This window comes from Gopherus evgoodei, chromosome 4 (assembly GCF_007399415.2).
Source record: "Gopherus evgoodei ecotype Sinaloan lineage chromosome 4, rGopEvg1_v1.p, whole genome shotgun sequence".
In the NCBI taxonomy this organism is placed as follows: domain Eukaryota; kingdom Metazoa; phylum Chordata; order Testudines; family Testudinidae; genus Gopherus; species Gopherus evgoodei.
The window spans coordinates 62,992,455-63,136,633 of NC_044325.1; the positions used below are offsets into that span (position 1 = coordinate 62,992,455).

The 144,179-nt window shown below is 43.0% G+C and overlaps 2 protein-coding genes across 2 annotated transcripts; both read left to right on the forward strand.

The window, feature by feature from the left end:
• The first annotated feature begins 18,319 nt into the window (after nt 1–18,319).
• On the forward strand, nt 18,320–90,805 carry BAHD1 (bromo adjacent homology domain containing 1). The gene is made up of 7 exons (XM_030559471.1): nt 18,320–18,399; nt 68,997–70,622; nt 76,825–77,186; nt 79,345–79,504; nt 80,537–80,613; nt 83,218–83,309; nt 87,272–90,805. Exons 2-7 carry the CDS (start codon nt 69,014–69,016, stop codon nt 87,459–87,461), a joined length of 2,490 nt encoding a protein of 829 aa, XP_030415331.1. The 5' UTR covers nt 18,320–18,399; nt 68,997–69,013; the 3' UTR covers nt 87,462–90,805.
• A 37,187-nt stretch (nt 90,806–127,992) lies between these two features.
• On the forward strand, nt 127,993–130,675 carry CHST14 (carbohydrate sulfotransferase 14). Its single transcript, XM_030559472.1, has one exon. The coding sequence runs from the start codon at nt 128,276–128,278 to the stop codon at nt 129,383–129,385; it is 1,110 nt and encodes a 369-aa protein (XP_030415332.1). The 5' UTR covers nt 127,993–128,275; the 3' UTR covers nt 129,386–130,675.
• Nucleotides 130,676–144,179: the final 13,504 nt, after the last annotated feature.

A 144,179-nucleotide genomic window follows, 5' to 3' on the forward strand; every position in this document is an offset into this window, starting at 1 on the left:
TTTAGTATGTCTCAATGACTTCAGATCATATTTGCTCAGTTTAAAATTAAAACACTTTTTTCCTAATTACCAGACTCAAACTGGGTTATGAATGTCATGCTGCCTATCTGTCATCACCAGTAATATAGATTGTAGGCCAAATCTTACCTGCAATTAAACCTGCGCTACTCCATTGTTTAGAGAAGCGCTGTGCTAGTTTCACTCGGAACAGAATTTGGCCCTGCAAGTTCTGTTGATGCTATATAAAAAGAAATAGAATTCAGTGGCCTCCCTTTTAGCATAGCAGAGCCAACACATCTAGCAGGAATAACAAGTAGTAAAAACTTATTTTATTCAGGGAAGTAAACAGATGTATTTCTGAATACACACAGCTGCTTATTCACTATTGTGCTTCACTTCATACAGTAACTTAGGCTGGGATCCATGAAGCTACCCAAGTGCCTAAATCCCACATTTGGGTGCCTAAGTTCCAATTTTGGCTCCACTGTGATCCACAAAATTCCCCATGTCCCTTTTAGATGCCTAACTCATGTGATGCGTAAGTTATTCAGGGTAAAATTTCCCTATGGCACCTATGTTCCTGCCTCCAGGCATGTGCACTGCTACCTCCCCCTAGGTACAAATGCCTATCTTCCACCCATGCCCAGAATGTTCTGTGATCTGGGGGAAGACAGGTGTTCAGCCACCTAAATCATGTGCAGGGCCCGATCTGGTAGGCAGCCTTTGAGGATGCCTACTGGATCAAGTCCCACTCAAAAATGAGGAGGGGAGGATGACCTTATAACTTTGTGCATTTGCTTGGGATGTGGGAGAGCTAGGTTCAATTCCCCCCTCTTGGCCAGAGTGGGAGAAAGATTGGAACAGGTGTCTCCCATCTCTCAGGAGAGTTCCCTACCTACCTAACTATGGGATATTCTGAGGTGGGGGTCTCCTTCAGTCTCTCCTGTTGAAGCTGCTGCACTCTGGATAAATAATGAAAGCTTGATTGGAGCAAGGTGAGTGGTCTCAGGATGTCCTACCTACAAGCAGGCTGCCCTAACCACTGGATTACAGTCATTCCCAGTCCCTTGCTCTCTGACTCCAGTGACTGTTCCACTGTGGATAGACACCTAAATAATCATTGGGTCAGAGAGAGAAAGGGAATGAGAATGACTCTGTAATCCAGTGGTTAGGGCACCCACCCTGAGGGGGGAGTTCCGTGGGTCTATCTCACAGTTCCAACCCTTCTTGCATTGGTTATCCAAAGTGTAACAGCTCCCACAGGAGAGAATGAGGGAGCCCCAGTTCAGTATATTCCATAGCTCAGTCATTGCAGCTGTCTCTTGACAGGATCTGAACAGGTGTTTCCCACCTTTCTCCCCTTCTGGCAGAGAGGGCAGAACTGAACCTGGGACTCTCACATCCCAGGCAAGAGCTCTAACTGTTGGGCTAAAACTGGGCTCCTCTATTTTGTGTGGAGTGAGACAAGCATCTAACCCATTCCAGCAAGAAAATGCTTTAGGTACCTAAGCTGCTTGATTTCACGAAGCGGGTTCCCATTCCAGGATCCCTGAGCAGAGATAGGTGCCTCGCTGTAGCATGGCATTAGGTGCCTATCTGTGAATGAGGGCTGGGGCTTAGAACACACCCATTCACTGTATCTCCCATTCACTAGTTTAGGGAGCTCCCCACCTAGCATTCTGGCTTTTGTGGTTTGTATTCTACAATGCCTAGTTCTCCCCATTCATTGTATAGGAAGCCTAGGTGCTGAACTCAGGCTTTGTGGGTCATTGTGTTGTTCCTGTGATTTCCTATGCACCTAAAAGTTAGGTGCCATGACACTGAGCATTGCACCACCTAAGTCCCTTTGTGGATCCCACTTTTACATCTCTTCAGAATGGGTGTATGACCCGTACTGCTGAAGTGAGTGGAGAATTCTGGTTTGCTTGTATCTAACATCCTCTTTTCATAGGTGTAAATGATGCCACAAGGTGAAAGGCCATGACAAATCAGGCCTCCAGGACGAAGATCTGTTTAGTTAGAAAGTACAATTTTCACTGGCACTTTTCAGAGTAGAATTACATTGTAAGGCCTGAGCCAGATTTAATGCTGAGGGCTGAAGAATTAATAGTGATCCAAGTGTGATTTGATGATAAATGGATTCCATGCATGTCTAGTGTTCTAAAGTTCTTTAAAGTAAGGGATCTATGAAAAAAAAACCTCACAAAACTTTCAAAACAATTCACTTTGGGGCTGAGACTAAGCATAGAAAATTTCAACACAAAAGGAATTTGTCTGAGATAGTTATCAGCAACTATTGGGAATAGAATGACAGCTATAAATCAGTCTTAGTTACAGTAGAACCTCATAATCCATTCTCCACTAAACTGCACACTTTATTATAATCTGCACAAAATAATGGCAGCCTCTCTCCATCTCTCTGCAAAGATTTAATGGAGTGAGGTCTTGTGAGAGTAAGATTTCATTATTTTCACAATATATACTACAGACACTACTATGAAGTGTTATCATAAATCAAACTAAACTATAATTGACCAAGTAAAAGAACAAAGTTTTTTTTGTTCTATTTTGTTCATTTAGTCACTAATTCAAAAAATTCAGTAGTTTGCAATGGGTGTCCCTGAAAATTAGTGAGGTTCTACACTATAGCATGTAGCAGTGTACTATATAGTGTATCGGTGTACATCATAATAGCAAAAGGGTTTCCTTGGAAGAAGCTGTAGGAATCCTGGACAGTTTGTCAGATTGTGTGTTACTTTCATAGGAATAAATTTTAATCTCAGTAACACTGGGGTAAATTTGGAGAAACTCTAACACAGTCAATGCAGTTAGGTCAGATTTACACTAGTGTAACTGAGAGCAGAATTAGGAACTGAGAATGTGTGATTTGCCATACTGGATCAGGCTACTGGTCTGTCAAATCAGGTGTTTTGCCTCAGCTTTGGTCATCATCTGATGTTTCAATTGGGAAGGCAAAAATGTTTCCCGATACACCTGCAGTGGTGTACATGGAGTGCAAGGGAGCAGTTTCTCGGAGCATACATCTGTGTGTCTTATCTACATCCTGAGAGAATCCTGGAATTCCTCTGCACTCAGGATACTAAAGGGTAATGTAAACATAGGCTTGATCTATAGTAGGAACTTACATTGGTATAACTAACTTCTTCAATTAGGGGGTGTGGAAAATCCACATCCCTGAGCAATGTAGTTATACCATTCTAACCGCACTATGGACAGCACTATGTTGGTGGGATGGCTTCTCCTATCAACACAGCTATTGCCTCTCAGGAAGGCAGAGTACCGATGGGAGAAGCTTTCCCATGGGTGTAGGTAGAGTCCTCATTAAGTGCTACAGCAGCACCGGTGCTGCTGCAGCTCTGTAAGTGTAGACAAGACCATAGACATTACCAGTAGAGGCTAAAGTATCTTTGGGGGCTCCTGACTGAGCCGCTTTCTTCCTCACGTCCATGGACAGTTGACTGGTAGTTGCAGTTGTGTTAATGGATATATCTAATAACAGTGAATGGGGTGGATCTGGTATTTCATTTCAGCTTGTGGCATGATTCTCATTTATACTAAGCCCCCTATACCACCCTCTGTCTATCTATGGTAATATCATTACTTTCAGCATCACAATCTTTAAGCATTTTTTTCTCCTGCTGACAACAGTTCATCTGAATTAATTAGCCTCTTAGAGTTGGTTGGGCAACTCCTACCTTTTCATGTTCTCTGTATGTGTATATATATTTCCTCACTGTATGTTCTATTCTATGCATCCGATGAAGTGGGCTGTAGCCCATGAAAGCTTATGCTCAAATATATTTGTTAGTCTCTAAGTCTAAGCTGCCACAAGCACTCCTGTCCTTTTTGTGGATACAGACTAACACGGCTGCTACTCTGAAACCAGTCTTTAATGAAATTATCCTCACAACACAGCAGAGAGACAGCAGAGTGCAATTATCCCCGTTTTACAGATAGGGCACAGAGGCCCAAACCCGCAAAGGTAGTTTGGATCCCAGCTTCCATTGATTTCAGGGTTCCAATGATTTCAGTGGAAGCTGGAAACCGAAATAGCTTTGTGGATATGGGTCAGAGGGACTTACCAACCTCATAAAGGAAGTCTCTGGTGGAGAATTGAATCCCAGGTCTTCTGAGTCTGAGGCTAGCACCTACCCACTGGACCATCCTTCCACTCTGACAGCATAAAGGGACCTGGAAATAGCTGTAAATATAATTGAAATGTACACATGCCAGACTGAGTCCCTGTGTACTTGGCAAATGAAGACAGGAAAGAGATGTGGCTTTCTTGGTGTTGCATCTGCTTTCCCTCTGCATACATGTGTTGCACTGAGCCCTTGCACCCATGCACCTTTTACTTAATTTCAGAGGATACATGTGCACTGCAGTATAAGCCTAGGGTTAGTAGAACTTGAGTCAGCAGATCTTGGTTAGAGAACCTAGAGCTTGAGCTTCTACACTGATTGTCAACCCTGTGTTAAGAATTTTCTAACCTGCTTCTGAACCTGGGGCTCAGCTCATCAACCTCAGTCCAACCAACCATCTCAGACTTTCTAGAGTTCTCCTGAAATGTGGCCACTATAGCCATTTGTAAGGTGGGGTAGTGTGGGAAAACCTGACTGTCCACCAAACTTGACTGTCCAGAGAGGTCAATGAAAGTCAGCCCAAGGGATGGTGGAATACTTTTGGTGGACACCCAGAGCATGAGTCCAGTGGGACTGTGTCTACATTGCAAAGCAGTAGGGCTTGAACCCTGGGCCCCATCTTGACTCAGGCTTGGACCCTCCATCCCATGGGGGCTTGGGACCCTGAGTCAGACCCCTGGATTAATGCAATATGTGTGTAGATGGAAGGGGGGTTAGGCCTGGGCCTGCGTTCAAACCCTTGGCTTATATTGCACTGCAGACATACCCTTTGTGTCTTTGAACTCACTGACTTATCTGAGCCAATTGTATCCACTGGCACTCATCAACAAATGACAGGGGTCTGGCTTTTACTGATTGTGGCTTTATACCATAGAGCCCTCATCTGTGCCCTGGGAACAACTGCATCAGCATTCCAAGGCCACTACAAATCTATCATTTCAGATTTCATTTTGCAGATCATGTAACTGCTGTTTGTTTTATGTACTATGTTGTCTGCTTGGGACATGTGTTTCATGTTCATATTACTACAGCCTTGCTACAGTTTTTTGTGAGTCACACTTTATAAAATAATTGTTATCTGGGGATGGTTAAACATCTGATAGTGCATATGAATTTTCACTAATGATAGCATGAACCAGTTCAAAGTTTAAGTCCATTGCAATTCAAGATAGTTCTTAGGTATGTGTTTCACTTTTAAGTATTTACTTAAGCATGTTTTCTGAATCCATGACTTTATTCTCAGCTGTGCTGTTTACCCACTGTGACATTTCACGTCTCTGTGCCTCAGTTTCCCCTCCTGTAAAATGTGACTAATGAAGTTTACATACATCTTTGTGAAGTGCTTTGAGACCTTTGGGTGAAAAGCACAATAACTATACTAAAGATCTTATTTGATGTAAAGTCTGGAGTTCCAATTATCCAGTAATCACACATGGTGCTATTTATTTGCCATTTTTCCAGGTAAATAAAATATCTTAGATTTATATGGCACCTTCATGCTGGCTGACAGATCTCCCACACTGAGCCTGTTTCTAATATGCCCTCATCAGGGCAGAGACTATATTACATTTCATGGGAAAGGAGGAAAAATCGCTATGAAAAGAATACAGAAAAGTTGATGTTTAAGTAGAGGTCTCAAAAGAAAAAGCATCTGTAACTAAAGGTGATATATCGTGTAGCTAAACACTAATGTCCAAATTTATCCTCAGTGTAATGTAATTCCAAGTAAGTGAGTAGAGTTCTATCACAAATTAATTTGGCCTGCAGTATTTACTCACTATTCCTCTGTGAAAAAGGAATGAAAACTGTCTCTTTAAGCAGTAGCCGGTGCAGTGTGAGCACCTTTTATGCTGAGGCTGCTCCGCATCAGGTGGGGTAGGGCTGACTCAGCTGATTTGGATATTTGTATGCTCACTGGTTTAGAGTCTGGTCATTTAAAGATATCCCTACAAGGGGTGGGGAGGGAGAACTTTACAAGGGAGGGGTTCTGGGTAAATTGAACCAGGTACAAAAGTCTGACTGAGTGGCTGTTTTTCATTTTAGTCCCAGGAAATGTAGAGGAGTTTCTGATAGAAAATAAAGGTGCCTGCAGCATGTGTATAACTGTGATATTCCCTCACAGGGTATGGGGAGTTGTAATTTAAAAGCACCTCAGTCTAGGCTGGGAAAGCTAGTAATTTATTTGTATTTGGCTGGGGTGAGGGAGTGGGGTTGGTTGTTATTTTCAGTAAATGAAATTGAAAGTCTTCTGTTAAATTAATCTGTGTGCAGTACATTTAAACACCTATCAGTGTATAAAACTGATCTGCTAAGGGGTTGATAGTTACTTACATCTCAGTCTGTAAGGAATAGGACTTTATATCCCTCCACACAGGTGGGAATATGTTACTGTGTTTTTCTATAGGTTTCAAACTGAAGCTTCTTGGGAATGTAGTTTTTATATTTTATTGTATGGGTCCTAATTCTACTGAGTGCTGCCCCCTTTCAGTTCCACTCCCCCTGCACTAACCTGTACATGGAGTTTTTAGTTTGGTTTTTATGATGTTTGTGGAAGGATCTGGTTCTCTCCAACGTACAGTGTTGTTTGAACCCCCAACCTTATGGAGAGATGAGTAATGTGCTGCCAGATTATTCTTGCTTAGAGCAAACAGGTTGATTTTTAAAAACTGCAAGTCTATGCAGAAATCCAGGTTAAATGAGGATGTTGGATTTTATGAACGTCTAACACATCAATAGATTGCAATGGAAATCTGTGACTTCTGAGGGGGATTATTGAAGCTGTAAAATAAGAAGAATCCCTTTAGTACAGCAAATTGATGCATTGAAATGTAAGTGTGGTAATGATATAATTTCAAATATTGTTATCAGAAGGGATCGACTTAGGGTGACCAGATATCCTGATTGTATAGGTAGTGCCGATTTTGGGGGCTTTTTCTTATATAGGCACCTATTACCCCACACTCCCTGTCCTGATGATTTACACTTGCTATCTGGTCACCCTAAATCTACTTAATTCAAGTTTTTTTGTGATTCCCAGCAACTGCTTGGTGTCAGGAAGAAATCTTGTCAGGATCCTACCTGTTCTCCAAAAGCACCATGTTATGACTTCCAGCCAAGGAAGGCTGGATAAGGCTTTCCCTGGAACCCAGTAAAGTTGATCTAGGAAAGAGTTAGAGTAGGGGTTCTCAAGAGTACTCTAAGCAGCTGCTTCTAGTGTATTGCTATCAACAGTTTTAAGTTTGTTGTCCTACTTCATATAGATCCTAATACACTTGCTGCTTGCAATTAAACGGGAATTCCCCATTAGTGGTCCTGGTCAGGTTCAGATGGGATCTCCTGCTCTTGGAGGAAGAGACACTTCTTCCTGCCTCTCTCAGACTGTGTGGTCAGGGTGATGTACTTGATTGCTATAGGCCAGCCTAAGAAGTCAATTTGCAGTGGTCAACTAGGCCTGAGGCTAATAGCACAAAAAGAGGGATGTTATCTGCTTTGAGGCCACAGAAGCAACTGCTGCATATGGAACCACAGTTTTGGCCAAGTGAAGCTGGTTATCTATAATGTGGTAACTTTGTAATGCCTTATCAGATCAATTCCAAAATTTCAGGGAATGTTCTGGGCAGCAGTGGGCACAAACCTAGTGAGTTTGGTGCAAATGTGAACACTGATTCACAGGAAACCGATGCAGCAAGACAGCCTGGTGCTGCAGGCAGAGGATTCTGATGCCTACACATATTAGAGGTGGCAGCTTAATTTGCTGGGGAGCACATTGTTGTCTGGACTCTATCAAAAATAAGACTGCCTTACATAGAGGGTGTGAAGCAGAGACAAGGGGGAATAGGAGGAAGAGTGTTTGTGGAGGGAATGGGGACCCAGAGGGGGAGGAGGAAATAGCCATGGTAGGGGGAAGTAGCAGGGACCAGACAGATGGGCTGTTGGTGATTGGGGTGGGGGGGGGGAGCAGGGACCTGGACAGGTGTGGGCCAATGGTGATGGGGAAGCAGAGGCTGGGAGAGAACTGGGAGCTGGTGGGGGAGGGGAAGGAAGTGGGCAGGAGAGTGGGTGTGAGGGACAAAGCAGAGATCTACAAGAGAATGGGGGGAGGGGAGTGGGGGTGGTGATAAGGGAAGCAGGGACTTGGGACGGAAGACTGAATAGATGGGTGTAGAAGCAGAGACCTGGAGTGGAGACAGGGAGGGAAAATCAGGGTGGGGAAGAAACAGGGTCCTGGAGAGGTGGGAGTGGAGATGAGATAACAAAATAGGGAGCTGGGGGGCACACATGGAGCCCCTGCCATAAGGGGAATAGAGAAAAAGTTTATATCATATGGGGGAGAGGGCATGGCAGATGCACCAAGCCCCTGGCATGAGGGAGGGATGTGGGATTGCACGGACTGGGAGTCCCTTAAATAGAGGGAAATTAGAGGCTGGCACACAGGCAGCTTGTGTCTTCTTCTCTGCTGTAGTGTTTGTTTGAAGGACTCTCTAGCCACACTTAGTTGATCCATTTGTTATATTCCCATTGTCTGTTTCTTTTTATCCAGTTAAAGCTGTTAACTGAACAATTGTTTGGGTAATTGGAGAAAAAAGAAACATAACTCCCTTCTCTTTCTCCCTCTTTCTTTCTTTGTCATATCATTTTCTTTCCTTTAATCAGTGTTGTCTTTTTTTCCCACTGCCTTTCTTTCCTGCCCCATCCCAGTCTCCATTCTTTCTCATTGGTATCTGTCCCTTTTGTACAGGCATAAATGACTGCATAAGCTGCACAGCTGTGGAGAATCAAGCCTTCAGCTTCTGTCAATTCCTGTCATTTTGTAACTTCCTTGGAGCCACCCTGCTACTGGGAGGCCACAGGAAGCTACAACCAGGCCTTCACTGGCTATGGAGGTGAATGTGACAGCAGGTTAGTAAACACTGCTACTGCCTATACTAGCACATTTCAAATGGTGAGTCAACAAACAAAGGGGTATTTAATTCCCCTCTGCTGCTATTCAGACAACAAGCAGAATGTTTTGGATGTTGTTCCCTTTACAGGAATCAGAATGTTCTGTGACAGTTGGGCATTGGCAGCTCATTCTTCATCGTTAATGAGAAAAACCACTCTCATGGGGTTCCTGTGATGTTGGTTAGGGACTAGTAGATAGCCAGCTATCTTGTATTGTAACCAATGATTGCACTATTTCCTCTCCACCTCCCTTTCTTTGAGAGTGTAATTGATGGCTGTGGAAGGGACAAGAAAAGAAGTTTAAATAGTCAATGTCCCAAAGGAGAAAGTGGCTATCTGAAGCGTGCCAGAGACAAGTCTGGTGATGCAGGGTCTAAGTCTGCTTTCTCTGTCAATTCCAGTTCTTGTACTTCTCCATCGGATACAGAGGTGTGTGTGTGTAATATTACTGTCTTGGCCTGGTCTCCAGATGTTCTGATATCCTGCATCCTTGAAAGAGGTAAGTTACCTGTCCTGCACCTTGAATGAGGAGGTGACACTTAATTGTAAATGGAATAGCATGTACATTGACAAGTTTCTCTTAAGCAATAGTTTGACTGAAAAATTTGCACTCTAAATGCTGGAAAGTGCATGTATTGCTGTTTGAGTGAGAAACAAGTGTCTAACGATTTGCTTATTTCTTGTAGAGGTAGTTTGATTTAATAGTGTAACTGGAAAAACTTCTGATTAACAATTACTGATCGGTTATTAAGGGATAGAGATAATTTAGCTAATTTAATTCCAGATATGCCTAGATATAGATTAATAAAGCAACTGTTAGGAAATCTAACTTTTTTCATTTGTGTCCCTTGGCCTCCCTCATTTCTAAACGTACTATGTCACTGTGTGGGAAGTGAGATTAATTTACATATGCCCCTCTAGCCCGTAGAAACTATTGCCCAAGAAGGTGTCTTAAAATGATAGCTGCAGGACACTGTTAGTGAGAGAAGGATCCCACCATGCTTCATGTATTCTAAATCCAGATATCTCATTCATTGTTGAAAGGCAGCCACACCTGAGGTAGAATGCATGGCAGCTACTGCGTACAGTGTGTGTGTATGCGCACGCTATTGTGAATCAACAAAGGTGGTTGTGTGATATGTGGTGGTGGGGAGAAGGGTTATATGTATTAGGAACTGAATAACTTCTCCAATTGAAACTGAAGGGGGAATTTAAGAAATTGCAGTTTAATTACCCAAGTTAAGCTTTGATCAAGGCACCCTTGTTCACACCCATTCTTTGGTGTCTTGATCTTCACTGACCAAAAGTAGTCAGGAACTCAGTTTTCTGTCTCATTTGAAAGAGGGAACGTCCGGCAGCACAGTGACCCCTAACATCATGTTGGGGTATTGGTTCAGTACTGACTCAAAGGGAAGAGTGCCATCTACTGAATCATAAGCACCAATTCCTGCTAGCACCTGTTTCCTTGGAAGTTTCTGTCATGCACCTCTGTCCCCTTTCTGGTCTGTGAGAGCACCCTCACAGTTGACACACCTCATGCCGTTACCTCTCCTGTGATGACATTCTACAATTTGCACACTTTGACTGGGCCCTGGGCTACAGCACTATGTATGAACCATGCTTACCCAGCAGATTGGACTGAGTTCTGGCACCTGTGGTTCTTCCTGTCAGGAGTTCTGTGGCCAGTGGTGAATATAGTGGCCAAACAGCTTTCCTAAAACCAAATCATTGTGTTCTAACAGTAGGAACAAAGCTTTAGAGAAAAGGGATTTTAAAGCCATCTTTGTGCTTGTCTATTTTACGTAAAGGTTTGTCCTCGCCTCGTGGCAAGCTAGGTAGGGCTAATTTGTTCATTCCCCCTATTGGGTGCCTGTATCTCATCCTAATTCCTCCAAACATCTCCTTCATCTCCTCTCAAAAGAGTCTTTCTAAACTGCTATGGTCCTTTTGATCTCAAGGTGTGTGCACTCCTTTCCCTGTATGGCACTGTCTCTTAACCCTTGAGCACAGGGCCGACTTTAGGAAGTGTGGGGCCCAATTCAAACATTTTCGGCGGGGCCCCAGCAGGGATGACTGAAAAAAAAAAACATGTAAAAAAAAAAAAGCCTTTCATTCTTAGCAACTGGGTCCCTATAAAAAGTTCTGCCACAGTATGTATTTTTTGTACCAATAGGGTTACCATACGTCCGTATTTTCCTCCCGGATGGCGATTTAAGAACCCAAAAAGCCTGACATGTCCAGGAAAATACAGATGCATTGAAGCAGGTGTGCAGGGTTACTTCCCTGGGAACTGCAGGGCATCAGTGGAAATGGGGCTGGATGGAGGTGGGGGGGGGAAAGGGGCTGGAGGTAGGTTCTGACTGCAGGCTGGGCAAGGGGTGTGGGTCAGGCTGGAGACAGGGGGTGTGGGGTGGGCTAGCTGGCTTCAGGCAGGGCCAGAGGATGCGGCATGGGTTGCCAGGGCTGGAGACAAAGCAGTGCAGGACTGGCTGGCTTCAGGCAGGGGGGTGCGGCAGGGGTTGGCTGGAGACAGGGCTGATGTGGGCAAGGCTGGTGGTGCGGCAGGAGCTGGTGCAGGGCTGGAGGCAAGGCAGGGAGTGCGGGGCCGGCTGGAGACGGGCTGGCTGCGGGCAGCGGGTGCAGGTACAGAGGGTACAGCCCATCCTGTATGGTGAGTGCCCCCTCCTCCTCCCTCCCCCACCAGGGTAGCAGCAGCAGCCCGGGGCTCAGGGGCTATTTAAAGGACCAGGGCAGCAGAGGCAGCTGAAGCGCCCCCCGCTACCCCAGGGCTCTGGGGTCTATTTAAGAGCCCGGGGCTCCCCTGCTTCTACTGCCCCAGCCTTTTAAATAGCTGAGGGAGCCCTGGGGAAGTAGTGTGGCTTTGGCAGCTGTTTAAAGGACCGAGGCAGCAGAGGCAGCTGGAGCCCCAGCCCTTTGAATAGCCCCCGGAGCCTCCTGTTACCCCAGGGCTCTGGGGGTATTTAAAGGGCCCGGGGCTCCCCTTCTTCTACCGCCCCAGCCCTTTACGTAGCCATGGGAACCCTGGGGAAGCGGTGGGGCTCTGGTGGCTATTTAAAGGGCCAGGGCAGTAGAAGCAACGGGAGCCCCAGACTTTTTAAATAGCCTCCAGAGCCCCACAGCCCTAACCCAGGGCTCCAGCAGTGGTGCTCTGGTGGCAATTTAAAGGGCCTGGGGCTCCAACCCCTGCTGGGAGCCCCAGGCCTTTTAAATTGTCCCCTGGGGAAGCTGGGCCACTCCGGTACAGCGCACTGGCTTTTGCCAGTACACTGTACTGGGGCTTGGGTGTAGGGGCCTCTTAGGGGCAGGGCCCGATTCAGGGGAATTGGTTGAATTGGCTAAAGCCAGCCCTGCTTGAGCATTTGTGGAGAAATGGCCTATCTTGAGTCATTCTTTTTCCTTTCTGCTTGTTTTTTCCTTACAGCCCCCTATTAAATGAAACCAATATATTCATACAGTATACATCCCACTAATGAAGTCAACATACAGTATTCATAATCATAAATTATTTCAGAGCATCTCCAAATCTGTCAGTTTCCAATCCAAGTATTGACCAGATGTGATCCTCCTTAGTTGAAATCACAGTCCACGGTGGAATGGTTGCAGAGTCATTAAAACACTTCTGGAGAGTAAGGTGAGAACTCTGTTAGATTCTGTGCTCTGCATTTGGCTAGTACCTTAGTTAACCTATTGCTGCTGCTCACTGGATAGAGAGAGAGCCTGTTTTAAAAATGTATAGGACAGCTTGGTAGTCCAGTGGTAAAATATACTGCTGACTCTGAGGTTGACTCTCTCACTCTTCAGGTTGGGAGCACTGTGTAGGCAGCACTCAGCTCCAGGGGACAGGGAATACCTTTTTCCCCTGGGTGACTCCCTTTAGCTGATGCTCACCAGCATTGATGGGTTTGGGGAGGATAACTGCATGTCCCGAGGATATGTTGCTGTGCTACAGAACTCTTGAGGGAAGAGGTGAAATAAAGGTATAATGGGAATGTTTTCCCTCTTTTTCCCCCCTATCTTTCTTTAAATGCCAGACTGCAATAAAGTTGCTAAAGCATAAGGGAAGCAGGTCCGAGAGCAGTCATGATTCTGAAAAGTCTGATCTGACTGAGGAGCTGTTGCATGCTGTCACGTTAGAAATCAACTCTTTAGTAAGTTTACAGATCTACATGAGACTCTGTGTTCCTTTACAACCATTACGGTCTTCAGAGTACATAGTCTGCATATACTTTAAATAGTCATAAGATAGACTGCACTATCATCTCCATATACTTCTGTGAATTGACTGTTTTCTATTTTAATGCTACCTTAAAGGAGGAGAAAATTTAGTGTTAGCGCTGTGCACTTCTACAGAGCCTGTCTTCTGAGCATCTCAAAACACGAGGATCTTACAAAGGTGGTTATGTAATTGGATGAAGGCCAATTGCTACTGTAAATCCCCTGTGGCTCTCAGCAGTATAGCTGATAAATCTTGAGAGGGAGGAGAGCGTTGTTCTTTATCAAAGATGGTAGCAAATTTTTCCGGCAGCCTCATGTCTAGCTTCTGTACCATTGTCACAGGTAGTGTATATGTCTTTGCTGGAGAGGTCAGGTTTCAAATGAAACTTCAATCAGGCCTCATATAATCAGTTATCATAGCTCAGTCCAAAAGCATGTTGATTAGTTTTCATGGTAATTTGCCAGTGTGCTAGGTTCAAGTGCCTGTGTCAATGTTCACCATAGTAACATCTAGTAGTGGCTGACCACTTGCTCTGGGGATGGCTAGCCTGGAAAAATATACCATCAATGAACCCTACTCTGGTCCCTTGCATATGTGAAATCATTGCTGTAAACTGTGTGGTAGACTCAGACAATTACTTACCATCATGTGGAGACTTTATAGGTAGCTTACAAATCCTGGTTGTTGAGAGGAGTTGCACTATCTCATTGAAATGGCAGGTAGATGATTGAACAGAAGACTGCAGAGGTGTGTCTTAAAACAAATTTTACATCTACACAAACTGCCTAAGGAAATAATGAGTTGGGGGAGGAAGGGTGGGGTGTAGTTTAGAAAGTGGATCAGTATCTCCAATTGGTTGAAATGTGCCCTTTTACCTCTTAGCCCAATTCACTCAGGCACAGCAAGGATTTCAAAACACGCTATGCATGATCAGCTACTGTAGGTCACAGTATCCAGGCCCAATGGAAAAAGAATATTTCAGCCACTTAACTTTCCTTGGGTTTTGCTGAATTCCAACCAGACCTGAAAATGTTATTTTAACCTAGTTTTTTAAGGCTTAGTTGACACTGTCTGTTCATTGGTGTGCACCTACTATTTAGACATACTCTTACATTGTGATTGGGCTATCCTGTGTGGCATGTGCTTGCTTCCCAAAGTCCTCCTGAACTGTAGTGGGAGTGAAATAAACGGAAAACATGTTAAAACTGATGGATAAGTTTCAATATATGGCTAGCATAGGGGTGAGTTGGTGGAAATCAGGGAGCATGTATCTCCTGCCCTAATTTCAGTGAAAGTAACACACCTTTTTATCTTTGATAAAATGGATATTGCTTTTTATAACTTCCAATTTGTAAATCACATATTACGTGGCTCTCACTGCAGCTCCTCAGGAGACAGCTGTCGCCTTGTTTGGAAATACCACCCTCTCTGCTTAGTGGCCAGGAATGGGAAAAGACACATAGATGATGAATCAGTAGAAACTTGACTATCAATGGTAATGCCCTGGTACTGGCTCCAGTCACTACTTCATCCTGTTATCTGTTTAGGGGCATCATTTCCTTCTTGCAGCCTATCTAGGCTGGATAGTGCAGCTAAGTACCACTGCTTTGAAGAAGCATTCTGCTTGCAATGGCCAGTTCCATGGCTGGCCTCCAGAGATGGTCCTAGAGAACACTTTGTTCCTGGTGCCCTGTCGTTGGGGGAGTGCTGAGTCTGGTGATAAAGTACATTTTTTTAAAAAATAGATTTTTCTCCTTAAAAACAGAAAAGGGTTTGCGTGGTAGGATCCTCCTATTATGGAATGGCAGTAGATGATTACAAAAGCAAGCCCTTAGTGACAGTAGCACTTCCACTAAAATATGTAAGACACAGACTCTTAACTGATGTGTTTACTGTAATGATTGTCTCAATGGCTGCAAGAGCAGAAGAAACTGCCCCATATGTCACGATACACATATGGGGTGATCCCCTTCTCCTCTGTTGCTATTAATGTGCCCCTTCAGTGGGAGAAGGTATGGAATACAGGAGTGGGAGGTTTCTGTGGCAATTGATCCCTCCTGGCTAATGAGTAAAATTGGCCTCCTCCTAAAGGAACAGGAAAGTTGCTGATACTGGCTTACAAACTCCTTTTGTAAACAGTTTTGTGCCAATGAACCAATAAGGGGGAATTTTTCTTTGTGCTTCCATTTCTGTGAGAAGTCAGAATCACCTGCCATCTAATCTCTCAAAGAGGGAGTTTGCCTTTGTTTGTGCTATGAATGTGTTAAATACTGGGAATTGGGGAGCTAGAAAATGGTTTCCTACAGATGGTGATAGGGCAGCAGGGGTTGGTTTTCTATAACGCTTCTTATTTTTCATATTTCTCCACAGTACCCAGGAGCCCATCCCTGCCATCAGATGTTCATGATTGCATGACCCAGTTTACAAATATCTGTAGAGGCAGCAGCGTAGTCTTCATTTGTTCTGCCATGCTGCGTACCAGGAGAAAAGTAATCTGATCTCACACCTTGAATGGAAAGGGGAAACAATGTAAATGGGGAAAACATTGAAGAACCATGATTATATTGAAGACACTGCAATGTAAATACTGGTAAAGGTGTTCTTCTGCTATTTATCTTTACATGGGTTGCTAGTAGTGATCACTTATAGGTAAAGCTGAGTTCTGGTTTCTATACTATTGTTGCTTTTTCCAATTGGTTATAACTTTCCTGAACTAACTTTTCTTTTCTCTTTCTGCTTCAAAATTTTTCAGATTGGTCTCAGCTGAAAAATGAATGTTTATTTGGAGAAAATTTAAACAAAATTGTTCCAACTTTCAGTTAAAGGAAAGTATATTTTTTCCATCTTTGCCTTTGATTAACTTACACATTTGAATAGTTGGTGATTTGGGGAGGATGCATCTGTAAAGATACCAAAGCATAGGGCAGGCCGTCAATTAAGGATATCTTTATTAAAGAATCCATTAGTTATAGCCAGCTCACTTTAAGGTGTCAGGTAAAAGTGCGCTGTGAGGTGGTGGTGGTTTTTTCAGCACTTGAGAAAATCAACTACAAAAATGAGCATTGATGTGATGTTAAAGTCACAAAATCAAGAACTCACCTTAGGAAATTTCAAAAGTTAAGGTTTTACCACAGTGTTAACGCAGTCATATTATTCAAATATACTACTTTATATTGTAGTTTACCTTCTGAATTGCAAACCTTATCATATTACTGTGTAACCTATAATATATTTTACAGGGTATACAAAGTTATTACAGTGGTAGGAATCTTAATGTTGGCTGTTTCCTTCATATGTGAATGCTTGAATTCTCAGCATCAACAGTAATTCTTGCATTTAATAGTATGCCTGTTTATGATTTGCAGTAATCATTTGGAGAGGGCTAATTTAATAGAATAACTAGATAAATGTGTGGTTAACAGGTATTGCTTTAACCCAAGGGTTCCCATTTTTTCATAGTATGGGACACACTTAATACAAAGACTGTCTTGCGGACTGTCATTCACAATCACACAACATCTTTGTGGCAACTACAGTTCCTTAAACAGGAAAGTGTTTCATGTATCTTTACTTTTTTTTAATGCTCTTTAACAGGTGGAAAAGAGAAGCCAGCATGTGACCAGACCACCTTTTGGGAATCTGATTTAAGGTATAAATATTGACATGATCATCTCCTCTCTTTCTAGTCTGCCTGATTATAGGTTAATAGAGCAATTGCTAATAAATTTTAAATTCAGCTCGCTTCCGTAATATCCAGGTGGGGAAGGTAGGATTAGTTTAACATGTAGACCATATCCCAGATCACAAACTGCCAAGCAGAGTGCACAGAGGGCTCCTCCGGCTGGAGAGGAAGTATTGGAGGTTGACTGACAAGTTGACTCAGTGACCTGAATATGGCAGTCGTGTAGGGGGAGTAGACACAACGGAAGGCTCCATGGAATGTCAGTGACCTGGTTATACATACTCTGGGAGGGGAAAGAAATGAGGGTGCAGCAGAGAGCTCCTCCAAGGCAAGGGAAGTGCTGGACGGTGGGAGACTGGCTCTGGAAGCTCAGTGAGGGGATGGAGACCGAGGTGTAGAGTCACAAGGGAGGAGAGTGGGTGGCAGGCTGGTGCAGTGACTAGGCTAGGAATGGTTTTCAGTGGGTCAGGCATGAGGGTCTAGTTAAGGATCTCTGTGGGATGGGGAGGGGCAAGCGATGGGGGAGATGGTTTGGATTGGGAAGAGAGGGTGCAGCAGAGCTTGAGTGGGGGTGGGACACGATGTAGGGCTCTTGTAGGCAGGTTGGGATGGGAACGGGGGTGTGGTAGGGGGATGCTGAGGGGCAGGGGACGAGGCTCTGGGGGAATACAGTAAGGGATGGAGTGCAGGGGGGTGTGGGATGAGGAAGGGATTCTAGAGGGGTCGCAGGCAGTCGGGCTGGGTGAGGGGCTGGTCCAGCGATGCTCCGCGGGGGATGCTGAGGCTCGTGTGGAGCTGGCCCCTCCCCCGCCCTGGGGCGGTGGTGGCCATGCCGTGGCTGCTGGGAGCCTCCTGCGCTGGGACCCGCTTGTGGTGGGGGGGCGCTTAGCCCGGCTGGGGGGGGGGGTGGCGGGAGCCGGGATTGGCTGGCAGGAGCCCGTGTGATTGGCGGCTGTGGAGAAGCGGCCTGGTTGGGAGGGCGCTGATTGGCTGCGGACGAGGAAGCAGGAAGGAGGACGGAGGGGCTTGCTGCTTTCGGGAGTTAGAGCCGAGCGGCAGCGGCGGAGGAGCCTCTTGTCCCAGCCGTAGTGGCCGCCTGCTCCCGGCCTGTGTGCGCTGGGCGGCCGCGGCGGGAGGGAGGAGCCTGATCGCGACGCCCCGGGGGGCCGCCCCCATCCCTATCCCGCAGCCAGGAGGCTCCGGAGGAGGGGGAGGCGGCGGCGGCGGCGCTGACGCAGCAGCGTGGAGCCCGGGACTCGGGCGCCCCGGGGTGGGGGGGGGGTCCAGCTGCTGGATTCCATCCCGGCCGGGGCCTCCGGCTGCCCTGGGCCCCGACCGGCCGGGCCGGCCACGGAGCAGCGCGGGAGAGCGCGGCGGTGAGTCCCACGCGATGGTGCTCGGGGCTCCGCCCGCCCCGGGATCCCGCACGACGGAGGCAGTGGCGCTTGGCTGGCCCCGTCTCCCGGGGTAACTTCCATTGCGGAGCGGGGTGATGGGAACAGGTGCCGCCGAGGGGAGGGGATGCACCTCCCGCCGCCGCCGCCGAGGCGGTTCCTGCGGGACGCCCCTACCCAGGGCGCCGGGTCTGGTCGGGAAGACGAGGAACTTTCCGCCCGGATCCGGCTGGGGGAAGCGGGGGCTGGTTTACTCCGGCGGGTATTCGAGCCCCGGGGGCGGGGGGGTCCTCTGCCCGATGTGGGCGGGCGGCTCGTGCTCGGCGGCGTGAGGTGACAATGTGGGGTTGGGGTGGCGGAGCTTTTTCTCCCCACCCCCTGCCCTGCGATCTCCGCGTGTGCTCGGGGTGGGGGATCCGGCTGCGTCGGCCTCCCAGAGCTCAGCCCCTGTAAGGAGCTGCTCCCTCGGACACTCGCTCTTTCCTGAGCTCGCGAAGCGGGGGCGGGCGGGTCTGTAACCCTTAGGCTGGGAGATGGGGGGCAATCTGACCGCAAAGGGCATCCTGCTCCAGGCTGGCACTTGGGCGAGCTGAAGGACACATTAGGTTGTTTCCATTTTACCCCGCCCATCACCCTGCTGTCTGAGCGGCTTCCCTTTCCCCAGAGAGTAGAGGAAATGGCCTTTGTGGCAGGTGGGTTGAGCTCTGGTTGTGAGTGCCTGGTATCATCAGTGCCAGATCATGTCTGTGACCAGGCTGTTTTGCTCTGGGATTAGCTTTAGGTTTAAAGTTATGTAATAAAACAATTAACTTGGAAACTCTAAATGATGTGGAGAAGGCATGTGATGGGCTCAGGGGGAAGCACACAAATGGGGTTTGTGCTCCTTGGCTAGCTATTTTTTTTTCTTTTCCTCTGTCTCTCTAAAGTCATAGGAATATTTTACAATTTGCTCATTCGGAGAAGGTTACAAAATCTATACAGAAACTTTATTTCTGAGGGGGGAGGGAAATATCTGAGACAAATGTCCTTATTAAAATGGCTCTAAAGGACAAAGACAAACAGAATGGTTGATTCCTAGATGTTGGGCAACTTGACAGGCAATTTAAAACGGGGGAAAAAAACTGTAGAAGTGACTAAGCATTACAGTCTTAAAGGGAAAAATGTTTGAAAATGAATCTTGATGGGTTTTCTCTGGAAAGAGCAAGAAACAGAATTACTTGATATTAATTCAAGGGGTGTGTGTTTGCAAGGGGGGAAAGCATAAACTTAAGTTTGTATATCCTGTAGTGCATGTGTTTTGAAGCAACACCATGTTAAGAAAAATGGAGAAGGAATTTGTTAAAGTAGTATACTGCCTACCGAGAATGAAAACAAGGTGTCATTTGTCTCCCCCTCCAAAGAAAGATTATGGTTATCTTAACATGATTCCAGGGCCATATGCTGAGTTTGGATTTGTGAGTACATTAGATGGAACACCTAAATAGATGGAGAGCAGATTGTATGTGCTCACTATATAATTTCTTATGCAAGTATAAGGGCTTTTGGTGTTTCATGGTAGTGTTTATTTTCAGGTATCTTTAAAGTAAGATCTAAGGCACTGAATCAGTTTTATAGTTGAATGGAAGTTTGAAAGGTGTGTGTGTGTGTGTGTGTGTGTGTGTGTGTGTGTGTATAATGGTCGGTATTTAGCTTGTGTGGCTTATTGTGAGCAAATTGATTTTCTGAATATGCCAGAAATTAGAATAACTACACTAAGAATAAATGTTCATTAAGTAGATAAGTTCTCAAACTTTCTGATGGTGTAGATCATGTGTGAATAGACTGACTGGACCATTCCTTTGTTTTGAATTAATTTCCTGGCAACTAAGGCAATAGTTTACATACAGTAATATTATTAGAGTATTTATTGCATTTAACTGACTTTACTGTAATAAGGCTTTTGTTCTGTTTGGGGTATATGTGGATTAAATCCACCATCTCCTTTGCTCTTCACTTTAAACATTCCTCCTGTTCCCCTACACATGCTACCCATTTTCATGGTTCCCATCGTCCTGAATATTGTCTCTCCTGTTGGTGGCTCTCATTGCTGAGAGAAGCTTGTTTCTTTTGTGTAGCAGTGGCTTCTAATAGAGGCAGCTTCACTGGCTGCTTTTTTCCAGCTGCTTCTGCAAGACACAGGAGCCAGCACCATGTGACTGGCCAGATCTCTGTAGACTAGCAAGTGCTCTCTGGACTACGGTTTGAGAACCAGTGAGCTGGATAAATGGAGATGCTAAAATCCCAGGTTATTCCTATTCCTTCTACGGTGCATCATGGCAACCCGATCTCTTTAAAAAGATCAAGTGATATTTTATGAGACAACTTTGAAAATATTAAATTTAGAACTTATTTTGCCTGTATGGTACATTTTTCTAAAGAGAGAGTAGCCTGCAAACAGATTTTTCTTAAGAGTACAGCTACTGCTGATACTTATTCCACATCTCAAGTTATAATCATCAGGAGCAGATGAACTTTTAAGAAAACATTTCTGGGCAGTTGATACTACAGTTAATTGACCTATCCATCAATCTGTCATGGAATTAGAATATTCCAGACTACTTCTAAACAGAGCTCACTGCATTCTGTGATTCTGTGTGCAAAACTGCTCCAGAATCTGAACTTTCATTTAAAAAGTAAGTTTCTAGCCATTATGGTTGTAAAGTAAACCTTCCGAATATGATGCACTGGGCACTATGCATTTCCTTTGAAATCTAATTATAACTAAGATGCCATCATTAACTAGTTCACTGCAGGTCATTTTAGCAGAAATATCCAGCTAATAATGTGCCTATCCCACAATCTGAAATCATTCCCTACTCTTTCTCAAGTGCCAAATACCCCAACTGTCCTCTGCTGAGCTGCCAAAAACTTCAGATTCCTTTACAACTTTTGTGATGCAGTTTTGCAACTTCAATACAAAATTATGTTAAACTAATTTTAATTTTTAACTTAGATTAAATACCTGGAATGTTGCATTAATTGTTTGTATTCATTTTCATATTTAATTCAGTAATCACTCTCTTTTCAAATGGAGCTGAAGCAGCCTCTATTTCGAGGTTGCTGTATGATGAGCGCTGCAGAATCAGAGGTCCTTGATGCAGAATTTAGGTTGACCTCACTGAAGTACAGCCTTGCTTATAGATGTACAATTTAACTTAAAGACCCAGCACTACTGTTGAGGGAAGAATAATTTACCGTGGAACTTCATGTGTAGGATCTTATCTGGATGATCCAGTTTGCTATCAACTAAAACAGTTATACTGAACAATACAGTGCCATTGCATTAGTAAAATACTTTTGTGCCATGATGGATTTTGTCATTTGAGAAATTGACAATTATAACCAGTGACTAAAATAGTCCCACACTTACTTTAGCATTTGGCTTGGTTGAATCTGTATTTGATGTTGAAATTTGACACATTTGAATATGGGGCTCAAATCTTGAGGAAAAAAATATGACTTAGCCCTCTTCAGATTTCTGGCATTAATGCTGATATGCATTTGATATAGCAGCATTGTGGGCTGATAATACTGGATTTCTAGTTGGAATTTGGTTACTTTCAAAGCCGTTGAGATTGTGCATCATTGCATTTAAAGTGGCTTACAATAACTTCTTTTTAAATAAATTTTAACTTTTGTCACTGTCTCCTCTCTGATATCTTTATGCTACCTTTATTCATTTTCATCATTGGTTGAAACTAGTGGATTCATTTAGTATTATGTCTTAGCAGTAATTGTCATTGTGCAGTGTGTATTGTGAGCAGCTATTCATGTGCTTGTACAGTACATGGTTATTTTACTGAGACAGTGATGAATAATTATTTGGGAAATGTATACTCTTCTCCAAACACTGACCTGATATACTTCAGTATTGAAACCAAGCCCTTAACAGCAGACCTATCCAAAATAAACAATTGAAAAAAATAATTAGAAATCCTAGGCAAACATAGGCATGCAGTTACATTGTCATTAAATTCAGGCCACAAGAAAACTAGTGTATTTATTGCGATGATCAGACTTAGTATGTCAGAACTTTAAGAGAATCCTCAAAAATGTCCAAATATATTTTACACACCCACATCTCCACACAGGTTTTTGCTCCAGCTACTATTCACCAAGCCACCACAAAACACACCGTGTGTGTGTGACAAACACACGCGCACACACACAATCGCCATGGAGAGAGAACCCACTTGACAATTAATCGATCAAACTAATTAAAAGTCTCAAGTGTCTTCTATGTGAATGATCAAATGAAAACAGAAGTTCAGAAAAATGGTGAAGTCAGCTTGGAAGCATGCTGCAGAAAAATGGATGCATGTCAACAAACATTGAAACAAGAAAAAAAACAAACTTTTAAAATAAACATTCTATGTTTTATACCACAGAATATGCCATGATCAGGGATAATATTGTATATGACTATTAGGGAAATGTTAGTAAAAATTTTTTGAGATTTCTCTCTACATTCCATGAGATTTCTGAAGGGCTTTTTCCCTCTTCCCCATACTTTTTAAATGTCATTCAGCATCAAGGCAATTTATTGCTCACAGCAAGTAAACTGGCTATGATTCATTAATGCCAGTCTAGTACGTATCTTCGGATATTTCCCCAAACTGTCAAGTGTGTGGAACCTATTTAAACCTTGGTTTTAGGTGGCATTTGTGATACAATGCTGTGTAAGCAGTTCTTTAAAAAGAATGTAAATATCAAAACATGATTTAGACTGTAAACACTTGGGGGCGATATCTTAGGATGTGCATCGTGCCTAACACAATGAATTGCCATTCTTAACTGGGGCAAAACAATGCTATTTACATATGTATAAATACACAAACAATAGCAGCTGATCTGTGCCTAGTCTGTATGTGCTAATATAAAAGTTAAATCCATAGTGGTCTTCGCTACTCAAGTTCATATTGTGGATCCTCAGTACTGGTTACGTACTGTTGAGTAAAAATAAATCTGAAATGCAGGAGGGGGGCTTGAAAACAAATTTCCTTACAAATATTACTCATACCACTTTTGTTAAGATTTAAATAGTTAGATTTTTAGTGTTTTGGACAAAATAGTCAATTTCACTTTGCATTCTTGTGCTAGTGCAGGAAGACTGAAATGTTTGGGTCACAAACACTTCAGCAGAGTATCTAGGTTTTTCTCTCTCTCGCTCTCTCAAATAACTTTTCCATTGGCATAGTAACAAAATACACTCGTATTTTAAGAAAAACGATTTTAAATGAAACCAAAATTGAGTCTTTATTGATAGTTTCAAAATGAGTTCAGGTTTTACCCCTTTGCCAATTATTGTGATTTTTACAATCCCATTTTCCTATTGCTGTGTGGGGAACCTCTTCCCCCCCAAAAATAGGGGAAACAGTGTAAAGGGAAAAGGAGTAAAACTGAATAGACAAAGTGCCTTCAATTGCCCAAAGTAAATAAATTACCAAATAAACTTCTATTCAATCTCCGTTGTAGCCCCACTGTAGGTTTTAAAAGTTCATGTAGAAGTATACTTTAAATTGATGTCTCTTTAAAGGTTTTGTAATGAAACTCCCTGAATGAGAGTAGATGTTCTGTGTTACACAGATTTACTTAGATAGGGGCTCTTGAAATGAGGGAAAACTTTGATGGGTAAAACTAATTCTACTGCTTGTGTGTCCAGTTAATCATTTATTTAGATTTAATATTCTGTGAGCCTTTGATAAAAGGCTACACTGTTTTAGCTAAAACTCTTGAGCTTAAGCAGCACATGCAGATCTCTCTCCAAATTTTTGCATGGGCCCACTGCTAAGAGCACTAAGCCAAGTTATACCAGCTTTCTGTATAATTGCCTTTGTAGCTGATGGAAGGGTGAATGTGGTTCTGGCAGCAAGTAGTTATGGAATGTCAGGATACATAATGTGCCATAGGTCCAACTGCACTAAACAAGTGCACTTGTCTGTAGCTAATATGTTATTAGCGGTGAAGTGCAGCTAATAAACACCTATTAAGACAAAAAGGTAGAAACCTATATTTTTATACTCTGGTGCATCAGGATGCAGACTCATCATGGCAGCAGTGCTTCCAGAGACTTACATTTTAAGGTTGTTGTGATTGACAGGGCTAGAAACTTCACTTTCCTAATATACTTTTCCCAGCTATGAATTAACAGCTTAACACTGGAGGGGAAATAATTGTGCTATTTTTACCTCTGGATTTCATTAAGCTGGTCAGTTTCACTCTTGCTGTTAACTGGTTCTATTCATTTTCATTTTCTGGTTCTTCTATACTAATGTTAATGCAAGGCTGTTTGGTTCCAAAACACTTCAGGGAATTTTTTTAACCATATATGGTTTGGTGCCATTTACTGATAAGTACATTGTTAAATGTTCAGTTATAATCATAGGCAGACACACAATTAAGTTCAAACAGGTAAATGTTATGAAAATGGCAGCCAAACAGATTATTGGCATAGTTTTTAGTATCAGCTGATACCATGCATATGTTTGGTACAGCATTGTAATATGCTGAGAGAGTTGGTGTAATATTATACGTGACTGGTGTTGGGAATGATTGGTACACAAATTAGATGTCTTGGGACTTGAATATGTTATGGTCTCTTCCTACACCAGTAGGAAAGACTAAAACGCAGTGAAGCATTTTTCTTTACGCTCAGATGTATACGCGAGTATTTGGTGTAGCATTGTTTAATGTGGGATAGTTGCAAGTGTTCATAGAAATTGCTCTCTATACAAGTAAGCATCTGGATGGCTGAAGTGGAATGATTTTTTTTATTGGAATAAATGGGATTTATTACAGTATCTTATTTCTGAATGTGGTACATTATAGCTTTAGTTCATGGCTGTCAGTTCTCATGTTAACTTGGGCTGTGACCTTTTTTGTTCCTTGTTTAGCTGCAGCTTAATTGTGTGGTTTTCCTTTGTGAGCCACGCTATGAGGGTGATTCCTTGCACCCATTGTTAGAGTATTTATTTATTCAAAATATTATCTCAGATGTTCAGGGGTAGAAGTATACATCTCCTGAACAAAGTAGGCTGGATTTTTATCCAGGGATTTGGAGCAATCAAATTTTTGAATTGCTCTGCTCCAGCTCTGGGCAAAAACCTACTGGTCCACGCTCCAACTCCAGGCTCCCCTCCAAAGCCCTATTTTTTATCAAGTAATATCTCAGAGGTTTTTGTAAACTCTTATGTATGCGTGACTTAGTATGTTTTAATTTATCTAAAGTCTTCTTTGAAATTAAAATTGTAGACACTAAGTTATGTAAAACCATTTTTCTTCACAAATGTATCTTAGTCTAAATGTTATTCTTTAAATGAGACCTTAGAGCTGCAGAGACAAAGGTAGACCCTAAGCATGCTGACTTTCTATTATTGCAGGCTGTGGCCCTGAATGCCTTACTGAAAAGTGTTCCTTAGCTTGTCCTCCAGTACAGTACAGTTTTATATAGTGTCTCTTGTACAGACTGTATCTTCAAGTGCTTGTAGAATACCTATAAATAAAACAATTTTAACTGCAAAAGAGAAGAAAATATTTGTTATAGACAAGGGAGAAAAGTTAGTCTCAGTTCAACTGAGTTTGATATGAAGTAAGGTTATACAGAAAGAGCTCTGCAGAAGTCCTTGTACCAGCAACTGCAAAATCATGTGACAGGACTTAGTGGACAGGCTAGTGCTAAAAGTAGAGAAGGGAACAGAATGAAAGATAAGTTTTGTGAGGATAAATCAAGTCTATGGAGGGCCTTAAAAACAAAGGGGAAGTTGAAGTAGATCCTGAAACGAATGGAGACTCAGTGAAGCTCTCAGAGACTGGCTGTGATATGGTCATCCTTTATTCTAGATGCCCAAAGTCTGACAAACTGGGATTTGGGGAGACAGTTAAGAAAGGAGAGTTTAACTGTTTGAGGTGAGAGGAACTGAGTACCTCAACAGAGGTAAAGCTGAGGCATTGGGGTATGCAGACAATGTTGCAAAAGTGTCAGTGAGCAGATATATAATATGTAAGGAGAAAGTTCATACTCCAGGATGAAGCCAAGTTTATGGACAATGGAAGCAGATCACCAGCTAAGGAGAGAGGAGGTTTCTTTGTTTCTCCTGTTGCCCAGGTGAACTGCAAAGCATTTTAAGAAAAGGTTAGCGGTAGGAAGATAAGTATTGTCAGGAATAAAGATTGTTTTTTAATAAAGTGGTGGGCTGTAGCAGACTCCAAGTTGATGAAGGTATCAGAGGAAAAGGAGTTGAGGACAGTAGTAATGTAGGAAGTAACAGAAGAATGATGAAATCAAACAAAAAGAGGTTAGAGGAGAAGGGAGGTTTCTTAAGGGACTGATTATTCCAGGAGACAAGGGAGGTGAGAGAACTCAGTTATGAATTAGAGAAAACAATGTCAAACCTGGGCAATCATAGATTGAAAGGAGGAAGTAGATTCCTCACTTCTGGCTGGCTGGGAAGGGAGGGGATCATTTTGAAGAGGGAACAAGGATTACCAGCATCAAAAGTAACTTTAAAGCATAATAGCCTGTGCCACTGCTGTCAATGCTACTGTACTTAATGTGCTAGCTCAGATGAGAGCTAGTGCGAGTATGCATATGCAAGCTGGGAATCACACCCCTGTCTTATAGGAGAGCTTTTCTCAGGTTGTGACATAGCACTGGCACAGTATTTATACCAATGGTATTGAAAATAACTGCTGTAATGCTCTGTTATTTCTAATGACTGCTGAACAAGTCTCACAGCATGCAGTGTAATGTACCAACACTGACCCACAACTGCAGTGCTGTCCTCTCTCTACAGCCATTAGGAGACCTTATAAGTGGCTTTCTTTACAAGAATGCCCTCAGGACTGCAGAGACTAATTTCTACTTATTTCCAGAGATATTGGTAATCCTTGTTCCCTCTTCAGAATGATCTCCCCTCCCAGCCTTCCCCCCAGCCAAAAGTGAGGAATCTGCTTCCTTCTTTCAAGCTATGATTGCCCATGTTTAACTAGTTCTTAACTATTTTTCTCACTTCTCTTGTCCCCTGGAATAACCAGTCCTTGGGTATGTCCTTGGGGTAGCCAGGGGCAGCAGTAGCACGGGCTGCCCATGCCACTAGAGCAACGCTACTATTTTTAGTGCACTTGTTCAGATAAGAGCTAGTGTGAGTATGTGAATGAGAGCTGGGAATCGCCCCCTTAGCTCACTGTATAGATGTAGCCTTAATTTACACCAGCTCTCCTGCCTGAAGCTACTAACCAATATTAAGAACTGTCCTGTCCTTGCCTAAAAACAAACACCCACACAACCCTAAAACTTTAGTGGGAATTTCGAAGGTACCTGTGGTCTTGCTGTCTAGACAAAAGTATAAGAAGTTATAAGGGATTTTGGGGTTTGTGATGCTAAGCTCACATAGCTACTGTGGTATAATAGATCACTTGCCCTACTTGCTGGGGTAGGGGGGCCTTGGGTGTGGCTGCTTGCTTTTTTCTTTTTCTTTAAATAGATAATGTGAACTTCTCCAAGTCTTACAGTTTTCTGAATCTCATGCACTGGCCTGTTGAAAACTCCATCTGTCCACCACTAAGTGGACACGAATACAATTTAACTTGCATGTTTCCAAGGTAACCATCAGAGGCAATCGCAGAAATGGACCATAGAGAGGAAGGAAAGTGAACGCACACAAGCATTCCTACTATCTCAATACTTGAGCTTTATTAAAATCTAGTTAACAGCAGTAACCCTAATAAAACCATATAGTAGGTGACCGTGAGATGGTTTTTCTTTGATGGGACTGCATTCTGCTAAAATGAAATCTATTCAATTAAAAAAATTAAAATAGCTTCAAGTACTGCCACTGCCTCTGAGGCCATTGCCTATTTTTGTGGTCTTACAATCACATTTTTGTATTTCAGACTTTCTCCACCTTTGCTCTATGAAAGATCCACACAAACTTGAGAAAACAGTGAAGCTGATTAAATGCATGAAGTAACCAATGTAGGACTTTTCTTTTTTTTTGGTACTTGTAATAGTCAGTAAAATATTCTAGACAGATGAAAGATTTTTAGGTTGGCAGCATCCTTTTAAATGGAGGAGAAAAATAGCTTGCTTCTACTGCACATTATAGTGTGTATATGCACTGCTTTAGAAAGTTACTGAGCGTGTGGTACAGGATCAGGCATCCCATAACCCAGGGGTTGTCAATCTTTTTCTTTCTGAGGCCACCCCCCACATGCTGTTTAAAAACTCCACGGCCCACCTGTGGCACAGCAGCTGGTTTTCTGCATATAAAAGCCAGGACCTGCTTTAGGGGGTAGCAAGCAGGGCAATTGCTTGGCGACCCAGTGAAGCTAAACTGTTCAGGCTTTGGCTTCAACCACAGGTAGTGGGGCTCAAGGCCTTGAGTTAAGCCTCATGCTATGGAGCTTCAGCTTCCTGATGTGCTTGGCAGACCCCCTGAAACCTGTTTGCCGGCCCTCAGGGGCCCCGGACTCCTAGTTGAGAACTGCTGCCATAACCAGTAGAACATGCTTAAAGGGCAGTATTTTATACACAGACTTGAGGATTTCCAGCTGCATACTGGTTGAAAAGCCAAACTTATTCCATTGATACAGAAGGCAGGGAAGGAAGGGCTGCTAATGAGGTCCTCAGGCTGCTCCCTGGTGGAAAAACCCAGCCTTCTGCCATTCCCAATTTCTATGAAAAGGATGGATGCTGAGATTCTTGCCAGCGTACTATCTCCCTACTTGGGGCTTCAACTTTAAAAGAAACCTCTGACTAAATAGGTATTTCATTTTCATTATAGAATTGGAAGGGACTTCAGGAGGTCATCTAGTCCAACCCCCTGCTCAAAGCAGGACCAATCCCCAGATTTTTACCCCAGTTCCCCAAATGGCCCCCTCAAGGATTGAACTCTCAACCCTGGGTTTAGCAGGCCAATACTCAAACCACTGAGCTATCCCTCCCCCCTTATCTTACCTATTTGAAACATTCTCCTTCCCCTTCATGACCCAACCCTTCTCTCCAAAAAAAAATTTGCTAGGAAGATGAAGGAACTCTATCTAGTCTCCCCATCCAGAGCCTATTGCAAAGAGGGGCTGTGTGGGCAAGAGCTGGTCTTCATTATTCTTCCACCTTCCGCAGCTTCGATTGTTTTGCTTCTACTCCTCAAAATACCATTGCTTTCCTCTGCTGCTCATATCTTTTCACAGCAGCAGTAGGAAACTGACATGATTCTGGGCAGTTTCTGGGCTGCCTGTAGGTTCCTGACTAGAACTAGAACCACTAGTCCACATAAGGAGATTCCACAACTACTAAAATTTGCTAAAATCCACTTTGTCTTCATATAGCCTGCATGATTTCCTAAGCAAAGCATGCCACTGCGTTCTCAGGTCCACCAGCTGTCAGTATCTCAGCTCCTAGAAACTTTCAGAGAGGGAGTTGCTAGTGTTTCCTAAAGTCACTCTGGCTTTGCTCCACCTGGCAGCTCTTTCCGCTTCAGGCATCCTTTGCTAATCTTCTCTCCAGTCAGTTTTAACAAATTGTCACAGAACGAGAGACAAAGTATAAGCTACCGTCTGGGGTCCTTTTGAGCTAGCAGATTTGAGCTGTTTTTATTTTTGCCCCCGAGAGTTTGTCTTGGTGATCTTGCATTAATGCCCTTAATGTTTTGAGGACATTTTCTTGCCACATCGTGTACTGCAGATTTTTCCACCTCAACGTGTTCTGTATCTCAGTACACTTTGGTCATGACACCTTCTGTTGCCCAGTCACCACTCTCAAGGTTTAACAACTGGACCCTCGGCTCTGACACTGCATTTGTCCTTTCCCGCAGTTGATGTGGCTTAGATTTTTCTTTTGAGTTCTTCTGTTTCAGGGTGTCTTCCTCTTCCTTTGATGCCTGAGAAGGAGGAAGCCCAGTGAATTCTTGAAGAGTTGATGTGGCCATAAAATGTCCTTCACGGATGAATACAATTGCTATATTTTGTTCTTGGGGCTCTGATAATGTGCACACGTGTCAGATCTGCTTGGCAATGTTGCCCAGAGCTATCTGTCTTCAAGGGGCATACCTAAAGGTTCTCCATAAGGCACCCTCAAGATGTTTCCATAAATCCTGCTTGTATGATTCTTAAAGGCTTCTTCACAGAAATCTTAGTCATGTCCCTTTGTTGGGCATCTGAATTTGACGTTGGCACCACTCTCCAATGAGCACAAATCCAGTTATCAGTAAGGATCACCAGATATGTTTTACTGGTTGTTTCATGGTGAGTTGTGGTAATATCAAAGTTCAAGTTTTCCCTTGATAAGGCATCGCCTCTGCAGATGTTCTGAAGGTATGAGGAGCCAAGAGTCTCCAAATAATCCTGTTTGTAGGTATGTATAGATGCAGCATTATTTGTGGAACCTTGATTTTTTTTTTAATGATGGTGTATATTGACTGACTATGTACAGTTTTTCAGTTTCATGTCTGTTTGCTTTGAAAGTAGCGACATTTTGACATGAAGCAGCTGTCCTAGTCCCAGTGCAGGTTGGTGGTGGTCTTGCATCTTTAAGCACTTTCTGCACCAAGGAAGATGCCTGTGTCTTTTAGATCAGAAACTGGCATGAGTGGAGCTATGACATTCATCACTAATGGTTCTGTAGCTGGTCACAGTGCCTACAACAAGGACTCTTCTTCTACAGCCTGCACCATAACATTCTGACTTCTACAGAAACAAGTAGATGAATATGGAGAGAGTACTGATTTCACTGATGAGGACTTACTCATCAGAAGCCAGATGCAGAGCAGCAAATAACAGCAATTTAGCTATAGAGGATCTTGACTTTTCTGGGTTCTTTTGGAAGCCAGTATGACAGCAGTCCATCGTGGAATCCTTAGTGATCTTAGACCTTAAGTTATTGGACTGCGATCTCCCGGTGAATAACATACCTGTGTTCTGACATCCTTTTGTTGACGATCAGATAATGTGGAAGAACCTCTCTCATAATGCCACAATATTAAACTAATGCTGGTGTAGGACCTTTATCACACCTATGCATATGTTCCCAGGCATCACATGGAGGTGATGTCTATGTGATTAAATTTGTCACATGACTACAGTTTATCATGCACTTGTAGCTGCTTCACTAATCCATCTCCCCTGAGATTTATCCTAACATTCCAGACACCTGAGCTGCTTCAAATAGACACCATCTTGTCAGTTATCAACCTGCAAAGGAGAAACAATTCCCTTTTGTCCCTACATATGTAGAATTCCTTCCAAACATTCCCTACTTGAGCCTCTGGCCAGCAATATTTAGCACTGCATCAGTGATGGCTTTCTAGATATAAACATCAGAATTTAAAGGCAGATGTTTCATGCACTTGTTAAAGAATCTAGAAACAGGAACTTTATGCCATTGAAAAGTAGAGGTCCTGCACTTCCCACTGGGGCCTCTTACCAAAGGGCCAGAGATATTGGACGTTAAAACATGAAACTTATGTACAGAAAAGTGATTGTATCTGACTTTCAGAGGTTGTATGGTTCCTTCTAACCTCTGTATAATTGTATTCATGGTAATGAAGGCACCTGGTTTTGCAGGCGTAGGGAAAACATAATCCAGTAAAAATTTCAATAATCTTAAAATGGTTCTCCTGTAACGTGGCATATACATACATACCACATGATAGCATGGTAAAGGTTTTACCAGCACCTGTTGACCTGCAGGATTAATTTATGGCACTACCACTTGTAAGAAATGCTGCTATCCCGAAATCATGAAATAGCCCTTTTGCTATTCCACATCACCATCTCTTCCAAACCAAAATTTTAAAATAGTTAAGGTTGCTAAGTGCAGTTCAAAAGATGACATACCAGTAAATGCATCTTGAAAACAAAAGACATCTAAGCTTACATAAAGTTTGACACTAACTTTAAGTCCCCAGTGTGACTCTTGGTGCCAAGGGCAGCCCTCACTGGTAATGGCAGCAGGCTGCAAAATGTAGAGCCAGATACCCACCGTTCTTGGGAGTAACACTGAAGTTAAACTCTCCAACTGGTCAGAGTGTGCTGCTGATCCCTGACACTGGTTATCAAAAAGAAATCCCACAGCCCCTTATTGCATTCCAGTTTGCTGGCTCCCAGTTAGCACCTAAGTCCAGTACAGTGAGAACTTAAGTTATTTAAAAAACTCTGCTCACGTTTACAAAATGTTGTTCTGACCCCAAAGGGTCAGCCACATTACCAGGTCAGTATAAGTTTGGATCTTCCCAAAATACTGCGCTGGCAGCCAATCCTTTAGTGCAGGGGTTGGCAACCTTTCAGCAGTGGTCCATTTATTCACTCTAATTTAAGGTTTCATATGCCAGTAATACATTTTAACTTTTTTAGAAGGTCTTTCTATAAGTTTATAATATAACTAAGCTATAGTTGTATGTAAAGTAGATAAGGTTTTTAAATGTTTAAGAAGCTTCATTAAATTAAATTAAAATGCAGATTCCCCCTCCCCCCCAGACAAGCACACATGCCATAGGTTGCCTACCCCGCTTTAGTGTCTAAAACTAAAGGTTTATTATAAAGAACAAGAAGAGAGGTGTTAAATGGTAAAACAGTCACATACGTACGAAGACTACAATGTCCATCAGGTTCCTAGCAATATTGGTGAGTCTGCTGGCTTGAAAGTCCCTCTGGAACACCTCCACAGCTTGGATGGGTCATTGAGTCCTTTGTTCAGAACTTAGTTTGTAGGAAGGTTACTCCAGAGCTTAGAAGCGGAATTGAAGACAAAAAGCAGAAGATGGAGCTGCCTTCTATAGTCTTTTGCCACAGCTTGATTTCCTTTGTTCCAAACACAAGCTGCCTAGCACATGTCCTGGAAGCCTTAGAGTTCTGTCCATAGGTATGCCCCTGCATGCCTTGCTGAGTCAAAGTGTATGCCTTGCCTTCTCTCAATGGGTCAGTTGTATGGTTGGTGTCCCTTGATGGGTTGTCAAGCAGGCTTGGCAGTGCTAATGGCAATCTGTCTGGGAGTGTCACCCAGATGCGCAGCACAAGTTTGGAACTACAGACACACCGTACATATAAAACTTACAATACAAAGGTGATGCAAACACAAATGAGATTATCATACTTGGCAAATTATAACATTTTTTGCAGATCCTAACACAGCATAATCCATTGCAATTTTACAGTATTGGTATTCATGATATCCCAAAGTTGTCGCTCTCATTCCATACAACATCACACCCAGTCAGGCAAGTGCATGTACATCATTGAACAGAAAGCCTCAGTGAGCAACTCTCCCCCTCCAACTTAACACTCGCTCTTTAAGAGGACTCACAATAAAAGAACAAAAATATTGATCCCATAGCTTTCACTCATAAATATTCATGTATAGTTCTACCTTTATTTTATTCAGAGGTTTTTTGGTTTTTTTTGAGAAGTCTGGCCTATTTTCCAACCATAAAGGACCGACAAAATCAAGAAATACTTTGATTAGATTCAGGTAGTCTGAATTGTCGTATTGAAAATTCCTTGAAACTTCTTTAGAAAAAATCAACTTTAATTTTTTAAATTTAGATTAAATATTTGTTTAAAAAGCCTTAATTTCAAATTTAGAAACCTATATTGAGGCCTAAATTTTCTATAACTTACTAAAATCATCTAAATAAAAGATTCCAGCAGTATGTTTGCTGAATTTAAAAAAAAAAAATCAAACCACTCCACTATTGGAAGTATTAGCTAAGCGCCTTGATCTGGAGTCTGAACTGCTAAACTAGGTTTTGCTAGCAGTAGCCTCTTCCGATCTCTGGATAAAAACTAAGCAAGAGGATGAAATCTACTGGTTCTAAAAACAAACTTGAAGGACATGGTGACCAGGTGCAATCAGTTAAATTCACTAAGTACAGATAGTGTGTCGTATTATTAATTAATAATCAGTTATATTTAAATGCAAAATGTGTTTTGCTGAATTTTTCTTATAAATTAGCCCCTTTAAGATAGCACTTTAAAATTGTTTATTAAATGAAACTTGGTGCATTTTTAATTGAACTCAGTTTCCATTGAAATACAGCTTGATAGACACACAGGGTTTTTAAAAAATTGTCACTTTCTAAATAGAAAATTGTGAATGATGCATTTCTTAACAATAAACAATTGTAAAAAAAAAAGAATTTTAATAAATGTAAATTAAGCTATATAATTGCTTAAATGTGTGTGTAGTTGTGTATTTTCTTGGTTAGTAAAAAGAATCAAAATCAGTGTGAAGGTTTATATCTAGTTGCAAATCAGTTTGTTTTAATGGTTGCCAACCAATGAGAATAATATTTTCCTGTAGGAAAATAACTAGAGTACAAATGTGAAATTGGATAAAATTGATTTAAATCAAGGTTTCTTGCTTGCTGATTAAAATCTGTGTTTTAAATCACTTTGATTTAAATCAATCCACCCTGTGGGCACCCATCACAATTATGAAGAAGTACATCCAAATTGCAATCTTCTTAATGACTGAATTCCATGCAACAGTAACTATATGGACATACATGAAATATTATCCCAAACCACATCACCAAACACTGTCTGTTGTATTAAAACAGGGGTGTGTGTTGCAATGAATATTCCAACTTGATAATATAGAACTAATTAATATATGCATAGTCAAATACCTTTTAGCTATAGAGTTAGATATGTAAGAGTCAGATCCCAGTCTCCATGGAAGCTGGATTGGTTCCTCAAAGAGTAACACAGATGCCGGAACTGAGTTAAGGTTGTTTGGTGCTGGTATTGAGACTTTGTTTGTTGCTCTCTGAATTTCTTGACTTTGATAATTGTTAATGTTTTAACAACAGTTACATAGTTTGCTTACTATTGAATTGAACTTTTGTTTTGGAATTTTCTCCTTTTTTTTGTAAATCTGATTATAATATGGTGCTTACCATTTCATCTGAAAAAATGAAGTTTCCACCCTGCTCCCTGGGTTTGAGGCAGGCTCTGGAGCTACTGCCCAAAAGGATTCTTGGCTTCCCAGCCTACCTACCTCTCCAGCACCAAACACTGGGAGTGATGGTGCCCTGGCTCCAACCACGTGTTGTTCTCCAGAGCAGGACTCCTCTTAATCAGGCTTTAGCAGGTCTGCCAGCTGCTAAAGGTGCCTGTGTGGCAAAACTTGAAGTTTCCCATTTTCCCTATAGACCCTTGCTCATGCTCTGTTCCTCCCAACCCCACCAGCTGTACTCCCTAACTCCTAGTATTTCTGGAATGCTGTTAAGTGCTTATCACTTAAACAGTTAAGTGCTAATTACTTAGTGATTAATTTTTTCATTACTAGGCAATTAACTGTAGTCACTGAAGCTGGTGGAGATCCTCTAATCCAGTGATTCTCAAACTTTTGTACTGGTGACCCCTTTCACATAACAAGCCTCTGAGTGCAACCCCCCCTTATAAATTAAAAACTCTTTTTCATATACTTAACACCATTATAACTGTTGGAGGTGAAGCAGGGTTTGGGTTGGAGTCTGACAGCTCATGACCCCCCATGTAATAACCTCACAACCCCCTGAGGGGTCCCAACCCCTGCTCTAATCCGATGAAGACTGTTAACTTTTGCTTCACAGGCACAAGTGGCTGAATTTTAGAGAGTACAGCATGTTCTGTTGTCAAATGGCCATAAAAATCAAAACAATGTTGAGCTTTCTGGCTAACCAGACTATGTATCTTTACCCACCAAAGGAGATGGTGGGTATCTGTTTAATAAGTTACTGTTTCTTTTAATAACTTGAACTATGCTATATTGGAGCATACAGACCAAACGGTACTGGTGTTAATTTAGGAATTAAAAAGTGTATACTCTCAAGAAAAACAGAATGAGAAGTAGTGAGATATTTGCACTAGCTTTTGTGCTAATTTTTGAGTGACTAGTGTGTGAAAACAGCTAGAGTTGTCAAATTATCAGAGGAACTTCTTTTCACCTACATTACACCCACTTTAAACAAATTGTGTATATGCATAAAGAAGCAGGGGTGTTTGTTAAAACAAGGCTTGCAGTGGAATTAGCAGAGCAGTTTTGCCTGCAGTGACAATTGAGCTGTTGAATAATCTGCATATATACATATGAATACGGACACATGTCTAGATAATGTATAGAAACTGGAATATCTTTTGGTATTTTAGTCTTAAAATATGGTATTTAGCCATTTTTATTAATCTTTATCTCTAATTTGAATGGGGAGCGTTAGTCTCTTGCAGAAATGTAGCCTTTGGCTGGAAGATTTCTAGGAACTGAGGTGGTGGCTAGAACTGGTGTGTTGCAGTGTGGTGTACAGGACTACTGTAACTACCTAACAGGTCTCAAAGAACATGACCTAGGGATGTTCTACCCGGTTTCATTTGAGACCCAGCATGAGAAGCCTGTGCTATAATACCTCAGAAAAAATAATGGAAGATTATTTTTTGCATTTCTCTTTGCATGTGGATTGAAAATCAATTGTCAATTTGTTTTGTTTCAGTTCATCTTTACTTTCAGGAGTTCAGAGCTGCTGCTTGAGTTGCAAACGTAGAAGGTAGAATGTATGTTTGGTTAAACTGTTTCCACTGGATTAAAAAAAAAATGTATAGCATCCCTTCTGTTTTTAAGTTCTGTGAAAGCTTTTTTTGAATAATGTAAATTCTGAGCTGGAATTCAGATGAATTGTCTCCTGAATAACTCTGCACTTTTAAAAGTGCAGAGTTATTCAGGAGACATGAAAAAGTGTGCTGATTTTCTTTAATTTTGGGGCAGTGCTATGGAGTAAGCATACTATTTCAGGGTGATTTGGGTGATGGAGAGAAAAGAATAGAAAAAAGTAATAATACTAACTGTTTCCTTGAGTAATAGCAGTGTTACTTTGCTCATGAAAGAGAACAATTACCTGGACTTGTGAATAATGTATTTTGAAATCCCACAGATAATATAATTCTGTCAGGGCTGCCCAGAAGGGGGGGCAAGTGGGGCAATTTGCCCCAGGCCCCACAGGGGCCCCCATGAGAATATAGTATTCTATAGTATTGCAACTTTTATATATGGAAGGGGGCCCCCAAATTGCTTTGTCCCAGGCCCCCTGAATCCTCTGGCCGGCCCTGCATTCTGTAGCCTCATAGATGAGTTGCTGTTTCAAATACAGATAAGGGGATTTTGGCCGAAAATATTGTTCCATGAATTAGAAAAGTGACAGTGAGAATCCTATTTTCCATCCACAGGGTGATTATGCTTACTGAGTACAGCTGGGTGAAATTTTTCAAATGAATAGTTGGTTTGTCAACCCCCAAACTGCTTTTTTTTTTTTTTTTTTTTTTACTGAAACTGTTTGCAGATTTGACGCACATTGACCAAACAGTCAAAATCAAAAAAATATTGTTTTGGATTAAATTCCCAAGAGAACTTAGGTGCTATTCACAAAACCACTAGAGCGAGGTGGTAGTAGTACTGCCCTCCTTATGCCTGTGGCTAGATTACTTGGCTAGGATGTGGGAGATCCAGGTTCAAGTCCTGTTCTGCCTAATTCAGAGCAGGGATTCAAAAAGTTGGCACTCTCACAATGTGGATGAGAGCTCTGGGCTATTCTGGAGAGGGTCTCTCAATTTTTCCTTCTGAAACTATTCCACTTTGTATAAACAAACCTTAATTGCTGCAGCAATTGGAACCCAGGTGTGTCGCACCAGGTGAGTGTCCTAACCACAAGGCTACGGAGTCGACTCAAAACAATATGTTCCTGTTTTGGTTTTTTTTGTATTATGAGGAACTGAAAAACTTCTTGGGTCAATCAAAATGGACATTTCTTATTTTTTCCATTTCAGTCAGAAAACTGAAAAATTGATTATTTGTACAGCTCTGTTACTGAGGCTTTTAACTTGAAACATTTTACTAATCTTAAATATCTAGGTGAATGGTTAAACTAGCAAAAAAATAAAAAGGGTAGAGTTGTGCTAATTTATATCTGAGAACCAGACCCAAATTATTCTCATCCTTTAAAAATGTTAGATGACCATCCTACCTTCTCCTGTTCATCCTTATTTCTTCCCTTCTTGGTCATGAAGGATCACTTTGCTTACAACCTATAATTTAAACTAATTCCTTGCTAAAAACCATTTCAGATAATTAAACTTAGAAACCCGGTTGTCACTATTCTGTTTACCTGTGCTTTTTTCATCCTTTACAATGAAAATTAATGATGTTTCACTACTTAGTGCTGCAGTACTCAGGATTCAAACATTGAGTTAGAATGTTTAAAAATAAACTTAAATTTTTTCAAAAACTCGAATTCATCTGATTTTATTTTTTAATAAAAGCTTGTTTTTGCAATTTTAAACTTCTTTGGTGTCCCTGTGAGTGTTCCACTTCAGGTGCATATTCATCTCTGGAGCCCTTGATCAGAGCTTTCTAGCTAACAGTGCCCATTCAGCCTGTGTGTCCTATGCCGCTTTGTGGCAGACACTGAGGATATGTCTACATCTACAATTTTGCAGCGCTGGTTGTTACAGCTGTATTAGTACAGCTGTATAGGGCCAGCGCTGCAGAGTGGTCACACTTACAGCAACCAGCGCTGCAAGTGGTGTTAGATGTGGCCACACTGCAGCGCTGTTGGGCGGCTTCAAGGGGGGTTCGGGGAACGCGAGAGCACACCGCGGGGAAGCAGGTCTCCTTCCCCGGTTTGCTCCAGTGTTCCCCGAACCTCCGTGTACGCAGGTCTCCTTCCCCGCGGTGTGCTCTCGCGTTCCCTGAACCCCTGAGCAAGCAGGTCTCCTTCCCCGCGGTTTGCTCTCGCGTTCCCTGAACCCCCCTGCAAACCGCGGGGAAGGAGACCCGCTTGGGGGGGGGGATTCGGAGAACACCGGAGCAAACCGCGGGGAAGGAGACCTGCTTGATTACCAGAGAGGCTTCCTCAGGTATGCTGGGATACCTGCTTATTCCACGGAGGTCAAGAAAAACGCTGGTAAGTGTCTACACTTGATTACCAGTGCTGGATCACCAGCACTGGATCCTCTACACCCGAGACAAAACGGGAGTACGGCCAGCGCTGCAAACAGGGAGTTGCAGCGCTGGTGATGCCCTGCAGATGTGTACACCTCGTAAGTTGCAGCGCTGTAACCCCCTCACCAGCGCTGCAACTTTGTGATGTAGACAAGCCCTGAGACTATGTAGGGGTGCACAGGCAAACCGCTTTCAGTTCCTTTTCTACTTTCTTGGTCCGAGATGGAACACTAGCATATCTGCCTAGTGTGCACTTGGCCTTTTCGCTTTACCTTTTTTCTATCAAAGGTAGTTAGCATAGAGTTGATGATGTTTAGTATAGCTAGTCCTTTTTAGGAAAGGGAACTGTTTTTCTATCTCTTTTCCCTTGAGAAAGTTGTCCTCTCCTGGTTGGGTATAACAAATTCACCAGGCTTCAAACACCACTTCTTGCTGGGGGCTATACTGGTGTGTAATAGACACTTGAAGTGAGTGTGTCTGCCTGGGGCAATCCCACATCTCCCAGAAGTGCTCCTTTTGTTTAGCCCTTAAGTCTAGGGCTAGGAAGAACAGAGAGGTAAAGCTCAAACTGTTCTCGGTGGAACATTCCCTGCAACCACCCACTGAGCCAGATTAGGAGGGTCCCCTGTACATCTGTCTCAGGATGCATCCAACACCCCCATCAAACTCAGGGCAGGCTTCTCTTAAGAAAAGGAAGTCTTTGGAGCACAGTGGGAAGACTCCCAAAAAGAGGAGAGCAGACACTATATCTAAAAAGCCAGCTCCAAAAAAGACCAGTCGTGCATTGAGGACCTCTGTCTCCGAGGCTACCGTTGTGGCCTTCCTCCAGTACCTGCTGGCCAGTGAAGCCCCAGACATCCAGGGGGAGGAAGCATGGCTCTGATAGGGCACCTGTACCATCTGTTATAAGGAGAGTAGGCACAGGGTACCATTGAGCTCAACCCTGTCATCGGCACTGAGGCATCTCACTCAGCTGTTAGTGCTGCTATGCGTGCCTTAACCCAGCCATCGGTACCAGTATCAATAGTTCAGCTGAGAGTGCTTGTACAAGTTGTGTCCTCAGTACCGCGCAAGCGTCAGCATTGGACATCCACAAAGCCTGCAGTACGCTGTCATTGGTATCGTTGGCTCCAGCCATGGCGACATTGGCTACAGTATCAGCACCTGTGTCCTTACTGGTACCACAGGAGTGCCCATACTTGGGATCTCTTGGTGTTGGATGAGCCAGAGTCCCCTTTGTAGTCAGGTACTGAGCATATCTATATTGAGACCTCAGTCTGAGTGTCACTCAGTGGCACAGGACTTCCTCTGTCCTCCTTGGCTGTTCCCCTTGGGAGGATGTGGAGGAAGACGAGGAAGACTCCCAGTTGATCTCCTCTATTTCTGTTAGATGTTCCCTTTGGGAATCTGCCCTTGTGAAGGGAGGACTTTGCTGCTCATTGAGGACAATGGAACCAACCCTGTATGCCGTTCTTTCTCCACCCTCCCCCTCCTCGCCGCAGTGGCGATTTTGGGACCTATGGTCTGCCCATGGACAGGTCAAGAGACCACTGGTGCTGTCCGTTAGGGAAATCAGGCTTTGACATCCGCCCTCTACTCTTCCATGGCAGGAGGAGATGGTTGAGGAGCCTGAAGGTAGGGCAGATGAGTCTCCCCTGCAACTCCCATTTCACAATTGTCTCCCAGTGAGGCAGTTATGCATCTCCATCCTTCTGTTGCTGATGACTTCAGATCGTTCCAGGACCTCATTAGGGGAGGGTAGCTTACACTCTGCTGATCCCTCTGGAGGAGGTCAAAAATCAGCAGTGTAAGCTGCTAGATATTTTGCAGTTAGCAACATGCTTCAAAGTGGTGCTACTTATTGATGAGGTTCTCCTGGATCCAGCTAAGATGGTATGGCAGATGCCAGACACTATTCCACCAATGTGCAAAAGGCAGACAAGAAGTACTACATGCCCCCTAAGAATTCCAACTTTATGTTCCCATCCCCCACCTAACTCCCTCATGGCATATGCGGGAAATGAATGGGAGAGGCAGCATTTTTCAAGACTACCCTGATGACAGGGACCAAAAGTGACTGGATCTTTTTGGAGGAAAGTCTTACTCATACACAAACCTGCAGTTTCGGATTGCAAACTATCAGGTGGTCATAGCCAAATATAACTTCACTAATTACAACAAGCTTGTGGCCTTTATTGAGCAACTGCCACATGACTGCAGGGAATAATTCCAGTTTGTTATTGCAGAGGGTTAGCTATTGGGCAGAATGGCTCTACAAGCCCCGGTGCTGACATTCCAATATGATGGGAGGTGCTTAACCCTGGCTGTGCCCAATGCCCCACCCCTACTCCACTCCTTCCCCCTCAGAAGTTCAGGATGATGACTCTAGCAACTAGAACTTCTTTAGAGGAAAGGTAATTTCCAGTATTGAGTGCTTCCCTTCTGCCTGTCTTTGACCCCAAGGGTGTTTTTGAAGGTTCTAACAGTACTGGCAGCTTACCTTTTGGCAGGAAGTGATTCTCATCTTCCTGTATCTTAACAATTGGCTTCTCAAAGGCTACTCTTTTGAGGCAGTGTTCTCATCCACTCAGAAGGCTCTTCCTGTGTTCTGGGATTTGGGCTTACTGCTGAATGCAAAGAAATCCATGTTAGTACCGCTGCAAAGGATCCAGTTTATGTAGGAGAATACTTGGACTCAGTGACAGCCAGAGTGTACCTTCCTTTAGACAGATTTGCGACTCTGTCAGCACTGATGAGGATGATTCAAGGAAGTCCTTAGACATCAATAAGGAACGGTCTTCAATTCCTTGGTCATATGGCAGCATGCACCTTTGTGCCATGTGGTAGCACCCTTGGCAGCTGGCAGTCCCTTTGCACGTAAAGAACTCTCTAAGCAGTTCAGGAGATAGTCTGGACTCGTCATATCCTTTGCCAGTAGATCTAAGGGGTATGTGGGTGTGTGTGTGCTCCCATTTCTGCTAAGATTTTCAAAATGGCTATTGTGTTGTAGCTATACCTGTTAAGAGTCTGCAGGTGCTCAGCCCCCCGTTCCTTGAAGATGGAAGTGTTACTCACCCTATGTGATAACTGTCATTCTTCAAGATGTGCATCCCTATGAGTGCTCCACTATCTGCCCTCTGTAGGGTGACCAGACAGCAAATGTGAAAAATTGGGACGAGGGTGGGAGGTAATAGGTGCCTATATAAGAGACAGCCCCAAACGGAAAGTTGTTTTATTAGTTGGTAATCATTAAGACATGTTGATTCCCAACTAAATATAGCACTTAGGCTAAATTTGTTGCTCTTTGCTACCAGAAGATACACTACATCTATAAACACTTATTTAAGCAGTTCATAGCTTAACCTACATTTATTCCGAGTCTTAATTTTTACATTTTTGGATTGTTAGAAAATGGTGAAGGATTCATTTCTTATTTACTAGATTAATTTTGTGTTTGTGTGTCAAACTCTGGCTGGAATTTCACAAATTTGAATGCACAAGAACAGGTTTTTTTTTGTTTTTTTTTTTAAATTAACCACAACTGCCTTAAGTCCTGGATACATAAGAGAAAAGTTTATCAAAACACTTTTTACATTTAAAACTGACTTAATAAACAAAGACTGTGTGTGTAATTAACTGAACTGATTGCTTGTGGTTACCATATCCTCCAAGTTTTTAGACCTGGTAGGTCTGACCCTCCCACATCTAGTTTTTATTCATAGATTGGAAGAAGAAAACAGGTTTTCCTGCTTTTTCATAACTGAGTGAACTAGTCATTGAACTGAACTAATTGAAATAAACCGAAATGAAGAAAATATTCTGTCTGCATCTGTAGAAGAGGCTAATGGTGTCAAAAACTGGGTTAGCACGTCAATAAACGCTGGTTCCAGGTGCTTCTACCAGTTCAGTGATTTGACTTTCTTTAAAACTTGGCAATAAACATACATTCATAGACTTTAAGGCCAGAGGGATCATCATGATTATTTAGTCTGACCTGCTCATCACAGGCCCCAGAACCTCAGCCACCCACTCCAGCAATAGACCCATAACCTCTGGCTGAGTTACTGAAGTCCTCGGATTACAATTTAAAGACTTAAGGTTACAGAGAATCTGCCATTTATCCTTATACCATTTCTAGGAATTATTTAGTTTCTAATATTCTTTAAAAGTGTGCCTTCTTATTGTCCTTAGCTTGGCCAGCTGTGGATTTTTCTCTGATATCTTTAGCTTCCTTTATCCATTTTCTATTCTTCATAACTTCTGATTGCATTCTACATTGATTGCTCCATGAGACCTCCAGCATATGTCTCCTAAATTGAATTCTTGAATAACAGCACCATTTCTATCAATACATTAAGCACCTGTCTGTAAAGAATAACTCATTCTGTTCTCTGGTTTGATTTGGTGGCCTGTAGCACACGCTCACCAGACCACATCCTGGGCTTTGTTAGTTACCACATTGATCCATATGTAATCTAGATCCTGTGGTTCTGAATTATCAATAACTGTAAAACAGGTAACGGTGTGTAATGTAGAGTCCCCTCCCATGCACGCTTTTTTTAATCTATTCTATTCTTCCTCGACAGGTGATAACCCATCATGTGAATTGTTCCACCAGGTTTCAGTATTGCTAATTGTATATATTTTTCCTCATCAATAAGAATTTGTAATTCCTCTTAGGAATCCAGTTAACAATTAGCATTGGCATATAAGCAGTGGAAACATGTATTTTCTTCATGTATTTTTGTCACATCAATTCAATTTGTTCATAACGTCTTGAGTTTTGTATTACATTTGCCTCCTTAGCACCTTTTCTTGTGTTGGTATTTCAGTGCCCTCCTAGCTGCTTCAGCTAGTTTCGTACAGAAAAGGTTAGCCCCCGATCTGTGAGATGCCAGCCATCCTGTTTTTACTGCTCCCTCTTCCACTGAAATTTGGCCCAGTGTTCCACAAAACCTATACCTGTACCCTCTCACCAACTGTGCATCCAAAATTCACCACCTGTATTTTCTGCCTTCTCGTGCTCATTGGATTTGTAGACTTTCCAATGAGAACACTTGGACTCTCCTTTCCTTCTGCTGCCTTCCAAAGTGCCTGAGGTCCTCTCTAATTTGAGCAGTTCCATGTGATTCTGTGTCATTGGCTCCAGTGTGTGTTCTCATAAGTGCAGACTTGCCAGACAACTTCATAATCTTGTCTAATCCTGTGGTTACCTCTCCTATTTTCACTTGGGGGAGACAGCACATGTATGGCTTAATATTATTTTTATTTAATTTAAATGATTGTGTAGACAATGATAAGTTTAGGCCTTAACATACGTTGTCATAATTTGAAATTTTATTTTTAAGTAGCAACAAAGAGTCCTGTGGCACCTTATAGACTAACAGATGTATTGGAGCATAAGCTTTCACGAGTGAATACCACGACACGTGTCTGACGAAGTGGGTGTTCACCCACAAAAGCTTATGCTCCAATACATCTATTAGTCTACAAGGTGCCACAGGACTCTTTGTTGCTTTTTACAGATTCCAGCTAACACGTCTACCCCTCTGATTTTTAAGTAGGTTAATTAAAAAATATATAAAAATGTAATTTAAATAAAAAATCCAATTTAAAAAAAGCTGTTTTTTTTTAAGAATCTGTTTTTATGCACCCTGAGATTAAGTAATGGGAATAAAAATAAAAAATTAGAACCCCTGCAGGATCAGGCTAAGGGTAGAAGGTGGCATTATCCACACCCCCAAAACTGGGGAAGGGTAGGAAGGGACTTACTCACCCACTCTCTAAGGGCTCCTAAGTGCAGTACTACAATGGTTGGGTTGTGAACATTGCAGAGGGATATTATGACCAGAGCTTTGAAAAATGTCGGAAACCCACTAGCTGGTCGACTAAGGCCAAAATGTTAAAATTGGATACCGGCCTCATTTTACAGGTGCCAAACTTTTGAGAGACTTTGAGCTGGATTTTTAGAGGTGCAGAGTGCCTGCAGCTGCAATGCCCATTGACTTCAGTTGGAGTTGTGGGTGTTCCATACCTCCGAAAATCAGGCCCAAGGTGAGTCACATTGGGTACCAAAAATCAGTGAACGCATTTCAAACTGAACTCTTCAGTTTGCTTCCTGGAGAAGAGACAATTGTGAACAAAGGGCTGTATCTTGTAAGAAGCACACCCCTTACCACCTTCGGTCATTGAGGGAAATTTGTCTACTATGATTTCTGCAGGGTAGATAAAAATCAATGATTTAAAAGAAAATTTGGATTTTTTTTTAAAATGCTTTTTGAGGAAAAAACCTATCTAAAGATAGTTTTAATTAAGATCCATGATGAGATCTTTTTGAGCTATAATGTCACAGTGATTATACATTCTATTTCTATAGTATGAGACAATATATTCACGTAATGTTTAAGAAGAGTTTTGTAAATGAGTTCCAATAGTTCCTGGATTAGGGACCCAACCTTCTGGAGTTCCAGGGGCTTCTGTATAGATTTAGGTTAATCTTTCTATCTCCCCAGTGGAACTCAGTGCTCAGTCTAGAAGATACCATGAGAGAGGCTTAGTTTTGCAGTTCTCAAACTGTGAATTTGTCTCCAGAGGTAACATGCTTGTTAACAGCAAAAATGTTTTAAAATAAATAATATAGAGAGGTGAGAAATAATCCTATTGTCCCTCTGCAAATTTGTGTACATAGAGTCAATCCCTTACCTCTCTCTAAAAGTGCAAAGTTCAAAAAGTTCAATGAATTGAAAATTGTTGGGGGAAGAATAGATCTGGACAAGGAGAAGAAGTCTACGGAGATAAATGTGAGAAGGGAGGGACAGGCAATAGAAACAAAAGTGAAACTGTTTGAGCAGCATATTCCAGAAGTCTTGGTCTTTCTGATTTGAGATCTACCATACCATTCTCTCACTAGAAGAGAAAATCTATAATGGCAGCAGGCCATAAAAGAGACCCAGTTTGGGAATAAGAACCATTCAAGAAATATATGTTGGCCGATGATGTTGTAGAGAAAGTCACCTCAGTGAACTGATGGAAGTCACTTAAGCACTTGGATTCAGAGACTGCTGAAGTGATAATCTCACTTTTAACAGCAGTAGCTTCTTCCAGTGTAGAAAGAATATTTTCTTCCTTTGGGCTAATTCATTCCAAACTGAGAAATCGTTTGGGGCCTGAGAAAGCAGGAAAGCTTGTTTTTCTTTTCCAGGTTATGAGCAAACAGGAAAATGAAGGTGAAGATGACTGAGTTAGCTGCAGAAGCCAATATCTTAAGTTTCTCATGTTGACTTGGCTGACAGTTGATTTAATTTTTGTTTTTTTTAAATATTTCTTTAACTATTTTAGTTAAAAACAATTTAAACAAAAACCTGATTTAAAAAAAAACTTGAATATTTACCTAAATTCAAAAATTCATTTGCTTGTTTTGTAAAAATATTATGTTTGCTGTTGAAAAAAAATCCAGATTACATAATGTTGTTTTAGTTAAATAAAACAGTTTAAATGACTGGTGGTGATCTCCTCCTGATACAACATGGCAAGAAAATCCTCCAAATATTAATGATTAACCCATTGAACTGGAGATAGTTCACCTCCCAGTGACTTCATAGATATCTGCTTCATTTACCAAAGGTAAATGAAATAACCATCATTCATTTTCTGATAATAGCTGTAAATCTAATCTGAAAAGTTTTCAAAATAAATCACTTAAAAATGTATAGTATGTGCCTTCTAAAAATGAAACCTACATCTATCTGAGTTGTGAAGAATATGTATTAAGGTTATAACAACCAACAAGAATGAACTCTTATGTAAAAATCCATGATTAAATCAAGTCTTCCTGACCAGTGATTTAAATCAAATCCACCCTGGGTTTCTGCCAAGTGGCTGTTCCTAGACCCTGCTTTGGATCTCCATATCCTGTATTGGCCTCTGACTAGATGTCTCATTTGAAGCTTCATAATCTCTCACCACCACCCCACCTCCCTTTCAAAGAGAGAGAGAAGTGCCTCTGTACTCTCCCTTTGCACCAGAATCTCCTAGCTGCTTCAAAAGGAATGGAGAGGGAAGAATTCTACTGTCATCCCTTGCCTCATTTGGTTTGGGGCTTCCTCTTCCCCTGTGAATAACTCAGTGCTTGCCTCAGTTCATAGCTTTGTCTAGTAGTGGTAGCAGTATGAAACAGATCTGATTGTTGACAGTTTCGCTGCTGCCCATAGTTCTGAATAGCATCAGTGCAACTGGCTAGAATTTCACTGTGTAGCTTGGCAAAGATATGAGCAACAGAAGATGCATTGGAGCTTTTTGAAGATTGAGGAAAATAACACACTCCTTTCCTTTACATTCAGGAAAGTTAGCTGTATCCGTAGGGTCTAGAAATGTGATTATTTTTAAATGGAAGCCTAAGTTCTCATTCACCCTAATAAGTAGATTTTTCAGGCCTTTTGCTTATGTCATTAAAAATTACATAGGCGTTAAATGAAGGCTTAGAGGATAATGAGGCATGGTTTTTATTTGACCAAACTTTGTAATCAAATTTTGCATCTACAGTTTTTCTATTTTTGGTAATTTGGCTGTTCGGCCTAATTCTCATATTTCTATTGTTGCCAACAGTTCCTCAATACGGTATGGTAGGATATTGAACTTAGTTGGTGGTCACTCAAACTAGAATAGGGCATAGATTTTCCATTGGGACTGAGGCAAAAAAAACCCACATTTTTCAGAAAAGTACATTAGATAGATGCTACTAAAATCACCCAAGCCAGCAAAAATGTGGGGGAGGGGCGGGAATATACGGAGGTTCCTCAAGTAATGACTATGTCCAGGCTTGCCTCCCACTCAGCTGTTTCATGGCATGCAGGAAGTTCGTGGGGGAGGAGGAGTGAGGACACGGCAGGATCAGGGGAAGGGACAGGAAGGGGTGGAGAGGAGGGCAGAGCTTGTGGCAGAGCCAGGGGGTGAGCATTGAGCACCCCCCGGTACCTTGGAAGGTTGGCACCTGTAGCTCCAGCCCCGGAGTCGGTGCCTATATAAGGAACCGCATATTAACTTCTGATGAGCCACATGTAGCTCTGGAGCCACAGATTGGCCACTCTTGCTGTAAAGCAAATCAAATAATTATTACAATAACAGTAGTTTTCACAGAGAATTAGCCAGTATAGACTCCTCAGTTGGTCAGCCATGCAAGTATGGACTGTGCTCAGACATGCTTAACTATTAATCAGAGATTACATCCAAACTGATGTAGCCATTGTACATCAGTGGCTGACAGTAATTGCAATGTTTTTTAAATCCTGTAATTTATTACATTTTGTACTTTTATGTGCTGTGAGTGTTTTTAGCATTAGCATTCAAAATACAATTAGAGAAAACTTCCTTTGTGGGGCAAGAGTGTGAACAGTGCTGACCCCGAATAAAAATTCCAAATTCCCTCCATTGGCTCTGTGATAGCTACAGCGGCCTCCATATCCAGTGGGTACATCTTTCTGAAGTTAAACTGTACTGCGCATTCTTCAGTGCAGTATTTGCAAACTTCCAGAAATTTGCTTGCAAGTCATTAGGATTCAATTCATAGAAAGTGTGGTGGTATAAAACCAAGCCATTCTTGAGTTATAGCAAAAAAAAAAAAAAAAAAAAAAAAAGGCATTGTAAAAACACTTTTGTGTTCAGCTTATTCAGATGGCTGAAGAGGTTTTTGTGAAGCTTTGGGGTGAGGGGATGGACTTTGGGTTGAAACGAAGAAGAAAGTTCAATTTCAGCCTGAAAAAATTATTCTATTTTTAAAAGTGTTCTCAGGTACTGAAAGGCAATTATATGCTGGGAAAGAGGTAACAGGGCTTTTGTAAAGGAAAGTCATGCCTCACCCATCTATTAGAATTCTTTGATGGAGTCAACGAACATGGACAAGGGTGAGCCAGTGGATTTAGTGTACTTTGACTTTCAGAAGGACCTGCACCAAAGGCTCTTAAGCAAAGTAAGCAGTCATGGGGTAGGAGGGAAGGTCCTCTCATGGATGAGTAACTGGTTAAAAGATAAGAAATAAAGGATGGGTATGAATGATCAGTTTTCACAATGGGGAGAGATAAATAGTGCAGACCCTGAAGCATCTGAACTGGGACCTCTGCTGTTCAACATATTCATAAAATGATCTGGAAAAAGTTTCATAGATTCATAGACTCTAGGACTGGAAGGGACCTCGAGAGGTCATCGAGTCCAGTCCCCTTCCCTCATGGCAGGACCAAATACTGTCTAGACCACCCCTGATAAACATTTATCTAACCTACTCTTAAATATCTCCAGAGATGGAGATTCCATAACCTCCCTAGGCAACCTATTCCAATGTTTAACTACCCTGACAGGAACTTTTTCCTGATGTCCAACCTAAATCTCCCTTGCTGCAGTTTAAGCCCATTGCTTCTTGTTCTATCATTAGAGGCTAAGGTGAACAAGTTTTCTCCCTCCTCCTGATGACACCCTTTTAGATACCTGAAAACTGCTATCATGTCCCTTCTCAGTCTTCTCTTTTCCAAACTAAATAAACCCAATTCTTTCAGCCTTCCTTCATAGGTCATGTTCTCAAGACCTTTAATCATTCTTGTTGCTCTTCTCTGGACCCTCTCCAATTTCTCCACATCTTTCTTGAAATGCGATGCCCAGAACTGGACACAATACTCCAGTTGAGGCCTAACCAGCGCAGAGTAGAGCGGAAGAATGACTTCTCGTGTCTTGTTTACAACACACCTGTTAATGCATCCCAGAATCACGTTTGCTTTTTTTGCAACAGTATCACACTGTTGACTCATATTTAGCTTGTGGTCCACTAAGACCCCTAGATCTCTTTCTACCATACTCCTTCCTAGACAGTCTCTTCCCATTCTGTATGTGTGAAACTGATTGTTCCTTCCTAATGGAGCACTTTGCATTTGTCTTTATTGAACTTCATCCGATTTATCTCAGACCATTTCTCCAATTTGTCCAGATCATTTTGAATTTTGACCCTGTCCTTCAAAGCAGTTGCAATCCCTCCCAGTTGGGTATCCTCTGCAAACTTAATAAGCATACTTTCTATGCCAACATCTAAGTTGTTGATGAAGATATTGAACAGAGCCGGTCCCAAAGCAGACCCCTGCGGAACCCCACTTGTTATACCTTTCCAGCAGGATTGGGAGCCATTAATAACTACTCTCTGAGTATGGTTATCCAGCCAGTTATGCACCCACCTTGTAGTAGCCGCATCTAAATTGTATTTGTATAGTTTATCGATAAGGATATCATGCAAGACCGTATCAAATGCCTTACTAAAGTCTAGATATACAACATCCACCGCTTCTCCCTTATCCACAAGACTCGTTATCCTATCAAAGAAAGCTATCAGATTGGTTTGACACAATTTGTTCTTTACAAATCCATGCTGGCAAAGAGGTGAAGGGTGAGGTGGCAAAATTTGCAGATGATATAAAATTATTCATGATAGCTGAGTTAAAAGCTGACTGCAGAGAGTTACAAGTAAATCTCACAAAACGGGGTGACTGGGCAACAAAAGATGTATCTACATGCAGTTAAACACCTGTTGCTGCCCCTGTGTCAGCTGGGGTGGGCTTGGACTATGAAACTGCAGTGTGGAGATTGGGGCTAAGGTGGGAGCTGGAGCTCTGGGACCCTCCCCTGTCCCAAGGCCCCAGAACTTGGGTTCCAGCACAAGCCCCAACGTCCCTACCACAATTTTATAGCTGTGCAGCCTGAGCCCTATGAGCTTGAGTCAGCTGACAACGGCCAGGCGCAGGTATTTAGTTGTACTGTAGACAAACCCAAAAATGGCAGATGAAATTCAGTGTTGATAAGTACGAAGTAATGTATGTTGGAAAAAATAATCCCAACTAGACATACAAAATTATGGGGTCTAATTTAGCTTTTACCACTCAGAGATCTTGGAATCGTGAATAGTACTCTGAAAATATCTTCTCAATGTGCAAGAGCAATCAAAAAAAGCTAGCGAGGGTAGGAACCATTACGAAAAGGATAGTTTGTTTTATTATCTATCATAATGTGGGGGGGGTGACTTAATTAGGCTACAACTGTATTAACTTCACTAATCTGGGAATCTTCTGTCAGTAATGCATGGTACAGGTCTTCATTCCTTCCTCACTTGTTTCCACCTATTTGAGGGTTACCATCAGCTTCCTACCCCTCCAAAGCTGTTCCCAGCCTGCTGCGACCCCACCACTTTACCCTGGTTGGAAGGTTAAAGGGCTGGAGAAAGAATGTTGTCCAACTCTGATTTGTGAAGAAACCACACCTCCTGTAAAACTAGTACCTTCATTTGCACACCTGCCACCAACAAGCACCAGCCATGAGCTTGGCTGTCTCCACTGCACCCCGACGGGCATCCCAGATAGTTAAGTTACCTCCCTATCACTGACCAAAAATATACCAGCTTCCTAATCAGAGAGGTATATCCTGTCTTCCCTGAATAACACATCTGCCCAGTATGATATTTTCTGAAAGATAATTACCAGTCATCCCCATTTGTATACAGATTTAGCCACCTCCTGATTCACATATCAGGAGGCCTTGTCAACCAGTGGAGGCTCGGCAGCTCCCCGCTATATCCTCTGCTGCAGCATTTCAGACAGTTTATGTCTCCCCTCAGGAAAAAGTCCTGCATCTGTCATAAAGCTCTTTGCCTTGGAGAATGAGTCAACACTCTCATAAAATCACAAATCATTTTCACCCAGGCGTACAATAATCATGTTCAGTGGCTGCTAAAGAGCATAAGATGGGAATCAGCTAGTCCCAGAGCATAGCTGTCCTTCCATCCCTATTCAGTTGCCTTGCCATCAGGGTCCAGCTGGGAACCTACAGGTGATTCGGCAACCCATTTGTAGGTCCAATGTACAATACTTCATCCGCAGATCCAAACAGCAGTTCACATGACTTGCTCCCTTGCTCCTGAAAACTGAAATCATAGTGATGTTAGTCATTCACACTGTTGGACTCTGATTCTCATTTACTGGAATGCCAGTGTCTAGCTGCCTCTCTTGAGTCCCTGTTGCCAGTTGGGCTGCACTTATCATTGCCACAAGCTTCAGTGACTAGGACCTGAATGCACAGCAGGAAGCCTGCTGCTGTAAGCCCCTCTTTAAAGACTGCCTCAAACTGGTATTATGTGAGGTGCCTCCCATCGCCCATCCTCACTCAATCTCAGTGCTATATAGGTCCTTAATGGGCTAATCCCTGCCTTGCTACCTCTTGCAGAGTGAAGGAGTCCTCTTGCCTTACTTGGTTTGTCTTTGACATCTCAGAGTTAAGATGGCTAATTACTTACCTTTTTATAAGTCCCTAACTCCACAGCCCTACCAGAGGTATTCTTTGCTGACCCCAGGCACCAGATCACTGATTCTAAATGCTCCAAAAAAATGCCACCAAGAACTAGAACGCTCCTGGCTTCATTGGCATGTCTGGTGAAGAACTCGCACCAGAGCCCAAAATAGCTGAATAGTGACAAGTTGTTGGATCTTCCCTAGGGCCTTTGGATTGAGACCACTCCTCTAGCAACTGTTTAAAAACCTACTACAAGAACCAGGGTAACTTTTTATCCCCAATGAGGGCCAAGAGATAGTGCTTGATGCCAGCATGTGGTGTTATCAATGACACCATATACCTGATCTTCAGGAATTGGTCAACATTGGCATCCATCTGAAACTGATTAACCCTTGTCATAAACCCTAAATGTTTGCAGTGCTACTGATCTCTGTGAAATCCAATAGCAGTTATGTGCCAATGTTCCAAAGGGTTAGCAACATATGTTTGGGTTCCTTTTTGGTTCCCAATAGCAAGTCTCAGAATCTCTCCACCTGTAATCAAGACAGAGCATCGCCTACACCATTATTAATACTGGGCACATATTTAGCAGTACAACAGATGTTAAGTTAAACACAGCAGGATGAATGCCCTCATCACACTGAATGATCTAAAGCAGTGCTTCTCAAATGGGTGGTCCGCGGACCGGTGCCGGTCCATGAGCCATTGGCTGCTGGTCCGCGGCAAGTTTCCTCATAAGGGTGTCAAATAGGATAATAATATGGCACTGGTCTCTGGCACACTGGAAAAAAAAATGCTGGTCCCCCGCATCAGATAGCTTGAGAAGCACTGATCTAAAGGACTGGCAATTGATAACAGGTTCCACCATCAGGTTGTCACTCTAAAATCTCACTCTCTTATGAGCTTCTTTCCCCTAAATTCTCACTGTAACTAAAATGGGAAGTATTCCAGGAATGTTATGTCCTTTACAATTCCTTTTTGTAGCCAGTCAGTGAGCCATTTCTGAGAACACCACTTTCCCTGATGTGTGTTTACAAACAATAAAAACCCAAGCCCAGTACTTCCTAAGGCATCAGAGTGAATATTTAGGTCTGCCTCTAGCGTCTGTTCTTTTTTCCAAAAGGAAACTCCATTACAATGATTCAGGAACTGTTTCCATACCCATAAATCCCCTTCATTTCTTTATTCACTTTTTTTGGTAAATTGGTTGCGCCTTGTTATCCCAGAGGTGGCAGCAGAGAAGTGAGCACAAAATGACTGTCCTGGGTCCATGACTTGGCATACAAAATTAAGATGATGAATAATAGCCTGCAGTTCATGCAGTGTAACTGCTTTGTATGCCCTGACCCTCTGGAGCAATCCCAAAAGTTCTGCCAGCTTATTTGCTAGGGGTCTAGAGATACCGGCCAGTGGATCTAACTCAGTTCCTAAGGGGATCAGCTTAACAGAGGGTCCTATGTCTTTTCTCCTTGTAGTGGTACTCCCAACCTAGAATGAGGCCCGCAGGCCGGCACACTCCGAAATCTACTATGCCCACAAACAGGAAGTCACACAGATAGTGAACTGCATGTTTTAATACCAGCCTCCTGTACCACTGTCTATTCCAATGTCCTGCTGAGCAATTCAAATTCTGAGCATGATATTGTTCAGGGTGTGAGAGAGGGCTCTATCTGGATGAACAGGGCATATACAGAAAATGCAGCTGTTAACACATTTGGTTATTTTCCTGATAATGAGGCATTAACTCTCTGGTGATTTTACTTTTTGGCAAGTGGTGGTTCTATAGTTTACCATTTAATGAATTCTAGAGTAACCGGGGTGATGAGGACGAGCTGGGAACTAGTTATTAAATGCTTCCTTTTTTGAAATTAGTAGTATATCTAAATGTCTTTCTGTCCTCTGTCCCCTTAGGTACAGAGTAGTGCTGTTCTGACCTTAGATAACTTAATTTTCAGTTCTCTTAAACTTAGATCTGGACTGTAACAATTGGATTATCAAGTTTTCCCTGAGGGCTCAACAAGTATAAGGGCATGGGTACACTTGAAGATGTAGAGAACTTTGAGTTAAACCAGCCTTCGGAGAGTGCAGTAGGGAAAGCGCTGCAGTCTTCCACACTGACAGCTTCAAGCACACTGGCATGGCCACATTTGCGGCACTTGCATGCTGGAATAGCTGCCCATAATGCACCGCTCCCAATGTCGCTGCAAGTGACTGCAACGTGCTTTTCAAATGGGGGGTGTCATGGGGTGGAGTGTGACAGGGAGTGTGTATGTGGGGCGAGAGAGAGTGAGTTTTTGGGTTGCTGAGAGCATGTCAGCATGCTGTCTTGTAAGTTCAGACAGCAGCAGACCTCCCGCCTCTCTCTCACACACACAGCATTCCACACTAATGGCTGTCAGAAACGGAGCTTTGAAAGGGCGTGGGCATTTCCGCATTCCTACAGGAGTTCAAAACAATGACAAGAGCGGCCTTCAGAGAGTGCAGTAGGGAAAGCGTTGCAGTCTGTCCACACTGAGAGCTGCAGGCGCATTGGCATGGCCACATTTGCAGCACTTGCAGCGGCATTGGGAGCAATGCATTATGGGCAGCTATCCCACAGAACACCTCTTTCCATTCTGGTGCTGTGGTTTGTGGGAAGGAGGTGGGAGGTGCAGGGCATTCTAGGTCCTGTCCCAGTGCCCTGTGATTCATCGGTTTGCATCCCAGCAATCCCTGTGCTTTCATCCACATTTGGCATCATCTTTCAACGTTTTTTGTACTGCGCACTCTGTCTTCCCTTTCGGTCTGCGGGAATGGAGCTCAAACTGCTGAGGAATATGCTGATGAGTCTCGCCAGCATGTCACGTTTGGCAGTCGAGTTATTCCTTAAAATCCAAACTGACAGTGAGGACTCCAACGATGATATTGACTTGAGTAAAGCATGCGACCCGAGATTGCTTGTAGCGTTCACAGACATGCTTACCACTGTGGAACACCGCTTTTGGGCTTTGGATACAAGCACTGAGTGGTGGGATAATTTCATCATGCAAGTTTGGGATGACGAGCAGTGGCTGCAGAACTTTCGGGTGAGAAAAGCCACTTTCATGGGACTGTGTGTGAGCTCGCCCCAGCCCTATGTCACAAGGACACGAGATAGAGAGCTTCCCTGCTGGTGGAGAAGCGGGTGGCTGTTGCAGTCTGGAAGCAGGCAACTCCAGACAGCTACCGATCGTCGCAAACCAAGGGTGGGGAAGTCAGCTGTTGTAATTGTGTTGATGCAAGTTTTCAGGACCATTAATCACATCCTGCTCAGAAGAATCATGACTCTGGGTAATGTGCATGACATTGTGGCTGACTTTTCTCAAATGGGTTTCCCTAACTGTGGAGGGGCAATAGATGGGGCACATATTCCAATTCTGGCATCAGCCCACCTAGCTTCCGAGTAAGTTAATCAGAAGGGGTATTTCTCTATGGTTCTCTAGGCACTTGTGGATCACCGTGGGTGTTTCATTGACATGAACGCAGGCTGGCCCGGAAAGGTGCATGACACATGCATCTTTCGGAACACTGGCCTTTTCAGGAAGCTGCAAGCCGGGACTTTTTTCCCAGACCAGAAGATCACCTTAGGGGAAGTCAAAATGCCCATTGTGATCTTTGGAGACCCCGCTACCTTTTAATGCTGTAGCTCATGAAACCCTACACAGGAAGCCTTGACAGCAGCAGGAAGCGGTTCAACAACAGGCTGAGCCGGTGCAGAATGACTGTGGAGTGTGCTTTTGGCCATTTAAAGGGCTACTGGCACTCTCTGTATGGGAAGCTGGACCTGGCCCATGACAACATCCCTGCTGTTATATCTGCATGCTATACCCTCCATAACATTTACGAAGGGAAGGGGGAAAGATTCACTCAGGCATGGACCTCGAAAGTTCAACACCTGGAGGCTGAATTTGAACAGCCAGAGAGCAAGGCTATTAGAGGGGCCCTGCTCGGGGCTGCAAGGATTAGGAATGCCTTGAGGGAGCAATTTGAGGCCGAAAGCCACCAGTAATGTCTGGTGCCCTGCATGGAAGTGAAGTGCAGTGGTTCCAATGTTAGTAGGAATCTGTGTTTGCTACTCTGACTTGCAGTGCCTGTTGCTTTCCTGGGCTAAAATATCTTTTACTTTATGCAATAATGAATGTTTTCAAAGCCAAAAAATCAATTTATTGAAAAGAAACACAACTGCTTGGGAAACAGAAAGGGCAAGGGAGTGGAGTGGGGAATGGTACAATCACAAATTTGTGTATGTCCTCTTATCATACTCAGCCTTCCTGTGTGGAGTGCTGTGCAATGAATGCTGCACTTTAGGATGGCTATACTGCGTGGTGATGGGGGCTGAGTGCAGTGAATAAGGGCCATAGTTTTCAGGGCTGGGTGGTGAAGCTAAAGGTGTTGGAGGCAGCTGGTGGCGATAAGAACCCGGATGTTGGGGAAAGTGGATTGGAGGTGACAGGGGGCACAAGGGAAAAGATTTGGGACAAAGGCTGCAGTGGGAGTGGGCACTGTAGTGCTCCACCTGCATGGCTATGAGTGGCTGGATATAGTCCGCTTGGCACTCCATGATGCTTATCAGCCAATCCATGCATTGCTGCCGGAGCTCTGCACTTTTGTGCCAGCGATATGCATTCTGTTGTCAGATCCTCCTTTCACTCTTCCTCCTCTCCTGCTCTTATAGCTTCTTGTTAAGTGACTGCTGCATTACTTCATGCAGCGTGTCTTCTTTGCTTCTGCGGGACCTCTTCCTGAGTCTTTGCAGTCTCTCGGCCGGTGATAACATGGACAGCTGAGATCTCAAGGTTGCAACTGTAAAGGCAAAACGCAACACTTAACAGAGGCAGCATTGTTCACACCAAACAGAGCAATGATTCCCCCATACTTAAGGGCAAGCACAGTCTACACAATAGCATAATTTGCCCATCCCAAAGCGAGTGCACATAACCCATGGGAGCCCCAAAATGCTGAGTAAGCATAAGGTCAAAGGGGACTGATTGTTCTGTGCCTTGGGGAGAGCCAACAGCTGCAGGGGGGTCCTATACTCAACACTGGCCCCACATTTTCCACAGGGCTTCATCCTGGAAGATATCTCGCTGCTGAGGGTGACCTGGGAAGCAAGGGAGGGTCTTCTACTACAATGCAGCTTCTGCTCTGGCCCATATGCAGCTTGCCTGTGTGCAGCAATGGTCCCCCTGCCCCTCACAGCACAGTGGCACGGACATGTTAGCCTGACTGGGACAAGGACCACAGTGGCTCTCCCAAGAAACCTGCGCAAGCGCATTGCCCATGTTCTGGATGAGACCTTTGAAGAGATCACTGAGGCCGATTACTGCCATGTGAGACAGCACATCAACGCCCTATTCCACGTCTAGGCATGCATGTAGCCTTAACCTTCCTCAACCCAAGAGCCCACACCGAATAACTTCCTTCCCAAAATAAAAGCTACATAGCCGGCTTTTGTCCTTCCCCAAACACTGGCAGCAGCAAGTGGCTACTTTCCTCCTGGCTTGAGAACAGCTCCTGGCTGTGTGCTTCTAGGGATTCCAGAGTGTCTTCCTCTACCCCAGCACCCTCGCTCCCGCTTTCCTCCTCCTCCTCCTGCGTCGTTGAACTGGGCTCTGAAGTGTCCATGGTGGTCCTTGGAGTGGAGGTGGGGTCGCCCCCAAGTATCGCATCCAGGTCTTTGTAGAAACAGCAGATCACAGGGGCAGCACCGGAGCAGCGGTTTGCCTCTTGGGCTTTGCGGTAGGTATTCCGCAGCTCCTTCACTTTAACTCTGCACTGCAGTGGATCCCAGTCATGGCCCCTTTCCATCTGCCCGAAGGTATCGTAAATTCCTATGGCTGGAGCACAGCTGGGACTGGACAGCTTCATCGCCCCAAACAGTGATGAGGTCCAGCACCTCGCCGTTGCTCCATACTGGGGATCGTCTGGCGCGTGGAGGCATGGTCACCTGGAAAGATTCACTAAGAGCACACCACTCCTTGCTGAGCAAACAGGAAGGGGATTTTCAAAATTCCCAGAGAATTTAAAGGGCAGGTCTAATGGTTGGTTACCTGAGGGCAGGGCAGTAGAGTTCAAAGTGATGACCAAAGTGGCTAGAACAGGCATTGCGGGACACTTCTGAAGGCCGATCAGAGTGCATTAACAGACCAGAGCATCCACACTGGCGCTGCGGTGCTCCAGCGGGGATGCATCAAACGTTATTTCACTCACTGAGGTGGAGTACCGGGAGCGCTCTAGCCCCAGAGTCCGGGCGCTGTACGTGCCTTACCCATGTGAATGCGTCGTGAGTTAATGCTCTCGGGGCTGCTTTAATGCACTCTAACTCGCAAGAGTAGCCATGCCCTCCATCATTTGTGTGAATTCTTTGGTTCATTATAATGGATCCATTAGTTAGCAGGGACTATAGTGGGATGAAGAATCTGACAATGTTGTTTCCCTACTGAAATGTATTTCATACCAAGGGTCAGAAGCTTGTGTTTTCATAAATCTGTGTGACTTTGATACTAAGCTGTGAAATAATACTCAGCTGTCATTGTTCTAGTTTTGAATAGGGCTCTGGAAGTTGTGTATTGATGTGGTGAGGGATGGAGAATACTAGGCACCAAATATTGAGTCAGGTTGTCCAGGTAGCTTTCATAAACTGTGTAGCACAAATTTGGAGCCAAAGGAAACTTGATTTTAGAAAACCCACGTAGTACTAAGAACTCTACTTTAACAATGTAGACTCAGTAGATTCTAGTACTACTTTTTCTGGTGTTTTTATTTACTAATAAATCTTGCTAAATTATTTGAGTTCTCTTGGGTGCTAGCTTTTGGGTGTTCTTTCCAGAATATGGGATGATGTTTGCATTGCTAAAATAGTCCAGTTTTCTCTTCATGCTGAGAATAGTAACCACCAAAATTGGCAATGTTGTCAGTTTAATGATCCAGTCATGCGTTGCACTTGTATCTTGATATAGCTCTTCCACTGATATCAATCTTGTTATATATCCACAGTCACACAGAACTCTAGGTGAAAACCTTGAAGTTTCTCTTGCTGTGTCTTTTTTTATGTGACAAATTGTAGGAAATTCAGAAAAATGCAGCAAAAATTATTGATATGAGGGATTGACCTAGATGGAAAGATTAAAAAATACTTTTTTCTGAGAGGTGATGGGGCAGGAGAAGAACAATCCATATATTTGAATGGATTTAAGTTAGTGATGATGCTTGAGATGTGCAAGTCACTAACTCTAGATTCTTCATTTTGTATTCATCATGATGACATCGGCACCCACAGATGCAGTATGTCTCCAGAAATGTTTTGGATAACGTGTTTATCATTTGTAACAAGCTCTAGTAGATCTGGCATCCATAGCTATGGTAATAGGATTCTTCTTAGCACTGAAAGCACTGTTGAGAATAGTCTTTTGTTCCAGGAATGTCTGTATATTGTAGCAGGTCCTATTTAAGGTGACAATGTCCTCAGGAAAATGCCTACCGGTATATAGTGGTATACTCTTACTTTAGTGAGCAGATTTAAGTCAGTGACTTAAAAATGAGATTACTCGCATTGGAGCTGTGGAGCAACAGTTATACGATGAGCTGGATTCTATCTGCTTTGTTCGTCTTTAACAAAATTAATCTAAGCTTTGACTGCAGTCTAGGATACTGGTGATAACGTGTAAGCTAGAAAGACAACTTCTTGACTTTTGGGGTCCTAAGTTGATATGCAGTACTCGCAGGGCATGGCTACACTTGCAGATGTAGAGCGCTGTGAGTTAAACCCACCTTCAGAGAGCGCAGTAGGGAAAGTGCTGCAGTCTGTTCACACTGACAGCTGCTTGCGCACTGGCATGGCCACATTTGTGGCACTTGCAGCGACGTTGGGAGCAGTGCATTATGGGCAGCTATCCCAGCGTGCAAGTGACTGCAACATGCTTTTCAAATGGGGGGTGTGGTGGTGGAGTGTGACAGGGAGTGTGTTGTGTGTATGTGGGGGGAGAGTGAGTGAGTTTTTGGAGTGCTGAGAGCATGTCAGCATGCTGTCTTGTAAGTTCAGACAGCAGCAGAGTTCCCTCCTCTCTCTCTTACACACAGCATTCCACACTAATGGCTTGCGTGCTGGCTGTCAGAAACGGAGCTTTGAAAGGGCATTTCCGCATTCCTACAGGAGTTCAAAACAATGACAAGAGTGGCCACTTGACTTAAAGGGATTATGGGATGTTTCCAGAGGCCAATCAGGGCGCAGTTAATACCCCGTTCACACTGACGCCTGTGCATTGTAGCCAAGGCACAGCAAACGTTATTCTTCTTGCCGAGATGGAGTACCAGCAGTGCTGTAGCTCTGGAGTCAGAGCACTCTACATGCCTTGCTAGTGTGGACAGGGAGTGAGCTAGGGCGCCTGGGGCTCCTTTATTGCTCTGTAACTCACAAGTGTAGCCAAGCCCACAGTAGGGTGGCAGGGAAATCATTCTTTGGTTTCTAAACTGAGTAAATTTGGTGCAGAAATCTTTGAAGTAGAAAATATGGAATTCCTCAGTAACACTTCTTACAATACTTTTCTGACTTGTGCTTCCATATCATCTCCCTTGTGCTTGGTGGTATAAACCTAGATTTCAAAGTGTTTTATTATCTGTGGGTTAAATACCACTTTGTTCACCAAAATTTTAAAGGAGAGGTTCAATAATAATGCCAAAAATGCGTTTTTTAATCATTTTGTGTCTCTAAATCTGAATATCTGTTTTTTGATATAGATTAGCCTTATGTGATGTTTAAGGGAAATTGACTTCTAAAGGTGGGGAGAAATGTTTAAGGAGTTGATGCTTTCTCATAACGCCAGTTAACAAGAACAGAATTATATGCATGCATGACCCCTTAAAAAAGCAGCTTCTTGTGATTGTTGTGTAAGTACTGTGTATAACCACTCATCATATCAAAGGTCTAACTAATTCAATTGAAACCTTTGAAACAGATTCAGGGTAGGTAAAAATTCAGATGATTTTTTTAGAAAAAAATTATTTTAAATTAAATACAAGTTTATTTTTAAAAAATAAACCTATTTAACATTAAAATTTTGAAAGTGACAACCTATATTAAGGCCTAAGCTACTTATAGCATGTTAAAATCATTTCAATTAAATAAAAAAAAATTAAGGAGTATATGTTTATTGCCACGTTTTAAAGAAAGTCAACCACTGAAGTGGTGGAAGTCATTGGCTAAGCACCTGCAGCTGGATTTTGTTGAAGTGCTAAACTAGCTTTTGACAGCAGTAGTCTCTTCTGCAAGTACTATACAGAGCCAATATCTTCTTCATGGTAATTTCAATTTCAATTTCAATTAATTTCAATCCATCAGCTCAATTGTGAGTTCATTCAAAGTAGAGATGCTGTTTGGGAGTTGAAAAAACAAGCAAGCTTTCTTCTCCTTCTCCTTCTCTTCCTTCTTCTCCTCCTCTCTGTGAATAAAAACTCAGTGTGAGAGGGTGAGATTTACTACTTTTAAAATCTTGAAGGACATGGTAATGAAACAATTAGTTCAATTTATTTAGCACAAATAATACTTCCTTTATTTAATAAATCAGTTAGTTTTAATGCTAAATGTTTCTGATAAACTTTTTTCTCATTTATCCAGCACATTTAAGGTAGGTCTGTTTAATTTTAAAAGTGTTTTTTTTTTTCTCTTTTTTTTTTTTGGCATTTTTAATTTCTTTGAATCTTCATCCATGTCAGACTTGTAAAAAATAATCTAATAAATAAGAAATGCCTCATTCACCGTTTTTAACATAGTCAAAATTAAGAATCTGACTGAATAAATGTAAGTTAAGCTATATAATTGCTTAAATAGTTTTGTGTAGTGTGACAGGGTCAGGCCAGATGGCTACAGGAGAGTGATCGAAGGCAGATATATTAGCCCCAGGTTAAGTAGGTCCCCTTTCCCTGGGTAAGGTAACAGGGAAGGTTCCAGAACAATCGGGAACTTTCTGGAAACAAGGCAGACAGGCTTATTAGAACACCTGCAGCCAATCATGAAGCTGCTAGAATCAATTAAGGCAGGCTAATCAGGGCACCTGGGTTTAAAAAGGAGCTCACTTCAGTTTGTGGTGTGCGAGTGAGGAGCTGGGAGTGGGAGCGGGAGCGTGTGCGTGCTGCTGGAGGACTGAGGAGTACAAGTGTTACCAGACATCAGGAGGAAGATCCTATGGTGAGGATACAGAAGGTGTTGGGAGGAGGCCATGGGGAAGTAGCCCAGGTAATTGTAGCTGTCATGTAGCTGTTCCAGAAGGCGCTCTAGACCATTGCAGTCCACAGGGCCCTGGGCTGGAACCCGGGGTAGAAGGCAGGCCCGGGTTCCCCCCAAAACCTCTCAACTCCTGATCCAACACAAGAAGATCTCCGAGGCTAGCAAAATTCACCAATAAGCGCAGGACCCACCGAGGTAGAGGAGGAACTTTGTCACAATAGATACAGTATATCCTCTGGATTAGCAACAAGAAATAAAAAATTTAGTGTAAAAACTATATTTAGTTTCAAATCAACGTGTTCTAATGGTTACCAACCAATGAGAATCAACCTTTCATTAGGAAAATAACTAAAAAGTACAAATGCAAAACCTAAATAAAATAAATTTAAATCAAGGGTTTCCTGCTTGCTGCTTGAAATCATGATTAAAATCCATGATTTAAATTAGTCTGCCTTGAACATATTGCATGGAATCTGGATACATATTAATTCTTGATACTTTTACCTTTTAATGTGTTATTTTCTACTATAGAGATACCTATTGCAATCTCTTCATATGATAAACTACTGTAAATGCTTCTCTTGGTATGTAGAGAGATAAGGTGGGCGAGGTAATATGTTTTATTGGACCAAATTCTGTTGGTGAGAGAGACCAGTTTTCAAGCTCTTCTTCAGATCTGGGAAAGGTACTCAGAGTGTCACAGCTAAATACAAGGTGGCACAGATTGTTTGGCATAAGTAAACACATATTTCAAGGGACCATTCAAGGTGAAGTGTCCTGTTAACATCCCTCTAGTCAAATGGAAGAAAGGAAGAGGAGAGGGGAGAAGTTGGAGGGGATTGTTAGTGGGTTATAGATTGTTCTAATAAGCCATAAATTCAGTCTCTTGATCTGTGGGATTTGAGTCCATCAATGCTGAATGATTTTTTTAAACTACTAGCTATAAATAAACCACAACTTGCCATGTTCTGCCTTGGTATTGTGCAGTAGAACATATATTTCAAAGTCAAGGTTGGGAGAGTGTGTGAATTTTCTTCTGAATTCTAAGTGATACTTACTATTGAAAGGCATCTTACTAAATGTTTTCAGGGGTGGTGGCATATGATTTTAAGCATTCATATTTATAGTTTTTTTTAAAAGCATTTTAAGCAGTTAGTCTCTTGGTAGCACTGGCTCTGCCACCAAACCTGCAAGGGATGTATCCTAGGCTGTAAACAGCTCCCTTATTTTACTCCTGGGGGAATTCTGTGCCACTGCGTGTGCACAGAATTCATGTCCATCGCAGATTTCTTTGCCTCCTTGCAGAAAAATGACTTTGTAATGGGGAAACAAAGGGAATACGCAAGAGCGGTCACTCACCCCTCCCCAGCAGCGCGGGTGTGTCGTTTCGGGCACCCAGAGGAGCCAGTGGAGAGGCAAGTCACTGCGGGGTGGGGTGGGGCTGAGGATGCCCCGGCCAGTGCCAGGTCAGACCCACCCCACAGTTGCCCAACCCCAGGCATCCATACCCAGTCTCGACCCCGCTGATCATCACCCACTGCATCCGGAGCCCCTTCCCCCCGCTGAGTTTTGCCCCCCTGCACCTGACACCCTGGCCGATGGCTCCTACTTTGCGCTGGGCTCAGCTGTTAGTCCCGGCTGGGCTGGGGGTGGGGGAGAAGCACCCTTCCCCTGCACAGAGCAGTTGGGGCCTGGTCCAACCCACCCCCAGAAACCTCCCCCAGCTTTGCACCAACCACTCCTGCTTCCTATCCCCATTGCTCCTCAGTCATGGGTTGATGGATGACTCTACAGGGAGCTGCTCCCCTGTCTGCCCAACCCCTGTTCATCTGGACAGCCTCCTTCCACCACCACCACCACCCAGACCTTCTGGCCAAACCTCATCCCCCTGCACACAGAACCCCCCCCCCATATCCACTGGTCGAGCCTTCCCCGCACCCAGCCCTCTGTGCCAGGCCCCACTCCCTTACATCCAGACCCCTGCTGAACCCCTCCCGCCTGTACCCAGACCACCCCCTGCCAAGCCGCACCTCCTGCATCTAGACCCCCACCCCTGCACGCAGACCATCCCCTGCTCCTGAACCCCCACCCCAATGAACCCCATCCCCTATGTGCCTAGACCACTCCAATGAGTCTCCTGCACATCGACCCCTACTCCACGGAGCCCCAACAAGCTGCACCCGTATCACTACCCCACCAAGCCCCACTCCTGCAGCAACTTGATCTCTTCAGTGAGCACCTCATACCCAGATCCCGCTTCCATGCCCAGACCCTCCATGCTGAGCCCCAACCTCCTTCACCTGGACCTCCCTCCATTGCCCCTGCACCCAGAACCCCCCTCCGACGAGCCCCAGTGCATCCAGATCCCACACACACACCCAGACCACCCACCCTGAGCCACCTGTACCTAGATTACCCCACATAGAACCCTCTCCCCCCTTACCTAGATCTCACTACACTAAACTCTTGCACTTTGTCAGAGTCAGGTAGAGTGATCACAGAGCAAGTGTGAAAAATCAGGACAGGGCTGGGGTTAGTAGACGCCTATATAAGACACAGCCCCAAATATCGGGACTGTCCCTATAAAATCAGGACATTTGGTCACTCTAGAGTCAGGTGCAGCCTCACCACCAAGTCCATGTCCCATGGGGTGGGGAGGGGCCTGCAGGGTGATCTCCCACTTCCATGCAGCCAGTAGCCTGTACTGCTCTCTGCCATGCTGGAGCCTCCACATTTATTTATTGGCAAATAAAATTTGCAGAATTTTAAAATATTGTGCACAGAATTTTTAATTTGTTCTCACAGAGTTCCTCAGGAGTAATATTTACTGTCAGAAAAATCCACTTCCTTGTGAGTCTGCATCACTCTTTTTCATTTCAGGGAAAATTTGTCGTAACTGGCTACTAGAAAAGATAGAGAGGAAAGGGATATTAATAAAATTTGAACATCTATTTAAGTCAGACATTTTGGACTTGGATGTAATTAAAATACAACTGTTTTATTAATTGTATTTTTAAAATATTGGAAATAAATTTCTGTTCAAGGGGGATTAGACTAAGTCCTACAAAGGAATAGTGGGGGCTAGCAGAGGAAGGGGACAGCTGATGTCAAATTCAAGGGACTCTCTCTGAACAACCTGGAGATAATTCTCTGCAGAGCACTTATGCTAGAGACTTATCCTTTTGATGGGGACAAGAAGAAATAGGATCATAGAAATAGCCATACTATAACAAATCAGTTGTCCGTGCAATCTGGTAGAAGGGCTACCTCCAGGGCAGGGTTGTGTAGGATGATTGCACTACCACTACCCCTACTGTACCTGTTTGGTGGATAAGTTGAAGACTCTTCTCTAATATGACATAATTCATTTATTTTAAATAGAGGGACAGAAGATCTTGTTGCCTATTTCTGATTGCTCTTGATGTTTTTGAAGTTAAATTTGCCCACTGATGTATGAGAAAATAAGGGGAATTGGTCAGCCTGTAGGTTGGCCAGCTGGTATTCACCATTCCAGGCCCTCAAAAAGTTCTAAAACCTTCATCTCTTACTGAAAGAAGTGATCAGTACATGAATCAACTTTCCCTCAAAAATCAACAGTGTTCCTGTTCCAGCACCAAGTATGGAAGGGTTCTGAGGCAGTTCTGTGGACCACCAGTATAGGGGTCTGAGACTGAGTTGCTTCTTATTTACCCTGGAACTTGTTAAATCTGGAACTTTGACATCTGAAAGAAACATCTGAACCAAACAGGTTTCTAATTTATATATTTTATTAACTAAATGAAAGAATCAAATAAAATACATCAGGTGATTTAAACCAGATTAAATCAACAGCTTTATCTAATAATTTGGGCAGGCATAACTGAGAGCCCCCCAGAATGGGAGGATATTATCAATCTCAATGTCAGCCAGTATACTTATCTTTCAGCCAAGTAGCTGATACAGGAAGGATCTGATGATCCCTCCCAGCTTCAAGTTAATGTTTGAGCTTTGATGCCAATTAAGGGAGCTTTTCCAAAATTAATGATTGTTAGGTAATAGCCAATCTTGCACACCACCCATCCCCAGTCATAGGGTTACATGAAGTGTTCCAATACAATTCAAGATAATAACTCGTTATTTTTAAAATTTGAATGACAAATTTAGGTGAAAGTAACATGATTTCTCAGGAGTCAGCATACAACTTCTAACCCAGGAAATATTGTGTGATCTTTCAGTCAACAAAGTTGGTTAACCTATGGCTGTTTCGGGTACTGGCAAAATTGTTCTATAGGCGCAGTTCTCAGATCCTGTGGGTTTTATCCATACACACTCCTGCTCACTACTAGCCATCTGCTGGAGTTAAAAGTGGAAGAATGTTAAGGTAGAGGTGGAAAAGAAAACAAAACCCGAAAGGCTGATACATATGCAGGATGGGTGTTAACTCTTGTGGATAATCTAAGAAAGCTGGCACGTGGTTGAAAAGATTAGCAAGTCCTCTTGTTGGCTCAGATTTTAACAGTAGCGGACTTGCTCATTGGGTAGAAGTTACTTGCATGTAGATGTTGAGTCTTAGATGTTGCATGTTGCTGGACTTTTACCCCTTGGTGGCCACCTGGGTGGTGGAGGAAGCACAGGCCATGTGGTCAGACACAGTGGCATCTCATGGCCAGAGGCCAGCAGCCAAGGTCTGCAGCAGCCACTGCAACAGCCATTGCAAGCAAGCCACGGTTTGTGGCCAGCAAGCCTGAAGTAACAAATATTAGCTTCTCCAGTTTTTGAGAATGATAGTATGGCTGGTTCCTCCCATTGGGAATCCGTCCTCAGGAGTCCCATGGCAGATCATAATTGAATCTCCTTCTAAAGTCACTGGCATCACCTTAAGCGTTTGATTAGGTCACCCTTATGCAAATTAAGAACCTCCCCCATTTCAGTAATTATGGACACAAAGACCATGGATCCAAAAATATATCCAGTCAGTGGGCAAGTCCATAGATATTTTGAGACAACTGAGGTCATGAGTCACTCTACAGACATTGTCTCAACAGTTCTAAAAAGTCCCAACTCAGAAATAATTTTCACAATGCAAATCTAGCAAAAAGTTGGAACTGAAATCCTAGAAAAGCACCAGTCATACATTCACTCAACCATGCAAGTAGGAGAACCTGTTCCTGTTCTGCAGAGAGATGCTTATAACTTCCTCTTTTATATTTTTGTTATGTGTTAGCTTAGTTTTGAATAGCGTTTTTGACTCTCAAAATCTGGATGAAAGGTTAGACTTTAACTCAGTGGAACAAAAGCTTTTTTCCTTCCAAAATCATAGTCTTGGGATTCAGTTATTATGCAGACCTATCTACAGATCAGATGGCTTACTTAAAGGTTGTGGCTGGTCCTTAAAACAATTAAAATTTCACACTAATTGTTAATAGAAGCACTTACACAAGTTCTTACCTGCACAAAGTTTTGTATATATATTAAGTTTGTGTGTTATATTTGGTAAGTCTCTGTCCATTTGTCTTTCTTTAAAGTTCAGCTTTCACATGACCCAGTAATCTTTTGTCTAATTGTCCAGGGAAATGACTGGGAAACAACCCTGCTTGTAACAACGCACAAGTAATCAAAAATATACCTAGAATGTATTTATATCATACACCTTGGGCATGGGTTTAAATTAACCTTAGTTAGTTTGTTTAAAATCTATGACCTATTAAAAATCATGTCAGTTTAACTGGGGACTGGACTTTCATGTAACATACTTGGAAGTAATTAGACATAATAGGGCATGTGAGAGATGAAGTTTTGGCTTTAACCCTGATTTTTCCTGGCTTCTGAGGCTTTCAGTGTCAGTCACATATTTAATTACTGTCATATTCTGTGGTTTAATGTTAAACCACATCTCATTACATCTTGTTTTCTGATTGGTTTAAACTGGCCATGACCCAGAAAGACTATATTTTGTATAGTAACCAGCATCCTGAAATGTTTCCTATTTCGCAGGAGGAGATGGGTCCCTTTCGGTGATATTAATAGACTTTTTTTTCTGTTTGATTACAGGAGTGGAACCTGGTCCTATGACTCATGCCCGGAAGAAACAACTTTTCCTTCTAAAACATCCAGCTGGTTCTGCTGGCCAAGCTTTGTCACCAGTAGATGGTGAAAGAATGGATAGGACTGAGGCAGGGTGCAGTGAGCAAGGAGACACCACTGATATTCAAAACTGGCAGAGTGGGTTTATGGGTGTGAACAAAAGCAGGAATTTGCAGAAGATCAGAAAGACGTACCCATTAAGGAAACGTCTGATCACTTCTGTGGACAAAAAAACGTGCAAAGTGCTTCTCACCAGATTAGAGGACGTGGCTGGATCATTGTCAAAAGAGACCCAGATTGGCACAAAAAGAGACCTCTCCAGTTGGATGGATGACTTCAGACCTCCCTGTTTCCCAGAACAAGTTCAGACTCTGGGAGCAGGGAAGAGTGATCCACCTGGGGAAGAGAGCACAATAACTTGTCCTGGAACAGAACAGGAACCCAGTGCCGCTCCTTTGGAGCCCAGGAAACGAAGACTAGCCTCTCTGAATGCAGAGGCAGTGAATAACCTGCTATTTGAACGAGATGATGGCTTATTATCTGGCAGGCGTTTTCGGAAAGACTCTGTCAAGGCCGGTGGAGATTGCAGCAAAGCTAGTGGCAACTGGCCCTCATTGGGAAAACCATCTGTAAAAACAGTTAAGGGAAAGAGTCAGAGTGGATCTAGTCAGAAATGCAATAGCTCTGACCATTCATTGGATGACGTATTTGAAGATGGAACAAAGAGGGAGGATAGTGGAATTCCCTATCATCCCACCCCAAAGAGATTGGCCAGTCTCAATGCTGTGGCATTTTTGAAACTGACCCATGAAAAAGACCAACCTCTGAAGCCGAGGAGTAAATCAGATGGAGAGGGCAAGTCTGAGAACCACTGTTCCAAATCAAGGCTCAAGTGGGCCAAAGCCAATAGGAAGAATTGTGTCAAATCCAAAAAGGAAATGTCCAGTGTAAAAATGGAGGGTCCACATGGCTGGCAAGGATTTCCTGCAAGTGCTTTTAGGAAAGCAGACCATCAGGACTCCCCTAGTCTCCATGGAAATATTGAATCTCTGAATTATGAACCATTATCTAATTCCTATGATAGCACAGAGGGTTTTTATCACAGACTGCCTTTGCTTATGGGTGGACAAGCTTCCATGAAGCCTGAGTATGGGAGACCTGGGGAGAAATCTCCTACTCCCAAACAGGAATTTCATCAGCCTTCCTTCCCCGTGCAGCAGTTCCATCCCTTGCCTGTGCCAGGAAATCACACGGATTGTGGATGTCTCTGTGAATCTTCAGATTTGACTCCATTGAACGGGTTTTATGTTTATTATGGCCAAAGTGGATACAGTGGCTACTCTCACTGCTCGGTTTACCCTAAGGATGAGCTTTCACAGTCTACGTGTGAGGGGCTCTTGGTATCTCCAACTTCCTTACCATCAGGTACTCCTTTCCAGCCACTTCACTGGTGTAACTCTCCGTACTGTTGTGGCGAAGGAACAGCTGTTAACAGTTACAGCCTTTGTGGAGTTATGCATATGCCGGAGAGCAGGATTAGCAGTGTGCATACAGGACGGAACAGCTACCCTTACAAAATGCCTTTTGCAGCAGGTAAGACAAAGTAACAAATGGAGGTCTTAGCATGCCTAAGTAAAGAAGGTTAGATTAGTGCACTGATCAGCAGAGCGGGGTATCTCGTTGCCTGGGTCTGACCAAGTAAGAGGCATGCGTCCTATGTATTGGGTTCAGCTAAATCTGGGACATGTACTGTCTGTTGGTGAGGAAGATGCAGCGTTCAGCTACACCTCTAGATGTTATGGCATTCCTTCCTTTTCCTCTGAAGGCTGTTTCCATTAAAATGTTGTATGGGGATGGAAAACTTGAATCAGAAGGCTGGTAAGATTTGGGGCAGAAAAAAGGTGGTCCCTGCTTTGAATTCTGCCCAGGTTAGAGTAACCACAGTACAGTGACTGTCTAATCTATGGGAAATGAGGGGGTGAAGATATACCTATCTCATGGAACTGGAAGGGACCCTGAAAAGTTATCAAGTCCAGCCCCTGCCTTCACTAGAAGGACCAAGTACTGATTTTGCCCCAGACCCCTAAGTGGCCCTTCATGGATTGAACTCACACCCCCTGGGTTTAGTAGGCCAGTGTTCAAACCTCTGAGAGATCCCTCTCAGTTCCTAGGGCTGAGCGGTCCAGTTTCCCAAATGGCCACTGCTGTGTATAAGAGCTCTAGTTCATAGTTCCATCTGAATCCAAAGGCTAATCTAGAATATGAAAATCGAATGACCCTTTCGTCCCTTTAATGAAGGGTTCAGGCATGCTGGTAGGGCAGTGTGTGGAACTTGGCACTGCCTTCTGCACTGTATCTGATCTGCGAACCATGAAATTCCCAAAATACATTTTATTGCATTCTCACAAAATCTCTTATTTGGGTTTTTTCTTTCCTTTGAACACACCAAAGTTATTGAGTATTTGAGCAGGTGCTACCAGGTACAGGGTACAGTCTTGCTCCTATCCCTTCTCTGGGCACAAACTGCTCGGAGCCTTCTAGTCAAACACCTTGTGCAATATATTACAGTATTCTCCCCACCACCTTTCCAGAGTTGTGCAGCTCTGTATTTACAATAGCACATGCTCTTTTGCTCTCTCAGCCAAGGAGTGGGGGAGACAGAAAGTATCTTCCTTCTGAAAGAGCTTTCCTGGTTCTGGCTCTGACTCTGAAAAGCCTGCCTGCTGGCGTGCCATTCTCAGTCTTTCTCTCTTCCCCACTGAGCACATCCTTCCTGTGTGTTTTCTACTTCTGGACTGATGGATTCATTAGCCTTGTAGCTCTCTCCTGCCCATCCCCAATCTATCTCCTCAGGTTTCCTCCAGGGTGATTTAACTGGTGATCCTGTGATCAGAGTGTTGGTATAGCTGCTGTTGCCCAGCACTCTGTCACACAACCCAGTTTGGAAAAACACCAAAAGATGTTAGCAGTGAAATAGTTAACTCACTGAATGTCAGTGGATTCTTGAGATCCCATTAGATCAGTGTTTCTCAAACTGGGGTCACTGCTTGTGTAGGAAAAGCCCCTGGCAGGCCCAGCCGGTTTGTTTACCTGCCCCGTCCACGGTTCCATCTGATTGCGGCTCCCACTGTCCACAGTTTGCTGCTCTGGGCCAGTGGGGACTGTGGGAAGCGGTGCGGGCCGAGGGACATACTGGCCGCCACTTCCAGCAGCTCCCATTGTCCTGGAGCATCGAATTGCAGCCAGTAGGAGCCGTGATCAACCTGCAGATGGGGCAGGTAAACAAACCGACCCGGCCTGCCAGGGGTTTTCCCTACACAAGTGGCGACCCCAGTTTGAGAAACACTGCATTAGATCCCTTTCTCTGATTTTTTAATGTGTAGCCTATGAGATTGAAATCCAGAAGCATAATATGTTTAATAAATGGTTCAGGTATTTGTGCAGGTTTATTTCTAGCTATGTTATCCATCAACTTTGTACTATGGTTTTTATCCAGGAGCTTTGCCTTCACTATGTAGAAAAATGTCTATTTACAATATTTGAAACTAGCTACCAGAATTGTTGTGCCAGGGCAATCATATACCAGTATATTTTCAGCATAAAAGCCACGAAACTGTAAATGAGGTGTGTGTTGCTATTACCAAAATACAGTGTAATCTGTAAACTGAGATTGCTTCATTTACCTCTGAGATGGAATTGTCTCTGAAGATGCAGCTACATGCAGCAATGCTGTACAGTTTAGGATTCAAAGGGAAGGATAACTTATCCAATTAAAACTGCTGGAGGATTTTAGGTAGGCAGATGAATCTTCTAAGTCAAGAGTACAGGATGAGATGGGCCTTATGGCCTCCTTCCGTTCTAAGAAGGTGCTGTAACTCAGAAGCACTTGAGCAAAGTGTAGAGTTCCTTTTTCCAAAATATCTCTCTGCTGTCCTGGTGTGGAAGCCCCCACCCCACCCTGAGGGCTTGACAGTAACATAAAAGTCTCAGTAATAGCTCTGTGTTTTCATAACTGAATAATACTTGTGCGAAGACTAGTTCAGATATAAGAATACTGCTCTTTGACGTACTGCCTTGAGTCATGCCAATCTATACTGTACTAAAAGGAATTGGGTCAGGCACCTTAGTGATGCTAGCTTAACATTCAGATGAAAGGGGTGTGATGGTGTTTTGGTGGTGCTCTCAGTGATTTCCTATGTAGAGAGAGAAAAGTTGATGTCTTATGCAGAGGGAGAAGATTGATGTCATCCCTTCTTGTAAAGCTGATAATTACCTAAGATGCCATGAGTAGTGCCAATCTGTCCCACAGGTAGGATTTCTCCAATTCTGCTGTATTCCTCCAGACTTCCCCTGCTATAGATTTTTCTTTTTAAAGGCAAATAGCAAGGTAGCACACTTCTTAAATGTGGTGCATTTGCATTGTGTGTGTTCAAAAGTGTGGCCAGGCCCTCTTGTCTTCCTTGCTGAGTATTTTCCATTTAGAATTCTGCAAAATTGGAAAACCCTAGAGTTTCTGCTTTTGCTGAGTGAATTGTGGAGGGAGGTCTCTTCTAGCATAAATAAAGTTTAATGTTCTAGGTCTGGTTTGTTGAGCCTTTGTGAAAAAGATCTGAGTCTTTCCTGGAAAGGTCAGCTTCAGTGAGTTAAAGAATTACTTAACCTGAATAATGTCATATGCAGAGAAGAGGGGATAAGGTTGATCCCCCAGTGTTTCCAGCTTGACATATCAAGTGCTCTGCATCTATATTCTTGTTGATTACAGTCTGTTGTTAGCAGGGGCAGCTCTAGGCATTTTGCCTCTCCAAGCACGGCAGGCAGGCAGGCTGCCTTCGGCGGCTTGCCTGCAGAAGGTCCCCAGTCCCGCAAATTTGGTGGCAGCCTGTGGGAGGTCCACGGAAGCCACGGGATCAGCGGACCCTCTGCAGGCATGCCACCGAAGGCAGCCTGCCTGCTGCCTTCGCGGGACCAGCAGAGCACCCCCTGTGGCTTGCCGCCCCAAGCACGTGCTTGGCATGCTGGTTCCTGGAGCCGCCCCTGGTTGTTAGAGAGATTAGCTGGGTACCGAGTGAAGCCAAACTGCCCTTGTAGAGGTAACTAATTTTGAACGCAGTCATCCTGATAGTGATGGGTCTAGTTAGTGGTACTCATAGATAGTGGTGTGTTCTCTTTACAGGGGCCAAGTGTTAATTTTGTACTCAGAGTAGCACAGTGCATTGCAAGAATGAGCTGCCAGTCTCATTCCCGAGGGAGGATGTGTTCACTTGTAGGTGAATGATGGGGGTCTGCTGTATACAGGTGAAGGGATTAGGCTAGTGCCGTGGGCCGTGTTTGTGTGCCATATCCGGCAGAGAGAGAGAGAGGGATTACTCTTGTGTTCCAGTGACAGCAGCCTGCTATGTAAAACTACACACAGGGTAATGAGGTTAAGACTGAGCAGACTGGATGAGGAGTTGGCCATGATGATTATCTATTTTTAGACATGGGGGATGCTTTATTGGTAGTACTTGAAGCCAATGAATTAATGGGTGGTGGAGGGATGCTAGAAAGGTTAAACCTGGGCAGATCATTTTCGGTGGTGGGAATGTTTGCATGGCAGGTGGGAATGTAGGACATGATGGAGTTCTTGTGGTCCTATTGAGCACTGGTTGAATGAAGTCTTTCCCTTTCTTAAGGTGGATAGATATTAGAGCAGTGGCTTTCGAACTTCTGTTCTGGTGACCCCTTTCACAAAGCAAGCTTCTGAGTGCGACCCCACCCTTATAAATGAAAAACACTTTAAAATATATTTAACATCATTATAAATGCTGGAGGCAAAGCTGGAATTTGGGGTGGAGGCTGACAACTCGTGACCACCCCCATGTAATAACCACACGACCCCCTGAGGGGTCCCGACCCCCAGTTTGAGAACCTCTGTATTAGTGTGAAGCCGTTTTGTCATGCTTCAGTTTGGAACTGAAAAGAGCTTGTGATCTCAGTGTCCTTGAGGCTGCTATATTACTTACCAGGTCATCTGTGGAATTAGCCTGGATGTCTAGGCCATAGGGTGCCAGAGTTCAGTTGCTAATCTTCACCCCATTAAATAGAGCTACTCATGATGGCTGTCCAAGTGGTCCCAAATCTGACTCAAGACATATCAGCTTGTCCATTTAAGAGTTCCTAAGACTTTCCTACATCATCATTCTGGGCTGTTTCCCCTTTATTAGTACAACTGCTCCATTCTCCTTGTGTGCCGCTCTGCACCTTCCAATGTTCTTCTTCCCGCTTCACCATCTTTTAAATACCCATCACAATCACCACTAACCCCATCAGCTAAAGAGTTGGAGGGAAACTGTTGAGTGACAGGAAACACTCCTCCTCCCAGGGGAACAGAGCTCTACATCTGTAGCCTTCCATGCTGCTACAAACCGAGCAAGCAGAGAGATCAAGAATCTTTCCAGCCAGCTCTATTAGCTGTACTTGTTTTTATAGCTGTTGCTGCTAATCTGTGAATGCATCTTTCTTTTGTTACTGCTCCTATCTCCAAGGATGGTGATTGTTTCATAACCTTTTACAGCTCACTGAGTGGGAGGCAGAGGGCAGCAGTTTCCTGCTGTCTGGAGCAGCCTCAGCCATGCTTCACTCTGTAAATTGAATCAGTTATTACGCTGATTCTCTTAAACTGCTTTGATTTTTAAGGCGGTGCCCACTTGGGGACCTGCAGATGTATCAAAGCAACTGTCTTTATGAACCTTAGTGCTGTCTGAGATTGCCTCAAGCTGCCCTGTTGGCACATCCAGGATGCATGCTTTCAGATTTATGAAGCATGGGGATTTTCGTATGTACTGGGCTGTTTGTTAAGCTGGGGACCTCTCTCCCTGCCGGAGATGATAATGCTGTGTCACTAGACTTCTTCCAATCTAAACTTCTTTCTTTTTTACTCAGGCTTATTTCATGGATTGAACACTTCAGGCACTGGGGATTTTGGCTGTGTATTATCATTGTAAAATGCTTTGGGATGCTTTTGGAAGGCTTTGTCAGCTGACTTGCTAGCGTATGGTAGTAAATCTGTCTGCTTCTGGGATATAGGGCTGTCCTAAAGGCAACAGCCCATGCTTTGTTTCAAGCTCGCCCCATGTTTTATCATTGCTCTGGATCTCATTAGAGAAAGCTCTTCACTTCCACCGACTGAACTTAGCGTCTGCGTTGGCACCTTGAAGGAAACTGGCTTTTGGATTAGTACGGTGGGATAGATGCAAGGCTAAAAGGGACCTCGAGGTCATCTAGTCCACCACCACGAGCTGAGGCAGGGTTGAGTATGTGTAGACAGTCCCTGACAGATGGTTAATGTGTAGTTTAGTCCTTTGCGAGTTCTCATCCTCTCACACCGTAAGCCCTACTGCTAGTCACCTTTACATATATGGTGGGGGTCGGACTAGATGATCACATTGGTCCCTTCTGACTCTAGAATCTATGAAAGTCTAGTATCACTTAGGGTGCTAACCCAGCCCTTTGTACATGATAGGCTGGCACTGCCGAGGAGCATATCAAATTGGTTTGTCATAGTGAGGATGTACTTCACTGCTTTTCAAAGCAGCATGCTCAAGTGCTTTTAGAATCAAGCAGCAGTACAAAATGCTTCCTAGTACAGAAGGCCCATGTTTACCTTAAATATAAGTATTGGCTACTAATAGAGGTGCAATAAAGAGAATTCTGTAGGAAAGTACTGCTTAGCTTAGCATCATCCTACTAATTTGGTCGTTATCAAGAAACTGCTGTACAAATATATCACTCTTCCCTTCTCCCTCTCTCTTGTTAGAAAGTTGCAAATCTCTAGACCAGCTGAGCCTCACAATCCCTGTGGCAGGGCACCCCGCATCACCTGCCCACCCACTCTCAGGATGCCCTGTGCCCAGTGTGCCACCAGCTGCAGAACCAGTTCCTCACTTGCAGACTCCCAACTCGGAACCCCAGACCATGGCCCGAGAGTGTCCACAGAGCTCCAAGCCCCCCAGTGGCTCCAAATCTGGTCTTCGAAATACTACGGGCTGTTTACATGCCTGTGATAGCAAAGTAGCAGGAGGTCACTCTCATCCAAAGCAGCAGCGCATCAGCAGGAGGAGAGCAACCAATGGCTGGATCCCCGTGGGTGCAGCCTGCGAAAAGGCCGTGTATGTTGTGGTAAGTGCTGGAAAAATTCTGCTTTCCTATGTATGCCTCCAAGCATGCTGCACAGTAAACTGAGATCCAGTAGGGACAAGGAAGGGAGGTTGCAGGATTTCAGGTTAGGTAGACTTGCCTGCAGGTACAGGAGCATTCTCCAGAGACACTCCTGCTATTAGCTCTGTAACAGCACGATCTCAATGGATGTCATCCAGCATTTCTTTAACAAGGGAACAATTGGATTGGTACAAAACATTTTTGCTGGGCTTTGGGGCTGAACCACTTGATCGTTGGCTTCTCGTTCTTTCTCCAGTCTGGCATGACAGACAAGCAGAGAAGAAGCCTGAAAGGAAAACCTGCTTCTCCTGCCCCTCTTCCCAGATAATTGATAATGAGTGCTGCTGGGTTTGTATTCAGAGAGGGATGACTGCCTCACATAAGCCAGGACACAGGCGCTGGATCAGAAAAGCAGTAAACCCCATCAGGGAAGTGGAAAGTGGTACCTTCTATCACCACTACAGGGAGTAGAGGAAGCAGCAGTCTAAGGACTATTCTCAGGCAAAAATAGCAACTGCCAAGGTGCTTGAGCTCGTCTTGTCAGCCATTGGTGGTGCCTGTAGCTCCAGCAATAATTCCCCTCCGTTGCCCAGTACACGGCCTTGGGAAGGACACAAAGTCAGCCCAATGGGGGCCCCACCAGCCCACATCTTTTATGCCCTATTTATAGGCCCTAGCCAGCTGTTCTTCTCTGTGGGGGTTTCCCAACTAGGCTTCCCCTTCCAACAGATCTCTGGCATTCTGAGCCTGTAGGAGTAGAGATTTGTCCCTGTGAGACAACTCTGCTGCATCAGGGGTTACCCTGCTCTGTGGTTTCATTTTATCCATAATATCAAAGTGTACACACAAATTTGGAAAAAAAAAATCTGGAGGAAACGATCCCATGTCTTGGGGCAGAATAGGTGGCTCTTATCAGGGTATATCTACGTTGCAAAAAAAACCCTGTAGCAGAGAGTCTCAGACCCCAGGTCTACACACTCTGGCATGCAGTGCAAAGCTAAAAATAGCTGTGTAGACATTCCTGCTAGGGCTGGAGCTTGGGCTCTGGGACCAACCCCCTTGCTGAGTTTCACAGCCCAAGCTCCAGCCTGAGTGGGAATGTCGGCTTTGGGTTTGGTTTGATTTTGTACTGTAGATGTACCAATAGAGGCAGAGCCTGTTACTCTTGTTCCTCATGTCCAAGAGGTCAAGTGGGAGCAGAGCAGAAAAGCAACCTTCACCTTTTAGGCTTTTTCTTTGCTCATTTGTCATGCTGCAGACAAGGGGATGTGCTGCTGTGGTGCTGGAGGAAGAATGAGAAGCCAAGAATCAAGTAACAGCCCAAATGTTTTTGCACCAGTCCAATTTGTGTTGTCACAACCCCTTCACTTCATTTCGTTAGTAAAGTGGATTTCACTTTGCCTGTATTTTCAAGAGGACAAATTACATGTTGTTGCATTCTTACAAATAGTTTTTAACAGTCTCTTAGGATGCATAACTATTACATTTCAAAACAAACAACAAATTTAGTCTCCAATGGCACCAGTAGCATAAGCAGCTGGAAACCTGCAATATCTAGGTTGATAATATTAAAAAATTGTTGTCACAAGAACACTTAACTGAAAGCAGGTTTGTGTGTGCACAGGTGTAGGAATGCTCACTCTTGATCCATTTAAAATACAATGGGTGAGATGGTTTCAAAGTACTATTTTTTCCTTTTAGACTAGGACTGATTCTTAAACTGGCATGGTGAAGATTCTGCAATCTACTGTACAGAGGCAATAGCAGTATGTTTTCGCCATAGCTTTTCTGAACGTCAGACTGGTGGCCATACCTGATCTGAAGACACTTGATTACTGAACCCAGGAGAATGTTCTGTGGGTTTTTTTCCTAGATTCATTAGCAAATAGTTCACACCCACTTTTCAAATTTACCCTCTGGATGTAGAGATGCTATGAGTGGGTTTGTGCTGTGTGACTTCTCTCTGGGATCTCTTGTAGCCAAGGTGCACCACTTCGGACAGGGCTTTTAGTGAACTGTTTTAATCAAGACCAGGAAGATTAAAGGCAGCTTATATTAGTTGTTCTGAAGTATTTCCTAGCCTAACTTTTTGTCTCTCTTTCCCCTGCCAATGCTGTAGAATGAGCCAGAGCCAGCTGTTCGTAAGAGCTACCAGGCTGTGGAGAGAGATGGGGAAATTATCCGGGTACGAGATACGGTCCTTTTGAAATCAGGACCACGAAAGAAATCTATGCCTTATGTGGCAAAGATATCGGCGCTGTGGGAAGACCCAAAAACAGGTACTGGGTAGAAAACCAGAGTACATTATGTTCATCCTCTGTCCATCAAATCCCAAAGAACTGAGTGGAAATGGGTTAATGGCAGAATTGATTAGCGGATGCTAATTTACCAGAATAACTCACCACTACAGGTTTGGGTGATAAAGGGGAGGAGCTAGGTAATCAGAGCCCTATAGCTGTGCATGGTGACCTCTGATACAAGAACTGAAATTTCATCTTTTTAGTCATTAACTCAGAACCAGTAATTATCCTGAAAGCATTTGCAACAGATCTATCAACCAAAGATCTTTGCAACAATTTCTCCCATGTGATTTTGTAGGAGCAGGTATCTCATGAACCACTAATATTGCAAATGTTCTAGGCAGTTTGTAATCTGGGAGATGAAGCATTGATTTGTAGCTGCAGAAATTCTTGATATTAGCACTGAAAATCATGTAATAGGGACAAGCCAAACGGTAATTGGAATAGCGTGATTTTGATTGTAAGATCCGATATCTGACAGATCTCCAGGGCTAGAGCCTAATTCTTTATATAAGTTGGAAACTTAGTATGCCAAATCATACAGAACAAGTCACACCCGACAGCTTGTGAAATAGCAAAACTGAAGATGGTAAGGCAACTGCTGCGACCATGCTAGCAGTGCTTTTTTTTTGTTACATTTGTCCAGGACTAAATATTGCAAGTACCAGACCTTGGACCCATATACTTGACAAATCCCAGTTCAGCTGCTATTTCATATTTGAACGTTTGGCTTTGTTGACTAGTGATCTCTTCATCTGGGACTGTGAATAGTTATTAGGTGGTGCAGGTACAATGGAATAGTGACGCCACTTATTTTACTTAGTCAGTTGCTATAACAAAAGGAAACTCAGCTCAGCATCAAATATTTATCACGGTATAGCTGCAGTTAGGTGAGAGCTATGGAAATAGAAGGGCTGATGGATGAAACAGGAGAACTGAAACTAGATTTTGTGGTACTCTTTAATGCATGTTTTCATCACTGACTTTAAAATGTCTCCTGTCTCCTTCCAGGGGAGCTAATGATGAGTCTCCTGTGGTATTACAGACCAGAGCACACTCAGGGAGGTCGCAATCCCAGCATGCATCAGGTGAGCAGTCCCAAATACCTCATTGGGACGGTTAGGGGATATTTGGCAAGGATCTACTCTATTCCAGGGAGATGGGACTGGAATGAACATCCCTGCTCAGCATTCATGCTTAGCCTTTCATAGCTCATGGAGGCAGGATCCTTGTCGCACTGGTCTCCTGGCTGCTCCACAGATGCTGCCATATTTTTGTGTTGAATGAGTAAAACCAGTGTGTTTCATGTAGGACACGAGCAATCTGATGCTGTAAGTAGCAAGGATGAGTGGTAACAGAAGTATCTGTACCTTTCACAGGATCTTCTTTGCTTTAAAATTTACTATTTCCTGTGGTCTGAAAACAGTGCTATGCCACTTTAGAAAAGAGGCTATTTGACTTTAGCTAGGGGAAGGTGCACTGTTTTGGGAATCAGAAGATGCTGTGTTTTATATTAAATCAAGACTGAATGTCTTTCTAAAAGATAGGCTTTGTTTCAGCCAGAAGTTATGAGCTTGATGCAGGAATTACTGGGTGAGAATCTCTGGCCTGTGTTATGCGGGGCATCCAACTTAGATGATCCGAATGAGTCCCTTCTTTCCTTAAATCTATGCATTGAATTTGTGACTTTTTATTAAAAACTCCTCTTTTAGGGGATCAGTCCAGTCCCTCTAGCCTGAAATTAGTCATATGGGACCAAAAGCTCCTGTTCCCATTTTGTATAATGGGCAGAAAAGGGTGGCTTTATTAGGGAGGTTAAAAACAAATTTAAGAAGTATACTGTGCTCCTTCTGCACAATGGGTTCTCTTTTAAAAGTAAAACTTGTGACCCAATATGTCTTCAAACCCAGGCCTGTTGCTTTGCTTAATTTTGTATGGAGGGGAAAAGGTACATTTTTAAACCAAAAGAGCAGAGAGATTAGAGAGGAATGAGTTACTGCCATTTTTCCATCCAACAAAAAGTTCACAATGTGCTGCTTTTAAATTCTATTCAGTAGTTGTACATGCCGCATGTATGATCCCCAGATTTTCTTTTGGAAACCAGTTTGGTACCTTGTGACATTGTAGTCCACAAACGAAATCTGAGAGTATCTTGCTGCATTTTAGTGCGGAGAGAGCAAGAAGTCAGGTTAGGGAGGAACTACCTCACTTTCCTCTTCCCACACCTGTCTTGCTATACAAAAACTGCTTTAAAAGGAGAAGCTGCCACTGAGCTGAGTAGGTAGAATAGGCTTGCCAAGGATGACTCAGGTAAACTTGATTTAAGGAGGAAACCAAAACATTCACACACCTCTGCGGGTTGGGGTTTGTTTGTTGGTTAGTTTTTTATTGCTTTTCTAGTTGTTGATCACATTCCCAGACTCTGACCCTGCTCCTGAGGCTGTAGTGAAGCCTGTCCTCTGCCTACCCTGCTTCCCTGGGGCACCAGGCAAAATGAACCCTGAAGCGCATTGCTGGCACTTACACAATGGCATCTTTATTACCCCAGATCCTCTTCACTTCTGATTACCACACCTGATGCTAAATTAGCTCCAGCTGGGTTGGCCCATGCCCAGTGGCAGCACATGTCAACCCCTCCCTAACTGCTTCAGATGCCCCCTTTCAAGATCCAGACTGGGGAGAAGAGGCTACTGCCATTTTTTCATCACTTAGAATAGCTCTTCCAGTTGATGAGAGAGAGTTGGAGAGGAAAAGGGGACAATTTATTTACTCTGAGACTGATCACTACAGTACTTTAGAGGCTAGTGGGAGAGGTTGGCCAAGTGCCATTCATATCATTTATTTGTGTAAATGAATCAGAAAAGATTTCCAGTGCAGGAAAGAGAAAACTGAGATGGTCCCCCAGGGTATAGGAAGTAGGGTGGGAAGAGAGCTCTTGCCTTCTGCCTAAGTTGCTAAACAAAGTGGTGGATTGTAAGAAGGTTCATTCTTTGCCGTGCAATTTCTCCAGTCTTTCCACATACCGTTCTAGAGGTCTGATGTTGGGATTGGATGAGGTGAAAAATCCTGTCTTTACTTTGGATTTCTTTGCATCTTGGGCCTTTTGTAATATCTCCCCTGACAGACATTACAGGACATTTTCCCCTCTAAGCTGTCTTCTAGTTGCTGAGTCTGGTATTGGAAGAGCACTTTTTGAAAAAGCTGCATTCATATTGCTCGATGCAGCGTTCTGAAAGGTCACCTGGTGAGAAGCACTTATCACAATATAAGTCACAGATTCTCAATTGCATTTGAAATGAGAGATTTGGATAAGCAATATCTCTGAGCTGCCTGCTGGTGGCAGCTGTCTTACTGAACAGTGATATTTGCCATACATGTGGAGATTGGTAATATAAAGTAGAATGACGGTGAGTTTATGTGATGGGAAAGCTATAACATTTTGGTCAAATGTTAAACAGTGAAGTTCTTTTGGTCACTAAAACAATTAGGCTATAAAATTATAACTGTGAATTGTTTGGGTTGATTGCAACATGTAACTTGTAGGGGATTGTGCTTTCTCTTTAAGAAGTGTGGTGTTGTATGTGTGTATACCTTTCTCTCCTTTAAGGAGAGAGTACCTAGGACTGCCTTGCCTCTCTCTCTAAGTGCTCCCGTCCATTGAGTGACTGTCCCTTTTGTATATCCGTTTGCAGAATGAGATCTTTGCATCCCGACATCAGGATGAAAACAGTATTGCCTGCATTGAGGAAAAGTGCTATGTTCTGACCTTTGCAGAGTACTGCAGGTAGGTGGTGCTCTTAACTTGCTGTTGCTTTTGCAGCTTATCTCTGTATCACCAGTTCTTTTCAACATTTCTATTACCTGATCTCATTCAGCAGAACTGTGTGTGCTTTGCAGCCTACCTCTTCTAGTTAAACTGTACTGCGGTACATTTAGGGAATGAGAGTGCTGTGCTAACCTAGGAGTGTTTGTCATGCTCTAGCTCTAGGGTGACCAAATGTCCTGATTTTACAGAGACAGTCCTGATTTTTGGGTCTTTTTCTTATATAGGCTCCTATTACCCCACCCCAGCCCCCACCCTCGTCCCGATTTTTCACATTTGCTGTCTGGTCACCCTATCTAGCTCCTTTGGGTATCTCTTTGCTTTATTTCAGAGTAGCAGCCATGTTAGTCTGTATCTGCAAAAAGAACAGGAGTTCTTGTGGCACCTTAGAGACTAACAAATTTAGTTGAGCATAAGCTTTTGTGGGCTACAGCCCACTTCATCGGATTCATGCAGTTGAAAATACAGCAGGAAGATATATTAACACCCATTGTTTCATGTTCTCTGTGTATATATATATCTTCCTACTGTATTTTCCACTACATGCATCCGATGAAGTGGGCTGTAGCCCACAAAAGCTTATGCTCAAATAAATTTGTTAGTCTCCAAGGGGCCACAAGTACTCCTGTTTTCTTTGCTTTGTGTTTTATAAACACTTTAAGCAGTTTATAAGTATTTACATGTGCATGACCTTTCTACTACAGAACATGCTCATCAGTAGACACAGTAAAACACAGTAACATTTCAGTTACAAAACTGGAGTGTACATACATTTCCTCCACATGTACATGTATGCTCCAAGTTCAGCTAAAATGCATATGCCTAATGTGTTTGCTGTCCTTATCACTCTTTGTAGGCGTGCCAATAGTATCAGGTGTTTTAGTAATTGAGTCACCCAATATAGTGACTAGAGAAATATTTAACTACTTTACAGTTTAATTTTTGCTATTTTTAATCAGTCTTAGTGACCAAGGACTTCAGAGAATCTGTATTTTCTAACAGTAACAGTATTCTAACAGTAACAAATTTAAAGTAACAATTGCAAAATAGAAATTAGATTTAAAGTCCAGACTATAGGTTATTAAAATGGAAAATAACCCTTTAAAAATCTGTCCTATTTTACGTGCTTTTACTATGTGCTATTGGTTGTATTGTATGCTTTGCTTATCTTGGGCAGTAGCTTAGCCAGTTTCACACTGGTCCTTATGCCACGTTCCAAAGCTTCACTGGGTTTCTAAAAATGAAGGTCATTTCCTAAAATAGTTATTTTTAGTTCAACGAACATATACTGATTTTTACAAAAGTTCTTTTGAGCACCACGTACATCCTAGTTCTGAACTACCTGCTGCTTTTTTAATAACTCACTTCCCAAAAAAGCAGACATGAGTGACTGGGAATAATATACCACTGGACTTCTGCACTGGTTTGAAACTTCTGGACAGGAGTCCCATTTCCCTGTGGCATGGCTTGACAGAGGCAGGTGGATGTTACATTAAAGCAACTGGAGCAGCTCTGCACTGTTCAGAATTTGCCTTTATGGAACTTCAATAAAAGTGGAATAAATCCACTCTGAGTAATTGGAGAATTAAAATAATTTGGAAAGACCACTTTGTCATTTTCCTCTTGGCATAACTGCGCTTTCAGAAGCACTTGATAAAGTGAGCCATAGAATGAAAATGTAGTAAAGAAAAGCTTGTTGATACAGTGAATCCCTGCAAAAAAGAAACCAGGATGTTCTTACAAATGTGCTTGGTATGTCCAGAAAAAAACCACCAGCAAAATAGGATAGGTTTGTTCCTACTCTAATTACTTTGAACCTATGAAGTTGAATCAGCTCTGACATGAAGCTACTGTGATTAGAATATAGCCTTTCCTCATAAATTATTATATGCTGAAGTGTTACCCATCTCAGAACCCACAGGGGCTATTCCTGACTCACTGGCCAAATGTTTATATATTTTTATTGCACTGTGTGGAGCCTTTACAAATTTTGTACTAATTGGAGCTGCTGGCTGTGTTCCTTAGAAATATGCCTCTCTGCGCACTATACAAGTGATCCATTGCTAACCTGTGCTAAACTGGTTTGAATGCTCAGGGAGTTTAAAGACATCAGCACAGGCAGTGGGGAAGGTGTTCTCACAAACTGGTCAACAAAGCTGAATTCACTGGCTCAGAAGAACCTCCTATACAGATTCTTGTTCAGATACCACTGTTGCACAATGTGTGTTTGAAACCACTTGAAGAACTGATAAGGTAGCTTGATATGTGGTATCCATTTCATTGAGATCTTGCAGATATCCTCCCCCATTCTTAAGTGCCTCTATTCGGGTGAGAGTTCAACCAGCTGGGTTAGTAAGCAGATGGCCAAAATTATGTAAGCCTTGTTCATGGTGATTCCATTCCCGATGCTACCACAGTCGTTGCAAAGTACATGTTTGAACTCAAGCTAGATAGGAAGGAGATCTTACCAGTGGATGAAGGATTTTGCTGTTTCATTGGCAGCTCTGTGTCTCGGGTATGTACCAAGCACAACGATAAGAGTTCTCACCATGAGAATCGTGTTCAATCGCAATCTGATCACCAAAGCCCATGTTTCATCAGTGGTCAACAGTTGTTTGTATGCTTTCAATCTTCAAAATATTTCAAATGTAGGCTCTTTCTTCCTGATGCCGACCTTAGCATGGACAGGCCAGCCTTTGATCTTTAGGCTGGATTACTGTTATGTGCACACTTGTGCCCTTAAACCACTCCAGCTCTGCAGCTATTGCAGAACAAGCTTGGCTACTGTGCAGGAGCCTTCGCCCACAAGTTTTACACCCACATTCCATAGGTTGCTCACTTGCTGAGCAGGCAGCTAATGTATCACTATGGTTATAATCATATAGCCTTATGTAAGAGGGCCCTTCAACATCAGGTATTTTCTGCTTATGTCGTGCTGCTACAGCTGAGCTCACTGAGGTTCTTACAGCTGCTTTGCTATAAATAAACTCTAGAAAGGACAGAAGGCAGGACCTTCTCTGCAGGACCAGGAATGCTGTCCCTCCCAACACTTCCCACTGCATGTCTGTGTCATCCCACTGGGAAAGGCTCAAGGTTTTTTATTTTACTTGGTGTTTGGGCGGCATGCTTTGTTCTGCTCCTGATCTCAGTTCTGTTTGTGCAAGTTCTCTCCATTCATACTAAAATGTTTATATTTTAAGGTGCCCCGTAGCCTTCTGCTATGAGTGCTTATAAATTAAAACACTGTGGTATAATTATCAGGTTGACTGGCTGGCAAATCATTTTATACGCACACATTATTTCTGCAAATGTCCAGTCATTGTTTTAAAGTACCGTAATCCACTAGGGCATATTCCTCCTCCTGGACCAGGCTCACAAATGGCAGGTGTTGTTGCAAAATATCCAACTCCAGACTTAATTTAAGTCTTTTTGTCATCCAGTAGCACCAGTAAAAGGCCTTGTTGACTCAGAGAATGGAGTGTTCTGTGTCCTGGCTTATGTTTATGCTTAATCACCTTTATTTGAGCAATAATCTTTTTCCAGTGCTAATCAACAGAAATAAGGCAAAGGTGGTTAAACAATGCAGATTAACTGTTGTAATCCTCCATACTGTAGAGAATCTACCAGCCAGGAAATCTAAACTAGTGTGCTACTTGGCAACGCTCAGAGTAGTTATAACTTGTAAACCAACCTCTAAATCTCTTTTTGGTGAAAGGATAGTTCTATTCCAGAATCCATAACTTTATCTTCCCCACTCCTGCAGTAGCCTGGCAGGAATGTACTGTAATGGGTGTAACCCTAAGGAGCAGAAGGAGATTATAGTCTCTTCCAGCGGGAGGCCTTAGCAGGAATAGTGAAAGCTTGAGCAGTGAAGGCACTAAATGAAGATTTCCTGTGACATTTTTTATTTAATTACATTGCAGATTCTGTGCCTTGGCAAAGCGTCGTGTCGAGGGGATCCCAGGCAGGAAAACAATGATGGTTCCTCCATCAGAAGAGTATTCCACACCTCCGCATCGCAAGGTCCCAGAGGACACTGATCCTGATCTGGTTTTTCTCTGCCGCCATGTCTATGATTTTCGACATGGGCGCATCTTGAAGAATCCGCAGTAGCAAAACTCTTCAGTCCAGCTATGGTGATGACAAGTGGCACCAGAGAGCCAGTGGCAGGTTGACCGTCTGGGACATCCATGCATGCTCAGCAACTCTTTTAGTACTGCTTGCAGGCCAGAAGGAACGTCCAAGCACTCTGTCCTCAAAGACTGAAAAGATTTCCGCATTCAGGAACAGATCCATGTCAAGGAAGGCCAGCAGTTCAAAGCACAGCACTTCATTAAAGAGCATAAATTAAAATATATACCTATAAATAAATATATGTATATAGATATAGGTACTTGCATATGTAAATCTATATCTATATAGGTATATAGAGATGCATATATTGAGAGGGGTTTTGCAGGGGAGAAAAGTCAGTATACTAAATCCAAAGCCATCATTGGTGGGGGTGGTTGGAATATGCAGGAGGGATTCTGTGGTGCAGGTATGAGTCAAGCTGTGATAGGTCCATGGTTTTCATGTCCTGATGTGAAGAGAGAGGGCAAAGCCCAGTTCATTTGCATGGTGCAGGATAGTCATGCTTGCCCAGCAGAAAAGGCAGGGTGTGGGGATTCTTGATGTCACCGCTACTTCAAAATCCAATAATTCCTCTTGAAGTTGTGCCAAGTGCAGAGTGGCTGTCTGCTGTACTGAATAGTTTTTGCTTTGTAAAGGGAGAGGGACTCCTTTTTCCTGTACAATTTTTCTGCAGTCTATGATTTACCACCCAGATTGGGGCCTTTAGGCAGGCCGTGAACTCTGTTTCAGCTCCAAGGTAAAAAACAGGGCGAGGGATAGTAGGCCTTACCTCATGCCTTTATGGAAAGCTGCATGTCTGTCAGAGGTCTTTGACCAACAAGGCACACCTCTAGCAGACACGTACTGTTGTAAGATATGGAACACATGAGCTTTGCTCTGTAGGTGAAAGCCATGCTTTTCTTCTCTTCAGGATACTCATCTCCTTGCCCTCCTTGACATCAGATGCCTTCCCTAACAGTGTAAATGGTTTATTCTCTCCCTTCCAAGTTCAGTTTTCTTTGCTGTAGTTTAGTCCCTGTAGAATCTAGATGTGCACATTCCACCATAGGTGGGTAAGCTAGAGGCAGGGGAAGAAGTGAAAAATATTTCCTTTGGCTATTTCATCCTAAAAATGACACCTGACACAATTGTTTTGGTCTTGGGCATGGTCATACTGCTGAGAAAATTAGCAGTGCTCTCTCTTGGCACTGCCTTCCATCCTCCTCCCCTACTACTAATACTGACATCTGAACATGCTCACCAGGGTGGCTTTGTGGCTTCTGAAAGGAACTGACCAATGAGAGGTGTGCGTTGTTGAAAAATGCTACCTGATTCCTACAGATACTTTTGCCTCTTGCCTTATGTGTATAGATCCTAGAGATACTTTAGTTTATCTTAACACAAACTATTGAAGTTAATTCTAAAGAAAACCAAAGGACAGCATAACAGAGTCCATTGAATCAGTCACACACAGCTGGGAATCCATTTGTAGATTGCACTAATTTAAAGAATGAGAATCAACACTGTATCGGTCCATGTACCTGCTGACTGCTGGAGTCACTCATTTAAAGTAGGGACCTGCATTTTCAGTTTTGGGGGTGCCTGAACTAGTGTTAAACAATAGAAGTGTTCATACTGCTTTAATGTTGTTGTCCTTTAAGTGGAAGTAGCACTACCTTTACTCACCACGGACACTGATGGAGCTGCAATCAAGGAGATTTTCCTCTTGCTCTGATCACTGAGGCTATGCCTACCTGGCCTGGAGAAAATATCCCTAACACGTTAAATTCTGTTAAGTGAAAATTGTGCAGCCTGTGTTTCTGTTAACACAGGCGTTATCCAGAAATTTGTTCTACATACCAAAGAGGGAAATGTTTATGGAAGGACAAGAGAACCTTGAAGGAAGATGGGAAGGTCTGAGGCCCATGAGGGCCAACCCTGGAAGTGTGGCACATGTTCACTTGATCTCAATGGACAATTCTTGCTCAGTATTCCAGAGAACAATGAAAAATTCCAAAGTCCCTACCAATGCGCCCCAGGGGAAAACTCCCAAGCCTTCATTTTCAAGAGATTTAACCCTAGGCACCTGAGCACAAATCCATAATGTAAGCATTTAATCCCACTTATACCTCAAGGTACTGTTGGTGTCAAGTAATTGTCTGTTTTCTCCTTAGCAATTACTTGGAATAAGGAGGTTAGGCCATTGGCACTACAGAACGCATTTCACTACAGCGTCAGAGCAGGGTTGGGGTAACCTCAGAGCTCTCAATTGGCCAAGTGAGAGCATCATGGAGGGGATGGATGCTCACTAGATGGGAGGATGGTGTAGTTCCTGCTCCCTTGTAGTAAACAGTGGTGTGGTTGTGGAGCAATATTGTAGTTTCTGTAGCCTACTGCCTGCCCTTCTGGTCCCATGGTGAGAGGTAGGTAGTTGTGGCTACAGGGTGGAGAGGGGCGCACAAGGAAAATGGAGCGGCGGGACTAATACAGGGGAAACAGCTCAGATCAATGATATGGGAAAGTCTTAGGAACCCTTATATGGACAAGCTGATATGTTCTGAGTCAGATTTGGGACTCCTTGGACAGCCATCCTGAGTAGGATCAATGGGGTCAGGGACAGTCCATGCTAAGATGCCTGAGGATCCTCTTCTATAAAAGGAGTAGCCTTATTTACTGGTGTCGTGACAGGGTTTCTCAAGCTTTCCTGCTAATTCAAATCTGCACACTACTGCAAAGTCAGTAAAGCGTTTACTATCCAGCCTCAGAAACCACAGTCACTTGTTGAAAATTTTACTTCTCCTGGCTCCCCCTCCACCTGTCCTATCTCCTTTCCAGGTGGGGGGAAAGAAATCCAGCTTGCCCAAAGGGGAGAGGAAAAATTGTATTTACTCATGTTCTGGGATGTGCTGTCACCCCTGTCCAGAGAGGAGAAATCCTGTCTCTTCTGATGTTATGTCAGAATCTGCTTCAGGCCAAGAACATTGTTCAAGACTCACATGGTTGCTTATGCTGTTGTGCAAACAGCATGTAAATGAATCAAAATGTCTTATCCATAATGAGACTATTTCATGCTTTTTTAATCTATTAGATATGGAAATATTTTTTGAAACTGAAAATGCAGTCAGTAGAATTTAAATTGAAATGTAATACATGTAAAATATATTTTAGTTGAGAATTTTGTAAAATGCACTTTTTTGTGTCTCTTCCCTGGTTTCCCAGATCTGTATTTCAGTGTTTACAGATGGAATGAGAACATTCCCTATACCCTCCGTCTGTGAGAAAGATATATTAGAAGTAATTCTTAAAAAATAAATTTGAAAAATTGTATTGATTTAGAAAACAAATGTCAAGTCTTGCGCAGTTTTTATTTTTCGCTGTCACTCAGAATTTCATATGACTTAGAGCTCTGGCCAGTTTTCAGGCAGGGGGGCTCTTTGAACAATTTAAGAGGAGAACTGAGTAGAGGCCAGTAATCCAGGAACCAGAAGCGACCAAGATTGAGGGTACAGCTACACTTGAAACTTCAAAGCCCTGCCACGGCAGCACTTTGAAGTGCGAGTGCGGTCGCAGCGCCAGCGCTGGGAGACAGCTCTCCCAGCGCTGCACGTACTCCACATCCTGATGGGGTTTAGCTTGCAGCGCTGGGAGCGGCACTGTTTACACTGGTGCTTTACAGCGCTGTATCTTGCAGCCCTCGGGGGTGTTTTTTTCACACCTCTGAGCGAGAAAGTTGCAGCGCTGTAAAGCGCCAGTGTAGCCAAGGCCTGAGTCTGTTAGGAGCAGATGTTAATGTGTGACCTTGGTATGTGTGATTGATGGTAAACTTCCAGTTGGGGGGGGAGTACTTATGGAGGTGTGGATATCTGTAGGGTTGTAGAATGAGCCGACAAAGGGATAGGGAAAATAATTAGGTATCTTTGCGTGTGTGTCGAGAGAGCCACCCAAGGAGGAAGATGCTGAGTGAGCACCAGATGAGGGCATTGTTTTTTTTAATCTGGTTTTCTGTGGCTTCCATCCCAGGAGTATCTGAGAGAGGAATCAAATGAATTAAAAATAAAAAAGAAGTTGACTTCTTAGTGGTAAAAGCCAAAAACCCCTCAGCCTCCAAGGCCTGTGCCTTCAGAACACCAGACGGAAACGCCCACTGGAACAGACCCATTCAGCAAAGCATTCTGAGGGATGACAGATTATCACCTTGGGGGGTGAGGGAGGGAGTGGGAAGTCCCTTCAACATCACCAGGAGATCAGTAGGTGTCTGTAATTTGTATTACGGTGGCGCCTAGAGACTTCAACCATGAGAGAGAGACCCTGTTGTGCTGGGTTCTGTACATGCACATAGTGAAAGTCTGTCCCTGTCCCAAAGAGTTTACAGTTGAAAAAGGACAAAGAAAGGGTGCAGAGGAAACAGAGGCAGAGAGAGGTGAAGTGACTTGCCTGTGCTCACCCCGCAGGTCAGTGGCAGGGCTGGGAATAGAAGCCAGGTCCTCTGACTCTTAGGATGGTGCACCATCCTAGGACTCGCTTTCTTTGTCTACTGCTCTGTGTGCAAATCTAAATGTATCTAAATTGGGCTGGTTTATTTTACGCAAATTAAATATTGTGTTTTCTTTGAGGCTGTTGGCAGGTTCGCTGTGGGATTTCGATGCGCTGGAGAAGAGCTTCATCCGCTGCAGCAGGCTGAAGAAAGCTTGGAGATTGAGGTGGCTGCAGAAATGAGTCTGTAAGGCCACTAGCCGGGTGGGAAAACTTGGCATTGCAGGTTATGTGGGTGTGCACCATCCGGTTATGTGGGATAGACCATCGCTATCTATTGGCAAAGCCACCAGCAATCGGTGAAGGCACGAGGGGGAGATGCATGCAGGGAGTTAGCTAGTGAACATCTCGAGCCACAGAGCTCTATACTTATTTTGATTTCTGTATTTAGAAAATACTGCAGTGTTGGACATCTCCAGACTTGCCAGTTTGTTCATGGTCCATTTCCCAAGTGTGTCATACTAACCGTTTATCAGGAGCTGCGTTCACAAGCTCTTCACTACTTCTGAATTGTTCAAATGTCTCTCTCTTTATTTTCCTTCTCACGCTAGTGTGACCAGAAGCAAATGTGAAAAATCAGGACCGGGGCAGAGTGGGGGGAGGGTGTATAGAGGCCTATATAAGAAAAAGACCCAAAAACCGGGACTGTCCCTATAAAATCGGGACATCTGGTCACCCTATCTCACGCACAGATTTGGAGAAGCGTTGGGCATCACAACCACCAAAGAGCATTTATTCATGGTATCCTCGCTCATCAACTAGTAATGGACCTAATGTCTTTCTGGCTTTCCCCATGTTAGTAGTAACCTTTCTGATTCCCCCTTTCCGCCCCACACACACCCCTTTACCCTCTTTGGCTGCTCTAATTCTGCATTTTCGCTGCCTTTATCTTTTCTCTGCAGTATTAACTGATTATATTCTCTTTTGCTTCTGTCTCAGTTCCAAGGAAGGCTGTTATTATACCTCAGATCTCTGATTAGTCCTTGATGAATCCATATTGGCCATGCCTTGCTGTGTTCTTTTACAGTGGAATAGTAGCCTGTGTGTTCGTTCGTTCACTCTCTCGTGTGCGCACTCTCTGGAGTGCCTTCATTTCTTGCTCCTGCAGACAGTAGCACCAGGCTCAGGCAAGGAAGCATTCTAGCCAGGGAGCCATCCTCACTGGGAAACTGGTGAGTGATCCCATGGCCTTTCCCTCAGTGGCCACTTCCACCTGTAAAAATACATCTGCAGCGGAGTGTGACGCTGTCATCTGCCAAAGGTCTCTACAGCAATCAAAAATGGGTTTACGCTCAACAGGAAGAAAAATGCCTCAAATGGAGAGGGCCCCAAAGGGCAGAGGCAGGCGTAGTTTTGTATATCTTGATATGGTTGGGATTTGAGAGAAGAGAGGAGAAATAGGACTTTTGATGGGTGCTTGACTATTAGGTAGGTCTGCCATCTGGTGGCAGACTCGTGACTGGGAAGCATCGCCAGAGTGTTATGCATGATAATGAGGGTAAGAACTGATCTAGCTATCATCAGCATTACTTTAAAAAAAGCCAAATCCTGGAGTCCTTACTCAAGTTACAAAAAAAAAAAAATCCCCCAAAACCCTCCCTAAGAGAGTTTTGTTTTGAAAAGGACTGAGGACTACAGGCTTGGCCCATAGCGCCTATAGCTGTAACACACCCACCAAGCATAGCTCCATGGAGAAATACTGCTGCTGGATGGCAAGGTCAGTGCAGCAGGGATCCGAGATCATTGGGACGGGTCAGTCCCTTGAGCTGCTTACCCTGAGGTCTGATGAAAAGAACCAGGAAGATCTCTGCAACTCAGCAGTGCCTTGAGTGCTGCTCCATGAGGCTCAGCCGAATCCCTCCATATGAGCAGAGACAGAGCAGTTTGGATTATGTGGTGACCTCTCCATAGGCCCTTAGAAATGGAAAGAGCAATTTATAGAAGTGATGGACTGTGTTTCATTAATGGGGGAGAGACCCTGTACATAAGTGAAGGGAGAGAATGAATCCTGGGAGCGAGACGAGGGAGGATGGGGAAAAAAGTCAATGTCTGTTACTGACACTGAATTGGCTCCTAAGTATACAGAGGGGGGTGAATTGGTGTGGTTTGTGGGAGAGGTGATGGGGTAACACACAGTAACCACTTACAGTATGTGCAAAATGTTTCAGACCCCAGCCCCGCATGTCATAACTACAGTGGGTGGTGTAACTGGCTTCTGGAGAAGGCAGTCCTCTCATCTTTCATTCCCAGAGCTCCAGTGATGCATCCTATCTTTAACCTATCAGGGCCACGAGAGGCCATACACATACATTCTGTAGCCCATACACTCTCTACTACCCACTCCTCACATATTAACTGTCCTTGCCAGATAGAGAGGATACAAAAAAACAACTTGCAGGTCTGTGAAAGCTCAGCACAGACGTCCGTGGACTGAACAATGACCTGTGGAGTTTTAGAGTTGCATTTTAGGTGTTGTAGATCCCTGTTCTGGGCTGTCTATTTGTGTGCTGTTGTAAAGAATACTGGTTTTGTTTGTTTTTAGATCACCTACAGATACAGTGCAATTACACGTTTTATCTAGGTTGTTGGGTGAAGGTAATGTTATGGAGTTGTAGGAAATAATCCATAGAGAGAATTCCAAATTACGGAACACTTCCTGATATTGATGGAATCCAAATAAAATTCAGTAAACATTATCAGAGTAACTTGAGCTTGCAAGTATGTGCAAACTCCCACAGCGCACTGGGGCAGAGACTGTTTTGAAGCATGGTAAGTGAAGACATGCAGTGCTGAGACACAATTTTGCTTGCTGGAATAATGCTGTGTGGACAACCAGCCATGTTTGTGGAACCAGGTTCAGATGTGCTCTGGTGCAGTGTGGATAGGCCCTCCCTGGCTTTTTAGAAAGATGCAGCTGCAGCTCCTGAGCTGCTTTTAAAGGAAATGTTCTCATACAAAATGGGAAATGACTGCCTAGGAAGGAGTACTGTGGAAAAGGATCTGGGGGTCATAGCAGACCACAAGCTAAATATGAGTGAACAGTGTATGTTGCCAAAAAAAAATCATTGTAGGATGTATTAGCAGGAGGGTTGTAAGCAAGACATGAGATGTAATTCTAACAGTCTGCTCCATGCTGACTAAGCCTCAGCTGGAGTATTGTGTCCAGTTCTTGGTGCCACATTTCAGGAAAGATGTGGACAAATTTGAGAGAGTCCAGAGAAGAGCAACAAAAATTATTAAAGGTCTAGAAAACATGACCTATGAGGGAAGATTGAAAAAATTGGGTTTGTTTAGCCTGCAGAAGAGAAGACTGAGAGGGGACACGATAACAGTCTTCAAGTACATAAAAGGTTGTTACAAGGAGGAGGGAGAAAAATTGTTCTCCTTAACCTCTGAGGATAGGACAAGAAGCAATGGGCTTAAATTGCACTAAGGGCAGCTTAGGTTGGACATTAGGAAAAACTTCCTACCTGTCAGGGTGGTTAAGCACTGGAATAAATTGCCTAGGGAGGTTGTGGAATCTCCATCACTGGAGATTTTTAAGAGCAGGTTAGACAAACATCTGCAAGAGACTTAGTCCTGCCCTGAGTGCAGGGGACTGGACTAGATGACCTCTCGAGATCCTGTTCAGTCCTACAATTCTATGATTCTATAGTGCCCCTGCCAGCCTTCTGGTACGTTTCATTAAAAGCTCCAGGACCTGCTTCTTTGTAGGACTGTGCTTTTTGCCACAGGATACAGGGCCCTCAATTTCTTTACCAAGAATCCTTGTTACCAGTGCTGTTCCTTACAGAAAACTCGGTGCAAGTTTTACCTGTAAACCAGAAAAATGGATATAAGTGAGAAATAATGTAGGGTGAGATCAGGAAAAAAAGACTTCTTGACAATGAAATTGATTAAGCTGTGAATAGTCTCCCAAAGGAAATGAGGCACTTCTGCATGTAGCATTTAAATTGGACTGCACAGAACAGTAAATTCAGGAGGCAGAGTCCTGTGTATTCCTGCTTCCATGACTGCAGGCTTTTGTTCCAGAATCATTGCTATTAGATTTTTTTATTTTTTTATTTGAATTATTTTGGTTGCAAAGAGATCTTTGCAAAAGTGAATCTCCTTTAATTCAATATCTTGCTTGTTTATCTCCCTGGGTCTGGAGACAGCCTGAAGCAATAGCTCGAAGAGAAGTGTGTGACTAGCACTTGTTTAATACTGAAAACTAACAACGACAAGACTGTCAGCATTAACAATTTAACTGTGCATCATTTTAGCTGAAACAGCCAGGTAATGTTTCTATCCCACAATCCCAACCATCTTCCATGCCTTCCCAAGTGCTAAAAGCCCCACCAAGGCCTTAATCAAAGGCCAAATCCCCCCCCCTTCCCCTTGTTAGCGTCCTTAGGCATTGCCAACACAAATCCATGGCACATCGAAACCATGGGGACAATGTAAAAAAGAATTGGATTTTGTATCAAAGTAAGTAACATGAGGAATACTGGACCTAGTCTCAATTGTTTTCCTATTTATATTAAATGAACTCTTTCTGTGAACCTGATATTGGTACGGAATTTATGGCCTGACATACCTGAGGGGTTCAGCTTGCTGCAGAGGTCTTTGTGGCTGCGTGCTCTGGGTGTCCCTAAGCCTCCGACTACCAGAAGCTGGAACTGGACAACAGGGGATGGATCACTCAATAATTGCTCTGTTCTGTTCATTCCCTCAGAAGCATCTGATACTGGCACTGTCAGAGACAGGATACTGAGCTAGATGGCCCATTGGTCTGACCCAGGATGGCTGTTCTTATGATCACTATACCAGGTGTAACAATTGTGCATTGCAAGAGAGATGGACTGTATGAGCTAATAGGCCAGGCAACATGTACTCTGTCAAACTGGACCTATGTTCTCCAGCAGGATCTGTGATTTCTCCAGCACTGTGGTGTGGCAGGCTCAGGAGTTCATAGTGGTTTCATTTAAATAACAAATATAATGTTTTAACAAACTAAAGGACAATGATTAGCTGCACAACCAGTGCAGTAGCCCCATGTGCTGCTTGTTTCGATATTAAATGCATGCTGCTCTATATTTTCAGTGTGCCACATCTATAGTGAAAATGTGTAAGTACCTTTTAGAAGTTGCCAGGGGAAGCTGGAGGTTTGGGTACATTGGAAGGAACAGTTTGGGCATTTGGCACCTGGGTGGTTTAGGGTTATGGCACATCAGATGGATGTTGACATTTAAATTGTCATCTTAGGTTTCAGAGTTATGTCCACTGAGCTGGTTCAGACCTCAGAGCTATTGCTTCATACTGTCTGCAGTCTCACAAAGACAACACTCTGTTTACATTTGCTTCATGGTTTTACGCTTTTCTTATTTTGGCAAGTGATGGATTCTAGGACATGTCCCCCACTGATAGAATGGAGAAATACAGGTTACCAATGCATCTCTGGCAGCTTAAGACTCTGGGTATTTCTACAGAGCAAAATCTGTACATCAGCTAGCTTTATTCCAGTTAGCATGCGTAATGGTAGCAGGGAAGGTAACGCAGTGCAGGCCAGCATGCCAAGTATAGAGCCAGAGTTTGCACCAGGCTTGTATGATCTGTGCTGAAGCCCTCACTGCGCTGTCTGCACTGCTCAGTGTCCCAAACTAGCTCAGACAGGCAAGCCCAGACACAGCTTTTCCTCCATAGACATAAACTCTGTGACTTGTGGGACTTATTTCACAGGGGGTAAGACCAGAAGGGACCACCACCTCATCTCGATAGTAGACAGTTCCTGGATGCCATCGTGTTATGAAGTCAGAGAGCAAAAGCCATAAGTGTTGGTTACGTTTAACTGCCGCGACAACATGTGTCCTTGTAACTAACAGTAATTGTGTCACAGCGAAGTGACAGGAGCAGTTCTGACTGTCAGATTAAAGTGACAGAATCCTCTTAACAGGTTTCCCACAGGTTTGTCCCATTCAAGTGACTACTGAAAAATGATCCACAGACAAAACAGCACGTGTGTCTGAGTGTTTTGACTAATTAAAGATGGCAGGATCAGGCTCGGAGGGAGGGAGAATCTTCCAGGAAAAAGTGGGAGTATTAGCATAGGCCCATATTAACTAGTCTGGGACAGCCAAGAAAGAGAAATCATGGCTTGAATAGAGGTAGATGTGCTCCTCCAGTGGCTGCCATTGGTATGTAGCCTTTTTCTCTCTCCTTTTCAGCCAACACCATTTTCCCAGATCAATAATTTTTTAGAAACTTGAAAGTCTTATTCACAAACCCAGCACTTGTTTTCAAGAGAAGCACAATTGCGTTTACTATCATGCCTCCTTTGTTCCTTTCTGAGCTAACAGCAGCACCATCAACAGAGCTTCCTCAGAACTAATGGATGAGCACACTCGAGAACCGACATCCCGCCAAGATAGAAAGCACATCCCACCATGGCTTGAATAGTAAAACTTTAAAAGTGACCTGCAAAGAATTTATTACAAATGGGCTTTTGCCTGTTTGTTTGTTTATGATGGAGAAAGAATGTCTGAAAGATTTTTCTTTTCCATGTTTAAAAAAATAAGATCTGTTTTTCTTTTAACCCTAAGAATATCAGGAATGTCAAGTTTTCTCTTTTCTGGTTTTACAGGAGGATTTCTTACAAGCCTTAGGGATGTTTATCATGAGCTCCAACACATTAAGGGAACAAAGAGAACTGTGGGAATTAGGTACCAGTCAGCCTATTTCAATACCTGGAAAGATACTGAAACAAATCATTAATTCATTTGTAAGCACCTAGAGGATAATAAGTTTATGTGGAATAGCCAGCATGGATTTGTCAAGAACAAATCATGCCAGACAATCTAATTTCTTTCTTTGACAGGGTTTCTGGCCTAGTGGATAAGGGGGAAGCAGTAGACATGATATATCTTGGTTTTGTAGCATTTTTAACACAGTCCCATGTGACATACTCATAAGCAAACTAGGGAAATGTGGTCTACGTGAAACTACTATAAAATGGTTGCTTAAATGGTTGAAAAACCATACTGAGTCACTATCAATGGTTCACAGTCAAACTTAAGGACATATGTAGTGGGGTCTGGAACTAGTCAATGTTTTCATTAACGATTTGGATTATGAAGTGGAGAGTATGCTTATAAAATTTGCAGATAACACCAAGCTGGGAGGGTTCACAAGCACTTTGGAGGGCAGGATTAGAATTCAAAACAAGCTTGACAAATTGGAGAACTGGTCTGAAATCAACAAGATGAAATCCAGTAAAGATAAGTACAAGGTACTGTATTTAGGAAAGAAAAATCAAAGTCAGCTACAAAATAGGGACTAACTGTGGAAGTTGGTAGTACTGCTGAAAAGGATCTGGGAGTTATAGAGGATCACAAATGAATGAGTCAACAATGTGATGCAGTTGCAGAAAAGGCTAATATATAGGGTGTATTAACAGGAGTGTCAGATACAAGACAGGGGAGATAGTTGTTCTGCTCTGCTTGGCACTAACAAGGTGTCAGCTGGAGTACTGCGTCCAGCCCTGAGTGCCACACTTTGAGAATAGTGGACAAACTGGAGAATTCAAAGGAGAGCAACAAAAATGTTACAAGGTTTAGAAAACCTGACCTGTGAGGAAAGGTTATAAAACCTGGGCATGTTTAGTCTTGAGAAAAGAAGACTAAGGGGACCTGATAAGTTTTGTAATATGTTAAGTACTGTTATAAAGAAGACTGATCAATTATTCTCCATGTCCATTGAAGGTAGGACAAGAGGTAATGGGCTTAATCTGCTGCAAGGGAGAGATGTAGGTTAGATATTAAGGACATTTTTCTAACTATAAGGATAGTTAACAAATACCTACTTTATCCAAAATGTTAATTAGTTACTGAAGCTAAATGTGTTTAGTAAAAACAAAGAAAAACCGAAATAGTTCTGAATTATCTGGCGAAAAATCCCCTCCCCTCTCCATCGCTTAATTTTCAGGTTTTTTGACTCTTACAATGTGAACATTTCACTGATTCTCCCATCACCATAGAGTCTTCCAGGCTAGAGAGGATTTTAATTTTTCATGTTAAAAAGAAAAGTGGTGGGGGGGAAACAAACATTTTTCAAGTCTTTGGCATCCAGACTGAGAAATAAAGGGCACAACCCTGCAATTTTTCCCTTTGCAGGCCCCGTTTAACAAGGAGAAACATCCTTTTTAGTCCTTCTACTGTGTGTATTACACTATTGTGTATTGTATGTAGAGGAACTATTCATCTCTATTCAAGCCCCACTAAGCACCATCTAACTGTCCCTCTAGCAAGCTGCATATATCCCTCACAACCAACACAGGTTAGAGCCGTGGTTCTCAAGCTTTAGCAAACCAAGGATTGATTACAATTTTTCACAGATCCCAAAACCCCCTGTCCAGCCCCAGAACCTGCTCCCATCCAACCTCTTCCCACCCCCAATCCACTCTGCCCCTCCTCTTCCCCACCTCTTTCTGCCCCCTCCCCTGAGTATGCCCCTTCCCCACTCCTCTCCCTCCCTCCTGCATACCACTGAACAGCTGTTTCACGAATTGCAGGAGGCACTGGGAGGGAGGGGATGAGTTGATCAATGGGGCCAGTGGCCCTGGACATGACTTGCGGACCCCCTGGAGTACCCTCATGGTCCCCTAGGGGTCCGTGGACCCCAGTTTGAGAAACCTTGAGTTAGAGGATTAGAGGTGACTCTGAGCTGCAAAGTTTAGGTTTGTTCTGAACTCACAAAGTCAGAAATGTAGCTCTGACCTCTTGCAAAGTTTAGGCAGGATTGGATCCAGAGTTTCGGCTCATCTATCGATCATACAATTAAAAGTGGCCAAAATGATAGGTTCCTTAATACATTATACTGACTGAATGTACATCATTCATAGATATCTATAATACAGCATCTCTGTAAGTATTTATAAAATTATATTACTCTTCCTTCTCAAAACTCATTTTTTCTTGGAGGTTTATAAACTAGTCATACATATTAATAGAAAAATAAATACCATGTGAAACAGGAGCCCTGAAGCTTGCAGCCAAGCAACCCTCTGTTTTATTGCTTGCTCCCTGGTGATTTTCTCTGGTGCGTCTCATCTCTTCCTCTAAATGTATGGCCCAATCCCACTCCCTTTGAAGTAAATAAATCTAAAATTGACTTCAGTGGGAATTAGATAGTCCCTGAGTTTGTAAATTCTTTGGGGCAGGGACACTATATTCCTTCTGGAAAGCACCATTTGTATCTATGATTTTCTGTAAATAATAAAATATACCCACACCAGCACCTGTATGGTTTTGATAATGGAAGCAAATGTTAAGCACTTCTGTCAGTGTATCCTGGCTTCTTTCCTATTTCTCCCGCTGTTCTAGAGATTTGGATGGGAGGCATTTTAAAGGCAAATATAATTTTGCCTTTAATTTTGAAAAGCCTGATGCAAGTTTCTTCTGCTGCTGGTGCCAGCAAAACTGATGCTTAGGATTCTTCTCTTGGATATTGAATGGCCTCTTTGTCTCCTTTCCATCAGGCAGGGACCAGATTAAGCACAGTTTCCACTAGAATGTCTCTGTGACTGCAGAACCAGGGAGGTGATGAACGGTGAGGACTGCATGTTCCTTGGACAGAATTTGAACAGCAGAGTCCCTTGATTTTAACTAGGATTTCCTATTTTTGTTACAGATGACATTCAGAGGGAGGGTGGCAGGGGGAATGAGTCTCTGTTCACTTTTTGCTAAGCAGAAAAGGGCAGCGCAAGTCAGTGAGATGACTTGTGCATTGCTCATTCTGAGTCAGGAGCAGAGGAAGATTTTGGGCAGGTCAGAGTTTTTCCATTTGTAACATAGGTAGAAAATAATTATCTACCATTGTAAAGTGCTTTGAGATCCTTGGATGAGAAGTGCTCAGTTTTATCATGGAGCTGTTCAGTAATTTTGTGATTCATTTTTGGCAGGAGTGGGGAAAAAAGTGGAAAGATGAAAATGAATTGAGCAGTTTCATTAAGTCCTTAAAATTACTTATTTTTGATGGTAGTGTCTAGTGTTTTTGGGTTCTCCTTTGATCTGAAATGGCTTGATTTTAACAGGCCAAACTTTCCAGGGAGTTAAAGGATTTTTTTAAATGAATGGAATGCTTAGTCTAATTTTGACAAAAATTGGTTTCCATTAAAGCTATTGACACTACTCACCATTACTATTGAGATTATAAACTCCATGTGTCTCATTTTATCACGTGTTTACAGTGCCAAGCACAATAGGGCCATGATCTCTGAATGAGGACTCTGGGCGCTCTCACAATACAAATAATAATTTCAGTCACAGTGGATGAAGCCAGCCACCTTTGAAAGATTTGCCTGTTTAAAGTTTTCAACACCAGCCCCTCACACTTAGCGTTTTAAATGCTGGCAAGCAAATCTTGCAATGCCAGCCGCTTTGTGTTGAAATGATAGTGTGTAAAGATTGAAATTATGCTCTCGGCCTCCACCCTAACCCCAGTGCCAAATGCCTACTAGGCGCTCCTTCATTTGAGAATGACCATGAGGGCTGGCCACTGTGATGGGGCAAGGCCAGATGGCTACAGTAAAGTAGTGAGGAACAGGTATGTTAGCCCCAGGCTAAACAAATCCCTGGTCCAGTGGTAACCAATTGGCTCCAGGTTAATCAAGACACCTGGGGCCAATTAAGATCTTTCTAGAAGGCAGTGGAGAGAGCTTCTTTAATTAGAACACCTGCAGCCAATCAAGGGCTGGCTGGAACTAGTTAAAAGCCTCCCAGTTAGTCAGTGAGGTGTGCGTGTGTGAGGAGCTAGGAGCAAGATTCACAAGGAGCTGAGAGTGAGAGTGAGAGTGAGAGTGAGAGTGAGAGTGAGAGCTGCTCCTGGAGGAATGAGGAGTACAAGTGTTATCAGACACCAGGAGGAAGGTCCTGTGGTGAGGATAAAGAAGGTGTTTGGAGGAGGCCATAGGGAAGTAGCCCAGGGAGTTGTAGCTGTCATGCAGCTATTACTGGAGACACTCTAGACAGCTGCGATCCACAGAGCCCTTGGCTGGAACCCGGAGTAGAGGGAGGGCCTGGGTTCCCCCAATACCTCCCAACTCCTGATCAGACACAGGAGGAGTTGATCCAGACTGTGGGTTCCACCAGAGAGGAAGATCACTGAGGTGAGCAAATCTGCCAATAAGCGCAGGACCCACCGAAGTAGAGGAGAAACTTTGTCACACCACCTGCAATGAACATTTTAAGTGATACCATATAAAGTTTTCAATGTGAACAGCTGCTGTTCATAATGAGAACTTTAGACAAGTGTACAAAAAAAATATCCAACAAGAGGAAAATCAATGACGCACTGGGGCTCTCTCATGCATCCATTCTTCTATTTTGCCATCTACTTCTCTTACAGATAGAGCATCAATCTTCTAAATAATAACCTACAAACAATTCATAATTGAAACATGAGTTCCTATCTTGCCATATAGAGCTTGCAGTTGTCCTAAAAACCTTTGCCAATGGCGAGGGTGGAAGAAAGGATAATGTAGTCTGTGCAATGGAGTTTACGGGTCTGGGCTGGCATAAAACAAAATCCTACTTCTCTCCCACACCGGGAACTTGTATGTCAAATATTAAACTAAATCACATTTGTGACTAAGCAAAGATACTTTACAAAGGGAACAGGACTTGAAATCACAGTGGTGCTTCTGGGCATTGGTACAATGGGAATAATAATGGAAAATGTTTGGGAGCAGTGGATTTAAAATGGGACAATGTAATGAATTCTACTTAGCAAAGGTAACCATTGCAGATGTGAGTGTTACATTCGTGAAACTTGTTGCTATAGTGATGAGATGGCTTTTCCCTCAGTGCCTTTAGTGACAGTGGTTAATCCATTTTTAAGAGGAAAGGATATTTTAATAAAGGAAACCATTTATATTGGATTAACAAGTATACTGAATAAAAGCCCCACTTAGGCTTCCTATTTAATTTTAATATTAGACCTTACCCGTCTGTTTTAACTCATAAGAAGAGCAGCACACACACTGGGGGGTATTGTGTAAAAACAGTCTCTAAAGTGCTCTGTCCACACCACCACAAGAGCAACCTCCTAAAACCCAAATCTATTCAAATTATCAAATAATTCTTAGACATAAATCAATTTAATAATGTAAAAGCTCCAGATCTGGATTGATATTTTTGCTTTTCCTATTGTAAAGACAGCTGAAATGTTTCTAAATAAAAAAATCACGTTTGTTTTTAAAACCCAAGTATTCTCTTGCTTTGAAAGAATGTTGAAATCTTGTGCAAGTGCATGAGGACCTGAATGCTGAAACTGACTAGTATAGGGATCAGCAACCTTTCAGAAGTGGTGTGCCAAGTCTTCATTTATTGTGGTAATTTAAGGTTTTGCGTGCCAGTAATACATTTCACATTTACAGGGGCTGATGGATAGAACCCCAGACTGGAAGCAGGCTGAGCGGACCGGCAGCTGGGACCTGCTGCTGGTCTGGGGTTCTGTCCGCCAGCCCCTGCCAGCAGACCGGCAGCTGGGACCCCAGACTGGCAGTAGTGTGCCACAGTAAATCAGCTCATGTGCCACCTTTGGCACACGTGCCATAGGTTGCTAACACCTGGACTAGTACATAGAAGACTGTTACAAGGAGGAGAGAGAAAAATGGTTCTTCTTAACCTCTGAGGATAGGACAAGACGCAATGGGCTTAAATTCCAGCAAGGGAGGTTTAAGTCGGACATTAGGAAAAACTTCCTACCTGTCAGGGTGGTTAAGCACTGGATTAAATTGCCTAGGAGATTGTGGAATCTCCATCACTGAGGATTTTTAAGAGCAGGTTGGACAAATACCTGTCAGGGATGGTCTAGATAATACTCAGTCCTGCCTTGAGTGCCGGAGACTATACTAGATGACCTCTCAAAGTCCTTTCCAGTTCTATGATTCTATGTCAGTAATCCAGGGATTGAGTTCATAAGTCTATCTAGGTATCTGTGTGGCCTAATCACTATAGTATCTGAGCACCTCACAATCTTTAATGTACTTATCCTCTCAACACCCCAGTGAGATAAGGAAGTGCTATTATCCCCCTTTTACAGATGGGAAACTGAGGCACAATGTGACTACGGGCCAGACTTTTAAAGGTATTTAGGTACTTAAAGCTGCAGGTAGGTGCCTAGTGGATTTTTGATTGATTTCAATTCAAGTTGGATGCCTCGGGGTGTTTGAAAATCCCACTAGGTTCCTATCTGCATCTTTAGGCACCTAAATGACATTAAAAATCTGGCTCTAAGTTACAAGAAGTCTGTGGCAGAGTCAGGAATTGAATCCATGTCTCTTGAGTCCCAGTCCAGGGCCTTTACCAAAAGACCATCCTCCATATATATGACCTGAGACCGCTATTAAGATTGTCACAAGAATGATCCACAGATCAGTCACTGAGAGACTTTTGACCTAGGTCTTTCAGTCTGCAATGAGTTGCTCTGTAGATGCATCTCTATTGTCAAAGGAAAGTCAAGATTTAAATTTTCTCAGCATAGCCCGGAGAGGGCCTTGTACAATATACTTCCAGTAAAAATCCCTCATAAACTTAAGGATAGATTCTTTTTTTTATATTATTTTGCTGTTTTCATATCGGTACAGTAACACAAGAGTGTGTATGGCACTTTACAGACAAAGCAGTGATGGTCCTTGCCATGAGAGTTTTATTGTCCATGTACCATCTGATTGGTGTCTGCCAGTGTGAAACAAATTGGTGGGCCTCAATCACGTTTCTAGAAAAAAAAAAATCAGCATTAACAGAGTGCCTTTCAGCAGCACAAAACTCAATTAGAGCCTTCAGAGTTGTGGAAAAAGGAGAGTTACCACCAGCAAAAATATGTTAAAGCATCATCCAGGTTGTAAGGAACAAAAATATTCTTCTGATTGGTCTTTGTTTTCTCTGAATAGTCTTAGGCTATTCATAAAAGATGCTGCTTTGTAACAATAAATTCCTACTATTCCTTCTCCTCATGACTGAAGTGTCAGTGTAGCAGTACTGATGGCTATTTAAATACTGTTATTCATAATGAAGATATCTTAATGATCACATCAGTTCTTTGCTGTGAAATGTAAAGGCAGCTGTGTCAAGAAGAAAATAAGGAAAATTATATTTCACTGGGAGATAATTAGCATGGATTTGGGGTTGGGAATACCCACATTTTTAGACTTAATGAAAGAAGCCACTGGGAGTGTGATGGTTACAAATGGCGTGGGAATATAATGAATGTTCCTTTAGTGCTGATGTTTGAGAAATCTCTGAGACCAAAGCTGTTTTATTAACTAAAAGGGACAGCGAGTCAGAAAAGCAATAACTGAACTGTAGACGAGTTGTGCAGCTTTCTTTTTTAAAGTTTAAATGTACTGTTTGCTTAGATTCCAATGACTCTTCCATATCCTCCATCCCAGGTGTAAGAGCATGTTCTCCCTGTGAGAATGTGTGTACTATTTTTCTAAATTCATAGCAGGAAGCCAGATAAGGTAGGGCTGGGAAAGGTTCTAGATGATGAGGCATGATGCTCCCCATTTAACTTCAGAGGAGAAGTACTCTTGCTTGCTCTTTTCACAGGAAGGCTTGGGTTCTGTTCCAAACTCTCCATCCCTGGCATCCGAGCATGGGCTTCCTCTGTTCTTGGCATCAAGATTTGATAAATTGAAAATCAAGAAAGACAAGTGCCAAGTACTGCTTCATATTACACTTTACATCCATAGCAGGCTTAAATGAAATGAAAAATGCCTAAGCCGTGCCTATACTATAGCTTTGACTGGCACTAACTACCAGTGGCACTGCAAAGATGGAGAATTAAAGGTCTGATTTGTGCTAGTGGGGGCATCCTTTTAGTCAGGCTTGAATTTTATATGTGGTATGTACTGTGCTATACAGCTGCTCTTCCTGCTTTTTTGTGCAAGGAGCACCTTAGGTTCCCCCCATACTAGAGCAGTGTGTGTGGACCCCACAGTCAAGGGGCAGGGTCTGGGCCTGAGAGAAAGAGAGTGTGTTAAAAATCCCTTTCTATATTCACAGCTAAGAAAATGCAAAATTTGTTAAGGTCTATTTCATAGGTGTTCAAATTAGTGTAGTGGATTTGTGCCTTTCTCCGTTATTGATTTCTGTACACTGAGGGTGAACTCATAGACTCTAGGATTGGAAGGGACCTCGAGAGGTCATCGAGTCCAGCCCCTGCCCTCATGGCAGGACCAAATACTGTCTAGACCATCCCTGATAGACATTTATCTAACCTACTCTTAAATATCTCCAGCGATGGAGATTCCACAACTTCCCTAGGCAATCTATTCCAGTGTTTAACTACCCTGACAGTTAGGAACTTTTTCCTAATGTCCAACCTAAATCTCCCTTGCTGCAGTTTAAGCCCATTGCTTCTTGTTCTATCATTGGAGGCTAAGGTGAACAAGTTTTCTCCCTCCTCCTGATGACACCCTTTTAGATACCTGAAAACTGCTATCAGGTCCCCTCTCAGTCTTCTCTTTTCCAAACTAAACAAACCCAATTCCTTCAGCCTTCCTTCATAGGTCATGTTCTCAAGACCTTTAATCATTCTTGTTGCTCTTCTCTGGACCCTCTCCAATTTCTCCACATCTTTCTTGAAATGCGGTGCCCAGAACTGGACACAATACTCCAGTTGAGGCCTAACCAGCGCAGAGTAAAGCGGAAGAATGACTTCTCATGTCTTGTTTACAACACACCTGTTAATGCATCCCAGAATCATGTTTGCTTTTTTTTGCAACAGTATCACACTGTTCACTCATATTAAGCTTGTGGTCCACTATGACCCCTAGATCTCTTTCTGCCATACTCCTTCCTAGACAGTCTCTTCCCATTCTGTATGTGTGAAACTGATTGTTCCTTCCTAAGTGGAGCACTTTGCATTTATCTTTATTGAACTTCATCCTGTTTACCTCAGACCATTTCTCCAATTTGTCCAGATCATTTTGAATTTTGACCCTGTCTTCCAGAGCAGTTGCAATCCCTCCCAGTTTGGTATCGTCCGCAAACTTAATAAGCGTACTTTCTATGCCAACATCTAAATCGTTGATGAAGATATTGAACAGAACCGGTCCCAAAACAGACCCCTGCGGAACCCCACTTGTTATACCTTTCCAGCAGGATTGGGAGCCATTAACAACTACTCTCTGAGTACGGTTATCCAGCCAGTTATGCACCCACCTTATAGTAGCCCCATCTAAATTGTACTTTCCTAGCTTATCTATAAGAATATCATGTGAAACTGTATCAAATGCCTTACTAAAGTCTAGGTATATCACATCCACCGCTTCTCCCTTATCCACAAGGCTCGTTATTCTATCAAAGAACGCCATCAGATTAGTTTGACATGATTTGTTCTTTACAAATCCATGCTGGCTATTCCCTATCACCTTACCACCTTCCAAGTGTTTGCAGATGATTTCTTTGATTACCTGCTCCATTATCTTCCCTGGCACAGAAGTTAAACTAACTGGTCTGTAGTTTCCTGGGTTGTTTTTATTTCCCTTTTTATAGATGGGCACTATATTTGCCCCCTTCCAGTCTTCTGGAATCTCCCCCGTCTCCCATGATTTCCCAAAGATAATAGCTAGAGGCTCAGATACCTCCTCTATTAACTCCTTGAGTATTCTAGCATCCATTTCATCAGGCCCTGGTGACTTGCAGGCATCTAACTTTTCTAAGTGATTTTTTACTTGCTCTTTCCTTATTTTCTCTTCTAAACCTACCCTCTTCCCGTAAGCATTCACTATACTAGACATTCCTTCAGACTTCTCAGTGAAGACCGAAACAAAGAAGTCATTAAGCATCTCTGCCATTTCCAAGTCTCCCATTACTGTTACCCCCTCCTCATTGAGCAGTGGGCCTACCCTGTCCTTAGTCTTCCTCTTGCTTCTAATGTATTGATAAAAAGTCTTCTTGTTTCCCTTTATTCCCATAGCTAGTTTGAATTCATTTTGTGCCTTTGCTTTTCTAATCTTGCCTCTGCATTCCTGTGTTATTTGCCTATATTCATCCTTCGTGATCTGACCTAGTTTCCATTTTTTATATGATGCCTTTTTATTTTGTAGGTCACGCAAGATCTCAAGGGTAAGCCAAGGTGGTCTTTTGCCACATTTTCTATCTTTCCTAACCATCGGAATAACTTGCTTTTGGGCCCTTAATAGCGTCCCTTTGAAAAACTGCCAACTTTCCTCAGTTGTTTTTCCCCTCAGTCTTAATTCCCATGGGACCTTGCCTATCAGCTCTCTGAGCTTACCAAAATCTGCCTTCCTGAAATCCATTGTCTCTATTCTGCTGTACTCCTTTCTACCCTTCCTTAGAATTGCAAATTCTATGATTTCATGATCACTTTCACCCAAGCTTCCTTCTACTTTTAAATTCTCAACAAGTTCCTCCCTATTGGTTAAAATCAAGTCTAGAACAGCTTCCCCCCTAGTAGCTTTTTCAACTTTCTGAAATAAAAAGTTGTCTGCAATGCAGTCCAGGAACTTATTGGATAGTCTGTGCCCCGCGGTGTTATTTTCCCAACATATATCTGGATAGTTGAAGTCCCCCATCACCACCAAATCTTGGGCTTTGGATGATTTTGTTAGTTGTTTGAAAAAAGCCTCATCCACCTCTTCCGCCTGATTAGGTGGCCTGTAGTAGACTCCCAGCACGACATCACCTGTGTTTTTTACCCCTTTTAGCCTAACCCAGAGACTCTCCACCCTTCCGTCTCCTATGTCCATTTCCACCTCAGTCCAAGTGTGTACATTTTTAATATATAAGGCAACACCTCCTCCCTTTTTCCCCTGTCTATCCTTCCTGAGCAAACTATACCCATCCACACCAACATTCCAGTCGTGTGTATTATCCCACCAAGTTTCAGTAATGCCAATAATGTCATAGTTGTATTTATTTATTAGCACTTCCAGTTCTTCCTGCTTATTACCCATACTTCTTTCATTTGTATAAAGGCATCTAAGATACTGGTTTGATCTTGCCTCCCAGCTTTGCCCTGACCCTCCTTCCTCTCTGCCATTATAGCCCGTGCTCCCTCCTGTTTCCAACCCATCTCCCAGGTCTTGTTCCCCACTTACCTGTGGGCTTTGCTCACCTGTCCCCGTCGAACCTAGTTTAAAGCCCTATTGAAGTCATGGCCCTATTGAAGTCAGTGGCAAGGATCCCATTGATTTCCACAGGCTGGACACATTGATGCATCATGGAAAAGCTCAGCAATATAATATTATAGATCAGTGGTTGTCAGTGTGTTTCATTGTTCCAAAGGGGGCTGTGGCAGGGCTCCTGCCTCTGTTCCCATCCACAAATGCCTCAGAGACCTTTATGTTGGCAAAACACCTGTCATAAACAGATAGTTAAGGGTTAATGTCTCTTTTACCTGTAAAGGGTTAACAAACAGGGAACCAAACACCTGACCAGGGGACCAATCAGGAGACAAGATACTTTCAAATCTCGGTGGAGGGAAGCCTTTGTTTGTGTTTTTTGGGTTTTGCTTTGTTCTCTCTGGGTCCTGGAAGGAACTAGACGTGCAACCAGGTTTCTTGCCAATCTCCCTGCTACAGCCTCTTATATATTCAGAATAGTGAGTATTTAGTAAAGAAGGGGGTTATAGTCTTTTGATTGTTTTCTGTATTTGCAAATGTGTAGTTTGCTGGAAGTATTTTAAATTGTATTTCTGCTGGAGGAGGCTTTTTCTCCAGTTTCTATAAGCTGACAGACCCTGTAACTTTTACCATCTAAATTGCAGAGATAACTTTTACTCGTTTTCTTTCTTTTTATTAAAAGTTTTGCTTTTAAGACCTGTCTGATTTTTTCCCCTTGTTGAGGCTACAGGGAATTGAGTCTGTACTTAACAGGGAAGGGAGGGGAGAAGGGTGGAATCCCTTTGTTTTAGATTCACGGAGCTTGAATCTGTATTGCCTCTGGGTGAGGGAGAAAGGGAAGGGACATTCCTCCCTGTTTTAAGATTCAAGAAGTTATCTTCCAGGGTAACCCAGGGAGGGAAATCCTAGGAGAGGCACGGGTGAGGGAAAGAGTTTACTTTCCTTGTGTTAAGATCTAGGGGGTCTGGGTCTTGGGGGTCCCCAGGGAAGATTTTGGGGGGATCAGAGTGTACCAGGCACTGGAATTCCTGATTGGTGGCAGCTTATCAGATCTAAGCAGGTAATTAAGCTTAGAGGAATTCATGCTGGTACCCCAACTTTTGGACTCTAAGGTTCAGATTGGGGAAAGATACTATGACAACACCCAATACAGTTTATTTATAGCATTGATTCCCTGCACCCTTGTATCCTGTACAGCCTTACTCCTACTATCTTAGGGGGCCTTCAGTTCCTGAAGCAAACAGGGAAGAACGAGTAAGCTCACAAGCAAGCTCGCTCTCTGTCTGATTCCTTCCTACTTGTGACTTTTTGTATCCTCTGCTTAATGGCTTAATTAGCCTTCCAGCTCTGCTCCAAACACCAATAAGGCACAGTTCTTCTTAATAAGGTCTGTTCTGCAGTGTTTAATTAAAGTTGCAGTGACCAGAATACTGGCTCAGTTGCTGTTGCCCAGCGCTGTCCCAGGGACCAATGTCAACTGTTCATAGAATCATAGAATATCAGGGTTGGAAGGGACCTCAGGAGGTCATCTAGTCCAACCCCCTGCTCAAAGCAGGACCAATCCCCAACTAAATCATCCCAATCAGGGCTTTGTCAAGCCTGACCTTAAAAACCTCCTTAGGTAACCCATTCCAGTGCTTCACCACTCTCCGAGTGAAAATGCTTTTCCTAATATTCAACCTAAACCTCCCCCCACTGCAACTTGAGACTATTACTCCTTGTTCTGTCATCAGGTACCACTGAGAACAGTCTAGAGCCATCCTTTTTGGAACCCCTTTTCAGGTAGTTGAAAGCAGCTATCAAGTCCCCCCTCATTCTTCTCTTCTGCAGACTAAATAATCCTCGTTCCCTCAGCTTCTCCTCATAAATCATGTACTCCAGCCCCCTAATCATTTTTGTTGCCCTCCACTGGACACCAATGTCGAATAGAGAGGAATGATCACATCCCTCGATCTGCTGACAATGCCCCTACTTATACAGCCCAAAATGCCATTAGCCTTCCTGGCAGCAAGGGCACACTTGACTCATATCCAGCTTCTTGTCCACTGTAACCCCTAGGTCCTTTTTCTGCAGAACTGCTTCTTAGCTATTCAGTCTCTAGTTTGTAACAGTGAATGGGATTCTTCCATCCTAAGTGCAGGACTCTGCACTTGTCCTTGTTGAACCTCATTAGGTTTCTTTTGGCCCAGTCCTCTAATTTGTCTAGGTCCTTCTGTATCCTATCCCTACCCTCCACTGTATCTACCACTCCTCCAAGTTTAGTGTCATCTGCAAACTTCCTGAAAGTGCAGTCCACACCATTCTCCAAATCATTAATGAATATATTGAACAAAACCGGCCCCAGGACCGACCTTTGGGGCACTCCACTTGAAACGGGCTGCCAACTAGACATGGAGCCGTTGATCACTACCCGTTGAGCCCAACGATCTAGCCAGCTTTCTATCCACCTTACAGTCCAATCATCCAGCCCATACTTCTTTAACTTACTGGCAAGTTGTCTGTGGTCATGATTCAGTCCCTATTTGCTTGGATTTGGTCTTCTGCTGAAGTAGACTTGCTCAACCACTTGCAGCCCAGTCGTCCTGAGCCACAAAGCTTATTACCCTGGCATCTCTTCTGGAACTGACACAAATGACTCTGGGCATCAGTACAGAGGGCCTGTTGTGAATGGTTCCATGTGGCATCATGGTATGAATTCTTGCTATAGACCCGGTCATAAAAGATTTAATAGGCAACCCGTGCTGAGCTCTCAGCACAAGAGGAGGGATGTGCTGTTTGCTTATATTCCAAAAAGTATGCTTGAGTTGAGGATTAATCTGTCCGGATACCAAAGGAACACAGTCAAACATGCCTGCATCTTTATGCACTAACAGCATTAAGAAATTCCACATTTAATGGAGCTAAATCTTCATTTAAAAGATTGGGGGGGGGTTCCCCTTTTCTTTTGCATCAGCTTTTGAGAGCAGATGAATCAAGTCCTAGGATCAGCTTCCATTCCCTGCATGTTTATTGCGTTCTGTGAAGCAATCGCCAACGGCCCATTGTCTGTACTGTTCCCTGCGAACATGGATTGAAACCCACGCTTTCTCAATTAGATACTTGCTCCTCTTTGAGTGATGGTCTGGGATGAATAAAGGTTGCAGATAACAACAGTTGGCTGGAGTCTGGGACACGTCCAGCTTGTAAACGCTGCACTCTGAGAAAATAACTGCACTCTCTCTATAGCACTCTAAGCACTAAAGCAATGCAGTGAAGGTGCAGGTGGTTATAAGGAATAATATGCTCAGATTGTACATAATAAGGCTGTTATCTCATGAAGGGCTTTAGACTGCCATCAGTAGGAAAAGGGGAAGTGTAATTAGCCAGAAACTGCAAAATGGAATTATACAGTCTCAGTGCCATCTTGAGAGCAGAGGGTGGAATTATTTAATATAGGTGCTAAATAAAATAATTTCTTCTCCTTGTGTTAGTCCCACCTTCCCATTTGCCTTTTCTTCTTCTTCTTCCTGTCCCCTGCTGTCGTAGGCAATTAAATTTTGTACTAAAAATTGTAAGAGTGTGGGGAGGAAAAGGCCATGAGAGTACTCAGGGGAGTGGCTGCATTTGGTTGAGTGCCTTTCTTTCTTGTGGGCTGTGATTTTTTTTTAGTTTTATTTTTTTGTTATAAAGCAATGTACTTTTAGATTTCAGTTAGACTGCAGCTTGCATTGATACAGAATCTTTCATCATGAAGGATCCCAAAGATCTTGACAAACATCACATACTCAATGCAAAGTATATTTAGGGGTGATTGTCCCTCTGTTGATTTGCAGCCACAGTTGGGGTGGAATATTGCAACTATTTTACACTGCAAAGTAACACCACCCAACAGATTAGGACAAAAAGTGAAGAATAATGCTGCTGTCTCTAATTGAAATTGTAGGAATTTCTGGAAGCCACATGTAATTTCTTACTGGAGACTTTAGCTTGGACACACTTACCAAGGTATTATCCATGTTGAGCTCCAGAATCAAAGATTTAATTTGGGGAGCGAAAGGGGGGAGACTCTAACTACTATAAGATTGTGAAGATAGCCTTGAAACTATGAATGAATGTAAACCAATATCATGTCTGCCTGAGTTTGCAAACTGCCTGAAAGAACAATTCTAAAAGGTGTGTGCTGCCCCGGAATGCTGAGTACAGGACTGGTCATCCCAGCTCAGGAAGGATAATGCAGAACTAGAGGGGGTTCAGAGAAGAGCGATGAGAATGATCAAGGGCCTGGAAAAAAATCTCATATGAAGCAAGACTGAAAGATTGAATTGTTTACCTTAGAAAGGAGACAAATAAGTGAGGGGATAATAAAGTATATAAAATAATGAATGATGTACAGAAAGTAGACCAAGAACTCCTGCTCTCTCTGTCTCACAACATGGGAACAAGGGGACATTCAATGAAATTAAAAGATGAGAAACTTAAAACCAATAAAAGGAAATACTTTTCAAACAGCTTGTGATTAAAAAGCAGAACTCATGGCCACAGGAAATGGTTGAGGCCAAGAACTTAACATGACTAAAGAAAGGGCTGGAAGTTATACGGATAGCTAGCCCATCCAGAGTTGTAACTAATGACAATAAACATTTTGGAAATTATATTAAAGGGTTTATGACAATCTCTAACTATTAGAGATCAGGATAACACCTCACACAGGGTACAGACTATACCATATCTGTTCGTTGTGGGGTTCGTACACCTTCTTCTAAAGTTTCTGGACCTCAGGTCTGATCCTGTATGGCAATTTGTATTATGTTCCCTATTCATCACAATCAAATGTTGACTCTGAAGCCTAATGTTAATGCTTTAAATGTCACTGCTGATCAAAGCACGCGAAAAGGGAACTGACAATCAGATGGTATTGCAGCATGCAAATTATGCAGGAACAAAAGGGGACAATCAAGAAGATCTGTGCAGTTTGCAAGTCAAGTTTAATAATTGCTGTTTGAATGAAAGCACACTGCTGATCAAAGCAGTGTCATAGTCAACTGGTAACTTTCAGTCCTTTTCCATGCACCATTTTTCTTGCATCATGATGAAAATTTCTGATTTCAGAAAATGAGATGATGGGGGGGGGGTTAAATGCATTAAAATAGATGGTAGAGCAAAGATTGACTGATGAAATTAACTAAATCACAGAAGTATTAGTCAAACTAATTCAAACTAAATAGTATTAATCAGACTAATTCCTGGTCCAAGTGCTAGAGGAACCAACTAGGGGCAGAGCTCTTCTTGACCTGCCGCTCACAAACAGAGAAGAGTTAGTAGGGGAAGCAAAAGTGGATGGGAACCTGGGAGGTAGTGACCATGAGATGGTTGAGTTCAGGATCCTGACACAAGGAAGAAAGGAGAGCAGCAGAATACGGACCCTGGGCTTCAGAAAAGCAGACTTTGACTCCCTCGGGGAACTGATGGGCAGGATCCCCTAGGAAAATAACATGAGGGGGAAAGGAGTCCAGGGGAGCTGTCTGTATTTTAAAGAATCCTTATTGAGGTTGCAGGAAAAAAACATCCCGATGTGTAGGAAGAATAGTAAATATGGCAGGCGACCAGCTTGGCTTAACAGTGAAATCCTTGCTGATCTTAAACGCAAAAAAGTGGAAGACTGGACAAATGACCAGGGAGGAGTATAAAGATATTGCTCAGGCATGCAGGAGTGAAATCAGGAAGGCCAAATCACACTTTGAGTTGCAGTTAGCAAGAGATGTTAAGAGTAACAAGAAAGGTTTCTTCAGTATGTTAGCAACAAGAAGAAAGTCAAGGAAAGTGTGGGCCCCTTACTGAATAAGGGAGGCAACCTAGTGACAGAGGATGTGGAAAAAGCTAATGTACTCAATGATTTTTTTGCCTCTGTCTTCACAAACAAGGTCAGCTCCCAGACTGCCGCACTGGGCAGCACAGTATGGGGAGGAGGTGACCAGCCCTCTGTGGAGAAAGAAGTGGTTCGAAACTATTTAGAAAAACTGGACGAGCACAAGTCCATGGGGCCGGATGCACTGTATCTGAGGGTGCTAAAGGAGTTGGTGGATGTGCTTGCAGAGCCATTGGCCATTATCTTTGAAAACTCATGGCGAACGGAGGAGGTCCCGGATGACTGGAAAAAGACTAATGTAGTGCCCATCTTTAAAAAAGTGAAGGAGGATGGGAAACTACAGGCCAGTCAGCCTCACCTCAGTCCCTGGAAAAATCATGGTGCAGGTCCTCAAGGAATCAATTCTGAAGCACTTAGAGGAGAGTGATCAGGAACAGTCAGCATGGATTCACCAAGGACAAGTCATGCCTGACTAACCTAATTGCCTTCTATGAGGAGATAACTGGGTCTGTAGATGAGGGGAAAGCGGTGGATGTGTTATTCATTGACTTTAGCAAAGCTTTTGATACGGTTTCCCACAGTATTCTTGCCAGCAAGTTAAAGAAATATGGGCTGGATGAAAGGACTATAAGGTGGATAGAAAGCTGGCTAGATCATCGGGCGCAACGGGTAGTGATCAACGGCTCCATGTCTAGTTGGCAACCAGTTTCAAGCGGAGTGCCCCAAGGGTCGGTCCTGGGGCCGGTTTTGTTCAATATATTCATTAATGATCTGGAGGATGGCGTGGACTGCACTTTCAGCAAGTTTGCAGATGACACTAAACTGGAAGGAGTGGTAGATACGCTGGAGCGTAGGGATAGGATACAGAGGGACCTAGACAAATTAGAGGACTGGGCCAAAAGAAACTTGATGAGGTTCAACAAGGACAAGTGCAGAGTCCTGCACTTGGGATGGAAGAATCCCATTCACTGTTACAGACTAGGGACCGAATGGCTAGGAAGCAGTTCTGCAGAAAAGGATCTCAGGGTTACAGTGGATGAGAAGCTGGATATGAGTCAACACTGTGACCTTGCTGCCAAGAAAGCTAATGGCATTTTGGGCTGTATAAGTAGGGGTATTGTCAGTAGATCGAGGGATGTGATCATTCTCCTCTACTCAACATTAGTGAGGCCTCATCTGGAGTACTGTGTCCAGTTTTGGACCCCACACTACAAGAAGGATGTGGAAAACTTGGAAAGAGTCCAATGGAGGGCAACAAAAATGATACGGGGGCTGGAGCACATGACTTATGAGGAGAGGCTGAGGGACCTTGGATTGTTTAGTCTGCAGAAGAGAAGAATGAGGGGGGATTTGATAGCTGCTTTCAACTACCTGAAAGGGGGTTCCAAAGAGGATGGCTCTAGACTGTTCTCAGTGGTACCTGATGACAGAACAAGGAGTAATAGTCTCAAGTTGCAGTGGGGGAGGTTTAAGTTGGATATTAGGAAAAAAATTTTCACTCGGAGAGTGGTGAAGCACTGGAACGGGTTACCTAGGGAGGTGGTGGAATCTCCTTCCTTAGAGGTTTTTAAGGTCAGGCTTGACAAAGCCCTGACTGGGATGATTTAGTTGGGAATTGGTCCTGCTTTGAGCAGGGGGTTGGACTAGATGACCTCCTGAGGTCCCTTCCAACCCTGATATTTTATGATTCTAAACACAGAAACAAGTACCAAACATACAAATATCAGAGGGGTAGCCGTGTTAGTCTGGATCTATAAAAGCAGCAAAGAATCCTGTGGCACCTTATAGACTAACAGACGTTTTGGAGCATGAGCTTTCGTGGGTGAATACCCACTTCGTCAGATGCATGTAGTGGAAATTTCCAGGGGCAGGTATGTATATGCAAGCAAGCTAGAGATAATGAGGTTAGTTCAAGGAGGGAGGATGAGGCCCTGTTCTAGCAGTTGAGGTGTGAAAACTAAGGGAGGAGAAACTTGTTTTGTGGTTGACAAGCCATTCACAGTCTTTGTTTAATCCTGAGCTGATGGTGTCAAATTTGCAGATGAACTGAAGCTCAGCAGTTTCTCTTTGAAGTCTGGTCCTGAAGTTTTTTTGCTGCAGGATCGCCACCTTAAGATCTGCTATAGTGTGGCCAGGGAGGTTGAAGTGTTCTACAGGTTTTTGTATATTGCCATTCCTAATATCTGATTTGTGTCCATTTATCCTCTTCCGTAGCGACTGTCCAGTTTGGCCAATGTACATAGCAGAGGGGCATTGCTAGCATATGATGGCATATATTACATTGGTGGACGTGCAGGTGAATGAACCGGTGATGGTATGGCTGATCTGGTTAGGTCCTGTGATGGTATCACTAGTGTAGATATGTGGGCAGAGTTGGCATCGAGGTTTGTTGCATGGATTGGTTCCTGAGCTAGAGTTACTATGGTGCCGTGTGCAGTTACTGGTGAGAATATGTTTCAAGTTGGCAGGTTGTCTGTGGGTGAGGACTGGTCTGCCACCCAAGGCCTGTGAAAGTGTGAGATCATTGTCCAGGATGGGTTGTAGATCCCTGATGATGCGTTGGAGGGGTTTTAGCTGGGGACTGTATGTGATGGCCAGTGGAGTCCTGTTGGTTTCTTTCTTGGGTTTGTCTTGCAGTAGGAGGCTTCTGGGTACACGTCTGGCTCTGTTGATCTGTTTCCTTATTTCCTCGTGCGGGTATTGTAGTTTTGAGAATGCTTGGTGGAGATTTTGTAGGTGTTGGTCTCTGTCTGAAGGGTTAGAGCAGATGCGGTTGTACCTCAGTGCTTGGCTGTAGACAATGAATCGTGTGATGTGCCCGGGATGGAAGCTGGGGGCATGAAGGTAGGCATAGCGGTCGGTAGGTTTTCGGTATAGGATGGTGTTAATGTGACTATCACTTATTTGCCCCATGGTGTCTAGGAAGTGGACCTTCCGTGTAGATTGGTCCAGGCTGAGGTTGATGATGGGATGGAAGCTGTTGAAATCGTGGTGGAATTTTTCCAGAGTCTCCTTCCCATGGGTCCAGATGATGAAGATGTCATCAATGGGTGGGGCTGAGCACTGGAGCTGAGCACAGAAAGCCTGTCTCTCCTGTGATCATCATTCCACCCCACAGCCCAGCCCTCCATGGAACCCACGCAGCATGGAGGAGGAATCTGTCTAATTCAAATGCAGAGGAGGAAAAAGCCAGACTGGGGGGAGGGAAAAAGAGGATGGGGCTGAAATGGGAGCTGCAGGGGCAGCGTGCGGAGCGCACTGGCTTCCCCTGCATGTAGGACTCGGAGGCGTGACATGCAGCTGCTTCTGGGAGCCATGCGGAGCAGGGCAAGCCCCAGACCAGCTCAAGGGCCAGATTAAAACATCTGGAGGGCCAGATGCAGCCCCCCAGGTCGTAGTTTGCCCATCCCTGGTTTACACAGAGCTCTTCTTCAGGTCTGGGAAATGTATAGAGTCCTGTAGATCAGTGGCTATCCGCTTTATATCCGTGGATATCTGCATCTGTGGATGCAGATGTATTGTTTACCATCTTTGCAGATATTGGATCTGATGCAGATCCAAATTTTTGTATCCACGCAGGGCTCTAACTGTTAGGGTAGTAGTAGGCATCCTTCAATCTCTAGAGACTATGGGTATGCGCCCCTGAGGGGTAAAGAATTTACTCGGTTTTTATGGCAGCTGCGAACATGGCTAAGAGACCCACTCAAGAGAGACAATCTCTGCCACATCTTTCACATTCAAAGGTGATGTTTCAACCCTTTGGGCTTTGCCTTCTGCAAGTGCTTTTCTCCTCTGCTTCCTCTTGTAACTCCAGAGATCTTTATTGAACTCTTCTTTCCAAAGACTGCAGTCTTGAGTGTGATCTTCCCAGTCATCCACATCCATGTCCATTCCTTTCAGGTCTCGCTTGCACAAATCCTTGAAATGCAATTTTGGGCATCCTTTAGGTTTTTTTTCAGATGCCAATTCTCCACAGATGTCCTCTGGGATGCGCCCATCATCCATTGGGCACACATGCCCAAGCCAATGGAGGTGTCTCTGTTTGAGGAGTATTTGCATGCTGGGTATGTTGGCCTATTTGAGCACCTCAGTGTTGGTGACTCTGTCCCTCCAGGAGATTCCAAAGATTCGATGAAGGCAACGCACATGAAAGCTGTTGAGCCTCTTTTCCTGATGAGAGTATAAGGACCATGTCTCGCTCCCATGCACGATAAAACATGCACGATACACACAGATCTTTGTGTGTTCTATCAGTTTGCTTCTTTGTCATACCCTCTTATTCAGTCTAGACATTGTTGTGGCAGCTTTTCCAATGAGGATGTTGAGTTCTGTTTCAAGTGAAAGATTGCCTGCAATAGTGGACCCCAGGTATATGAACTCATTCACCACTTCAAGTTCATAGTTGATCTTGATGGAGGGTGCTTCCTCAACTCCTTGTTTATCTTTTTTAGGCTTATAGTAAGCTCGAAGTCTTGGCAGGCTTTGGAAAAACTGTCCATAAGGTTTTGGAGATGAGCTTCTGTGTGGGTTGTCACTGCTGCATCATCAGCAAAGAGAAGGTGTTGGATAAGGGCCTCCCAAGTCTTGGTTTTAGATCTGAGTCTTGCAAGATTGAACAGCTTTCCATCAGATATTGTGTGCAAGTAGATTCCCTCAGTTGAGGAATAAAAGTTTGTTTCAGTAGCAGGGAGAAGAAGATCCCAAACAGAGTTAAGGCAAGTACACAATCTTCCTTAACTCAACTATGAATCTGCAAAGCCTCAGAGACTGAGCCGTCATATTGGACTGTGCCATACACGTTTTCATAGAAAGATCAAATCATGCTTAAGAGCTTGGGGGGTGGGAGACATCCAAGCTTTTCTAGAAATGTGACGTGTCCACTTTTATTATCAAGGTCAAAAGCTTTGTGAGATCGATGATGGCTATGTACGGGGGCTTTTTTTGTTGTTTCAGCAAGAAGATCACGTTGGTAGTAGACCTTTCAGCTCTGAAGCTGCACTGTGATTCAGGATGGATTCTGTCTGCAAGGGTTTGAAGTCTGTTCAGGACAACTTGGGCAAAGGCTTTTCCCATAATATTAAGAAGGGAAATGGCATGATAGTTGTTACAGTCGCTCCTGTCACCCTTTTTTTAATAGAGTTGATGATGTTGGTGTCTCTCATTTCTTGTGGTACTTCGCCTTCTTTCCAGCATAGGCAGAGCAACTCATGAAGATTTTGCAGTGGAATAAGTGAGACAGGGGGCTGGTGAAGATACATATAAAAGGTGGAGTGCAGCTCACGGGTTGGATACAAGTTAATTATCGCAGATGTGGATTGGATGTGGATCCAAATTTTTGTATCCATGCAGGGCTCTAGAAATGTACTCCAGAGTGTTACAGCTAAATAGAAGGTAGAACAGATTGTTTAGAATAAGTAGTTAAAACATATTTCAAGGGATCATTCAAGGTGAAGTGGCAAGTTAACACTTGTTCAGTCATGGGGAAAAAAAGGAGGGCAAAAGCTAGGGGGGCAGTGGGAGGTTAGTGGGTTATAGATTGTTGTAATAAGCCATAAATCCAGTGTCTCTTAAGTCCATGATTTTTAGTATCTAGGCTCATCTTTTGAAGGTGTTGTGCAGGTTTCCTTTGGGGATGGTGACTACATAGCAATAAAAAACCCATGGCTGGCCCATGCTAGCAGACTCAGACTCACGGGACTTGGGCTGAGGGGCTGTTTCAGTGCTCTGTAGACTTCTGGGCTCAGGCTGGAGCCTGAGCTCAGGGACCCTTCCACCTTGCAGGGTTCTACTGCCCAGCTCCAGGCCCAGCACAGAAGTCTACACAGCAATGAAACAGCCCCGCAGCCTGGGCCCTCTGAGCCCGAGTTGGCTGGTATTGGCCAGCCACGGGTATCTAGTTGCTGTGTAGACATACCCTAAAAGGTCAGATATAGAGTGATCACTTTGTGAAAAGTGTTCGCTCACAGGATCATGGGTTTTTTGTATCATTCTTCTGTGAGAGTTCATTTGAGAGCATACTGATTGTCTCATTTCACCCATACAGTTATTACTAGGGCATTTAGTGCACGTGATGAGGTACACCACCTCATGGGAATAGCCATGGGTACTAGGATGGTTCCCCAATATACCAACCACTCCATGGGCCACCTTAAAGAATTATATCTGGACAAATGCACCACAAAAGCAATGATATAAACATGTGTGATATTTTTATCATCTGTTCCATCTTCCATTTAGCTGTGGCACACTGAGTACATTTCCCAGACCTGAAGAAGAGCTCAGGGTAAACTCGAAAGTTTGCCTCCCTCACCAACAGAAGTTGGCCCTATAAAAGATATTGCCTAACTCGCCTTGTCTCACGTAAACCTAAAATGTCGACAAATGAACTGTTGGGCAACGAAACCACTGGCACGTCTTTGAGACAACTTTAAAACACGACTCATCATGAATGAAGAGTTGAGCATTGGGATTGAATTTAGTTGACTTCTCAGCTACCTATAATGTGTATTTCATGCCTAGATATCAGGCTACTTTAAAAACAGTTGGATAATCTATAAAAGCAACTCTTCCAATTGAAAATAGCCAGCTAAGTTATTTCCAGTTGTATTAAAATTTACAAAAAATGCTGGATTTTGTGTTCAAAATAAGTGGGGCAACTCCCAAAATGCTGCACAGTGTGTAAATTAGAAGTGAACCATGCAGAAAAAAATCCAGGCAGGTGTTTTTGTTGTTGTTATTCTTCCCTTTCTTCACTCTTTCAAATGCAACTTTCTTTTAACTGCTTTTCATAATTGGTTTCTCATTCAAATAAAAAAGGAGCTCTTTAAGTATGAGAGGTGTCAAGCACCCAGCTCTGGTCAATCTGACCACAAGATCAAGGCCAGTTGTTCTGAATACTGACTGTAAAAATAGCATTGAAATACCATTGTATTTCAAAGATGCTAGATAAAACATTCTCAATTTAAAAGTAAAAAGTTGTTTTTTCTAATCCCAGTTTGTAAATTTGCCCTGGAATCGGAGACTCAAGATAGGTTCTTTTTGGTTTAAGCCCCATCACCAATTAATAAAAGATTCTACACCTCCATGGTAGTTAGCAATACTATTGATGATGTGCTAAACAAGCAGAATCCAGCTCCCTCTTCCACAGCCATTCTTTACTAACAGGAATAAAAAGTAGTAACATCTTAATTTTCTAAGCAAAGAAATCAAGTCAGACTAAAAAAAAACCTGCTCTGAGAGAACATAAAATTTTTAGTGATTTTTTTTTTACTGTAACTCCACTTTAAGGCTCCAATATTCTGCTTAATTCATCAGGTTCATGTGCCATCTGTATTAATAAATTGTTTATATTGGCTGGCCCGGACACTTCCTGGGTACAGTGAATCCAGCCTGTTTCTATAGGTTCCCCCTTCCCCCCCCCCCCACCGTACAGTCCTCGTGCCAACACACAGATCTCCTCCCAGCCACCTACACCCAAAGTTTCCTCATCTGCACAGAAACCCCTATACAACAATCCCTTGTCTGCATGGAAGCAATCTGTGCAGGTCCCTTCCGCATTCTGGGCACACACTGTTCCCCCCACCACACAGCCCCCCCTTCCCTAGGTTGTGCAATGCCCCTACCTGCACACAGCTCCCCCCTAGCCCCCGCTGTGCAGTGCCCAGCACCACAGCTCCTTCCCCCCACCCCCTCCTCCCGATTTTTCACACTTGCTGTCTCATCACTCTATCCCTGCCCCCCATGCGCTGTGCAGTACAGTGATTTCCCTACATCCCCCCCCAGGGGGGGTGTACATCTCCCCTGAATTTCCCCAACACCCCCCACAGTTTTGTGATCTAGTTACATACCAATTTAGTGACTGTTTGGAAATCTGAATTTAAACTGAAACATTAATACACACTTTAAAAGCTTATACAGTGTATGATAAAATATGTGTATCTGAAAAAGTATAATAGATTTGAAAAGTATGAACATAGACTAGCTTCCTTGCTTCCTTACACAGCTGTTGTTTTTTATGATGTCAGTACATTTATTTCAGTGATGTTGGCCAACCTAATAATTTCAAATGATGATTTGTAAGCAAAGTCTAAATGAGCTCTCCCTGACAGCTAGTGATGAGCTGGGGCTGCGGGGAAAGGCTTCAGGGCCAGATTATATTTACATTCACACCTAATTTACCTAGGTATCCAGCAAACAGAGCTGTGTTGTCCAAGTGATAGATTTTGGCTGGGGTTGGGTTACAAACACTTGAATGTATGAATGAACTCTGAGTCTTGAATGTTGTTCTTACTGTATGAGTAAAGGGCAGTAGAACTGTACTTAGCTTGTGATGATTTGAAGGCATCAAGAGAGAGGGTGGGACCCGTCCCTCTCCACTGTTTAAAGACAGAGCTGATTAGGCTCCATAGATAGTCTCTTGTTCTGTTAAGTGACCACTGCAGCTGAAATCACTGACAATCAGGTCTAAGTGCTTGGTCCTGTTGTGGGGACAGTGTTTTTGTGTAAGAGACAGCCTAGACTGCACTAGTAATGAGTGAGGTTCTCTCACTGAGAGCTCAGCTGAAATCACTGAGAGCTGGTGGAACCTCAAGAGACCAACTCGCAGAGGTCACAGCGGCAGGTGGCAGCAGAAGGTGACTGCGCAGGGCCATTGGCAACAGAGCGGTGGAGTGAACGGTGGCACAACGAACAGACGTGGCCAAAGCGAACAGTGAGCAGCTGGAGGAACAAGCAAGGTGCCTTCTTGTCCCCCACCTGGAAGGTGTACTCACATGAAAGCACCTCTGAACTCTGAGTCTCCACTGAGCAAGGACAACACCAGTGAGTGGGGTGCAGTGGAGGGAAAAGTGAGGGGCATGTTAAATAAACATTTGTTTGTTGGACTATATTTTAGTCACTTTGCTCCAGAATGCTAGATTTGTGACTGGGAATGGAAACTTATATAAATATGTTTCCTAGTAGGCCAAGATTTTTAAAATGCATTATTTGCCAAGGTTGTTATCTCACATTGTTGCTATCTTGAGAGGTCATTATGTTGGAGAGTTTCTGTACTAAACATTTTTATTATTATAATTAATTTTTACATAAGAATGGTCAGACTAGGTCAGACCAATGGTCCATATAGCCCAGTATCCTGTCTTCGGACAGTGGTCAAGGCCAGGTACTTCAGAGGGAATGAACAGAACAGGTAATCATCAAGTGACCATCCCCTGTCGCCCATTCCCAGCTTCTGGCAAACAGGCTAGGGACACTCACAGCATGGTGTTGCATCCCTCTCCATCCTGGCTAATAGCCACAGATGGACCTGTTCTCCAGAAATTTATCTAGTTCTTTTTATAATCCTTTTATAGCTTTGGTCTTCACAGCATCCCCTGGCAAAGAGTTCCCTGGGTTGACTTTATATTGTGTGAAGAAGTACTTCCTTTTGTTTTTTTAAAACCTGCTGCCTATTAATTTCATTGGGTGACTGCTAGTTCTTGTGTTATGTGAAGGATTAAATAAAATTTCCTTATTCACTTTCTTTGCACCAATCAAGATTTTGTAGACCTCTATCATATCCCCATTAGTCATCTCTTTTCTAAGCTGAAAATTCCCAGTCATTTTAATCTCTCCTCTTGTTTCATACTCTTGATCATTTTAGTTGCCCATCTCTGTACCTTTTCCAATTCCAATATATATACTTTTAGGATGGGTGACCAGATCTGCACACACTATTCAAGGTGTGCACGTACCATGGATTTATATAGAGGTAATATGATATTTTCTGTCTTATTATCTATCCCTTTCTTAATGATTCCCAACATGGTTTGCTTTTGTGACTGCTGCTGCACATTGAGTGGATGTTTTCAGAGAACTATCCACAATGACTCCAAGATCTCTTTCATGAGTGTTAACAGCTAATTCAGATGCCATCATTTTGTATGTATAGTTGAGATTGCTTTCCAGTGTGCATTATTTTGCATTTATCAACATTGCATTTCATCTGCCATTTTGTTGCCCAGTCACCTAGTTTTGTGAGATACCTTTGTAGCTCTTCGCAGTCTGCCTGGGACTTAACTATCTTGAATAGTTTTGTATCATCTGCAAATTTTGCCACCTCACTGTTTACCCATTTTTCCAGATGAATATGTTGAACAGTACTGGTCCCAGTACTGACCCCTCAAGGATACCACTATTTATCTCTCTCCATTCTGAAAACTGATAATTTATTCCTACCCTTTGTTTCCCATCTTTTAACCAGTTACTGATCCATGAGAGGACTTTCCTATTACCGCATGATAGCTTACTTTTCAAAAGTCAATTTAATTTAAATACATTTAAAAAAAATTTTTTTAATCTAGATCTGTTATGTGTTTTGGTGTAATTTGCATTTTCCTTATGTTAAGTTTGCATTATCCTAACAAAACATTTACTTCATTCATTTTCTTCACATCAGTCAAGATTCTATAGACCTCTAGCATATCCCCCCTTAGTCGTCTCTTTTCTAAGCTGAAAATTCCCAGTCATTTTAATTTCTCCTCCTGTTTCATACTCCTAATAATTTTAGTTGCCCATCTCTGTACCTTTTGCATGTCCAGCATGTCTTTTTTGGGATGGGGTAACCAGATCTGCACACAGAATTCAAGGTATACACGCACCATGGATTTATATAGAGGCAATATGATATTTTCTGTCTTATCTATCACTTTCTTAAAAAAGCAAAGGTTTCAGAATAGCAGCCATGTTAGTCTGTATCTGCAAAAAGAACATAAGCTTTTGTGGGCTACATTCGATAAAGTGGACTGTAGCCCACGAAAGCTTATGCTCAAATAAATTTGTTAGTCTCTAAGGCACCACAAGTACTCCTGGTCTTTTTAAAAAAGCAAACAGAATGTTGGGAACCATTGGCTGCCGCTGCACATTGAGCGGATGTTTTCAGAGAATTATCCACAATGATTCCAAGATTTTTCTTGAGTGGTAACAGCTAATTGAGACTCCTTCATTTTGTATGTATAGTTGAAATTGTTTTCCAATCTGCATTACTTTGCATTTATCAATATTGAATTTCATCTGCCATTTTTGTTGCCCAGTCATCCAGTTTTATGAGAGCCCTTTGTAATTCTTTGCAGTCTGCCTAGGACTTAACTATCTTGAATAGTTTTGTATCAGCTGCAAATTTTGCCACCTCACTGTTTACCCATTTTTCCAGATCATTTATGAGTATATTGAACAATAATAGTCCCAGTACCGACCTCTCAGGGATACCACTATTTATCGCTCCATTCTGATAACTGATAATTTATTCCTACCCTTTGTTTCCCATCTTTTAACCAGTTACTAATCCATGAGAGGACTTTCCTCTTACCCCATGATGGCTTACTTTTCAACCGTCAGTTTAAATTAAATACTTTTTTTTAATGTATATATTTTTTAGAAATCTAGACCAGTTATGTGTTTTGGTGTAACTTGAATTATTCTTATGTTAAATTTGCATAATCCTAACAAAACATTTACTTTATTGATATGTCTTTTATATATGTCATTGATCCTGACACCGCCTCCTCTAAATTCAAACACACACCCCCAATTTCAATTCCTAGGGAAACCACTGGTGCAGTACCTTGTTTGCACACAGCTTCCCGGTGCAATGCCCCCGTGTGCAAACAGCCCCCACTTCCCTAGGTTTGTGCAGTGCCCATGTGCACAAAGCTCTCCCATGCAATGCCCCTGTGGGCACAGAGCCCCCCGAGCAGTGCCCCTCAGGCTCAGTCAGCCCACGCGCCTTTTGCGTAGCAGGCGGGGCTGCCCCTAACTCGGCAGCCGACGCCCTTGCCTCCCTCCTCACGGCGGGACTGGCGGCGCCCCTCGGCCTCTCAGAGCTGAGCGCACCGCCCCCAAGCCCGAGCCGCTGGGCGGAGCCGCCCGCCGCTCTCCCGTCACTGCCGGCCTCCCCCCGTGTCCCCCTCACTCGCTCCCGGGACATCCGGGCCCTCGCTGCCGCTGAACTCCGCCGGGCCCGGGGGGGCCCAGCCCGCCGCACTCCCCGGCGGCCTGGCCTCCTCTCCTTGCGCGCTGTGCTGCCCGGCTGGCGCGCCGCGGGCCCAGCATGGGGGGCAGCCGCTAGGGAGCCCCCTGCTGCCATGCAGAGTCCCGCTGCCCGGCCTGGGTGAGGGGCCTGCAGCAGCGCCTGGCAGAGAGATCCTGGGCCCTAGGGGAAAGGGGCTGCCTCCATCCAGCAGGAGACAGCCCTGCCCCACCCCGTCCCCCCTTGGGTAGGGGCTGGCTTCACCTGCTGTTTGGCCCTGACGTCAAGCCAGTGCCTGGGCCATGTTCCCACACCCCCTGGCTCCGGTGGCAGTGCGGGGTGCAGAGATGGGTGCCCCCTCTGTGCGCCGGGTCGCGGTGCCTGCCAGGATGCGGGGCGGCAGTGGCACCATGCTGTTGCCCTCCATGCTCATGTTTGGGGTGATTGTGGCTTCCAGTGGCCTGCTGCTCATGATTGAGAGGGGCATTTTGGCAGAGGTGAAGCCACCACCACTCCATCCGCCACATGGAGACCACGCTTGGAGGAGCAGCGGTGACACCAGGGCAGTGGACCCCGAGGACATGGATTACCAGGTGCTACAAGATGTTCGTAACCGGACAATCCGCACCATGTGTGGGCAAAAGAACATGCCTCACAGCATCTGGGAGCTTTCAGGAGGTCAGAGGAAAACAGTGCTCAAACACATCCTGGTCAATGATAAATATCGTTTCTTATATTGCTACGTCCCCAAAGTCGCCTGCTCCAACTGGAAACGAATACTGAAAGTTCTGGATGGAGCGCTGGAGAATGTGAATGTCAAGCTCAAAATGGACCACAAGAGTGACTTGGTTTTTCTTGGCGACATGAAGCCAGATGAGATCAGCTACCGGTTAAAGCACTACTACAAATTTATATTTGTTCGAGACCCGATGGAGAGACTTTTATCAGCTTATAGGAATAAATTTGGAGAGATCAAAGAGTACCAGTTAAAGTATGGTGTGGAAATAGTAAAAAGATACCGAAAAAGCACCAGAAAATCTGCAGGAGATGATGTCACCTTTTCTGAGTTTCTCCTATACCTGTTAGATGAAGAGGCAGAGAGAATGAATGAACACTGGATGCCCATCTACAACCTATGCCAACCCTGTGCGGTGAGGTACGATTTCATTGGATCATATGAAAGACTGACTGTGGATGCAAATTACATTCTTGAACATATTCAAGCACCTTCTTTTATCCGTTTCCCAGAACGACAATCATGGTATAAGCCTGTGACTCAGGAAACTCTACATTACTATCTGTGTAACACTCAACGTGGGCTTATAAAAGAACTGTTACCAAAATACATTCTGGATTTCTCATTGTTTGCCTATCCTCTTCCAAATATTACTAGTGAATTTTGCAGACAGTGAACTTTTTCTGTTTGCTGGTTGGTCTATGCTAGAATCTTATGCTGATAGAATAATGTTGTGCATCATTTTTATACTGGCAGAAGCTCTAGTGTAAGCAGTTGTATCGGCATAAAAATACTTTTGCTGGTGTAGATTATTTCACTCAATAACCTGTGTACAGTCTACTGGCAAAAACACTTTTATGCCAGCATAAATAGTGGCTACACTAGGAGGGTTTGGTGGTTTAGCTACACTGGCAAAAGCTACACTTTTCTAGTGTTGACAAAGCCTATGAAACAATCTGTGTCCTATGCACGTTTCCTAATTTTATACTTTTTAAACTTTTTAAAATGTCAATATTATATGATATATAGCCTTTATAACTAGAATATCTTTGTACTGTTCCAATTTTACAATGTCTATGTGCCGCTGAGTTAAGCACAATAGCTTTTATATGTCTTTTTTTAAAACTTCTCTTTACAGCACAAGACAGTGAATATTTGCAAAAGAATCAGGGAATGGATATATTTTAAACATAAAGCATTGTTCTGCTTTTGTGGTCCAGGTTACATTTTCTGGGACAGAATTACCCACAGCATCAACTGTATTAGCTGGTTTTTAAAGTTACTGCAAGATAGTTAATTGTTCCGAGTTTGAACTGGTGGAAGCAGTGATGGCAAATTCTGAGATAAAAGTATTTTGTAAACTAGGCCTGAGTATCTATAGTCTTTACACTTGTGGAGTGCATCTAAAGCTGACAAGTCATTTCTTGTTCTGTGATGTAGCAGTGCCTGGGTTGTGAAGTATTTTATTTCAATATTGAACCACTGTTGTATTCATAGAAAAAGTTAATGTGTTCCTCTTGATACAAGATGTTAACTCAAAGACAATTCACTGTTCATTTTATTTTGTGTGATTAAAGATCTGAGAATGCCAATTACATACATAGCGAAACTAACATTTGGTGTAGCAATGTACTTATTACTAACAAATTCTTCTTTTGTCCCTCTTTTTTTTTTTAAAGTTATTAAAATCAAGAGTTTCTTAGCCGTTTTAACAAAATTTAGAGAGTAGCTTATAGTGGTTATTTACAGCCTATGGAGAAAAAACAAGAAAAAATGCTTTATGCAGCTGCATTCGATGCTACTGTAAGTAAATGCTCAGTTCTGCTTTTTATATGTGCATGACATTTTCATAGCTATTTATATGTAAGAATTATTATTCAACTTTAAAAGTGTGGATGATAATGTTCAGATTTGTTCATGACAGTTTATACAGTATCTACATTTTTAATAAAATTTATACATATTTTTTTCTGTGGCTTGGTGCTTTTCTTTCAGTCATGGATTGTTGTTGTTGTTATTATTTATTTGTATTACAATAGCAGCAATGCCCCATTATGCTAGCCGCTATACAAACATATAACAAATAAACCGTCCCTGTATTGAAGAGCGTACAATCAAAGAGTAAGACCAAAGAGAACAAACAGGTGAATAAAACAAACAGATGAGGGGGAGAACAAGGAAACCATTAGATAATACTAGTCAGCATGAAAAGCAGTGGATACAGCAAACCATATGCCTAACCATTGTCCAGTTAACCTAGAGTGATGTCGATAGATGTTAAGATACATCATACAGTTTTTTATTTCCTAGAAGCACCTTTTTGTAATGTGACAGGCATTTTAAAAAATGTTCTTTATAACTTCTTAAATACTGCCACCTCTGTAGCTAGATGCACATGCTGTGTTAATATTCACTGTGCATATATGGCATGTCTCCTAACAGTGTGGCCTGTAAGGCTGTCCAAGGGAAGTGGTAAAAGCCCACATTTCAAGCAAGCCTGGACAAAAGCACTAGGATATATACACCTTTACCCCAATATAACGTGGTCGTGGGGAGCCAAAAATCCCTACCACGTTATAGGTGAAATGCTGTTATATCGGGGTAGTGGTGGTAGTGCTGCAGCAGTGATTTAAAGAGCTCAATACATACCTATATTTCAAAATACTAGCTGTAGTCCCTCCCTCTAAATCTACCCTGTTTTTCTTTACTCTATTTGTTTGTCTGTCATATCCATATTCTTTGATCAGCTTGGCTCTCACAGATGTGGTTAAGTTGTAACCTTAGTTATTCCTGAGGCGCTCCATTGATTTCAGTGGGAATGCGCAAATGTGATGAACAATAGAATTTGGATCTTGGTGCTGGAATTTATCAAAACTTCTAGAAATGTCTGGATCATTCCCCAGATAAAGGCGGCAGATATTAGTCAAGAGTTTTTGTAAAATGGGTGTAAATGATGGAGCAAAGCAAGTGTAATTAATTTTAATCTCTGAATTTATTTAAACTGAATACACTGGATGGAACTCTCCCTCTCCTCCCTGTTCTACACCTACATCTATGAAGGCTGAGGGATTATCACAAAAATGTTCTCTTGTTTGGCTTTTTGCTTTTTTACTAAAAAATTAATTTAAAATAGTTGTAAATGTTTAAAATGCTTGTTGGCTTCCATGCTGCAGCTTCCCCTCTCTAGACAAGATTTGATTTCTGCCCACAGAAGGGTCAGTGTTTTGCTTTTCTTTGAATCTCATACTCCTGTGCATTTGCTCCTGTTCATGTTATCAATCCCCTTTTTTCCATTTAAGCCAAGAAAATTACCCCCTTCTCAATTTTTTTTTGTATGTTAATGCAGTCAGGAAATTCAAAGTTTGTTACCTACAGCATGAGCATAATTCTGTCACTGAATGTGCTATAAAATATACACAGGTATGCAAAATACTGAATAAATTTAAGGGAGACAAGTTATGGTTGCTGCCATGAGCTGAACTTGATTTCCCTTACTTTGTCAGGATTGCAGTCTATCCTGGCATTATTGATTCTGTTTGCTTTTAATTCAGCATACTGCAAACTGTGGTCCACTGATCACAAAAGTGAAGAATCAGTCAGTGCTCAATTAATGATACTTCCTGGTCCTGTTGTCCAAGGTTTTTAAGATTTTCTGAAGCATTTTTTGGCCAACTAAGAACAAAAACATAAGCTCCTTCTGCCTGCTCCATGTCTTTTCTTTTGTCAGGTGTTTCTTTGCTGCAAATTAAATCATGATCAAATACGATAAATGATATCAAAATAGTAGAGGTAGCAAACACAGAGGAGGCTAGAACTAAGCGGCAGGCAAACCTGGAAAGCCTAAAGTTGTGGAGGATGTAAGCAGCAAGGGGGGCTTTGGTGCTAATAGAAGTAAAACTGTCACCAGCTTAATTCCAAAGGGAGAGGACATAACCAATCAGCCACTAACTGCTTTAGTGTGTTCAGTTTGTTATAAATGTTTTTTTTTTTTCTGGCACTGTTCTAAATTGGCAGGATTAAATAGCTGGTTGCTCCTCATTAGTTTCAGTAGTGATATTTCTTTTTCTTCCTTCCTACCTCACTCCTTGCACTCATCAAGTACAATAAAAAGCTATCATTTCTATTACTAATTATTCCTTTGTTTAACCCACACACTGTACTTAGTGTTGCACAATACACAAAAAGAAACAGCTCTCATCTGCCCTAAAGATCTTACAATCTAATAAAATTTTTTTTTCATAGTAGAATAATTAGACAGATTCTTTTAAAAAGAGATAGATTAAGTAACAAGACACTAGAGAGACTAGTGGGAAATAGATTGCTCAGAACAGAAAAGCCTCTGCAGTAAGGACAAGCTTAAACTGAATTCTTGCCAAGAACCAGTCTATCTCAGCAATGAAATGTAACGAAAATCTGAACATGGCCCCTTGAATTCTGCAGCATTGCAGTTCCACTTTTTGCAGTAAGGGAAGGGGAATTCCTGCATCAGCAACTTGAATATGCTGTACCCCCTCTACCTATAATAAGCATTAGTCAGTGTCTCATAACACAAGAGTCAAGAGGAGAGAAAAGAGAAGTTGTGCAATATAGCTGGCAGATTTTAACTACTTACTGTGACTGGTCGTGAACTTCTCAGCCGTTTCTAGAATATCAGTGAGCTATGGGTGCGGAACATGAAGTGAGCATGACATGCCATCCAACAGACCTTTGACCTGATTCTCCCCTTACACCAGTTAGTTCCTGATCCTGCAAATTGCTTTACATAAGCAGATCCTTGTGAGGCCAGTTTGCAGGATCAGGATCTAAACTGAGAATAAAATTCTGATCCAGCATCCACTGAAATCAATCAGTGTCATTTCATTTACTTCAATGGGTACTGAATTGGGCTTTAACTTAATTGAAGTCAACAGAGTTATTATACCATTGTATAATTGGTGTAAGTAAGTGGAGAATGGGGCCCCTTGTGAGGACAAGCAATTGTGAGGTCACAGACTACTAGTGAAATTCCATTTGTGCCTGCAGACAGAACTGTTTGGTCTTAACGTGTACCATAGAGGCAGGAAAACCAGAGGCTGTGTTTACACACTCTAAAATGGGATTTGATGCCAACCATGCATTTTGACACAAAGTTGCAAATCTATGTTCCAGATCTATCCTAACATTATGAAGGCATCTTCTCATCTTAAAAGAGCAGGAAGTAGTGATGTGTTTCCATCTGTCTACTACAATCCTTTTACTTAATACTTTCTAATTCTGTAATCATAAGCCCTGGTCCTGACCACCCTCTGAGAAGTTTGCATGTTTTGCATATGGAAGTATTCAAAGATAAGTAGACACTATCCTCCCCATGTAATGTGGTTTACCAGTTTATATGTTTGTGTTTTAATATATGCATAATTGTAATGGGTAAATTAGTGTTTGTTGTTAATTAGGTGCTTAATGCAATTGTTTAATGAAGGAACTCCAGGAATAAATGGTCTCCAATGGAACTAGCTCAACTGACTGCTTAGAATTTTCACGTATTCATAGACTGTATAAGAGTTGTGCACATGGACATCAGATGCTGTCCGTTAGAGAAGTGGCAGAGTACCTGTTAGGTCTGCACGAGTGTCGAGGACATCCTTCATCAGTTCCTGATCCTTCCAATGATAAAAAAGCTTCTAGCATCAAGTCTTACCTGGTTCCAGCTGTTGTGGTTCCTGGGTCCAGTCATCCACGAAGACTCTGTGTTCCTGCCTCTGGCCATGCCAGTCTGGATCTGGCAGTCGAAGGTCCAGAGTTCTGCGATCTGTTGCAACTGAAGCAGGTACTTACAATCAACATCTGATTCCAGTCCATCACCCAACATGAAACAGTACAGTTTCTAGGGTGCAAGTTTGTTTTATTTAGGTTATTTAGGCCAAGGGTTAGTATTGGGGCAATCACAATTGTTATTTTAAGGTTTATGCATTTATTCTTCCCTTTTCTCTGTTTTTCTTAATTATCCCAGTTAAACTATCTTTTCTGTTTTCGAAGCACAACATTCTCTGTCTTTCTTTAGTTCTTTAACTCAGAGGGCAGTGGGAGAAGGGTTTAACATTCAGATCTAACCTTCCCAGGTGATAGAGACACTGATAGCCACGTAAAGGACTTGGCCACTGTTACTGGGAAATAGTATAACACCAGGGATGCCAAATGAACTCATCAGATCCCACAACCTTGCTCAAGGCACTGAAGCAAAGGCCTGATGGAAGTGTACAAAAAGTGCTCCATACAACCGATTAAATTCAGCCATCTTCTGAAAAAGCTGTATCAAGGTAAAAATCTGATTGACAGTGGAATGACCTGGTCTAAAGCTGCACTGAGTATCCTGGCCTTTGCCTCGAAGTACATCATTGACTTGGGACATTAACATGGAAGCAAAGGTTTCCCCTGGGATTGACAATGGCATCATACTTCTATAGTTGCTACATTTGGCCTTATCACTCTTTTTGAACAGAGGATGAATAACCCCCTTCTTCTTCTGGTCATCAGGGTTGATATTAGTATGCCAGATGATCTGGAAGAGCCTATGCAACCATGGTACTACAATACCATCATCTGTCTTCAGCAACTCAGGGGTAATGTTATAAACCCTTGGTGCTTGCCCAGACTTCTGCTTATGAACTGTGATCCTGTTCTTTCCTTCTTTGAAGGAAGGTGGCTCTTCTGGAACTTCCTGCCCTCTTCATATGGAAGAACAACTGCAGTTGATGGACAATGGAAGAGCATCTTGAGAGGATCTTCCCATTTATGCAACTGACCTTGCAGACTCTGGCTGATGCTGCCATCCTGGTTCTTTACTGGTCAAGCTGGTTCCATCTTCCTTACAAACACTGCAAAGATGACTAGGGACTGGAGAGATCATGCCTAGTGGCAGCCTGTTCTGAACTGGCTGCCTGAGTTGACCACCAGGATTCCTTATCTTTTTTACACAATGACTTGACAATGTTTCAAGTCAAACCCATTCAGCGTTTACTTTTGCTTTCAACAAACATTTTGTTGAAGATGCAGATTGTAGCCATGCTGGTTTCTTAGGTGCATCTGCTGTAAGTGTCTCTTCACTGATCCCCCCCCCCGTCCCTCCTGGAATGCTTGTGGGATGAATGGGCTGCTTAAACAGCTGGAAGATCAGAAGAGCTCCCAGATAGACAAGGTGTCTGGGACTCTAATCAGGCAGCTCGCACACACCCAATGCATGGACACTGGCTGAGATGGAGTGTGACCAACTAAATGCAGCCAAGTCATCTCTAGTCACAGGCCATGAGGAGCAGGTCCTTAAAAAGGGGAAGGTGCCATGTGCTCAGCTGGGCACTCACAAGCTTGTACCTCCCATTAAGGCACTTTGCCCAGACTGCCTGGACAGTGGTTTGCTGCATTGCATTCTATTGTGCCTTGGGAAGACTTATCTTAGTCACATCATCCATCGCTGTGCTGTGGGACACTTACCTTGAAGGATCCTGACATCTCCAGTGCCGTGCCTGTCCTGGGAGCATGGGAAGGCGAGTGTGAGTGTGACCACCCTCCCTTCCTTTCCTTTGAGCTTAGCTATCAATATAATAAACGTGCTGCTTTCTGCCAAACTCTGGTGGGTCATTAGTCCTCCCTAAGCTTACTAGTTGGCCCAATTTCTGGTAACAGTGGCAAGTATCAAATATTTTGGCAGTTTCATAGATAATGCTAAAGTATGCTCAAAAGATGCAGACACTCACGTGTCAGCATCTGCTGCCATGTTTTGGGCCCTTTAAGTGGCCTCTGAGGGGGCGTGGTGACATTAAGTTTGCTACGAAGCTGCGGATCTATAGAACATAGTCATACCAACTCTATTGCACAGAAGGGAAACCTGGGTACTGTGAAGGGCTGAAGAACCCTGGACTGATGTTTTTGGTTCTTGTCATCTTCCCCAGCTGCCCATATCAAGAGATAGGACAAGATAAGAAATGAGGCTATTCAAACCCGAACCACGCAATTGCCTTCATCAGCACTGGGTTCAGCTTCAGCGGCTTTCTGGGTATGGACGTAATATTAGAATGGAAGACCAATGAATTCAGAAGTGTTGTGTACCAAAAAGTCGCTACACAGCCAACGATCATGTGGGTGTCAAAAACTTCAGTGGCGCAATCCAGGTGGTGCTCAGTTTGTAAGGTGGCCATGTTCCTTTAGGATTTGTTATGATGATGATGATTGATGATGATGAAAAATATGTAGAAACAATCCATTAGTATTAATCCTAGCTCATTATTGAGGAGCTCTGCTAAAAGGGACTCCCTAGGTTGTCAGAATGTTACTTTGTTTTATTATGCCATTAGTTACTTTTTACCAATACACTAGAATATTTCACACAGTCAGGACTTTGCTAACAACAGCTTAGAAGGAGCAAATTAAGTTATTTTGCCTTCACTACCTTTTTGGTCAGGTTTAGGTGATGAATTGGGATTTAATGATATCTTAACTTTTACATTCTTCTTTCTTCTCAGGCCCAATAACAAAGCCCAGTATAAATAACAATATTTCTAGCATACGCATATCTTAACTCCAAATTTCAGTCTGTAATATTGTACATTCAGTGTGAGGATTTTGTTGATCCATATGTCCACACAGGGTTTATTAACTTCCAAAACCACTTAAGCTTGCCAGTTGTGATGTGAAGCTCTGTGGCGGTACTTAGCACAAAGGTCTCTTCAGTGCCACAGATGCAAGATGCAAAAACAGTCTTTCTGCTTGTTGCTTTTTTCCTCCACCAGAGAGCAAATGTTCCATCTCCTCAATATGGTCATCAGTATCTCCCTGGTCCTCTGAGTAATAAAGTGAATTGTTGATTTAATCTGAAACTTAAGTTTAGGAGCCTTGTTCCTCACATCTGTCCATAGGCCAATGCTTTGCTGCTATTTAATAAGAAAGTTCTGAGGTATTTTTACGGATGTTTTAATCAATCTTTTAGAAAATATGATGCTCAGGTAAGGTACCATATTGAGAGTCCTGAAGACAAGTACTATCTCTTTCTCCACAGAATAGCCATAGGCAGAACAGCTATAGGCAGTATAGGCTTCCCCACATCGTCGTGCCCACACTCTTCAACTTTGTCATTAAGAACACTTCTAGACGTGAGAGAATAGTTCAGTCTCCATGCACTTCAGTCCTTGGGCTCTTTGTTAAGACTGCCAACAAGAATGGTGAGTAGTGTCAGTTCTGATGGTGATGGTGGTTTAATGATATGGAGATTTGTTTACTGAGAATAGGACGGAGACCACCAAATTAATTTCATACAGATTACTGAACAATCATTATGTGATAACTTGCCATCACAGCTCACTCCTGATCCGGGATGCCTTCCCACTAGTGAGGGTCCAAGTGGAAGAAAGCTTATATCCCCTTATGAGTTCATTGAACTATCCAGTCCTCCTGGTCTTTGTTCCTCCTGGTAGAAATGAGGAAACAGCAGCAAGCCAGGGAAATTTTTATAGGTCAGTTATCAGCCTCACATATTTTTGCAATTTTGTTCAGTTTCAAGGCCTGTACTTTTCCAGTAATATGTTTTGTTGGATCAGAGACAATCTAGTGACATCTGTAGGCTGGTTAATCGTTGTATATTACTTTACAATAAACTGAATCAGATCAGCAGGAGGAGAACTAAATTATTTGGAATCAAGTTTGCTTAGGTGAAATATTGTTGCTCTAGCCCTTCTGTGTAACACTGCTGACACAAGCGTAGAAGAAAGATATTCCTAAGGATGATGTGAAAATACACAAAGAATATCTATCTGCCCATCCACGCATGTAGTAATCACTATAGTATCTTAGCTCTTCAGAACATTTTCTGTAGTCAAGGTGGCTGGTCTACATACAGACCTGGAGTCTTCTCTTTTTTCCACATGAACCAAACAGGGAAAGGACATTTAATAATTGCCTGGTTCTGATTACAGGTTGTCTGAAGGTTTCTGTTGTTTCATCCTGTATATTAAAGATTACTTGGCCACACGGAGAAGCCTGATTCAGGAACTCCTCCTTATGAAATGAGTTTCATATCATCCTCAACTGATTGAGATGTTTAATGACAAATGGAAAAGGATCCTTGATTCAGGTAGTTGAAGTGATGTAAATGTTTGATCTCTGAGCATTTCTATATTAAAAATGACCACTGAAACCCTTTTTTGTTCTCTAATGTGATATGTTGTCTAGTGATGTACTGACATGAGACAGTCTCCTAGAAGTAGGTATAACTGATCATTTCCCTACATATTTTCTTGTTTAGATAGTTACGGTTTGTTATCGAGTATACAGGTATGCCTTACCTGTGTGAAGAATGGCACCTTACATTAGTACAACTGGAAAAAAGTCAGATATTGAGTTTAATTTTAAGCAACTGTAGTGATTACTTGATTGTCTTGTTATTATTAGTTCACGTGTTTGGGGCAATAAAACTAGACTGGTGCTCTTTTCCTTTCAATCATTTTCACTTTCTCATTCTCATACACTAGCACAGTGATATTTTGTCTGAGTTTCCACTACTGCGGGAGGTTTTAAAAAAAAAACTCATTGATTCTTTTAAAAAATTAAAACATTTCTATTGACATTTGGTTTTATAAACCTTGTGTAACAATAACTAAATTACTAGCAAAAAATACCTGACAGTGACCTTTTCTTTAAAGCATGTGGAAAAAAGAATGTTTTGTTTGAAAGTAAATTCTATTTAAACACAATCTAGGTAGCAGGGCCAACCTTTGGTCAAAGAGAGCCCTGAGTAAGCCAGAACTTGGTGCCCCCCTAAAATATAATCATTTGGGATCGCTTGTTTTTCAGTGTCTTGATTGCTTCCATCACTTACTCTAAAGGCTGACCAGGGAAAGTAAAGAGGTTAAAATGTTTCCTTTGGCCTAAACAGTTGAGCTCTTCTGTATGTGTATCATATTTTTCCTGTTTCCTGTGGGTTTTTTCCTATTGCTTTTAAGAAATAATTACCTCGCTAGTCAGTAATGCTGAAGTAAATGCATTAATACTGCCAGTTGCCTTGTTGGCTTCTAGCCATGACTAAGTATCTAAATGGAGTAAGGATTGCTGGTGCACAGAAGAAGAAAGCAGTGCCACAGAGAATGTATTTAGTGTCTGCACAAGGAATTAAAACATCATCCCTTCGCTTCCTTGCTGTTGCATGATTGTTGTGAAGTGGAGATTCGATGTGGAATGTTTTCCTCTGCTTTTAACTATATGTATTTGTTTTTTCACAGCTGATGTAATGTCCAGGGGATGTGTGCTGCAGGACTTTGAAACAAACATAGAAGAAACTATCCCTAACAAATCCTTCATTTATACTGAGCCCATTTCGTGTGGGAGGTACTCAAACAGAGCAGACATGATCAGTAAAGCTCATTGTTACGTACCTCATTATCAAGTCTGTGCCTTATTTAAGGAACTCATAGTAACTGGAGACCCAACACAACGGGATACAAACTATTATCCATGAATCATACCTACACTTCACAATGGGGGACATTTTTCCAATGTTTCCCTTAGGTCTAAAGGTGGATCAAGAGGGTAATGTTTGGATCCAGAAACAGATAATGTTTCACAGTAAGGTTCTGAGTTCAGGTTTGACACCAAGCAGAGGTAGGATTCAGAGTTTAAGTTAGGAGTTAATGAATTGTTTAGCCAAGGTTTTGGCTCAAATGGAAAAAAATCTCATGAGATTAGTTTCTTTTTATGAGATTTCTGCCATTTTAGGGTTGCATTTGAATTAGATCAGGAAAGCAGCTGCCTTCCAGTTTTGGATCCAATCCTGCCCCAGACCCATACAAGTGAGTTCAGATCTGGTGGCTTCAAGCCAAACTCAACATTCAGGAGTACTGGTATTTAGGCTGTGGTTTAGGTCTGTTTCTACTTCTTTCTTGTTTGCATTTGAGCTCAATAGCTAAATTCTACAGTGCCTAGGTGGATGCTTTAAAAATACGTACATAGATTATATGGGTTGCTCTTGACACCATTTGTCCAGAGAAGTTATTGATTTTCAGTTCCTTGAAATTTGGAAGCTTGGATATTGTGACAGTATTACCACAAAAGTCTCTTCAGTTCAGCAGATTCATGTTCCATTAACAGGCTTTTTGACTGTTGCTTTTATCCACGTGGGAATTGTGTGTGTCATTTCTCTGCCATATGCTCATACTTGGTTGATGACAAGTACGCAAATAATGAAGCTGAAATTTCATGCTTAGATTAAATGCCTACATTACTAAAATGCAAGCTGAATCTTTTGTATGTAGTAGATTCATGCTTTTTTTTTATAGAAGACTTTTCTTTCTTTTCCTTTAGATAAATAGGCCTATGACAGTGTTGGAATCTGTCTGTGAACTTATGAATCCCAGTTTGATTTTATGAACTCCCTGTAAAATTATGCCCTAATATCTTGTATTATATATGGTCATGTCAGATTGCATTATCTCTCTTGTGGTAAGGATGGGTGGTCTGGGGCCTAGGAGTCCATCCCAGAATCAGAGACCATCAGTAACTGAATAATCTTGCTCTAACAGGTCGGTGAGAACTATCAGCAAAAGGCTGTTGATGTACTAATGACACATACCTGCTGTAATGAACACAGAGGGTTTGGGGGAGGCAGACTGCAGAGAACTAGAGCGTGGAAAAACCCCAGTGGATGGACAGGAAGAGATATTGTGTTAGAAATGGCTGTTCTTTCTCTAGCAAGGGGAAATCTGAAGCAGAAGAGAGGTTGGACAGGAGGAGAAGTAGTGCAGAGAGATCCTGGACTCCCTGAAGGACACTAAGACCCAAAAGGCTCTTGAGAGGGATGAAAAAACTGAGGGAGGGTTTTGTGTGCAGGTGTTTGTTATTTTTCCTTGAGTCTGTATACTTCTTGTGCTTTGACTAGAGTGTGATTTAGAAGTGTCTTTTGCAAAGTTTCTGTTTTACTTGCTTTGTCAGCAATATTAAGCCATTTGTATTTAGCCAAATAATTCTGTCTTTCCTCAGGCAAACAAAGAAGGGAGTATGATGAGACACCAACAGGGGATATCCCTGAGGCCAACAGAGGGAGCCTACTGGGCTCCCAAGAGGGGAATCATCTCACCAAGTTCAGGCTTAGGGAGGCAGTCGCTAAAAGGGGGAAGCTTCTCCTCCTCATTAGTTAAAGGTGAACTCCAAAGCAATGTCAGAAACCATTTGGCTTTGACCTTTATTGTTCCTTTATTATGTACAAAGATAACCTCAAATTCTCTTTCAAATAGCTTATATTTCTGCTTGATTTTTTTACATGGGGAAAATTAGGTCTTCACGTCATTCTCTTTTACTCCTGGGGGAATTCTGCGCCACCGTGCATGTGCAGAATTTATGTCCCACACAGATTTCATTCCTTCCCTGCAGAAAAATGACTTTCTGACAGAGAAGCAAAGGGAAGCCACAAGAGCAGTCATGCAACCCTCCCCCCCCGCCCCAGCAGTTTGTTTTGGGTGCCCAGGGCAGCCGGCAGAGAGGTAAATCATTGTGGGGCAGGGGGTGGGACTGGAGAAGACCCAGCTGGTGGCTCCTACCCAGCACCGGGCTCAACTAGTCCTGCTGGGCTGGAGCTCATGGATCTTCCTTTTCCCCTCCACAGCATCTGGGGCCATGTCAGCACGAGCCCCAGATTTCTTCCCTGGCTGTAGGAAGCTCTGCAAACTCCCACCTCCCACCCCCCCCAGGTGCTTCCTGCACCCATCCATACATCCATGCTCCCCCATCCACCCACTCCCATGCATCCAGACCCCCTTAGACCCAGACCCTCCCACCAATCCTCACCCCCCTGCAGCCAGAACCCCCCCGCTGAGCCCCACTCCCCCTGTACCTGGACCACCCTGATGAGCCACCTGCATGCAGATCAGCACCCTACCGAGCACCAACCAGCTGCACATGGATCCCCACCCCACTAAGCCCCACTCCGCCCACATCTGGATTTCCCAATGAGCCCCCCACACCCAGACCACCCTGAAGAGTTCTATACCTTGCACAACCAGACTCCCCGCTGAGCCCCAACCACCTTCACCTGGACCCCCCCTGCAGAATCCCATTACCATTGCACCCAGAACCCACTAACAAGCCCCTGTGCATCCACATCACCCCCGCACCTGGATCCCTCTCTGAGGCACTCGCAGCCAGATTGCCCTACACAGAACCATCTCAGTCCACACACTCAGCCCCTTCACACTTGGATCCTGCATTGATGAGCCTGCCTGCCCACACCTGATGCACCTGGCATGGGAGGCAGGGCCCTGATGTGTTTCTGAGGCAGGCCTGATCCTTGCACTGCCAGGCTTGGGTGCAGCCTCACCGCTAAGTCCGTGTCCTGGGGGCAGCTGCACAATGATCTCCCATCTCTGTCCAGCCACTGGCCTGTGCATCCCAATGCCATGCTGGAGCCTCCACATTGATTTGACAAATAAAATTTGCAGAATTTTAAAATATTGTGCGCAGAATTTTTAGGCGGAGAATGCCCTCAGGAGTACTCATTGCGTGAGGACCTTGGTAAGATCTTTGGAGAACCCAAGAGGTGATGAGATTGTAGCCTGAGGTGCAGATCTTCCACTCTAACACAAATGAGGTGGCCCCAGACCAACTACAACCAGAACCAAGGGGACCCACTTATAATGATGTTAATACTGTAGATGAGACATACTCTGTTTGTGTTAAACCTTGGACAATTCAAACTGTTAGCCTGCATATGAACACCTAAGTAGATGTTATCTGCACTTTAAGTTTTAGCTGGGTTTTGTCTGCATGATAGTTGTAGTGTAGCTGAGGCCTTACATCTTTTAATGCAGGTCCTACAAATAATACCTTGCACTAATCTTTTGCTTTTCCTCAGTAAATCTCAAAGTGCTTTACAAAGGACTTCAGTATCATTAAGAACTTACCAAAAACTTCTGGCACAAAAAGGACAGTAAAGGCTTCACATTTCTATGTTAAACAAAAGGTGTGTGGAGTGTTTTTTGTTTTTTTTAAATAAAACCATTGTGGTTGGCTTTACACAACACAGAGAGCAACAAAGGGGAAATGCATAGTTTTTGCTTTGTTTTGGAGTTCACCTTTAACATGTCTGAGCTTGGTAATTTATCCATCTGCAAAAACCGTGATGACAACTACGAGTATTACTTGTTTACAAACTCTTTAGATCCCTGAATGAAGGCACTATACAAGTGAAAAGTGTATTCAAATGAAACCTTGCCTCTTCCTTTTTTTTTTGAAAATTTTATTCAGTCATACTAAGAACCCCAATAACTTAGACTTTCTGGCTTATTGTGCAAGATCTTACTCTTCTCTGTAAAGGCAACGTTTACCACAGGGGGCTTTTGGGACAGTGTTTATTTGCAGACAGAAGCCAAACCAATACAAGCTTGCTTTGTACAGACATCTTAAAAAAATAATCAGGGATGTTAACCTCTTAGCTCTTATTTAATTATAGAGTGAGGACT

Excerpts from the sequence above, each read along its gene's own strand:
- BAHD1 (XM_030559471.1), top strand. The coding sequence starts at position 69,014 with ATGACTCATGCCCGGAAGAAACAACTTTTCCTTCTAAAACATCCAGCT. Across the intron at positions 70,623-76,824 it reads CAAAATGCCTTTTGCAGCAG|AAAGTTGCAAATCTCTAGAC; the intron begins GTAAGACAAAGT and ends CTCTCTTGTTAG. Across the intron at positions 79,505-80,536 it reads GTGGGAAGACCCAAAAACAG|GGGAGCTAATGATGAGTCTC; the intron begins GTACTGGGTAGA and ends GTCTCCTTCCAG.
- CHST14 (XM_030559472.1), top strand. The coding sequence starts at position 128,276 with ATGTTCCCACACCCCCTGGCTCCGGTGGCAGTGCGGGGTGCAGAGATG.